The sequence below is a fragment of the Mirounga leonina genome, unplaced genomic scaffold (assembly GCF_011800145.1).
Source record: "Mirounga leonina isolate KUSES-001 unplaced genomic scaffold, KU_Mleo_1.0 Mir_204, whole genome shotgun sequence".
In the NCBI taxonomy this organism is placed as follows: domain Eukaryota; kingdom Metazoa; phylum Chordata; class Mammalia; order Carnivora; family Phocidae; genus Mirounga; species Mirounga leonina.
Window position 1 is genome coordinate 18,460,126 of NW_023270513.1, and position 144,179 is coordinate 18,604,304.

The 144,179-nt window shown below is 35.6% G+C and overlaps 1 protein-coding gene, 1 long non-coding RNA gene and 1 pseudogene across 5 annotated transcripts; all 3 read left to right on the plus strand.

Annotated features, from left to right (window-relative positions):
* The first annotated feature begins 57,491 nt into the window (after positions 1 to 57,491).
* PABPC5 (poly(A) binding protein cytoplasmic 5) lies at positions 57,492 to 68,736 on the plus strand. 4 transcript variants are annotated; one of them, XR_004683458.1, is made up of 2 exons: positions 57,492 to 57,646; positions 68,697 to 68,736. XR_004683458.1 is itself a non-coding variant. In XM_035028833.1 (2 exons), exon 2 carries the CDS (start codon positions 58,329 to 58,331, stop codon positions 59,475 to 59,477), a length of 1,149 nt encoding a protein of 382 aa, XP_034884724.1. In that variant the 5' UTR covers positions 57,518 to 57,657; positions 58,303 to 58,328; the 3' UTR covers positions 59,478 to 62,506. The 4 variants fall into 4 exon arrangements, 3 of the variants coding, with proteins under 3 accessions (XP_034884724.1, XP_034884723.1, XP_034884722.1); XM_035028833.1 differs by lacking the exon at positions 68,697 to 68,736 and adding an exon at positions 58,303 to 62,506 and having other exon boundaries at positions 57,518 to 57,657; XM_035028832.1 differs by lacking the exon at positions 68,697 to 68,736 and adding an exon at positions 58,189 to 62,506 and having other exon boundaries at positions 57,518 to 57,646.
* A 65-nt stretch (positions 68,737 to 68,801) lies between these two features.
* LOC118026084 lies at positions 68,802 to 104,724 on the plus strand. The gene is made up of 4 exons (XR_004683459.1): positions 68,802 to 68,875; positions 72,098 to 72,125; positions 102,899 to 102,978; positions 104,505 to 104,724. It is a non-coding gene; the product is annotated as an uncharacterized LOC118026084 (long non-coding RNA).
* A 3,957-nt stretch (positions 104,725 to 108,681) lies between these two features.
* LOC118026083 lies at positions 108,682 to 109,314 on the plus strand (annotated as a pseudogene).
* The last annotated feature ends 34,865 nt before the right edge of the window (positions 109,315 to 144,179 follow it).

Consider the following 144,179-nt stretch of genomic DNA (forward strand, 5'->3'; position numbering starts at 1 on the left):
TTCTGCTTAAATGAACTGTACATTGATATAAGTAGGCTGTTAAAGTCCCCTACTATTACTGTGCTATTATCAATGAGTTCCTTCATGTGTGTTATTAATTGTATTATATATTTGGGAGCTCCCATGTTGGGGGCATAAATGTTTACAATTGCTAGATGTTCCTGTTGGATAGTCCCCTTTATTATGATATAGTGTCTTTTTTCATCTTTTGCTACAGTTTTTTATTTGAAATCTATTTTTTTCTGATGTATTTCTACTCCAGCTTTCTTTTGATGTCCATTTGCATGATAAATGTTTCTGCATCCCCTCACTTTCAATCTGTCGGTGTCTTTAAGTCTAAAATGAGTCTCTTGTGGGAAGCATAGGGATGGGATTTTTCACCCATTCTTATACCCTATGTCTTTTGATTGGAACATTCAGTCCATTTACATTCAGAGTAATTATTGAGAGATATGTATTCTGTGCCATTGTATTACTTGTTTTGTTGTTCTTTCTGGATGTTTCTCTGTTCCTTCCTAGTCTTTGTCACTTTTGGTCTTCCCTTCCCATTCAAAGAGTCCCCTTTAATATTTCTTACAGGGATGGTTTAGTGGTCATGAATTCCTTCTGGTTTTGTTTGTCTGGGAAACTCTTTTAATCTATTCTGAATGATAGCCTTGCTGGATAGAGTATCCTTTGCTGCATATCTTTCCCATTCAGCACATTGTGTACTTTATGCTTTTGTACTTCTGGCTTGCCAAGTTTGTGTGGAGATATCAGCTGCTAAACTTATGGGCCTTCCCTTGTAAATGAGGGACTTCCTTTGTCTTGCTATTTTTAAGATTTTTTCTTTATCATTATATTTTACAAATTTAGTTACAATATGTCTTGGTGTTGGCCTGCTTTAGTTGATTTTGATGGGAGTTCTCAGTGACTTCTGGATCTGGATATGTGTTTCCTTCCCCAGATTAGAGAAATTTTCAGCTATTATTTCCTGAAATAATTTATCTGCCCCCTTTTCTCTCTTTTCTTCTTCTGGGACTCCTATTATACAAAAGCTATTATGTTTGACAGACTCACTGAGTTCCCCATGTCTACCTTCATACTCCACAGTTGTTCTTTCTCTATTTTGTTCAGTTTCATTATTTTCCATAATTTTATCTTTTATATCATTTATTCTTTCCTCTGATTCTTCCATCCTTGTGGTCATTACATCCAGTTGGTTTCAAGTCTCAGATATTGTCTTTTTTCATTTCTGTTTGATTGTTTTTTAGTTCTTCTATGTCTGTGGTTAAGGGTCTCCCTGATATCTTTCATGCTTTTCTCAAGCCCATTGAGTATCCTTATGACTATTGCTTTAAATTTTGCACCGGGTGTATTACTTATATCTGCTTCAATTAGATATCTGGTTATGACCTTTTCTTGTTCTTTCCTTTTGGGTGAATTCCTCTGTCTTGGCATTTTTTTCTAGGTCTCTTTTCTCTTCTCTGTGTTAGAGAATCCGGTTATATTTCTTGCTTCTGATAGTAATGGCTTTATGAAGAAGAGGCCATATAGTGTCCAAAACCTGGTGCTTCAGGAAGTATGTCTGGTGTGTGCTGCATGCACTCTGCCACTGTGTTTTTGCCTGCTGTATCCCTCAAGTCAGTCATCTGTAGAGGTTCTTGCCTGCAGTGGGCACTGTTTGGACCTTGGCCAGAGTGTGGCATGTTTTAACTAGGTATGCTCTGGTCTGCTTGTTAAATGAGACCTGACCTGATGCTATTTCCAATAGAACTGAAATTTTGCAGAAGTCTATGGTTAGTAGATGTGGTATATGCAGGTGGTTGTGCTAGTCTTCTGGTGAAGAGGCCAGCTGTGCTGGTCCTTAGGCACACTTTCTCAAGAAAAGCAGTACCAGCAGAGTGCAGGAGGCAGGGCTTGGTTTAGGCAGCCAGTGTTGGCACTGTGCTGTTTACTGAAATTAGTTTATGCTGAGGGGTGGGGGAGGGAAATGGCACCAGCCAGCTCCTTTGTCCCAGGAATGGGAGTCATTGTCTGGTGCTCTAAGAGAAACCTCCCAGAAGAATGTATAATTTCCTTAGTCTGTTCTAGGTTATTTATTTATTTATTTATTTATTTATTTATTTATTTATTTATTTATTTATTATTTTTAGTATTCCATGATTCGTTGTTTGCATATAACACCTAGTGCTCCATGCAATACATGTCCTCCTTAATACCCCTCACCAGGCTCACCCATTCCACACCCTCCTACCTTCTAAAACCCTCAGTTTGTTTCCTGGAGTCCATAGTCTCTCATGGTTCATCTCCCCTTCTGATTTCCCCCCCTTCATTTTTTGCTTCCTTCTCCTAATGTCCTTCATGTTATTCCTCATGTTCCACAAATAAGTGAAACCATGTGATAATTGTCTTTCTCTGACTTATCTCACTTAGCATAACCTCCTCTAGTTCCATCCATGTTGATGCAAATGTTGTCTAGGCCTTTTTAGATAGCTGGTTTCACACTGCCTGTCTCCAGGTTGTTTGCCTCCCTGGAGGAGTGTAGTACACTTTGGACTCTATTCTATGACTTTTGAAACTCCAAATTTTAGGGACCTAATGTGGCAGGGATCTGTGTTGGTCTTCTGGGGGAGGGCCTAGCCATGCTGGGACTTACACAGTTTTGACTGAAGGCCATCACACCAGAGCACAGGCGCTTGGGATTTGGAGAAAAGCAGGCTAAACTGCCATGTCCAGGTTAGCTGCCCTCAGCAGGTGTCTCTGCACCTATGCTGGGGAGCAAGGGATTGAAGTGGTTCTTGCTGGCTCTTTTGTCCCCAGCGAGGCAATGCCACCCCTCACAGATGCACTCCAAGAACAGAAAATAGTCTCTCCCCAAGTGTCTCAAATGATCCTCAAATCACACCACCTTCTGCCCCTGGTTACCTGCCATCCTTCTCTTCAGCAGTAGGGCAGTGCCCTCAGAGTTCTATCCCAGCCATGCCAAAGATCTCTAAAACTCCAGTTTTTGAGCCCTGATGATTGCAAAAACTCATGAAAATCAGCCCTCTAATTTTCCCAGCCAATGGCTTTGGGGAAGTATTGTCCTTGTGTGATCCCCGTGCACTCCTCTCTCTCTCACACACCTTTCTCCATGACCAGGGCTCCCTCTCCTTCACAACACTTGAGATATATTTCTCCCCCAAACCATGTCTCAGCAATTCCTACCTTTCTTAATGTGGCTTCTTCTCTCTCTCCATTTGTGCAGTGTGTTCTGTCAGTCCTTAGGTCTATTTCTTGAGTATTCGGAATGATATGATATTTATCTAGCTGTGTTTGAGGAATGAGGCAAGCCTAGGATTCTCATACTATGCCACCATCTTAGCTCCCCACTACAAACACAAGCCCATTGAACTATATCCCAAGAGACCCACACAGTGGCACATTATAATCAAATCATTAAAAACCAAATACACACAGAATCTTGATAGCTGCAATAAAAAGTGACTCATCATGTATAAGGGATTCAAAAATAATAACACAACAGAAGCCTTGCAGACCAGATGGGGTGGGATGATATTTTTGACATGCTGAAAGAAAAACTAAACAAACAAAACCCCTATCAACCAAAAATATATTATCCACCAAAACTATTCTTCAAAAGTGAGAGTGAAATTAGGATATTTCTACACAGAATCTAAGAGAGATCATTAGTACCAAATCTGCCCTACAAGACATGATAAAGGTGTCCTTTAAGTTGAAATAAAATTATGCTAGACAGGAAGACAAAGCCATACAAAAACCTAGGGCTCTCTGGTAAAAACGAATACTTTAAAAAACATAAAAATCAGTATCATTATAACTTTAAATTATAACTCCACTTTTCATTTTCTATATGATTTAAAAGATAAAAGCATAAACACTCAGAATAAATGTATGTTACTAGGTAAACATTTTGTAAAGATACAGTTTGTGGTATAAATAAGAGATATAATTTGGGGTGCAGTTGTTTAAAAGAACACATATTTTATGTGATAGAACTTAATTTGGTATCAATTAAAGATAGGTTTTCATAACATTAGGATTTTATATGTAATTCCTCTGAAAACTGCAAAAACAAATTCCAAAAGAACACACACAAAAGACAACAAGAAGGATATCAAAATATATCAACATAAAAATCAGCTAAACTGAAAGGAAGACAGGAAGAAGAAAAATAAAAGCTATAAGATGTACAAAAAAATAACAAAATGGAATAAATGTTTACCTACCACTAATTATTTTAAATGTGAATGAATCAAACTCTCCAATCAAAATGCATAAACTGAAAGAATAGATTAAAAACAACAACAACAGGGGCACCTGGGTGGCTCAGTCATTAAGCCTCTGCCTTCCACTCAGGTCATGATCCCAGGGTCCTGGGATTGAGCCCTGCATCAGGCTCCCTGCTCCACGGGAACCTGCTTCTCCCTCTCCCACTCCCCCTGCTTGTGTTCCCTCTCTCACTGTGTCTCTCTTTGTCAAATAAATAAAATCTTTAAAAAAATAGAAATAACAACAACAACAATAACAAGATGAAGCACTGGGGTGGCTCAGTCAGTTGGGTGTCTGCCTTCGGCTCAGGTCATGATCCCAGGGTCATGTTGGGCTTCCTACCAAGCAGGAGCCTGCTTCTCCCTCTCCTCCCTGCTCACACTCTCTGTTACTATCTCTGTCTCTCTCTCTCTCTCAAATAAATAAGTAAAATTTTAAAACAAACAAACAAAAAGATCTAACTTTATACTGTCTACAAGAGGCACTTTAGACCTAAGAAGAGATCTCCCTTTATCTATCATCTATCTATCTATCTATCTATCTATCTATCTATCTATCTATCTATCATCTATCTATCTTTTATGAATATTGATACAAAAGTCTTCAATAAAATACCAGCAAACTGAATTCAACAGTATATTAAATGGATTATGCACCATGGCAAAATATAATTATCTTTTGGAATGTAGGAATGGTTGAATATACAAAAATCATTCAATTTAATACACCCCAGTAACAGAATGAAGGGAAAAAATGATCATCTCAATTGACACTGAAAAAAACATTGAGGAAATTCAACACACTTTAATGATAAAAACATCCAACAAAAATAGGAATTGAAGGAAATTACTCCAATATAATAAAGGCTATATTTTTCAGAAACAGATAACTTTATAATGGTGAAAAAATGAAAGCTTTTCCTCTAAGATCAGGAAAAAAACCAGAATGCCCATTCTCACCACTTTGCTCCTGGTGGTTGTACCCTCAGGTGTATCATGTACATTTATTGGCCTCAGGATTCAGACACCAGATAAGTAGTGTAAAATTGAATCCACGTGCTCATTTGGTGTCTTAGACACCACTTTTTAAAATTTAATTTTATTATGTGTGTTAATCACCATACATTACATCATTAGTTTTTGATGTAGTGTTCCATGATTCATTGTTTGTGTATAACAACCAGTGCTCCATTCAATACGTGCCCTCTTTAATACCCATCACCAGGCTAACCCATCCCCCCATCCCCCACCCGTCTAGAATCCTCAGTTTGTTTCTCAGAGCCCATAGTCTCTCATGGTTCGTCTCCCCCTCCAGTTTCCTCCCCTTCATTTTTCCCTTCCCACTATCTTATTTTCTTTCTTTAGCATATAATTTATTATTTGTTTCAGAGGTACAGGTCTGTGCTTCATCAGTCTTACACAATTCACAGCACTCACCATAGCACATACACTCTCCCAGGTCTATCCCCCAACCACCCTATCCCTCCCACACCCCACCACTCCAACAACCCTGTTTGTTTCCCGAGATTAAGAATTCCTCATATCAGTGAGATCATGTGATGCATGTCCTTCTCTGATTGACTTATTTCACTTAGCATGATACCCTCTAGTTCCATCCACGTCATTGCAAATGGCAAGATTTCATTTTTTTGATGGCTGCATAATATTCCATTGTATATATATACCACATCTTCATTATCCATTCATCTGTTGATGGACACGTAGGCTCTTTCCACAGTTTGGCTATTGTGGACATTGCTGCTATAAACATCGAGGTGCATACGCCTCTTTGGATCACTACAATTGTATCTTTGGGGTAAATACTTAATAGTGCATTCAACCATTCTGAGTCTATTTTTGTGTGTGGTGTAAGGAAATGGTCCAGTTTCATTCTTCTGCATGTGGCTGTCCAATTTTCCCAACACCATTTGTTGAAGAGACTGCTTTTTTCCATTGGATATTCTTTCCTGCTTTGTTGAAGATTAGTTGGCCATAGAGTTGAGGGTCCATTTCTGGGCTCTCAATTCTGTTCCATTGATCTACGTGTCTGTATTTGTGCCAGTACCATACTGTTTCGATTATTACAGCTTTGTAATAGAGCTTGAAGTCTGGAATTGTGATGCCACCAGCTTTGGTTTTCTTTTTCAACATTCCTCCGGCTATTCAGGGTCTTTTCTGGTTCCATACAAATTTTAGGATTATTTGTTCCATTTCTTTGAAAAAAGTGGATGGTATATTGATATGGATTGCATTGAATGTGTAGATTGCTCTAGGTAGCATAGATATTTTCACATTTGTTCTTCCAATCCATGAGCATGGGATGTTTTTCCATTTCTTTGTGTCTTCCTCAATTTCTTTCATGAGTATTCTATCATTTATTGAGTACAGATCCTTTGCCTCTTTGGTTAGATTTATTCTTCGGTATTTTATGCTTTTGGGTGCAATTGTAAATGGGATCGACTCCTTAATTTCTCTTTCTTCTGTCTTGTTGTTGGTATATATAAATGCAACTGATTTATGTGCATTGAATTTATATCCTGCCACTTTACTGAATTCCTGTATGAGTCTAGCAGTATTGGGGTGGAGTCTTTCGGGTTTTCCACATAAAGTATCACATCATCTGCAAAGAGAGTTTGAACTCTTCTTTGCTGATTCGGATGCCTTTTATTTCTTTTTGTTGTCTGATTGCTGAGGCTAGGAATTCTAGTACTGTGTTGAACAATATTGGTGATAGTGAACATCCCTGCCATGTTCCTGACATTAGGGGGAAAGCTCTTGGTTTTTCCCCATTGAGGATGATATTCACTGTGGGTTTTTCATAGACGGCTTTTATGATATTGAGATAAGTACCCTCTATCCCTACACTGTAAAGAGTTTTAATCAAGAAAGGATGTTGTACTTTGTCAAATGCTTTTTCTGCATCTATTGAGAGGATCATATGGTTCCTGTTCTTTCTTTTATTAATGTAGTGTATCACATTGATTGATTTGCAGATGTTGAACCAAGCTTGCAGCCCAGGGATAAATCCCACTTGGTCGTGGAGAATGATCCTTTTAATGTACTGCTGAATCCTATTAGCTAGTATTTTAGTGAAAATATTTGCATCCATGTTCATCAGGGATATTGATCTGTAGTTCTCCATTGTAATGGGGTCTTTGTCTGGTTTGGGGATCAAGGTAATGCTGGCCTCATAAAATCAGTTTAGACATTTTCCCTCCATTTCTATTCTTTGAAACAGCTTCAGAAGAATAAGTATTAATTCCTCTTTCAATGTTTGGTAGAACTCCCCTGGGAAGCCATCTGGCCCTGGGCTCTTGTTTTTTGGGAGATTTTTGATTAGTGCTTCAATTTCCTTACTGGTTATGGGTCTGTTCAGGTTTTCTATTTCTTCCTGGTTCAGTTTTGGTAGTTTATAGGTCTCTAGGAATGCATCCTTTTCTTCCAGATTATTTAATTTGCTGGCATAGAGTTGCTCATAATATGTTCTTATAATTGTATTTCATTGGTGTTGGTTGTGATCTCTCCTCTTTCATTCATGATTTCATTTATTTGGGTCATTTCTCTTTTCTTATTGATAAGTCTGGCCAGGGATTATCAATCTTGTTAATTCTTTCAAAGAACCAGCTCCTAGTTTCGTTGATCTGTTCTACTGTTCTTTTGGTTTCTATTTCATTGTTTTCAGCTCTGATCTTTATTATTTCTCTTCTCCTGCTGGGTTTAGGCTTTATTTGCTGTTCTTTCTCCAGCTCCTTTAGGTGTAGGGTTAGGTTGTGTATTTGAGACCTTTCTTGTTTCTTGAGAAAGGCTTGAATTGCTATATACTTTCCTCTTAGGAACACCTTTGCTGCATCCCAAAGATTTTGAACAGGTGTGTTTTCATTTTCATTTGTTTTCATGAATTTTTAAAATTATTCTTTAATTTCCTGGTTGACCTATTCATTCTTCAGTAGGATGCTCTTTAGCCTCCATGTATTTGAGTTCTTTCCGACTTTCCTCTTGTGATTGAGTTCTAGTTTCAAAGCACCGTGGTCCAAAAATATGCAAGGAATGATCCCAATCTTTTGGTACCAGTTGAGACCAGATTTGTGACACAGGATGTGATCTATTCTGGAGAATGTTCCATGGGAACTAGAGAAGAATGTATATTCTGTTGCTTTGGGATGGAATGTTCTGAATATATCTGTGAAGTCCATCTGATTCAGTATGTCCTTTAAAGCCTTTATTTCCCTGTTGATCTTTTGCTTAGATTATCTGTCCATTTCAGTAAGGGAGGTGTTAAAGTTCCTTACTATTATGATATTATTGTGGATGTGTTTCTTTGCTTTTGTTATTAATTGGCAGATATAATTGGCTGCTCCAATATTAGGGGCATAGATATTTAAAATTGTTAGATCTTCTTGTTGGATAGACCCTTTTAAGTATCATGTAGTTTCCTTCCTCATCTCTTATTATAGCCTTTGGTTTAAAATCTACTTTGTCTGATATAAGAATTGCCACCCTAGCTTTCTTTTGATGTCCATTAGCATGGTAAATGGTATTCCATCCCCTCACTTTAAACCTGGAGGTGTTTTTAGGTCTAAAATAAATCTTTTGCAGACAGCATATTGATGGGTCTTGTTTTAGTTTTTGTTTTTTATCCTATCTGACACCCTGTGTCTTTTGATTGGGGCATTTAGCCTATTTACATTCAGGGTAACTGTTGAAAGATATGAATTTAGTGCCATTGTGTTGCCTATAAAGTGACTGTTACTGTATATTGTCTCTGTTCCTTTCTGGTCTATGTTACTTTTAAGCTCTTTCTTTGCTTAGAGGAGCCCTTTCAATATTTCTTCTAGGACTGGTTTGGTGTTTGCAAATTCCTTTAGTTTTTGCTTGTCCTGGATCCTTTTTATCTCTCCTTCTATTTTCAATGACAACCTAGCTGGATATAATATTCTTGGCTGCATATTTTTCTCATTAATGCTCTGAATGTGTAATGCCAGTCCTTTCTTGCCTGCCAGGTGTTTGTGGATAGGTCTGCTGCCAACCTAGTGTTTCTACCATTGTAGGTTACAGACCTCTTTTCCCGAGCTGCTTTCAGGATTTTCTTTTTGCCTCTGAGACCTGTGAGTTTTACTATTAGATGTTAGGGTGTTGACCTATTTTTATTGATTTTGAAGGGGCTTCTCTGTGCCTCCTGGATTTTGATGCCTGTTTCCTTCCCCAAATTAGGGAAGTTTTCTGCTATAATTTGCTCCAATATACCTTCTGCCCCTCTCTCTCTTTCTTCTTCTTCTGGGATCCCAATTATTCTAATGTTGTTTCACTTTATGGTATCACTTATCTTTGAATTCTGCCCTTGTGCTCCAGTAGTTATTTATCTCTCTTTTTCTCAGCTTCTTTATTTCTCATCATTTGGTCTTCTATATCACTAATTCTCTCTTCTGCCTCATTTATCCTAGCAGTTAGAGCCTCCATTTTTTATTGCACCTCATTAATAGCTTTTTTGATTTCAACTTGGTTAGATTTTAGTTCTTTTATTTCTCCAGAAAGGGATTCTCTAGTATCTTTTATGCTTTTTTCAAGCCCAGCTAATATCTTTATAATCGTCATTCTGAACTCTATTTCCAACATCTTACTAATATCTGTATTGATTAGATCCCTGGCAGTCGGTACTACCTTTTGCTCTTTTTTTTTTTTTTTGAGGTTTTTCTCTCTTGTCATTTTGTCCTGAGGAGAATAGATGAAAGAGAGAAGAAAATGCTTAAAAATTGCTAAAAATGTAACAACGACCCCAGAAAAATATACACTTAACAAATCAGAAAAGGCCCACAACTGAGAGGAAAGAAAGAGGAAAAAAAAGACTATGATCGGGCTGGTGAAACTAACAGAACCGCACACTAGATTTTGGGTGTATTTTGATCTGTTAGAAGAAATTGCCTCCCAAAATTTTAAAGAAAGAAAAACTTATATATATACAAAATAAGGGTAAATACGATGGAGGGATGGAATATGACTGTAAAGATGAAAATTTAAAAAGATTTTAAAAAAGGAATAGATAAGATAAGAAGTTGGTTGAAAAAAGAATGAAAAAAAAGAGAGAATGTGATCAGGTGGGAGACTATGACAACGTCATATGCTAGATTTAGGGTATATTTTGGTCTGTTAGAAGAAAAATTTTAAAAGAAAAATATATATACAAAAAATAAGGTTAGATACAATGAAGAGATACAATATGAGTGTAAAAATGAAAAAATTAAAAAAGAGTTTTAAAAAAGGAATTGATAAGATGTTGGTTGAAAAAGGAAAGAAGAAAACTTCAACTAAAAATTAGAAAAAGAAAAAAATAAAATTGAAAAAATTAACTTTGAAAGACTAAAGCATCTTGGGAAAAAAACATGAATTCTATGTGCTGTACTCCCCTAGTGCTGGAATTCTGCCATTCTCATTGATCGGTAAACTTGGTCTTGGCTGGCTTTTCTTGCTAATCTTCTGGGGGAGGGTCCTGGTGCAGTGATTCTCAAACATCTTGCCTGAGGCAGAATTGCCCCACCCTTGCTGGGGGCCTGGCTATGTAATCTGCCTGAGTTTACTCTCAGTAGCTTTTGTTCCCTGAAAGCTTTCCATTCAGCTTTGGAGGATGAGAGTGAAAGTGGCAGCCTCCCAATCTCCACCCCGGAGGAACCAAGAACTTGGGGCCCCACTCCTCAGTGCACCCCCAGAGAAAAGCAATCACTCCTGTCTCCCTTGTCTCCGGCCTCACTCCATGCTCACCCAGCCTGTGACCGAGCATTTCTATCTCTGGCATACGACCCCGTTTGGAGTCTCCAAACCCAGCAGATTCCTGCAGTGTGCTCCCGCGCTGCTCCTCCTGGGGGAGGAAGGGGAGTCTCCCTGGATCTGCCGCTTGTTGGGTCCCTGCTGGAAGAGTAGTGGCCCAACTGTGCCTCGGATCATGGTTTATGGCCACCTGGAGCTGAGAGCCCACTCTTCGGCTCCATCTCTGCAGCCGGCTTCCCCGCTCCAATACCTGGGAGCTCTGCTGCATTCAGGCACCCCCAGTCTTGCTGTGACCCTGAGGGTCCTGAGACCACACTGTCCCAGCGAGGGTTCCACTCCCTGCTTAGCCACTGGAGTGATGTCCCTCAGGGGAGCCAACTTCTAAAAGTTCTGATTTTGTGTTCCAGTGCTCTATCACTTGCCGGTATCTGGCTGATGGAGGATCCCTCCCCCTGCCATCTATCTTCCAAATATCCCCTTGGATTCACTTCTCTGCACATCCTACCTTCCAGAAAGTGGTCGCTTTTCTGTTCAGAGTGTTGCTGCTATTCTTTTCTTCAATCTCATGTTGAGTTCGTAGGTATTCAGAATGGTTTGATACCTATCTAGCTGAATTTCTGGGACCAGATGAAATTTAGGTCTCCTACTCCTCCACCATCTTGCTCCTCCAGTCTAGACACCACTTTTTTATTTAATATTTTTTTCACCTAGAAATTTTAGGTAAAAGAACCAATTCATTATAGCTTCCATGGGTCAGTGGGCAGAACCTGTCAAATTTCCTTCCATTGAAGGGCCAGTCATTCCAAGGTCGCAATTTCATACTATTTTAAATATAATTCTCTGCTTTACCTTGACCCAAGACCAGGTTTTTTCATCTCCATATGTATATTACCTCTCATCATCTAGGTCTTTAACTATTTTCTGTGATGTATCACTAGATCACCAGAGTCAGATAAGCTTGTCAGTCTAGCTTAGAGATTTTTCTGGCACCTCTTCTGATCACCTTTCTTTTGAGTGCAGATATATATTTAAACATTTTGGTCATGTTGAATGTAACATTTATATACATTTTTTTTAAAACATGCATCAATGTCCACATTAGCTCTGTCTACTCTATTTGCTGAAACCAAATATCCAAAATCCTTCCATTTCTCTATAGTATGTTAAAATGGTAGGTCAACTATTCTTCCTCCTTTTTGGTAATACCGCCATGCAGACAATTAAACTGTGTGCTTTGTGATACAGCATAAAGCTTAGAAGACCAGTTCTTTATCTTGGGTTTTAAATTAATTTTGAAAACTTTTGTAGACAGATTCAATATTTTCAACTAAATATAGAAATATATTTGTTTCTAACAAGTTATTGAGATGATGTTAAGGAAGTTGGTTTACCTAAAAGACCAATTATATACACAAGAGTAAAAAAAAAAATATTTGCAAGACTCCATAATAGGACAATATCTATTGTCGATAAATTTTATATAATTTTAGTAATATAAAATATACTTAAGTTATAAATTTATTTTTTTCCATTGAGAAGTGAAGGGATTTATTTTTCCTTTTCCAAGTTTTTATTTAAATTCTAGCTAAATTACAGTGCAATATTAGTTTCAGTTGTAGAATTTAGAGATTCATCACTTAGGTACAACACCCAGTGCTCATCACAAGTATCCTCTTCAATACCCATCACCTGTTTAATTTGTCGCCACCCCCCCCGCCCACCTTGCCTACAGTAACCATCATTTTGTTCTTTATAGTTAAGAGTCTGTTTATTGGTTTCCCTCTCTTTTTTCCCCCTATGTTCATCCGTTTTGTTTTTTAATTCCACATAGTGTTTGATTTCCTCTGACTGACTTTTTTGCAGTGTAATTGCTGGGTCAGAGGGTAGTTCTATTTTTAATTTTTGAGGAACCTCTATAATGTTTTCCAGAGCGGATGCACCAATTTTCATTCCCACCAACAGTGTAAGAAGATTGTCCTTTCTCCACATTCTTGCCAACCCTTGTTATTTCCTGTGTTGCTAATTGTAGCCATTTTGACAGATGTGAGGTGATATCCCATTGTATTTGTATTTCCCTGATTTGTACTTCCCTGTTGATGAGTGATGTTGAGCATCTTTTCATGTGTCTGTTAGACATCTATATGTCTTCCTTGGGGGGGAAAATGTCTACTCTTCTTCCCATTTTAAATGGATTATTTGATTTGGGGGGTTTAGTTTTGTAGGTTCTTTTATATTTTGGATACTAACCCTTTATCAGATATGCCACTTACAAATATGCTCTCCCATTCCATAAGTTGTCTTTTAGTTTTGTTGATTTTTTTTTTCTTCGTTGTGCAGAAGCTTTTTATTTTAATGAAGTCTCAATAGTTTATCTTTGCTTTTGTTTCCCTTGCCCCAGGAGACATATCTAGCAAGAAGATGCTACTGCCAAAGTTAAAGAAACTACTGTTTGTGCTCTCCTTCTAGGATTTTGATGGTTTCTTGTCTCATATTTAGGTCTTTCATCCATTTTGAATTTATTTTTGTGTATAGTTTAAGAAAATAGTCCAGTTTCATTCTTTTGCCTATTGCTGGCCAGTTTTCTGAACACCATTTATTGAAGAGATCCCCCCCCCCCCACCCCAATGGATATTCTTTCCTGCTTTGTTGAAGATTAATTGACCATACAGTTGTGGGTCCATTTCTGGGTTTTCTATTCTGCATCATTGATCTGTGTCTGTTTTTGTGCCAGTACCATACAGTCCTGATGACTACAACTTTATAATACAGCTTAAAGTCTGGAAATGTGTTGCCACCTTTGCTTGTCTTTTTCAAGATTACTTTGACTATTCAGGATCTTTTGTGTTTCCATACAAATTTTGGGATTATTTGTTCTAGTTTCCTGAAAAATACTGTTGGCATTTTGATAGGGATTGCATTAAATGTGTAAATTGCTTTTGATTGCATAAAAATTTTAACAATATTTATTCTTCCAATCTATGATCATAGAATATTCTTCCATTTCTTTCTGTCTTCAATTTCTTTCATGAATGCTTTATAGTTTTCAGGGTACAGATCTTTTACCTCTTTGGTTAGGTGTATTCCAAGGTATCTTATAGTTTTTGGTACAATTGAAAATGGGATTGATACCTTGATTTATCTTCCTGCTGCTTCATTATTGGTGCACAGAGCAGATTTCTGTACATTGATTTTGTTTCTGGTTAATTTACTGAATTCGTGTATCAATTCTAGCATTTTTTTTTTGGTGGGGATTTTTAGATTTTCTATATAGAGTCTCATGTCGTTTGCAAAAGGTGAAAGTTTGACTTCTCCCCTGCCAATTGGAAGCCATTTATTTCTTTTTGTTGTCTGATTGCTGAGTCCAGGACTTCCAGTATTATGTTAAATAACAGTGGTGAGAGTGGACATCCATGTCTTGTTCCTGACCATAGAGGAAAAGCTCTCAATTTTTCCCTGTTAAGGATGATATTTGCTGTGAGGTTTTTGGTATAGGGCCTTTATGATGTTAAGGTGTGTTCCGTGCCCTCTATCCCTACTTTGTTAGGGGGTTTTATTATCAAGAATGGATGCTGTACTTGTCAAATGCTTTTTCTCATCTATTGAGAAGATCATATGGTTCTTGTCCTTTCTTTTATTAAAGTGGTGTATCATGTTGATTGATTTGTGGATGTTGAACCACCATTGCGGCCCAGGAATAAGTTGCACTTGATTGTGTTGGATGATTCTTTTAATGTACTGTTGGAATCAGTTTGCTTGTATTTTTTAAAAGATTTTGTTTGTTTGTTTACTTATTTGTTCATTTGGGAGATAGAGCAAGAGAGAGAGCACAAGCAGGGGGAACGCAGAGGGAGAGGGAGAAACAGCCTCCCCACTGAGCAGGGAGCCCCATGTGTGGCTTGATCCCAAGACCCTGAGATAATGACCCAAGCTGAAGACAGACATTCAACTGAGACACCCAGATGCCCCAAGTTTGCTAGTATTTTGTTGAAATTTTTGCATCCATGTTCATCAAGGATATTGGCCTGTAGTTATTTATTTATTTATTTATTTTAGTGGAGTCTTTGGATTTGGAATCAGGGTAATGTTGACCTCATAGAATGAGTTTGGACATTTTCCTTCCATTTCTTTCTTTCTTTTTTTTTTTTTTGGAATAATTTGAGAAGAATAGGTATTGACTCTTTTTTCAGTGTTTGGTAGAATTCCCCTGGGAAGCCATTTGGCATTGAACTTTTCTTGGTTAGTTGATTTTTGATGACAGAGTCAATGTCTTAGCTGGTTATCAGTTTGTTCAAGTTTTCTATTTCTTCCTGTTTTAGTTTTGGTAGTTTATATGTTTCTAGGAATTTATCCATTTCTTCAAGGTTGTCCCATTTGTCAGAACATGGTTTTTCATAATATTCTCTCTCTCTCTTTTAAAGATTTTATTTGAGAGTGAGACAGAGAGAGTACAAGTGAGGGGAGGGGCAGAAGGTGAGGGAGAAGGACAAGCAGACTTCCCACCAAGCAGGGAGCCCAACAGGGGGCTTGATTCCAGGACCCTGAGATCATGACCTGAGCTGAAGTCAGACAACTAACTAACTGACTGAGCCACCCAGGTGCCCCCATAATATTCTCTTATAGTTGTTTATATTTCTGTTGTGTTGTTTGTTATTTCTCCTCTCATTTGTGATTTCATTTATTTGGGTCCTTTCTCTTTTCTTTTTGATATGTTTGGCTTGGGGCTATCAGTTTGTTAACTCTTCCAAAGAACGAACTCCTGGTTTAATTGATCTGTTCTATTGTGGGTTTTTTTGTTGTTGTTTTCTTTTGTTTTTTTTTTTTTTTTTTTTTGTGTGTGTGTGTGTGTGTGTGTTTGTTGTTGTTGCTTTGCTTTTAGTTTCTCTTTAATTTATTTCTTCTCTAATATTTATTATTTCCTTTCTTCTGCTGTGTTTAGGCTTCATTTTTTGTTCTTCTTCTAGCTCCTTTAAGTGTATGGTTAGCTTGTTTACTTGAGATTTTTATTGTGTCTTGAAGTAGGCCTGTATTGCTATACACTTCCCTCTTATGACTGCTTTTGCTGCATCCCAAAGATTTTGACCATCATGTTTTTGTTTTCATTTTTTCCATGTTTTTTTTTTCTTTGATATCCTACTTGACCCATTCATTCTTTAGTAGGATGTTCTTTAACTTCCATGGATTTGTGGTCTTCCCAAATTTTTCTTGTTATTGACTTGAAGTTTTATAACACTGTAGTCAGAAAAGATGCCTGGGTGGCACAGTTGGTTAAGCATCTGACTCTTGGTTTCAGCTTAGGTCATGATCTCAGGGTTGTGGGAATGAGTCCAATGTCAGGTTCCGTCCTGAGCATAAAGTCTGTTTAAGACTCCCTCTCCCTCTCCTTTTGTCCCTCCCCACCTCCAAAATAATGATAATAATAATAATAATAATAATAATAATAAAAAGATGCATGGTATGATCTCAATCTTTTTGCACTTCTTGAGGTCTGATCTGTGACCTCGTATGTGATCTATTCTGGAGAATGTCCCATGTGCACCTGAAAAGAATGTGTATTTTGCTGCTTTAGTATGAAATATTCTGAATATATCTGTTATTCCATCTGATCCAGTGTGTTATTCAAAGCCATTTTTTCCTTGTTGATTTTCTGCTTAGATGTGCTGTCCATTTTTGCAGGTGGGGTGTTAGAGTTCTCTTGTTTTATTATATTATTAACAATGAGTTCCTTTATGTTAGTAATTAATCACATTATTTTTATATATACAGGTGCTCCCATGTTGGGGGCATATTTACAATTGTTGGATCTTCTTATTGGATAGTCCCCTTTATTATTATATAGTGCCTTTTTTCATCTCTTGTTACAGTCTTTGGTTTATCTAGTTTTTCTGATATAAGTATTGCTACTCTGCCTATTTTGATGTCCATTTGAATGATGGACATCTCTAACCCTCACTTTTAATTCACAGGTGTCTTGAGGTCTAAGATGAGTCTCTTGTAGACAGCATATAGATGTGTCTTTTTTTTTTTAATCCATTCTGATACCCTATATCTTTTTATTTGAGTGTTTAGTTCATTTACATTCAGAGTAATTATTGAATGATAGGAATTTAGTGCCATTTTATTACTTGTTTTGTTGTTTTTTCTGGATGTTTTCTCTGTTCCTTTTTAGTCTTTGTTACTTTTGATCTTTCCTTTCCATTCAGATTCCTCTTTAATATTTCTTGTATGGTTGGTTTCATGGTCACAAACTCCTCTAGGTTTGAGGTGTGTGTGTGTGTGTGTGTGTGTTTTGTCTGAGAAACTCTTTATCTCACCTTCTATTCTCAATGATAGCTTTGATGGATAAAGTGTTCTTCACTCCATATTTTTCCCATTCAATATGTTGACTATATCATGCCACTCCTTTCTGCCTTGGTAGGTTTCTGTGGAGAGATCTGCAGCTAGCCTTATGGGTCTTCCCTTGTTAGTTATGGTCTTCTTTTGTCATGCTGCTATTAGGATTTTTTTTCTTTATCACTCTATTTTGCAAATTTAATTACAATATGTCTTTGTGTTGGCCTGCTCTTGTTGATTTTGGTGGGAGTTTTTTATCCCTTCTATATCTGTATGTCTGTTTCCTTCCCCTTATTAGGGAATTTTTCAGCTATTACTTCCTCAAAAAATGATCTTACCCCTTTGGTCTCTCTACTTCTTCTGTGATTCTTATGATACAAATATTGTTACGTTTGATGGTGTCACTGAGGTCCCTAAGTATATTCTCATGATCCATAATTCTTTCTCTTCTTCAGCTTCATTATTTTCCATTATCTTATCTTCTATATAACTTATTCATTCCTCTGCTTCTTCCATCCTGGTGTTCATAATTCCATTATGTTTTAAATCTCAGTTATTGCATTTTTTTATTCTGATTATTTTTTTAAATTCTTCTATTTCTGCAGTAAGGATTTCCCTGAAATCTTCCATTATTTCCTCAAGCCCAGCAAGTATCCTTATGATTATTGCTTTAAATTTTCAATCAGGCATATTACCTTTATCTGTTTCAATTTGATCTCTGGCTGTGACATTTCCTTATTGTTTCATTTGGGATGAATTCCTCCATCTTGACATTTTATCTAAGTCTATCTTCTCCTGTTTGTATTAGAAAAGTTTGTTATGTCTCCTGTTCCTGAGAATAATGGTTTCATGAAGAAGAGGTCATACAGTTCCCAGGGCCTTGCATTTCAGGAAGTGTCTCTGTTGTGTGCTGCATGCACTCTGCTGCTGTGTTTATTTTTTTAAGATTTTATTTATTTATTCATAAGAGACAGAGACAGGGAGACAGAGAGAGAGACAGAGGGAGAAGCAGGCTCCCCACTGAGCAGGTAGCCCAATGAGGGACTCAATCCCAGGACCCTGGGATCATGACCAGAGCCGAAGGCAGATGCTTAACCATCTGAGCCACCCACGCACCCTGCTGCTGTGTTTTGTTTGCTCTATCCTTCAGGCCAGTCAACTGCAGAGGCTCTCCTTGCTGATGTATGAAGTGTTTGGACCTTGGCCAAAGTGTGACAAGTTTTAACTAGGTGTGCTTTTGCCTGTTAAATAAGACCTGCTGCTATTTCCACTAGAACTGAAGCCTTGCAGAACTCTCTGGTCAGTAGGCATTGTGTGTGTGGTGGTGTCTGCTGGTCTTCTGAAGGGGCCCCACTGTGCTGGACCTGAGGCACAGTTTCTGGAGCAGGCCAATACCTGCACAGTGAAAGGGGGCAGGACTTGGTGTAAGTAAGTTAGGCAGCCTATGTTGACACTATGCTATTTACTGATGCTGGTTTATGCTGAGGATCAGGGGAGGGTAATAGTGCCAGCTAGTTCATTTTTCCAAGATTAATGTCTCCATGCTTGCTGCTTTCAGGGAAGTACTCCCAGAAGAGTGAATAATCTCCCTCCATGCATCTCTAGTGTTTTTCAGATCACAGCTTTCACGCTGTCGCTGGGTTGTTTTCCTGGCAGAAGCAGTGCAGTGCACACTGGGCTCTATTCTAGCCAAGTCTGCTGACTTTTAAAAGTCCAAAATTTCCCAGGGTCCTTGGATGGAGTCCCACATCGGGGTCCTTGCTCAGCAGGGAGCCTGCTTCTCCCTCTGTCTGCAGCTCCCCATGCTTGTGCTCTCTCTCCTTTCTCTCTCTCTCTCTGACAAATAAATTAAATCTTTAAAAAATAAAAATAAAAGTCCAAAATTTAAGTGCTTGCTGTGGCAGGGGCCTGCACTAATCTTCTAGGGGAGGGTCTTGCCATGGAAGGACAGAAGCAGATTTGACTGGGCGAGGCAGTAGCATCAGAGTTCTGGAGCATGGGACTTGGAGCAAGCAGGCTAGGCAGGCAGTGTTGGGGTGAGCTGCCCTCAGCAGGTGGTTCTGAATCTATGCCAAGGGGCAGGGGACAGAAATGGCACCCACTGACTCTTTTGTACCCAGAGAGGCATTTTTGGGAATGCCACCTCTCACATATGCACTCCAAGAAGAGGGAACAGTCTCTCCCCTTTGTGGCTTATGGCATTCCTCAGATCACACTGTCTGCCCCCAGGCTGTTTGCCTGTTTCTCTCCAGGAATAGGGCGGATCCCTCAGGGCTCTATCCCAGCCAAGCCTGCAAACCTTTAAAACTTCAGTCTTTGAGCCCTGCTGGTTGCAAAAATTCATGAAAATCAGCCCCTCTCATTTTCAGTTTATGGCTTTGGTAAAGTGTTCATATGTGTTTCCCTGTATGCTCCTCTCTCTCTCACCTTTCTCTGCTACCAGGGCTCCATCTCCTCAGCAACATCCACAATTGTAATCTGTTTCTCCCCTAAACCACATCTCTGCACTTCCTACCTTCTTCAATGAGGCCTCTTCTCTCTCTAGTTGTGTAATTTTTTCTGTCAGTTCTCAGGTCAATTTCTTGGGTATTTAGAATGATTTGATAGTTAACTATTTGTTTGAGGGACAAGATGAGCCTAGGGTCCTCCTACTACACTGCCATCTTAAGTTATACATTTCTGTATTTAGAATCTCCAGTATACAGTTAAAATGAGAGGACAATTTAACTCCCAAAGCATCTTCATCTCTCCAAAGCAGTTAATGGAATGATTCTGGGCATTTGAAGCCTATGCAAACAATCACGGTGGACTAGTGATGGAGAAATTAGCAATTGGGTTTATAATTTTTGGACTTTCTATACACTTTAGCCATTTTATCTGAATAGATAATTGAGAGTTGATTCTTGTGAGTCTATTTCAGCCACAACTGACATAAATAGATAAGAAATTGTAAACATCACAGTTTAAGATTAATATTATTAGTATTATATATATAAAGTCTCAATTTTAATGGACTTTGTATTGAATAATTTATTAGCAGAATAAAATATAAAACTATTTTTAAATGCAAAATTATGCATTTCATGACCATTTTTATATTCAAAATATTTATATTTTATATAGTATGAACATTTTGGCACTATTTATGGGGAAAGATCTATAATATGTGTTTTCTATCACTTTTTTGGTTTTCTTCAATCCCTTTTCTGATTTTTTGTTCCATTAAGAATTTTCTGCCCACAGGAGGAATGTTTAGGCAGGCAAGTAATAAAAATGTGGGTCCCTATGACTCATTTTCTTAAATCATTTAACTCAATAATATCTCTCAGTTGTGAAAACATAAACTATACTCCCCAAAATGTTGAAACTATATAAAGGTTAATGCATACAAATCAAAGATGCTCTAGATATTAAGATTTCAGAAACTGACATGCCCAGAACTTGTTGGGGAAAATAAGCTCCTTCTTGTGCTGTTATGTTATTACTCTCAAGACATTTTTAGGTATTCTTTCTAGTGTAATGAAATGAGGCTATATTTTTCCAAAGGAAGATACTTTTCCTGAGAGCATGAACAGTTATATGGCTAGGAACTATTTTATTAATTGACCTGGAAATAGTCACTGATGAAGACAAAATGGACAATGAATGTAGTGGATGTAGTTTTGTAGATATCTTTAAATACAATGTCCAAAACTAAATTACCTTTCTTTTCATAGAACCTTTCTTCTCGTATTACCCATCTATATGAAACAATTATCCTTTTTTTAATTTTAAAGGTTTTGTTTATTTATTTATTTATTTATTTATTTATTTATTTATTTGACAGAGAGTGAATGAGAGAGAGAGAGCATGAGTGGGGGGAGGGACAGAGGGAGAAGCAGACTCCCCACTGAGCAGGGAGCCTGATGTGGGGCTCAATCCCAGGACCCCAGGATCATGACGTGAGCCAAAGGCAGATGCTTTAAACCACTGAGCCACCCAGGTGCCCTGAAATGATAATCCTTTTGATAACAAACTATAATATATTTGATTCTTTATTCCTTCCTCTATCCAATGTTTGAGCAAATCTTATTGATTTTATATTTCTGGTTAGTTTTTTACATCAATAGCTTCTTTTTCATCCCTATCACCTTCATCTTTGACCTAATTCAGTTATCCCCTCCCATTTTTTATCAAGACTAGTGCAATTTCCCCTGTTGATTCCCCTATAGATTGTGATTTTTTTTTTTTTTCTTTTGAGATCAGGAACTGTGTTTTGGTTATCTCACATCCCAAATACAATGTCTCACATGTAATAAGCACCCTGCTTTAAATAGCAGCTTTATTGAGATATAATTTACATATCAAAATTCACTTTTTAAAAGTTACACTTCAGTGGTTTTTAATATATTTAAAGATTTGTGCAAGCATCACCTTTATCTAATTCCAGAATATTTTCATCACCCCCCCCCAAAAAAAACACATAACCATTAGCAATCATTCCCCAGCTTCCCCTTATCTCAGTCTTTGTGTAACCAATAATCTGCTTTTGGTCTTTATGGATTAGCCTATTTGGATATTTTATATAAATGGAATCATGTAGTATGTGGGCTTCTGTGACTGGTTTCTTTAAGTTAGGATAATGTTTTCAATTTTTCCCATGTTGTAACATGTATCAGTTCTTTATTCCCTTTTTATGGCTGAATAAATACTATTACATTTTATGGCTAATCCACATTTTGTTTATCCATTCATCCACCGATGGACATTTAGATGGTTATTTCCTTTGGCTATTAAGAATAATAGTGTAAAAATATTTGTGTACCAGTTTTTGTGTGGACATAATGTTTTCTTTTCTCTTGGATATATCTAGGAGTTGATCTGCCAGGTCATATGGTAACTCTATGCTTAAACTTTTGAGGGACTTTCAGAATGTTTTTCAAAGTGGTTATGCAATTTTATATTTTCACCAGGAATGTATGAGGGTTCCAATTTCTCCACATCCTTGGTAACACTTACTATTGTCCATTTTTTTTATTCTAGACATTCTAGAGGGGGTAAAATTGTATCACATTGTATTATATTTGCATGTCCCTAATGGCATAAACATTCCTTAAATGTTTTTTTTTCTTTAAATGTTTGTTGAAAGAATAGGTGAATAAATAAGTAAATTATAGTTTGATAATATTTATACACCACTTCAAATAGGAAAGTCATAACTAATTTTTCATCAACTTATTTTAAAATACCTTTAGATAGAATTAAAATTTCCTTATGGTTAGCATCTATTCTGTATGTGTTCTAATGTCATTTTCTTCTCAATGGAGTTGTGAAAGCTGCTTTAAAAAGCAAACCTGAAAGGAATATCTCTACTATCTACACTTTGGAAACACTATATGCTTATATGGCAATTCTTTATGTTCACATTTTCCCCAGTCTTCATTGACATTAGTTTAGGTTCAAGATGCTATAGGTTAGAGACTGAAAATAAAATAAAGGTGCTAGAATCTGAGCTATTTTCCTTTATGTTTGCTTTCTTTTGGCCTTACTTTACTATATTAAGTTGGTATATTTTTAAACTCATAAAACAAAAATGTCAATTTAGATAGTATAGTTAAATCATTCTCAAACACATTAGAATTTGAAAGACATTTTAAAAATGTAACAAAACCAGTGTGATACCATAAATAATAGTAAAAAAATATCACTGATAATATGTGGGTCATACAATAAGCCTAAAAATCTAGAATTTATTATCTATTCCAATGACTATTTTTAGGGAATAAGACACATTTTTTCATTTAAAATAATCCTGTTCACCTGCCAAATCTTCAGTTAGAAATTGTCATAGGAAACTCTGACAATGATATAAGTAAAAAGTATATAAATTAAAGCTGTAGATAAACTTGTTTTTAAGGAATACCAGAATTGGTTATTTTGCTTCTTCTTTTCCATTCTTAAAGAATGTTTAGCTAAAAGATAAGGAATAATATTAAACAAGACTAGGATTTATGTATCATTAAAAAAAAAACTTTTATTTTAAAAATTGGGATGTTCTTTATTTTTATCTTCTAGAAAAACCACAGCCTAAAGCTAGGCTTTGCTTTGGGTTTAGGTACAATCTTGAATTCATGATGTATTTTATACTACAGGAAAACAATGAGTTAGCTATGAACATTTTTTAAAACTCATCTAACTTCCTTAAACTACTGTAGAGATGAATAAAACTAAGCTTTTATTTTCTAATGAGGTAGAAAATTATTTATTGTCTACTGAGCAACAGTCTCTGAAATTTAAAAACACTGAACATTACTCATTTTTAACTATGCCAATGAGCTTTTTTGTTGTTATGTTAGTCACCATACAGTACATCATTAGTTTTTGATATAGTGTTCCATGATTCAGTGTTTGCATAAAACACCCAGTGCTCATTACAACACATACCCTCCTTAATACCCATCACCGGGTTACCTCGTCCCCCACTCCCTGCCCCTCTGAAACCCCTAGATTCTTTCTCAGAGTTCATAGTCTCTCATGGTTCATCTCCCTGATTTCTCCCCCTTCAGTTTTCCCTTCCTTGCTTAATGTGCTCCATGCTATTCCTTATATTCCACCTATGAGTGAAACCATATGATAATTGACTTTCTCTGCTTGACTTACTTGACTTAGCATAATCCTCTCCAGTTCCAACCATGTTAATGAAAATGGTGGATATTCATCCTTTCTAATGGCTGAGTAAAATTCCATTGTATATATGGACCACATCTTCTTCATCCATTCATCTGTTAAAGGGCATTTCGGTTCTTTCTACAGTTTGGCTATTGTGGACATTGCTGCTATGAACATTGGGGTGCATATGGCCCTTTTTTTCACTACATCTGTATCTTTGGGGTAAATAACCAGTAGTGCAATTGCTGAGTCATATGGTAACTCTATTTTTAAGTTTTTGAGGCACCTCCACACTGTTTTCCAAAGTGGCTGTACCAACTTGCATTCCCACCAACAGTAAAATAGAGTTCCCCTTTCTCCACAACCTCTCCAACATTTGTTGTTTCCTGCCTTGTTAATTTTTGTCATTCTAACTGATGTAAGGTGGTATTTCAATGTGGTTTTGATTTCTATTTCCCTGATGGCTAATGATGTTGAATATTTTTTCATGTGTCTGTTAGCCATTTGTATATCTTCCTTGGAGAAGTGTCTGTTCATGTCTTCTGCCCATTTTTGACTTGATTATTTGTTTTTTGGGTGTGGAGTTTGAGAAGTTCTTTATAGATCTTGGATATCAACACTTTATCTGTAGTGTCATTTGCAAATATCTTCTCCCATTCTGTGGGTTGCCTCTTTGTTTTGTTGACCGTTTCCTCTGCGGTGCAGAAGCTTTTTATCTTGAAGTTCCAAAAGTTCATTTTTGCTTTTGTTTTACTAGCCTTTGGAGACGTGTCTTGAAAGAAGTTGCTGTGGCCGATGTCAAAGAGGTTACTGCCGATGTTCTCCTCTAGGATTTTGATGGATTCCTGTCTCACATTTAGGTCTTTCATCCATTTAGATTTTATCTTTATGGTGTAAGAGGACCATTCTCTTATGTTTTCTCTTGTTTTTGCATCAGGATTATATTGGCCTCATTGATTTAATTAAGATGAATTCCTTCTCTGTTACATTTGGTAGAGTTTGTGAAAAAAAATGATTTTGATTCTTCTTTAAATATGAGAGAGAATTCACCAGTGAAACTATCTGTACTTGGGTTTGGTAGTGGAGATGTTTTTGAGGACTAATTTAATCACTTTATATTTTATAGATGTATTTAGATTTTCTATTTATTCCTGATACACTCCTGGTAGGTTATGTGTTTCTAAGAATGTGTCCATTTTATCTAGATTATCTGATTTTTTGGCATACAGTAATTCATAGTAGTCCCTTATAATTCCTTTTATTGCTATAGGGTCAGTAATAATTCCTTTATTTCATTCTAATTTCGGTAATTTGATCTTCTCTCATGTTCCAAGTTTATGTAAAGATTTGCCAATTTTGTTGATCTTTTTGAAGAACCAATTTTTTTCTCATTTTTTCCTAATTTCTATTTAATTCCCACTCAATCCTTATTATTTCCTTCTGTCTTCTTCCTTTGATTTTAATTTTATTTACTTTCCTTAAGTGTTTTAGGGTAAAAGTTTAGGTTGTTAGCTTGAGATACTTATTATTTTTAATACAGGCATTTATAGTTATAAATTTGCCACTTAACATTGCTTTAACTTCCCCCCATACTTTTTAAAATTATGTCTATTCATTATTAATTGCATTTAATCTCTAGACTAATTTAGGAAGAACTACATTCTTAACAATATTGAATCTTCTCCATGAATATGAACTATCTCTCCACGCATTTAGATGATCTTTAATTTTTTTCATAGAGCTTTATAGTTTCCCCTCATATAGTCTCCTATACATATTTTCTTGGATTTATTCCTAAGTATTTCATTTTTTTGGTGCTAAATAAAGGTTATTGCATTTTCTTTAATTTTCAATTGATGTATAATTGATATATAATATTATATTAGTTTCAGGTGTACAACATAGTGATTCAAAAATTATATGCATTACAAAATGTTCACCACAATAAGTGTAGTTACCATCTGTCACCTTACAAAGTTATTACAATGTTATTGACTATATTCCCTATGCTTTACTTATCATCACCATGATTTATTTATTTTATAACTGGAAGTTTATACCTCTTAATACATTTCACCTATTTCACCTATCACCCCATCCCCTCTCCTTGGCACACCAATGTGTTCTCTGTATTTATGAGTTTTTAAAAAAAATTTTGTCTCTTTGTTTTGTTTTTTAGATTCCACATATAAGGGAAATCATATGGTCTTTGACTTTCTCTGGCTTTTTTTTAAGTTTTTATTTTAACTCCAGTTAGTTAACATACAGTGAGTGTTATATTAGTTTCAGGGGTACAATATAGTAATTCAAAAGTTCCATGCATCACCCGGTGCTCATCACAAGTACAGTCCTTAATCCTCATCACTTATTTTACCCAATCCCACACTCTCCTTCCCTCTGGTAACCATCAGTTTGTTCTCTATAATTAGGATTCTATTTCTTGGTTTGTCTCTCTCACTCTTTTATTTTCCTTTTGCTTGTTTGTCTTATTTCTTAAACTCCACATATGAGTGAAATCATATGGTTTTGTCTTTCTCTGATTGACTTATTTCACTTAGCATTAGGCTTTCTACCTTTACCCATGTCATTGCAAATGGCAAGATTTCATTCTTTTTATGGCTGCATAATATTCCATTATATATAGTGGAATGGATTGGAGATATATATACCTAACATCATACACACATACACACACACACATATATAATCACATCTTCTTTTTATCTTCTTTATCCATTCATCAATTGATGGACACTTGAACAGCTTCCATATTTTGGCTATTGTAAATAATGCTCCTATAAACATCAGGGTGCATGTATCCCTTTTAATTACTGTTGTTGTGTTCTTTGGGTAAATACCCAGTAGTGCAACTGATGGATTGATGGATTGTAGGGTAGTTCTATTTTAAACTTTTTGAGGAAACTACATACTATTTTCCACAGTAGCTGCACCAGCTTGCATTCCCATGGACAGTGCACAAATGTTCATTTTTCTTCACACCCTCAGGAACACCTGCTGTTTCTTGTGTTGTTGTGTTGTTGTTTTAGGTCTTGTGTTGTTGATTTTAGCCATTCTGACAGGTATGAGGTGATATCTCATTGTAGTTTTGATTTGCATTTCCCTGATTGGTAAGTAATGATGAACATCTTTTCATGTATACTTTGGCCACCTGGATATCTTCTTTGGAGAAATCTCTGTTCATGTCTTCTGACCATTTTTTAATTTGATTGTTATTTTTTGAGTATTAAGATTTATAAGTTCTTTATATAATTTGAATATTAACCCTTTATTGGTTAGGTTATTTGCAAATATCTTCTCCCATGACATATATTGCCTTTAGTTTTGTTGATTGTTTCATTTGCTGTGCAGTAGCCTTTATTTTGATGTGGTCCCAATAGCTTATTTTTGCTTTTGTTTCCCTTGCCTCAGGAGACATATCTAGAAAAAAGTTGCTACAGCTAATTTCTAAGATTTTTATGGTTTCAAATCTCTCATTTAGGTCTTTAATCTACTTTGTATTTATGTTTTTATGATGCCTGTCCAATTTTTAAATCAGCATAATACCCTCTAGGTCTGTCTTTGTTGTCACAAATGGCAAGACTTAATTATTTTTTTATGGCTACATTATATATATATGTTATATTATACATTAAATAGGAGATATATATATGTATATATATATCCTGTCATATTATTATATCCTATATGACTACATTATATATAGAGATATAGAGATGTTTAGATATATATTTCACAACTTCTTTATTCACTCACCCATAAATGGACACTTAGGTTGCTTCCATATCTTGGCTATTGTAAATAATGTTGTGATAGACATAGGGATGTATATATCTTTTTGAATTAATGTTTTCATTTTCTTCATGTAAATACCTAGAAGTAGAATTGCTGGATCAAATGGTATTACCATTTTTAATTACTTGAGGAACCCCCATACTGTTTTCAAGAGTGGTTGCACCAATTTACATTCCCACCATCAGTGTCTGAGGGTTTCCTTTTCTCCACATCCTAGCCAACAGCTGTAATTTCTTTGTTTTGGATATTAGTCCTCCTGACACATGTGAGGTGATATCTCATTCTGGTTTTGAATTGCATCTCCCTGATGATTAGTGATGTTGAGTATCTTTTTATGTGTCTGTTGACTGACTGCATGTCTTCTTTGGAAAAATATCTTCATATCCTCTGCCTGTTTTAAAAATCACATTTTTTTAAAAAGCATTGAGTTGTATGAGTTCTTTATATATCTTGGATATTAACTCCTTGCAGGATATATCATTTGTAAATATCTTTTCCCATTAAGTAGACTGTCTTTTCATTTGTTGATGGCTTCATTTGCTGTGTAAATACTTTTAGTTTGATGTAGTCTGTTGTCTTATGTTGTTGTTGCTGCTGCTGTTGTTGTTGTTGTTGTTTTTGTTATCCTTACCTGAAGAGACAGATCCAAAAATAGTATTGTTGACTATTGCTATGTATAGCTAAGAGTTTATTGCCTATGTTTTCTTTTAGGAGTTTAATTATTTTAGGTATTATATTTAGGTCTTTAATCCATTTTGAGTGCATGTTTGTATACGATGAAGAATGTGGTCCAGTTCCATTCTTTTGCATGAAGCTTTCCAATTTCCCCAACACTATTGATTGAAAAGACTCTTTTTTCCCCATTGTATATTGTTGCCTCCTTTGTCATAGATTAATTGATCAGATAAGCCTGGGTTTATGTCTGGGTTCATTATTCTCTTTCATTGATTTATATATCTACTTTTTTGCCAGTAAAATACTATTCTAATTAGCATATCTTTGAAATCCACTTTAAATATAAAGGCCATATAGATTAAAAGTAAAGGGTTAGAGAAAGATATACCATGCTAACACTAACCAAATACAGCCATGGTAGCTATATTAATTTCATACAAATTTGACATCAGAGCAAAAAAAATATCAGGAATAAAAAGAGCCATTACATAATGATAAAACGGTCAATTATTGAAGAATACTTAAGAATTCTTAATGTGTATGTGTATAAGAACTGAGTGTCAAAATATGTGAGAAAAAAACTGATAGAACTTCAAGAGAAATAGACAAATCCATTATTCTGTTTGGAGACATCAATATCCCTCTGTCAGTAATGGACAGACCAGCAGAAAGAACATCAGTACAGACATAGTTGAGCTAAACAGAATGATCAGTCAATTGAATCTAATTAATATTTATAAAATACTTCACCCAGCAAGAGCAAAATGCAAATATTCTTCAAGCTCACATGGAACATTTACCAAAATAGATTACAATTTAGTTCACAAAACACACCTTATCAAACTTAAAAGAGTAGGAATCATACATGTTCATACAACAATGGAATTAAAGTAGAAATCAACAATAGAAAGATAAATAGAAAACCATGAAATGCTGAGAGATTAAACAACACAATAAATAACAAGTTGGCCAAAAAAGGCTCAGGAGAAATTAAACAATATTTGAACTATATTACAATTAAATTATAACTTATCAAAATTTGTGGAAATCAGTGAAAACAATGTGTATAAGGAAATGTATAACATTGAATACATACATGAGAAAATAAGAAAGATATATTATCAATAATCTAACCTTCTGCTATAGGAAACTAAAGAGAGAGAGAGAGAGAAAACTAAATCCAAAGTAAGCAGAAGGAAAAAAATAGAGATTAGTGTAGAAATAAATAAAATTGAAACCAGAAAATCAATAGACAAAATCAATGAAATGAAAATCTGGTTCTTAGAAAGGATCAGTAAAATTCATAAGGCTCTAGCCATGGTAACTAAGAAAATAAAAAAGAGAGAGAAAGAACCAAGTTACTAATATCAGAAATGAAAAAAAAAATCTGTATCTGTATCACTACAGATATCATAGATATTAAAAAGAATAAAAGAATAATATGAACATCACTATGAGTACAAATTTGACAATCTAAATAAAATAAACAATTCTTTGAAAGACACAATTTATTGAAGGTCACACAAGAAAAAATGGGCAATCTGAATAGATCTATATACATTAAAAATATTGAATCAATAATTAATAACCTCCCAAAACAGAAAGCACCAGTCCTAGATGGGTTCACTTGTGAATTCTACCAAACGTTTAAAGAAGAAATTACCTCAATTCTCTGTAATTGCTTTCATAAAATAGAAACAAAGGAAGCATATCCTAACTCATAATATAAGGCCAGCATTATCCTAATACCAAGAACCAGATAAAGACATTGAAACAAAGGAAAACTACAAACCAATATATCTCGTACACATAGAAGAAAATCCTCCACAAAATATTAGCAAATCAAACCCAAGGTTGTATAAAAGGAATTATACAGTTTCAGATATGCAACACTGGTTCAACATTTGAAAATCAATAATGTAATCCACCACATGAACTGAGCAAAGAAGGAAAATTCCATGATCATATCAATAGATACAAAGAATTTGATAAAATACAAAATGCATTTATCATAAAAACTCTCAACAAACTAAGAATAGAGGGGAAATTACTCAACCTAATAAAAAATATCTACAAAAGCCAAGAGCTAACATCATAATTACAAATGAAAAACTTAATGTTTCCTCACTTTTGACAAAAACAAAACAGGAATGTCCAAATACCACCACTCTCACTACTCATTATTGTACTGAAAGTCCTATCTAATGCAATAATATAAGAAAAGGAAATATTGTGTATAAATTGGGGCAGAAGAAATTAAACTACATTCACAGATGACATGTTAAAGTAGAAAATCCTAAAGAATCCATCCCACAAAAATATCCCTCGTGCATCTAATAAGCAATTATAGCATGGTTGTAGGATGCAAGGTTAGGATACAAAAGTCAATTGCTTTTCTATATAAAAGAAATACTTAGAATTCAAGATAAAAAAACACAGTACCATTTACATGATCACCAAACAAATAAAATGGTTAGGTATAAATCTGACAAACTATGTACAAGATATATATGATATGAGGAAATCTACAAAACCTTGATGAAAGTAATTAAAGAACTAAATAAATGAAGAGATATTCCATGTTAATGGATAGGAAGACTCAGTATTTTAAGATGTCAGTTCTTTCCAAATTAACATATAGATTCAATACAATCCAAATAAAAATTCCAGCAAGTTATTTTGTGGGTATCAATAAATTGAAGCTTATATAGAGAGGCAAAAGACACAGTATTGACAGCATAATATTGAAGGAGAAGAACAAAAATCAGAGGACGGACACTACCCCAACTTCAAAACCTACTCTAAAGCTATAGTAATCAAGACAGTGTCATATTGGCAAAAGAAGACAAATTGATCAATGGAAAAGAATAGAGAGCTCAGACATAGATCCACACAGATATGGTCAAATGATCTTTGACAAAATATCACAGATAATTCAATAAAGAAAAGAGTTGGTTTTTTGTGTGGTTTTTTTTTTTCAACAAATGGTACTGGAATAACTGGACATATCCATGCAAAAAATTATAATAAATCTAGACACAGACCTTATATCCTTCACAAAAATAATTCATAATGGGTCATAGACATGAATGTTAAAATGCATCACTGTAAAACTCTTAGAGATGACATAAGATGATATCTCGATAACCTTGGGGTTGGCAATGACAAAGATGTGATTTTGTTAAGAAAAAAAAAAAGATTATGTTGGAATTCTTAAAAAAATAAACCAAAAACTTCTTTTCTCCAAAACACACTGAAAAGAATGAAAAGACAAGCCACAGATTGAAAGAAAATATCTTCAAAAGATTTATATATAAAGGACTATTATCCCAAATACACAAAGAATCCGTAAATCTCATTTTGTTAAAATTAACAACACAGTTAAAAATGGGGAAAAGATTTAAATTATTTTGGGTAAATACCCAGAAGTAGGATTACTGGGTCATATGGTAGCTCTATTTTTATTTTTTTTAAGATTTTATTTATTTGTTAGAGAGACAGAGAGAGAGAGAAAGAGAAAAGGAGAGCACAAGCAGGGCAAGTGGCAGGCAGAGGGAGAAGCAGGCTCCCTGCTGAGCAAGGAGCCCAATGTGGAACTTGATCCCAGGACCCTGGGATCATGACCTGAGCCGAAGGCAGAGGCTTAACCGACTGAGCCACTCAGGTGTCCCTATTTTTTATTTTTTAAGGAACCACTATATTGTACATTTTGCATTCCCACCGACGGTGTGTAAGGGTTCTAATTTCTCCACATTCTTACTAACACTTGTTTTTTGTTCTTTGGATAATAGTCATTCTGACAAGTGTGAAGTGATATCTCTTTATGTTTTTTGGTTTGCCTTTCTCTAATAACTTGTGATGTACATTTTTTCATATACCTGTTGGCCATTTGTATGCCTTCTTTGGAGAAATATCTATTCAAGTCCTTCACAAATATTAAAATCAGGTTATTAGTTTGTTTTGTTTTTACTATTGAGTTGTGGGAGTTCCTTTTTTTGTTTTTGTAATTAGTTCAACTAGCCATCATTAGTCTTTGATGTAGTATTCAATGATTCATCAGGTGCATATAACACCCAGTGGAAGTTTCTTATATATTTTGGAGATTAACCCCTCATCAGAAATATGGTTTGCATACATTTTCTCCCATCTGGAAAAAATATTAGCACTGCCATGTTCATTGCAGTATTATCCATATTAAAAACCTAGTCCATCAACAGATGAGTAGATAAATAAAATATATACATACAATGGAATAATATTCCACCTTTAAAAAAATTGCAATATGTGACAACACAAATGAAACTTGAGGACATTATGCTAAGTGAAATAAGCCTGTTACACAAAGGTAAATAGTGCATGATTCTACTTTTATGAGGTATCTAAAAATAGATTAGAATTAAAGAGAGGAATTAAAGAGAACTAAACACTGTCATAGAATTAAAGAGTGGAATAATGGTTTCTGGGGGCTGGGAGGGTATGAGGAGTTACTTATCAACAGGCATAATGTTTAGTCAAGCAAGATGAATAAGCTCTAGAGATCTGCTGTATAACCTTGTACTTATAGTCAATAATAATATACTGTATACTTAAAAGTTTAAGAGGACAGATCTCATATTTAGTGTACTTTTCATGGTAAAATAAAATTTTTAAAAAGAAAAAAATGGAGAAATTTTCTGAACAGACAACTCACCAAAGATGATGTGCAGATGGGAAATGGAAAGTATTATGCTAAGCAAAATAAATCAGAGAAAGAATAACACCATATCATTTCATTCATATATGGAATTTAAGAAACAAAACAAATGAGCAAAGTGGAAAAAAAAAAAAAAAAAGAGTGAGAGAGGCAAACCAAGAAACAGACTCTTAACTGTAGAGAACAAACTGATGGTTACCAGAGTGGAGGTGGGTGGGGAGATGGGTTAAATAGGTGATGGGGATTAACGAGTGCACTTGTTGTGATGAACACTGGGTGCTGTATGAAAGTGTTGAATCAGTATATTGTGCACCTGAAACTAATATTATACTTTATGTTAACTAACTGGAATTTAAATAAAAACTTAAAAAAGAACTAAAAAATATTTTTTAAAAAGGTGATCACCATGGGACACCTGGGTGGCTCAGTCAGTTAAGCGTCTGCCTTCAGGGCTCAGGTCATTATCCTAGGGTCCTGGGATCTAGTTCTGCATTGCGCTCCTTGCTTAGTGGGGAGCTTTCTTCTCCCTCTGCCCCTTCTCCGCTTGTGCTCTCTCTCTCTCTCTGACAAGTAAATAAAGCCTTTAAAAATAAATTGATTAATTAAATAATACCCACTCTCTCCTCTAAAGACCTGCTTTGTCTACTTTAGAAAAAAAAAAAAGGCCATCACCATAATATGTCATTAGGGAATTGAAAATTAAAATGACAGTGAGGGGCGCCTGGGTGGCTCAGTTGGTTAAGCGACTGCCTTTGGCTCAGGTCATGATCCTGGAGTCCCGGGATCGAGTCCCGCATCGGGCTCCCTGCTCGGCAGGGAGTCTGCTTCTCCCTCTGACCCTCCTCCCTCTCATGCTCTCTCTCTCTATCTCATTCTCTCTGTCAAATAAATAAATAAAATCTTTAAAAATAAATAAATAAATAAATAAAATGACAGTGAGATACCACTATATACCTTTAGAATAGCAAGAACTTAAATCACGGACTATACCAAATGCTGACAAGGATTTGTAGTAATAAGAATTCTCATTCATGGCTCATGGGAATAAAAAATGTTAAAGTCACTTTGGAAAATAGTTTGGCAGTTGTTTACAAACTGGAACATATACTTAATATATAATCCAGCAATTGTGCTCCTTAGCATATATCCAAATGAAGTGAAAATTTATGTCCACACTAAAACCTGCTCACTGATATTTATAGCAGTTTTATTCATAATTGTCAAAACTTGGAACACTCAAGATGTTTTTCAGCAGGTAAGTTGATAAACACACTGGCGCATCTAGACAATGGAATATTATTGTCAAAGCTATAAAAGAATGGAATATTATTGTCAAAGCTATAAAAGAAATGAGCTATCAAAACATGGAAAGACATGGGAGAATCTTAAGTATACATTACTAAGTAAAGGAAGACTATCTGAAAAGGCTACATACTGTATGATTTTGTTTATATTACATTCTAGAAAAGGCAAAAAAAAAGTATGGAAACATTAAAAAGATGAGTAACTGTCAGGGTATAGGGAAAAGGAAGGGATACGTATGCTAATCACAGAGAAGTTTTAGGACAATGAAACTATGTTGTATGATATTGTAATAGTAGATACATAACATTATACATTTGCCAAACCCAGAGAATATACACTACCAAGGGTGAACCCTAATATAAACTATGGACTTTGGTGGATAATGATGTGTCAATAATGGCTCACCAATTTCTACAAATTTACCACACTGGTGCAGGATATTGACAGTGGGAGGCTATTTTGGGGGTGAGCTTGAGTTTATGTGTGAGTGCTGCATTTTCCATTCATTTTTTTTCTGTGAGTCTAAAACTGCTCTAACAACTGTTTATTAATATTATGATAAAATTATGTAAAGGTAACTAGCTGCTATTTTGTGCCATGATAAATTGCCAAAGCAACAAGCAAGTTTCAGTAAATTGGAAAAATTAATGTTTTGGTCAAGACCTTAAGTGTCAGGGGAAAACTGAAGACAAGTCTTCAGAAAGTCCCTGATTTCAGTGTAATAGTGGAATAGTATACAGTTAGCTACTAAAATCAAGTTTCCTTACCTCATAATTTCTTTATTTTTTTATTATTTTTTTAAAAATTGTATTTATTTATTTGACAGAGAGAGACAGTGAGAGAGGGAACAGGGGGAGTGGGAGAGGGAGAAGCAGGTTTCCCGACGAGCAGGGAGCCCAATGCAGGGCTTGGTCCTGGGATCATGACCTGAGCCGAAGGCAGACACTTAACAACTGAGCCACCCAGGCGCCCCCTCATAATTTCTTTAAATACACACAATATTTGTTTGCTAGAAGCCTTCTTTGGAATGCAATTCAATTTTGGAGTTCATTACCTAAGTTGAAAAAATAAAACTAAAATTATTTAATTTATTTTTTTTCATACAAGAGTTTTCATTAATAATTAATTCACCCACAACCTGTCATTACCGAGAGAAATGGGTGTATGTTTTCTTTACAGAAAGAAGTAAGTGTTACCATTTTCTTTGTATTTTCAACCAAAAGAATATATGTCCCTTAGAGTAGGAAAAGACTATGCTGTTGGTTTGTCTTCCTTCCTCTCTCAGTCCTCAAAAATGAACCTTACACCTTTATTAAAATTAGAATTTCAGTTTATTTTGCAAATAATCACCCTTTTCTACCTAATGTCTTCTAGTGTAAATATATAACATGTTAAAAGAAATATATTTAGTACACTGTATATTTTCAAGTTCAGAGTTGTATGCCAATTGCTTCTGGCAATCAAAAGAATGAAGTAAGATACTAAGATAAAAATAATTAGATGAGGTTAAAATACTTAGAGTTGAAAATGTTTCTTCAAGAAAATATATATATTCAGACTTTATAATGATCTTTGTATTATATCAGGCACAAAACTTTCTTTTGGGTCAAAAGAGGATGATTAGACTCTCCAGAACAAAGGAGCTGGCTGACAACATTTCCTTCTGCCACCCCTCAGCATAAACACAGAATCACCAGCAAGAAGCAGCACAGAACCCACACTGTCTGCCTAACTTGTTTACGCAAAGCACCACCACCCTGTGCTCTGGCGGGACTGCCCTTCTCAGTGAAGTTTGCCTTAGTCCCACCATGGAGAGCCCTACACACACTAAACCAGCAAAAAACCCTGCCCATACCGTGTCTCCCAACTAGAGAGTGCTGCAGGTCCTCAGTTCTGGTGGAGTTGGTGTCAGGCCTCATTTCACAAGCAGACCACAGCACACCAAGTTAAAACTCACCACATTCAGACTAGGGACCAAACACTGCCCACAGCAGGCAAGGAGAGCCTTTGCAGACTACTGGCCTGAAGGATAAAGCAGCCAAAAAACACAACAGCAGAGCACATGCATTGTGAATTCAGTGACTCCATCAATCATAGTAACAATGGTATTATAGGAGTCCCAGAAAAAGAGAGAAAAAGGGACAGAAAATTTGTTTCAAGAAATAATAGCAGAAAACTTCCCTAATCTGGGGAAGGAAACAGACATCAAGACCCAGAAGGCACAGAGAATTCCCATCAACATCAAAAGAGCAGGCCAACAGCAAGATATATTGTAAATATTTTTGCAAAATATAGCAATAAAGAAAAAAATCTTGAAAGCAGCAAGATAAAAGTAGTCCTCAAATTACACAGAAAACCCCATAAGGCTAGTTGCATATTTCTCTACAGAAACTTGTCAAGCCAGAAGGGAGTGGCATCATATATTCAAAGGGCTGAATGGAAAAAAATCTGTAGCCAAGAATACTCTATCCAGCAAGACTATCATTGAGAATGGCAGGAGACAAAGAGTTTCCCAGACATACAATACTTAAGGAATTTGTGACCACTAATCCAGCCTGCAAGAAATATCAAGGGGGACTGTTGGAGTGCAAAGGAGAGACCAAAAGTGAAAAAGACAAGAAAGGATCAGAGAAAATCTCCAAAAACAAAGATAAGACATGAAATAAAATGGCAATAAATATGTATCTATCAATAACTCCTTTGACTAAATGGACTAAAAGGTCCAATCAAAAGACACAGGGTGGCAGAATGGATTAAAAAACAAAACAAAACAAAACAAAACAAAAACAAGAGCCATCTATATGCTGCTTATAAGAGACTCACTTTAAACCTAAAGACACCTGGAGTTTAAAAATGAGGGGATAGAGAATCATCATGTAAATGGATGGCAAAAGGAAGCTGGAGTAGCAATGTTTATATTGCACTAACTAGACATTAAAGCATGTAACAAAAGACAAAGAAGGGCACTGCATAATCATAAAGGAGAAAATAAAACAAGAATAATAATTGTAAATATTTATACAATCAACATGGGGGAACCCAAATATATTTAAAAAATAATAACAAACATAATGGAACAAATTGATAAAAATACAATATTGTAGGGGGCTTTAACACCTCACTTATATCAGTGGACAGATCATCTAAACAGAAAACATGGAAACAATGGCTTTGAATGACACATTGGACCAGATGGACTTAAAAGATATATTGAGAACATTCCATCCTAAAACAGGAGAATACACATTCTTTTCATGTGCACATGGGACAATCTCCAGAATAGATCACATATTAGGTCACAAATCAGCTTTCAACGAATACAAAAAGACTGAAGTCATACCACATATCATTTCCAACCACAATGCTATGAAACTGGGAGCCAACTACAAGAAAAATTTGGAAGGCCACAAATACATGGAGATTAAACAACATGCTATTAAATAATGAAAGGCTCAACCAAGAAATCAAATAAGAAATTTAAAAAATACATGGAAACAAATGAAAATGAAAAAACAATGTCTAAAACTTTGGGATGTGGCAAAAGCGGTCCTGAGAAGGAAGTATATAGCAATGAAAGAAGCAAGAAAAACCTTAAATATACAACCTATCATTACATTTAAGGTAACTAGAAAAAAAAAAAAGAAGAAGAAGAAGACTAAAGCCAGCAGAATGAAAGGAAATAATAAAGATTAGAGCAGAAATAAATGATATAGAAATGAAAAAACAAAAACAAAAACAGTAGAACAGATCAATGAGATCAGGAGCTGCTTCTTTGAAAAAAATTAACAAAACTGATAAACCACTAACCAGACCTATCAAAAAGAAAAGAGAAAGAACCCAAATAAATAAAATTATGAATGAAAGATGAGAGATCACAACCAACACCACAGCAATACAAACAATTGTAAGAGAATATTATGAGCAATTGTAGGCCAACAAACTAGGTAATCTGGAAGAAATGAATAAATTCCTACAAACATATAACCTACCAAAACTGAAACAGGAAGAAATACAAAATCTGAACAGACCCATAACCAATAAGGAAACTTAATCTGTAATCAAAAATCTCCAAAAACACGAGTCCAGGGCCAGATGGCTTCCCAGGGGAATTCTACCAAACATTTAAAGAATTAATACCTATTCTTCTGAAACTATTCCAAAAAATAGAAATGGAAGGAAAACTTCCAAACTCATTCTATGAAGCCAGCATTACCTTGATTCCCAAACCAGACAAAGACCCTACTAAAAAGGAGAATTATAGACAAATATCCCTGATGAACATGGATGCAAAAATTCTCAACAAGATACTAGATAATTGAATCCAACAGTGCATTAAAAGGATTATTCACCACTACCAAGTGGGTTTTATTCCTGGGCTGCAGGGGTGGTTCAACATCCACATGATTTGATGATTGATTGATTATCAATGTGATATACCACATTAATAAAAGAAAAGATAAGAAACATATGATCCTCTCAATAGATGCAGAAAGAGCATTTGACAAATACAACATCCTTTCTTGATAAAAGCCCTCCATAACGTAGGGATAGAGGGAACATACCTCAACACCATAAAGGTCATATATGAAAGCCCCACAACTAATACCATCCTCAAAGGGGAAAAGGGATAGTTTTTCACCTTAAGTTAGGAACACGACAGAGATGTCCACTCTCATCACTGTTGTTCAACATAGTACTGGAAGTCCTAGCCTCAGCAGTCAGACAACAATAAGAAATAAATGTATCCAAATCGCCAAAGAAGAAGTCAAATTTTCACTCTTCATGGAGAATATGATACTCTATGTAGAAAACCTGAAAGATGCCACCAAAAAATTGCTAGAACTGATACAGGAATTCAAAGTCACAGGGTATGCAATCAATGCACAGAAGTCTGTTGCATTTCTATATACTAACGATGAAGCAGCAGAAAGAAAAATCAAGGGATCAATTCCATTTACAATTACACCAAAAACCATAAGATACCTAGGAATAAATCTAACCAAAAATAAGAGATCTGTACTCTGAGAAGTATAGAACATTTACGAAAGAAATTGTAGACAACACAAAGAAATGGAGACACTCTATGCTCATAGATTAGAAGAACAAATATTGTTAAAATGTCTATACTACCCAAAGCAATCTACACATTTAATGAAATCCCTATCAAAATACCACCAGAATTTTTCACAGAGCTATAACAAAGAATCCTGAAATTTATATGGAACCATAATAGATCCTGAATACCCAAATCAATCCTGAAAAAGAAAATCAAAGCTGGAAGCATCACAATTCCAGACTTCAAGTTATATTACAATGCTCTAGTCATCAAGACAGTATGGTACTGGCACAAAAACAGACACATAGATCAATGAAGCAGAATAGAAAACCGAGATATAAACCCACAACTATACAGTCAACTAATCTTTGACAAAACAGGAAAGAAACTATCCAATGGAAAAATGAGTCTCTTCAACAAATGGCATTGGGAAACTGGATAGAAATATGTAGAGGAATGAAACCAGACCACTTTCTTACACCTTACACAAAAATAAATTCAAAATAGGTGACAGACCTAAATATGAGACAGGAAACCATAAAAATCCTAGAAGAAAGAATAGGCGGTATCTTCTTGGCCATTGGCCACAGCAACTTGTTAGTAGATATGTCTCCTGACCAAGGTAAACAAAAGCAAAAATAAACTATTGGAACTTCATCAAAATATAAAGCTTCTGTACAGCGAAGGTAACAATCAACAAAACTAAAAAGCAACCTATGGAATGGGAGAAGATATTTACTAATGACATATCTGATAAAGGTTTAGTATCCAAAATCTATAAAGAACTTAATCAAGCTCAACACCCAAAAAACAAATAATCCAGTTAAGAAATGGGCAGAAGATATGAATAGACATTTTTCCAAAGAAAACATCCAGATGGCTAACAGACACATGAAAAGATGCTCAACATCACTGATCATCAGCGAAATACAAATCAAATATATCTTGAGATATCATCTCACCCCTGTCAGAGAGGCTAAATTTAACAACAAAGGAAACAACAGATATCAGTGAGGGTGCAGAGAAAGGGGAAGTCTGCTACACCATTGGTGGGAATGCAAATTGGTATAGACTCTCAAAAAGAGGTTCCTCAAAAAGTTAAAAATAAAACTACCCTATGACCCAGCAATTGCACTACTAGGCATTTACCCAAAAGATACAAAAATACTGATTCAATGGAACACATGCACCCTGACGTTATAGCAGCGTTATGAACCATAGCTAAATTATGGAAAGAGCCCAATGGTCCATCAACTGATGAATGGATAAAGAAGCGGTGGTATAAATATACAATGGAATATTAGCCATAAAAAAAACGAAATCTTGCCATTTGCAATGACGTGAATGGAGTTAGAATGTATTATCATTCTCTGACTGTCTTATTTTGCTTAGCATAAATACAATATGATTTCACTCATATGTGGAATTTAAGAAACAAACAGATGAACATAGGAGAAGGGGGAAAAGGAGAGGGAGTCAAACCATAAGAGATTCTTAACTATAGAGAACAAACTCTGAGTGCTGATGGAGGGTTGGTGGGCAGGGGATAGTCTAAATGTGTGATGGTTATTAAGGAGGACACTTGTGATGAGCACCGGGTCTTATATGTAAGTGATTGATCACTAAATTTTACTCATGAAACCAATATTGTAGTATATGTTAACCAACTAGAATTTAAATAAAAATTTGGAAAAGAAAAAAAAAACTAAAAATAAAAATAAATAAAAATAAAAGGAGGAACATCCTCCCCCAAAAATCAACACTCTAATATGACCAACAAAGTGACATAGAAGGAAAGGAGGAGAGAAAGGAGAAAGGGAGTAGGGAGGACAGGGAGAGCAACAAGGGTCATATACAAAATATATATTTTTTTTTTCAAAAAGAGCATCTACGAATATAATAAGTAGACATGGTAAAGTTACTTTAAGCATTTTTATTCATATTTCCTGTTGGCAGTAATCCACAATACTTTCTCTACAACCTTTTGAAGAACTTGGTTTGTGGAGAAGCCCTATTTTTAGGGCTTGACTTATATTTCCCCAGGGTAGTAAACTATACTAACATAAGAAATTCTGAACATAAGAAATTCTGAACATACTTTCAATATGACCATATCCTTTGTCATGCAGCTGCTATTCTGGGACATGGAAATGACTTCTTTTCTGGGACCTATAGATCCCAGTGTAATATTTTTGTATTACATCAATCAACATAAATTTCATTTAAATATTTTATAAGTTTGTAAAATATATACCATTTGAAAATGTTTATTAAGGTCCATATATCTTAAGATAGGCCATTCTATCTCCACTATTAACTGTTATTACATCACCTAGTTTGTTTCCTATATGGATCTTGTCAAATAGAATTAAGTTTTTTTCTTTATTTTTTGTCTATAAATATGCCCCCTCTTAGAATGTGAGAACTATTATGTATAGCAGGAACCAATAATTTCTTGTTCAAAATTCTATCCCCCAGTGCCCTTACTTATATAAGTAAATGGATGAACCACAGATAGACCTTAAAATGTATCTTCATACCATCGTATATCAAATGTCAAAAAATTTAATAACTGCATAGAGGACCCCTTTCAATATTTCTTGTAGGGCTGGTTTCGTGTTTGCAAATTCCTTTAGTTTTTGTTTGTCCTGCAAGCTTTTTCTCTCTCCTTCTATTTTCAATGACAGCCTAGCTGGATATAGTATTCTTGGCTGCATATCTTTCTCATTTAGTGCTCTGAATCACAGACCTGTACCTCTGAAACAAATAATATATTATATGTTAAAAAAAAAAAAAAAGAAGATAGCAGGAAGGGAAAAATGAAGGGGGGGAAATCGGAGGGGGAGAAAAACCATGAGAGACTATGGACTCTGAGAAACAAACTGAGAGTTCTAGAGGGGAGGAGGGTGGGGGGATGGGTTAGCCTGGTGATGGGTATTAAAGAGGGCATGTACTGAATGGAGCACTGGGTGTTATACGCAAACAATGAATCATGGAACACTACATCAAAAACTAATGATGTGGGTGCCTGGGTGGCTCAGACGGTTAAGCGTCTGCCTTCAGCTCAGGTCATGATCTCAGGGTCCTGGGATCGAGTCCCACATCGGGCTCCCTGCTCCTTGGGAGCCTGCTTCTCCCTCTGCCTTTCTCTCTCACTCTGTCTCTCATGAATAAAAAAAAAAATCTTTAAAAAATTTAATTAAAAAAAAACTAATGATGTAATGTATGGTGATTAACATAACATAATAAAATAAAAAAATTAATGACTTCTTAAAACAGCTTTGTGAAGAAAAATTAATGTCATGCTGGGGAAAGAGGAGAGTTGAAGCAAACACAAAATGTCTAGCACTCAAATTGAAACAAAGAGATCACTTAACTTGATGAATAATGTATCTAAACATTCTAAGGGTCATTTCAATATTATTGAAGCCACAATAGATAATAATTAACCAAACGAATGTCCCCTCATTATTAATTATTGTTTTTCAGTTTTAGTAGTAAATCAGTTTCAAGAATGTTTCAGCAATACAAATATAAGTAGTAGATTAATCACTTATAAAACCAACACAGAGGTCAAAGCACAAATGCAGTAAAATCAATTATATCTATAAAAACCAGTCAAGGGAGTCACAAAATAAAAGAATGTAAAATATGACATCATATACATAAATAAATACATAAATATGGTGGGGTAGTAAAAACTACTGCTTTTAGAATATGTTCAAACTTAAGTGACCATAAACTCAATATAGACTGCTATATGCATAAGATGTTATATGTGAACCTAATGGTAACCACAAGTCAAAAACCTGTAATAGATACACAAAAAATATGGAGAAAGGAATCCACACATATCACTAAAGAAAGCCATCAAACTACAAGGGAAGAGAGCAAGAGAAGAAAGGAACAGAGAAGGACTAAAGAAACAACCATAAAGTAGGTAACAAAATGGCAATTAAGCACATGCCTATCAACAATTACTTCAAATGAAAATAATCTAAGTGATCCAATCAAAATACATAGGGTGACTGAATGGATAAAAAAAATGTAAGACCCATCTATATACTGCCTACAAGAGACTCACTTCAGACCTAATGATACATGCAGATTGAAAGTGAAGAGATGGAAAAATATTTACCATGCAAATGGAAGCAAAAAGAAAGCTGGAGTAGCAATACTTAGATAAAATGGCCTTTAAATAAAGACTGTAGTAAGAGACAAAAAAACACTGCATAATGATAAAGGGAAAAATCCAACAAGAGGACATAACAATTTTAAGTATTAATGCACCAAACATGGGAGCACCTAAATACATAAAGCACCTATTAACAGACATAAGGGAAAAAGAAAATGACAGTGATACAACAATAGTAGGGAACTTTTAACACCCCACTTACATTAATCGATAGATCATCCAGAGAGAAATTAACAAGGAAACAGTGCCTTTGAATGATACATTGGACCAGTTAGACCTAACAGATATATTAATATATATAAGATATATTAAGAATGTTTCATCCAAAATAAATATAATACACAATTTCAAGTACATATGGAACATTCTCCAAAATAGATCATGTGTTAGCTCACAAAAGAAGTCTCAATAAATTTAAAAAAGACTAAAGTCATATCATGCATCTTTTCCCAACCACAAAAGTATGAAACTAGAAATCAATCACCATAAAAGATCTGGAAAGGACACAAATACACAGAGGCTAAATAACATGCTACTAAACAATTTGGTGAACCAAGAAATCAAAAAGTAAATTAAAAAATACATGGAGACAAATGAAAGTGAAACACAATGGTTCAAAATCTTTGAGATACAGCAAATGCTGTTTTAAGAGGGAAGATTATGGCAATATAGACCTACCTCAAAAAACAAGAAAAATTTCAAACAGCCTAACCTTACACCTAAAGAAGTTAGAAAGAAAAAAAACAAATGTCATTGAACAGTACATCAAAAACTAATGATGTACTATATGTTGGCTAATTGAATTTAAAATTTAAAAAAAAAGAGCAAAGCCTAAATCCAGTAGAAGGAAGAAAATAATAAAGATTAGAGCAGAAATAAATAAAATAGAGACTAAAAAACCAGAACAGATCAATGAAACCAGAAGCTGGTTCTTTGAAAAGATCAACAAAATTTATCAAACATTAGCCAGACTCATGAAAAAGAGAGTGGGGTGGGGGGGGGAGGTGGGTAACTCAAATAAATGAAATCAGAAATTAAGGAGGAGAGAAAAACAACCAACACCACAGAAATACAAAGGATTATAAAAGAATATTATGAAAAATTGTATGACAACAAATTAGACAATCTAGAAGAAATGGATAAATTTCTAGAAACATAATCTTCAAAAATTGAATCAGGAAGAAATAGAAAATTTGAAAAGACCAATTATTAGGAATGAAACTGAATCAGTAATAAAAAAAAACTCCCAACAAATCAAACTGCAGCACCACATGTCTTCACAGGTGAATTATACCAAACATTTAAAGAAGAGTTAATAACTGTTCTTCTTAAACTGTTCCAAAAAAGTAAATAAATAAATAAAAGAGGAAGATAAGCTTCCAAATTTATTCTACCAGAAGGGTATTACCTTTATACCAAAACCAGATAAGGACACAACAACAATAACAACAGGGGAAAAAAAAAAAAAAAAAACACAGGCCAATATCACTGATGAGCATACATTCAAAAATCTTCAAAAATTTTTAAAAAACCAAGTCAACAATACATACAAAAAAAAAATCATTCACCACCATCAAGTGAGATTTATTCCAGGGATGAAAATATTTGCAAATCAATAAACATGATAAATCATATAAACTAGAGAAAGGATACAAAACATATGATCATCTCAATAGATGCAGAAAAAAACATTAGACAAAGTGCAAATTCCATTCATTATAAATACTCTAAACAAAGTAAATTTAGGGAAATTTACCTTAACAAAATAAAGGCCTTATATGAAAAATTCACAACAAACATACTCAATGGTGAAAAATTGAGAGTTCTTCCTCTAAGATCAGGAACAAGACAGGTATGTCCACTCTCAGCACTTTTATTAAACATAGTACTGAAGTCCTAGCAGCAGCAATCAGACAAGGAAAAAAAAGAAATGAAAGATATACAAATTGGTAAAAAAAGAAAAAAAAAGAAGTCAAACTGTCACTATTTGCAGATGACGTGACACTTATATAGAAAACCCTAAAGAATCCACAAAAAACTACTAGAAATGATAAATGAATTTGGGAAAGTTGGAGGATACAAAATTAATATATAGAAATCAGTTCCATTTCTATGCACTAATAATGAAGTAGCAGAAAGAGAAGTTAAGAAAGCAATCTCATTTAGAATTTCCCACAAATAATAAGATACCTGAGAATAAACTTAAGCAAGTAGGTAAAAGACCTGTACTTTAAAAACTATAAAATACTGATGAAAGAAATTGAAGATGACACAAACAAATGGAAAGATACTCCATGCTCATGGATTTGAAGAACCAATATTGTTAAAATGCCCATACTACCCAAAGTGCTCTACACATTTAATGCAATCCCTATCAAAATACCAATTACATGTTTTAAAGAATTAGAATAATACTAAAATTTGTATGGAACCAAAAAAGACCCTGAATACCCAAGGCAATCTTGAAAAAGAAGAGCAAAGCTGGAGGTATCACAATCCCAGATTTCAAGATAAATTACAAATTCGTAGTAATCCAAACAGTATGGTACTGGCACAAAAATAAACATAGATCAATGGAACAGAGTGGAGAAGAGAGAAATAAACCCATGGCTTTATGGGCAATTAATCTATAACAAAGGAGGCAAGAATATACAATGGGGAAAAGACATTCTCTTCAACAGTGTTCAGAAAAGTGGGCAACGACATGCAAAAGAATGAAAATGGACCACCTTGTTATACCATATACAAAAATAAATCTAAAATGGATTAAATACCTAAGTATGAGACATGAAACCGTAAAACTCATAGAAGAAAACATAGGCAATGATTTCTGTGACATCAAATGTAGAAACATTTTTCTAGATATGTTTTTTTTCTGGTAAGGGAAACAAATGCAAAAATAAACTATTGGGACTACACCAAAATCAAAAGCTTTTGCACAGCAAATGAAACCATCATAAAAAAATGCAACTTATGGAATGGGGGAAGATACTGGGAAATTATATATCTGATAAGGGGTTTAGCATCTGAAACATTTAAAGAACTTATACAACTCAACAGGAAAAAAAAAATCCAAATAAAAATGAACAAAGGACCCGAATAGACATTTTTCCAAAGAAGACATACAGATGGCCAATAGACACATGAAAAGACACTCAACATCACTAATCATAAGGAAAATGTAAATTAAAACTACAATGAGATATCATTTTACACCTGTCAGAATGGTTAAAATAAAAAAACACAAAAAGTAACAAGTGTGGTAAGGATGTGGAGATAAAGGAACTCTCATGCACTGTTGGTGGGAATGCAAATTGATGTATCCACTGTGGAAAATAGTGGGAGGTTCCTTAAACAATTAAAAACAAAAGTATCACAGGATCCATCCATTCCACTACTGGGTATTTACCAAAAGAAAAGAAAAACACTAATTCTGAAATATATATGCACCCTATTTTTACTGCAGCATTATTTATAATAGCCAAATATGGAAGTAACCCAAGTGTCCTTTGATAGATGAATGGATAAAGAAAGATAAATAATATCTTTTTCTGGAATATCACTCAGTTATAAAAAGAATGGAGTCTTGCCATTTGCAACAATATGAATGGACCTAGAGGATATAATGCTAAGTGAAATAAGTTGGTCAGAGAAAGAAAAATACCATATAATTTCACTCATATGTGGAATTTATGAAGCAAATGAACAAAGAAAAAAGAGATACAAACAAGAAAACAGGCTCTTTAAATACAGTGAACAAAATGTTGGTTACCAGAGGAGAATTTGTTGGAGCAACGGGTAAAATAGAGGGGATTCAGAGTACACTTATCTTGATGTCTTGATGAGCACTGAGATGTGTAAAATTGCTAACTCATTACATTGTATACCTGACACTAATATATTACTGTTAATTATACTTGAACTAAACAAACAAAAAGAATGTTTCAGCAGTCAAATTTTAGTAGTAAATCTTAAATATGTTATGAAGAAAATAAGAGGAAATAACTAGCCACAAGCTAACTATTTTAGTTAATAGTAACAATCTCAGTACTCCTTATATCTTTTGAAATTTTGTGGTAGATTTATCCCCCAATCTGTATTTATTTAAATATCTATAAGAGGAGTGCATTTCTACTGGAAATGTGCTAGAGCTTAGGTATTGTTCCAAGTCAATAAATAATTATTTTTATTATACTATAAATCAAAAAGTAAGCATTGCTGATGACTCTTTATTGAAGAATATCTAAGTAATTAGAATTTGTATCTCCTTTCCAGATCAGATGAATTAGTTTACTTTAAACTTTGAAGTTTCTGCAAGGTTTTACGTTGTCAAAATCTAGCTTGCCATTTAGGCTCTCTGATATTGCACAGGAACTATTTTTTTAAGTAAGGAATTAAATAATAATTTTAATAAAATAATTGTAGAAATCATCATAACTTTTTATAAAGATTAATATTTCTCTTGTGCCAACCCACCCCCAAAAAATATTCTATGGAAAATATATATATAATGCAAGACTTTTATTTTTAAGAGTGTATTTAGAAACATGGCAAAGAGGAGTGTCTGGGTGGCTCAGCCGGTTAAGTGTCTGCCTTCAGCTCAGGTTATGATCCCAGGGTCCTGGGATTGAGCCCCACGTTGGGCTTCCTGCTCAGTGGGGAGCTTGCTGCTCCCTCTCCCCTCTGCTGCTCCCTCTCCCCCATGCTTGAGCTCTCTCTCAATCTCTCTTGCTCTCTCTCTCAAATAAACAAATAAAATCTTTAAAAAAACAAAGAAATAGTTAGAAACATGGCAAAGGAAAAGTACTAAGGAATTCATTCAAAGACCAAATTGAAAATGTAGGATTTTCACTTGTGAATCTAATGGCCACTTAACATAACTACCGCTATATGTATGAAAGCATGGAGATAATTATTATTATAATATTATCTCAGAACAAAATGGGCATACAATTCCTGTCACCTGCTGTGAGGATTAATATGGATGACCAAGAAATATACAAGAGGAATCCCAACAGCTTTCTCAGGAATTTTCTGAGTACTTAGTGTGCCGATAGACACAGGACAGGGATTTGGGAATGTGGGATGTCTTAAGAGAAAGAAACTATGATCCTCCCTTTGATAAAAATTAAACAATAATGTATTATGTTACACCTGAACTTCTATGTCAGAAAAGACAAGCAGAGAATTTTCTTCAATCCTCTATTTATTTAAATGTTCAATGTTCCTTATCTGTGGAGAACTGTTTCCCATGCTTTACACTTCTGAACAGATAGTCCAGAAGGAAGGAAAAAAGTATAAGATATGATGGTCAATATGTGGAATGTTTTATTTTGTTTTGCCATTCTAAACCAGAAGTCTTTAATTATCTTCCCATCACATATCCCCTTCTAAATCCTTATTATGTAAAACTTAACCCTGCTCCAGCAATCTGCCTACTGCCACACTCACACATAACACACAACTAAGTCAATAGTTATCCAAGTTCCATCAGTAAATGGGCCGACCATCAGTCTATAACTTTATTCTGGTTTGAAAAGAGAAGCTGGGTTTATGAGAATTCTCTCTTAATTTTATAAAAGTGACCTACTATTTAGTTGGAAATAGTTTGAATAGCACTGACCCTACTTGCATTTTCTTAAAGACTATAGAATAGTACTCAATTATAAAATCACCTGTGCCTGATTTTTTAATAGCATATGTAAAATAATTCTCTAATATGGACATTAGCAATTGTTCTTCTATTTTTCCTTTGAATCAAATTTGGTAATTCTTTTTTTTTAAAGATTTTATTTATTTATTTGACAGAGAGAGAGAGAGAGCGAGAGAGGGATCACAAGCAGGGGGAGCGGGAGCAGGAGAAGCAGGCTTCCCAGGACCCTGGGATCATGACCCGAGCGGAAGGCAGAAGCTTAACGACTGAGCCACCCAGGTGCCCCAAAATTTGGTAATTCTTATTTTGCTAGGAATTGGCCATTTCATCCAAATTTTCATGTTGTTGGTAAAATAAGTAAATTACTATAGCATGTTTGAAAGAAATCTGACTAGTATATATAACCAAATAATAATACATATACCATTTAATTGTGTAATCCCCACTTCTGAAAATCTAGCTAATAGAAATAGGAGCAATAATATATTGCAATGTGAATATATTGTATGTGAGTAAGGATGTTTATTAAAGCATTGTGTATCATGATAATAAAATAATTTAAAGCCTTAATGCCCTATAAAGAAATGGCTTAACATATGTTAAGTGTCATTTAAAGCATAGATTAATGGGTAGAGAATTTCAGTTAAGCAAGATGAAAAGAGTTCTGGAGATAGTGGTGTTGGTTGCACAACAATGTGAGTATAGTTAATGTCACTGAATTGTACACTTAAAATCATTAAGATGGTAAACTTTGTGTGTTTTAACCATAATTTAAAAAACAAGAATATAGCACAAAGCTTACATTTAAAAATGACTATAACTCAATGTTTTAATCAGAGTATGTGGTGTGTGTGTGTGTGTATGTGTGTGTATTTTCCTGTATGAGACATCTGTTCAGTAAACAGACCCTAGTGAGGAGAAAGAAATTTGAGACTATCCGCCAAGTGGGTGATACTCCTATCCTATTTTAGTGCATCATAACAGAAAATACTTTGATTCAACATCATATATGCTATATAAACTTTTAGATAGGCTAGATTGTGACTACATATCAATTGCATAAATTCACAAGTAGTATTCTTTACATTTATTTTAAACTTAGAGGATCTAATTAAGAGAGCACCCTAAGGGGGCACCTGGGTGGCTCAGTCATTAAGCGTCTGCCTTCAGCTCGTGTGGTGATTCCAGGATCCTGGGACTAAGCCCCTCATCAGACTCCCTGCTCCACGAGAAGCCTGCTTCTCCCTCTCCCACTCCCCCTGCTTGTGTTCCCTCTCTCGCTGTGTCTCTCTCTGTCAAATAAATAAATAAAATCTTAAAAAAAAGCACCCTAAAGAGACACTTAATAAAACCTAAATATATATAAAGTTGTTACATAATACTGTATTATGTTTATTAATACTCAGATTTCTTCACAGTAGAATCCATGATATTTTTGCAACAGTTTTTTATCTTTTAAATTTAATTTTTATTATTTTTATTGAAGTATAGTTAACATATAATGTCATATTAGTTTCAAGTGTATAACATATTGATTCAGCAATTCTATATATTACTTAGTGCTCACCACAATAACTGTAGCACCATCTGTCACCAAACAGCATTATAAAAATATTGACTCTATTCCTTATGGTATGCTTTTCACCTACATGACTTATTTATTTTATAACTGGAAGTTTGTACTTCTTAATCTCCCTTATCTATTTCACCCATACATCCACTCACCTCCCTTTTGGCAACTTTCAGTTTGTTCTCTGTATTGTAAAGTGTTTGTTCGCTTGTTTTGTTTTGTTTTACAGATTGCACATATAGGTGAAATCATATGGTATTTGTCTCTCTCTGCCTGATTTATTTCACTTATCAATATATCCTCTAAGTCTATTCATATTATTGCAAACGGCAAGATCTCACTCATTTTTATGACTAAGAAATACTCCTTGTGTATACATACCACAACTTCTTTATTCATTCATCTATTGATAGACATGGGGGTTCCTTCCATATCTTGGCTATTGTAAATAATGCTACAAAAAACATAAGGTGCATATATCTTTTGGAATTAGTGTTTTTCTTTTCTTTGGGTAAATACCCAGGAGTGGAATTACTGGATCATATGCTATTTCCATTTTTAATTTTTTGAGGAACCCCCGTACTGTTTTCACATGGGCAGCATCAATTTACATTCCCATCAACAGTGCACAAGGGTTCCTTTTCCTCCATATTTTTGTCAACACTTGTTATTTCAATCCCATATTTCCAGATATAATACAGAGCTATGATAATCTAAACAGTATGGTACTGGTACAAAAATGGACACATAGATCAATAGAACAGAATAGAAGGCTCATAAATAAATCCATACTTATATGGTCAAATCATCTTTGACAGAGGCAATAATATACAATGGGGAAAACATAGTCTCTTTAATAAATGTTTTTGGTGAAACTGGATAGCTATATGCAAAAGAATGAAACTGGACCTCTTTCTTACACCAAACACAAAAATAAACTCAAAATGGGTTAAAGACCTAAATGTGACATATAAACCATAAAACTCCTTGAAGAAAACATAAGCCATAATTTATTTGACATTGTCCTTAGCAATATTTTTCTATGTATGTCTCCTCAGGCAATGGAAACAAAAGCAAAAATAAACTAATGGGACTACACCAAAACAAAAAGTGTTTGTACTGCAAAGGAAACCATTAACAAAATAAAGGGGTAACCTACTGAATAGAAGAAGATATTTGAAAATGATATCTGCTAAGGGGTTAATATCCAAAATATACAAAAAACACAACTCAACACCAATATATATATAATACCATTAAAAATGGGCAGAAGTCCTGAATAGAGATTTTTTTTTTTTTTTTGCAAAGAAGACATACACATGGCCAACAGGCACATGAAAAGATGTTCAACTTCACTAACCATTAGGAAAATGCAAATCAAAACCACAATGAGATATTACCTTACACGTTTCAAAATGGCTAGAATCAAAAGGATATGACTTTTTATTCAACAGAGATTTAGTTCATGTTACAAATGAAAAAAAGAAAATATATTAAACTAATACATTTGTCTTAATTTTCCACAAATCTCCTAGGGTTATAAATGTATGAATTATAGTTACTGCCTTGAATATCTAAAATAGTTCTATAATTTAAAAATACTGAAATTTTGGTTAAATATTGAAGAATAAGACATTCTGAATTATTAACAATTTAGCATTAATTCTTTTTTCAGTACTTTGCATTTTTCATTAAATAAAATATTCTCAAAAACTTTCTATTCAGCACATACAAATACGCCTCATTCTTTTTTTTTCAAATTTTTATTTAAATTCTAGTTAGTTAACATGCAGTGCAATACTAGTTTCAGGAGTAGAATTCAGTGATTCATCACTTAAATACAACACCCAGTGCTCATCATAACAAGTGCCCTCAATGCCCATCATCCATTTAGCCCATTCCCCCACCTACTTCCCTTCATCAACCCTGAATTTGTTCTCTAAGAGTTTTTTACGGTTTGTTAAACTCTGTCTTTCCTCCCCTCCCATATGTTCATCTGCTTTGTTTCTTAAGTTCCACATATGAGTGAAATCACATGGTATTTGTCTTTATCTGACTTATTTTGCTTAGCATAATACATTCTAGCTCCATCCACATCATTGTAAATGGCAAAATTTCATTATTTTTGATGGCTGAGTAATTAAGTCTGTTCCATTGTAAACTCTTTTGAAACTTTTCTAGTTTTGGCCACTTTCTCACTTTAGTAAGTATATTCTAATAAACACAAATTAATAATTCTTTGATAATCTTATCAATGTCCTTCATGATTATCAGGATAAAATTTTTGGAAATAGAAAAGAAGAATCACTACTGGCTCCAAAACCTACTATAAAAATGCCTGTTTGTATCACATTCTCAACGTCAAATTGTTTTCTTGAAATTTTCCTGTATCTAAAAAAATATTAGTCAAATACTAGGTAATGAAGTTTTAACTTTATAATATTTTTTTCAGTCATCCCAGATTTCACTCAAGAAAGCAGCAAATTTAGTTTCATCGTGAAGTCTCAGCAATATGTACTGCTGATACTTTTAACTGGAAACACAGAATCAAGTGCCTGTTAAGACAAAGCTGAAAAATAAATTCCCAACTTTCCTTTTCTTCCACGCATGCTGACACTTTGCTATTAACTGTAAATAACAACATGTGATGAGATACACTTAGAATGCCAGTTGTTCAGGATTCTTTTCTCATGCAAAACATTTCTCAAATTTGTAAAGACTCAGATGTGCTTCAACCGATTGCCTTAGGAATCTGGATGGGGATTTTTAATGGATTTCATATATGAATCATATTTATAATAGGCTATAAACTTCCCTTTAATATATAATAATAATGACAGAGAAATGTTCTATATCTAATTTTCATTTTATAGATTCTTCTCAATTTAAATTTTAAAAGGATTAAACAAATTACAGGTAAAAACTTTTTTTTTCCCCCATAAACTTCCACTTAGCAGAGGGAACACTACTAAAATTCACTCATTTCAAAGCAGTTCTAGATTTCTGATTTTTGACCCAATAAAAAGTTCACTATAGTTTAGAATGTCTATACTTTAATGACCCCAAAATAGGAAATAAGTGTAGAAAGGAGTTTATCTTGAAAATAATTATTTTTAACAACCCAAACATATCTATAATCTTAGAGAAAATATGCACAAATGAATTGGAATATGGAAAACATGTAGACGATTACATAAAAATAAAATATTGATTTGACTCAGCGATAATATTGTGGGAATTCGCTTGGATTTGTGTTATTTTAATATAATATTTGCAGTAAAATAATATTTTTAAATAAGAAAAATAAAAACAGTCCAAAATTGTAGCCCATTGTTAACTAAAGTCACGAGGAAAGGTGTTTATTTTATTTTTTTTTTTCAAAATACAATAAGCTAAGCAGGTGTTCACAAGTGTTTCTACATGTTGGTCACTGTGGTTATACTGTAATACTAGTTTTTATTAGTCTATCTCTATTATATTTTTTGTTTGTATTTGCCTTTTCTCACATGGTCTCCATGTCCTACCTAAGCAAGAATCCTATAAAGCAAGCAAAAGAGCTCAATAAAGAAAATTACTAAATATTTGAGTAAATAATGAGGGTAAATTATTATCTTTAGTCAGCTACACAGTCTAATAGAAAATGTAAGATGTAAAAAATGAAGCACCACATGAATTTAGCCTGTTATTATAATAATTTCTTCTTAAAACAACATCCTTTGGGGTGATGTCCTTCACTTGCATTCTTTGTTATTGTCAGGATCTTTTCCAGCATAATAGTATTGATATAAGTTTTGTTTGGATTTTCTTTTAGAAGGGAGGGGTTGTGGAAGGGACTAGATGAGGAGCTGTGTGTTATAGACATTGATGATTTTCCAAAGAGAGGGAAACACTCCTTTCCAAAACAATTTCTCACAAACTTTAAGGAGAGAGATATAGTGGGAAACCTGAGTTGAGTCTAAGCTTATAACATTGTTTCTTGCCATGGTTTAAAGTTGAAAACTCATGTTGAAATTCATAATTAAAGACATTCCATGCTCATGGATTGGAAGAACAAATATTGTTAAAATGTCTATACTATCCAAAGCAATGTTCACATTTAATGAAATCCCTATCAAATATCAGCATTTTTCATAGTGCTAGTATAAGCAATCCCCAAATTTGTATGGAACCACAAAAGACCCCAAATAGCCAAAGCAATCTTGAAAAAGAAAAGCAAGTCTGGAGACATCACAATTCTGGACTTCAAGTTACATTACAAAGCTATAGTGATCAAAACAATATGGTATTGGCACAAAAAATAGACACACAGATCAATAAAACATAATAGAAAACCCAGAAATGAACCCACAACTATATGGTCAATTAATCTTCAGCAAAGCAGGAAAGAATATCCAATAGAAAAAAGACAGTCTCTTCAACAAATAACAGCGGGAAAACTGGACAGCAACGAGCAAAAAATGAAATTGGACCATTTTCTTACACCATACACAAAAATAAATTCAAAATGGATCAAAGACCTAAATGTGAAACCTGAAATCATAAAAATCCTAAAGGAGAACACAGGCAGTAACCTCTTTGACATAGGCCATAGCAAATTCATTTTAGATATGTCTCCTGAGACAAAGGAAATAAAGCAAAAATAAGCAATTGGGACTTCATCAAGATAAAAAGATTCTGTACAGTGAAGGAAACAATCAACAAAACTAAAAGGCAACCTTTGGAATGTGAGAAGATATTTGCAAATGACATATCTGATAAAGGGTTAGTATCTAAAATATATAAAGAACTTGTACAAATCAACACCCCAAAAATGAATAATCAAATTTAAAAATGGGCAGAAACATGAATAGAAACTTTTCCAAAGATGACATACAGATGGCCAACAGACACATGAGAAAATGCTCACATCCTTGATCATCAGGGAAATACAAGTCAAAACTACATTGCGATATGAACTCACATTTGTCAGAATGGCTAAAAGCAACAATACAGGAAACAACAGGTGTTGGTGAAAATGTGCAGAAAGAGGAACCCTCTTGCATTGTTGGTGGAAATGCACACTGGTGCAGAAACTCTGGAAAACAGTATGAAGGATCCTCAGAAAGTTAAATATAGAACTACCCTATGATTCAGCAATTGTACTACTAGGTATCTACCCAAAGAATACAAAAATAGTGATTCAAATGGATACATGCACCTCGAAGTTTATAGCAGCATTATCTACAATAGCCAAATTATGGAAATAACCCAAGTGTCCATCAACTGATGAATGGATAAAGAAGAGGTGGTATATATATATATGAATATTATATATATTGTATACAAGATTGTATATATACAATGGACTATAACTCCACCATAAGAAAGAATGAAATCTCGCTATTTGCAAAGACATGGATTGTGCTAGAGAATATTATGCTAAGGGAAATAAGTCAGTCAGAAAAAGACAAATACCATATGATTTCACTCATATGTGGAATTTAAGAAACAAAACAAATGAGCAAAGGGGAAAAGGAAAAGAATGGGAGGCAAACCAAGAAACAGATTCTTAACCATAGAGAACAAACTGATGATTACCAGAGGGGAGGTGAGTGGGGGATGGGTTAAATTGGTGATGGGGATTAAAGAGTGCACTTGTGATGAGCACCAGGTGCTGTATGGAAGTGTTGAATCACTCACTATATTGTACACCTGAACCTAATATTACACTGTGTTAACCAACTGGAATTTAAATAAAAACTTAAAAAATAATCAGTAATTAATGCATAAAGTGACTATATTTTTACATATTTATTTCATCTGTGAACATTAATCATACATTTTGTATTGATTCTGCAGCTTTTATCTCTTTCAGTAAGATTTTGTAATATGTGATTATGGAGACAGCACATTTTCAACGTTTTGTGACACAAGGTATCATAAAAAGCCATTTTATGGTTCTCCAGTCATTAAAATCTTAGTATTACTGGAGCAGTGAAAAGAATTCTGCCTACTACCTGGGGATAATGTGATCATTATGCTGGAATTTAATGGAGTAAGGATAAAGGCCAAACACAACATGGCCCTGTGTTTTATTTGACCCTGTGACCATGTAGCACTGTAATGGGAATCCAGTATAGCTGTCAATTCTGACTTTCCAATTAACTCAGGAAAGTATGCAACCCTTTATCTTATTTCCTAAGCAGAAATAGTATTGGGAATTATTTTTTTATTAAAAAAAGTATGAGAGTTCCTTCTGCCTAGGTGATCACCTCCTGCTTTGATTTTGGGATCAGCAGCCTAAAATTAATATTTTAAGATAATAAATAAAAACATAAAATCTTAAAATAAAGAAAAATACTGAAAAAGCTTTTTTTTTTTTTTTTTTTTTTTTTTTAAATCTTGGCACAGAGGAAGCGGGAAGTTACTTAGCAGGGTTCCGGGTTTCCTCACGCCCCGCCCGCCCTACCACAGCTAAATGGTTTTCGTCCTTGGGTCGGTCTGTCCTGCGGAGAGCAATCCACGTCCATGGTCCCTGCTCTGCCCGCCCGCTGCGCATCTGCCCTTCTCCTCTGACTCCGCCCCGCATCTGTCCGGAACCGCCTCCCGCCTGAGCTGACCCAGTGCGTGTCTGCCAGTCAGTCCCTCCGGACCTGCCGCGAGTCTCAGACTGCTGAAATTACCGCGCGTCACTCGGTCCGTACCCGGTGGGCATCTGGGGTATCTGGGCGGTCTCCCGTCTCCAGCGCGTGTGTCTGTCTGTCTGTCTTTCTGTGAGATCTAATCCGCCGTCTGCAGCCTGCCTTCCGGCCCCAGCGCACCAAGTGTTTAGTCTGCCCTTTTGCTGACGCTGAGTGTGTTTAGCGGCCTTAGTTAGCTGAGAGCCCGCCTGAGACCGGCCAGGCAGCCGGCGGAGGAATACACGTTTCGCCCCTGCCCATGTTAATAGAATTTTAAGCCAACAGGAGCTCTAGGCCTATGTTTATGCAGAAAACAGGTCTCGAGGCCTCTGTCTGCAATGCTGGATGTGGGGTGACAGCCAGCTGCCTGATGATTTCTTACAATTAAATGGGGAACAGGAAATTTCTTTCTTCTACTGGCTTTTGAAACAGATTTTAAATCTTAATGGGTGGAAATTATAAGTCCCCTTAGAACAGATTCGTTATTGGGATGCATTTTTGTCTGATGTGTTTGTTCTGAACCTGCTGACCAGCTGTTTCTGAACTTCATTTTCTCAGCCTCAACAGTGATTCTGAGTCTGCTTTTAGCTTCCTTCTCCTTGGCTTTCTTCTGTTTGTGAACAGCTGCTTGGCCCATAGCTTAGAGAAATCAGCCTTCTTTTCTCTCCCAAGAGAGCCACCTCCCTGTACTCAGAAAGATGGGGAGTGGAGAGCCTAATCCTGCTGGCAAGAAAAAGAAGTACCTAAAGGCTGCCCTGTACGTGGGTGACTTGGACCCAGATGTCACGGAGGACATGCTTTATAAAAAGTTCAGGCCTGCTGGCCCTCTGCGCTTCACCCGAATCTGCCGTGACCCTGTCACCCGCAGCCCCCTGGGCTATGGCTATGTTAACTTCCGCTTTCCTGCAGATGCTGAGTGGGCCCTGAATACCATGAATTTTGATTTGATTAATGGCAAACCTTTCCGCCTCATGTGGTCTCAGCCAGATGATCGCTTAAGAAAGTCTGGAGTTGGAAATATATTCATCAAAAACCTGGATAAATCTATAGACAATAGGGCCCTTTTTTATTTATTTTCTGCTTTTGGGAACATTCTCTCATGCAAAGTCGTATGTGATGACAATGGCTCTAAGGGTTATGCCTATGTGCACTTTGACAGCCTGGCTGCTGCCAACAGAGCCATCTGGCACATGAATGGAGTGCGGCTTAATAACCGCCAGGTGTATGTTGGCAGATTCAAATTCCCAGAAGAGCGGGCAGCTGAAGTCAGAACCAGGGATAGAGCAACTTTCACCAATGTTTTTGTTAAAAACTTTGGAGATGACATGGATGACGAAAAACTGAAGGAAATCTTTAGTGGATATGGGCCAACTGAGAGTGTTAAGGTAATAAGAGATGCCAGTGGGAAATCTAAGGGCTTTGGATTTGTGAGGTATGAGACACACGAGGCTGCCCAAAAAGCTGTATTAGACCTACATGGAAAATCCATCAATGGGAAAGTTCTATATGTAGGGCGAGCACAGAAGAAAATTGAACGATTGGCTGAGTTAAGACGAAGATTTGAACGGCTGAGATTAAAAGAAAAAAGTCGGCCTCCGGGGGTGCCTATCTATATTAAGAACCTGGATGAGACCATCGATGATGAAAAACTGAAGGAGGAATTTTCTTCCTTTGGATCAATTAGCCGGGCCAAAGTGATGGTGGAAGTAGGGCAAGGCAAAGGGTTTGGTGTTGTCTGCTTCTCCTCTTTTGAAGATGCTACCAAAGCAGTGGATGAGATGAATGGTCGCACAGTGGGCTCCAAGCCCCTGCATGTTACCCTGGGCCAGGCCAGGCGCAGGTGGTGAGAATAAGAATGCTCAATTTGTTTCAGCCTTAAGCTGGTGCCTACTTAGTTTGGGCTACTTTGTGATAAGAGGTTATTTTATTCCAGGTTATTTTTTTTTAAGTGAATATTTTCTTTTGGAAAAAAAAAAAAGTAAAACTAGAAAACCTTGTTCATTTTAGTGAAGAACGTAATTTCTAATTGTAAAACTGTCATTTTGTACTATTTTTTGATAAAATATCCTTAGAAATATGTAGAATAAAATTCATCCCTCCACATACTGTTTTTTTTCCTAAACCAGTCCAGGTAAGGTAATTGGTTGAACATAGGTTCCTTCCTTATTCCAGTTATAATACTAATGTAATTGCTTCTGTGAAAATATTCTCAAGATGGACATTATTTCTGAATCTATCACACATAAAACTTCTGACTTTCTTTTTGAGAAATCAGTAGAGCAGGCGAAAATGTATGTGATCCACTTAACATTTGTGCATAATTTTACCTTATTATTTAAAGTGAATGTTATTTTAAAGAGATGTGAGTTTCTTTATTTATACTTTTTTTTCCCCTTTTCTAATATATTGTGGGCATACCACAGAGTTGGCAGTGACTTTGACTAAGTGTCGGGAGTTTTCTTTAACTTCATGCCCAGAGAAATAAACATATTGGTGTTTTCTCAATCAGTACCTTAGGAAACTAACACTTAAAGCATTATTAAAATGAGTTTCACCTTAAAAATCTGAGAGATTTAATATATGAGGACGTCTAAGGAGCATTCTTGCCACTCATTTTTTTAAATTCTTTAGTAGTATAGATGGGTCATGTTAAAATAATGAAAAAGATGAATAAGTGCACTGAATTGCCTTTACCTATAGATAATTTTAAAATTTTACCTCCGCCTCTATAAAGTGTCAATATAAGGGTAAATAATCCATATAGTGATGTTGAAAAACTACATTGAAGAATATCTTCAATATTAAACTTGTCATTATCTCTTGTAAATTTTTTAATACATCCCTGTGATAATATTCACATATGTATCAAAAGTAAGGAAAACCTTGCCTCTCTTGATTAAATCATATGCCTCCGTCTATTATATGAGAGCTATTAATCCAGTATGGTTCTCTTTATGTCTGGCTGCTTGGAAGTTGTGACAAAATGTTCTGTTCTATATTGCAGTTACATTATTTAGCCTGTAATTTCTTGATTATGGATTTTCCATATTTTGCTTGTAGTCCCCTCTTTTCCCCACCCATCTACCTTCCATCCATATTATACTTACTTTTATGTTTTCTTTAGATTGCCTTTCATTTAATATGTGGGTGTTCAAATCCATTTTGGAAGTAGAGAAATTATTACTTAATTTGTGTAAAACTTAAATAATTACTTTTTAAAAATAGGATTCACTCATATCACAGATCCAACCGTAAGAAAATGTTTTGTCTCTATTCTTAATTGGCTTTTATTATGTTATATAGAAATCTTAGGTTACATACATAATGCAATATAAATATATAATTTTATTAACACTTTTGTTAGCTATGTGCCCATAAAATAATGGGAAAAATCTGTTTCTGTGTAACTGTTTATCCAGAAATTACATTTATATTCATTATCAAGTATTTTCAAATGGAAATCACTGTTTTTGTTGATCATATACATAATACATGCTCATTTAAAAAATGTACACAATGCAGACATTTATAGAGAAGTAAAATTTCCACAGGACAGAGATAACCACTATTAGTGTTTTCAATGCATACATATACTTCCATGCCCTTTCTCCTATGTATACACACAATATTTTACAAACAAACAGAAAACATACTATAGGTACTGTGTTTTGTTAAATTGTAAACTAAAACATAATCTTTTTATGTCAATAAATATCGATCTGTATCATCATTTTAGTGACTGCACAGTATTCCATTATATGGATGTACTATAGATTAAGTAGCACATTATTGAATAAGATTTATGTTTTTCAATGTTTTCTACATCTATAAACAATGTTGTGATTAACTTCCTTGCTTAAAACAGTATGAGTTATATGAGCTTGAGAAAAAATATCTATAGCATATAAAAGCTTAAGTCTGCTAGAAAAATTAAAATGCACATTATATTGATATATGTATCAAAATTCTGAAAAAAACATTCAAGATATATTCTTTACTTAAATTGACAAAAGTAAAACTAAAAACTAATGGGATATAATTTTTCATATTTTCTGAGCCCACTTGCTTTATACCCTTGTGATCATTAAAATATATGAAAACAATGCAAACAAATAAATTTAAAATAGTTACTTTGGTAATTATTTACCATACGTACTCTCTACTCCTTTTTACCCATTACCAGTTTTTATTTAAATTTATAATCTTGAAGTGTTAGTGTTAACTTAAAACCTTGACGAATGCTTTGATTCAGTATAAATCACGAAAGATTTCTAGTAGGTAAAAATCTTCAAGTATAAGTATTTAATACAATTTGGGAAATTATTCAAGTATTTTAATAATAGTAAATAATAGTAAATAATTACTATTTTCAAGAAGTCAGACAGTATAAATAAAGGACTAATTAAAATATGTCCAAGGACAGTTAAAACATACGTTAGGACACTGCAAAATAGTCAAAAACTCTAAATTTAGTTGGTAAAAAGGGGGAAAAGATAAAGGAAAGGTAATCTCTATTTGAACACAAACACCTCGGTAGTTTTCCAATCCTGTGCTTTTCATTTTTAACTACATTTAATAGACTAATAATTAAGGCTTCGAAGGGGGAGCAAAACAACTGAACAGCTTAAATTGGTGAAAAGGCATTAAAAACATTTCCTAGCACAAGATAATTAGTAAAAATTAGTAAAACAATACCATCAATTTTCATGGTAAACTTAAGAATGGACTGTTCAACACAAGTTTTTTGTTTTGTTTTGTTTTTTGTTTTTTTAGCTTTTAAAAAAAGTCACTGTACAAACTTCAAATGTACCCAGGGAGAAGAAAATTAAGAACATTGCTTTGTGGGGTGCCTGAGTGGCGCAGTAGGTTGAGTGTCTGACTCTTGGTTTCAGCTCAGGTCCTGATCTCAGGATCCTGGGATAGAGCCCTGCCTTGGGCTCTGTGCTCAGTGCTTAAGTTTCTCTCTCCCTCTCCTTCTGCCCATCCCCCCCACTCTCTTTCTCTCTCTCTAAAATAAATAAATCTTAAAAAAAAAAAAAAGAATGTTGCTTTGTGATTGTAAACCATCATATTAAAGGTTATTTTGGTGAGACTTTTCTGTACAGAAAATGTCATACATACTGGTGCCTTTCTGGTTGTATCTATGGTTAAGGGGAAAAAATAAAATGTTACATGTGTAAGATATTTTCAGCACAGGGGAAAAATAACTAAGAATACTGTGTCTTTAAGGGAATATTTAGGAATGGTGTGAATACCATCTTACCTATAAATGGCCTAATTTAAGGGACTAGTCAGAAAGTATCAATAAATGACTGAATATAGATGATACATGTGTTCCCAGCACCTACAGTAATACCCAGAGTTTAGTTAGCATTCCATGATTAGTTGTTGAATTATCCCTCCATTTGTTTGCTTTTCAATTCTCTTCTCAGAATTTCACAAGAGAAATGAATTACAGAATAAGCCATTTTTATTAAATTTCATCCCATGAAGAAATAATTGAGAACTGATTAGTTACATAGATTGCTGCTTCTAACATAGTGTTACTGGTGACATAGACTAGTGCTTATACCATTAAGGTGTTATCAATACTTTATACTTCTCATGCTTTCCTTTTCATTATTGTTCAAGAATTGATTGATGAGTTTATCTTAGACAAAGCTTCTAAGAATTGGCAAACTCAAATGAAAGTCTATTTGTATAGAAACATTTTTTAAATAAATTAATGGGATGTTGCTTCAAGACCAAGACTATTCCACAAGGTCCTGCTCCTACATTAAATCAAATGATTGCAATAACCCCTGAAAGACTAATACTAATGCATGTGAAATTAATTGTTTCTTACATGTTTTAGGGCATTACTTCCCATAAGTATGACCTAGCAAATGGTTTCTTGGAGCCTCAAGAAAGTTAATGTATCTCACTTGGCTCCAAAGGATCATGGTAAGTAGTTAGATAATCTAGCTACCACTGGAAATCTGAGAAAGACCTAAATCAATGTACAAATACTGAGGATATAATTACTATGAAACTTAAAAAAAAAAAAAAAAAAAAAAAAAACTCCAAGTACTTTCACCCTCAAAAGTCAAAGTCAATTTTAAAAGATTTCCCGTTTGGCAACCAAAAATGATTAATGTTTGCATTAAATTTCTCAACAAAAGTTTGGAGCCTTTGTATTTTATTTAATTAAGAAAATATTAAGTTCTTTAAAAAGACATGCAAGAGAAGAGATGAATGAGGATATATGTCATGACTGTCTCAGTTATCAGAGTAAATTAGTTTCTTTGTTTTAGAACTAGTAAGGGAAATACCAGATGTTGGCATCTTTTGCATAAACAGTAAGCCTTCTGTAATGTAGAATAAATAATTTTACAAGTTTGGAGATTGGTTTAAAACTTCCAAAAGGGTAAATTGTACTTTTGGGAAATCAATGACTTTTTAAATCAATATTTAGGAACATTTAAAAAGTAATTTTAAGCAAATTTACACAGGATGGCAAACAACTCCTTTTTTTAAGCAAATTGACATACTAATTATATTAGTTTCAGGTGCACAACATATTGACTCAACAATTCTACACATTACTCAGTGCTCACCATGGTAAGTGTAGTTACCATCTGTCACTGAACAATGTTATTACAAAATTATTGACTACATTCCCTATGCTGTACACTTCATCTCCAGGACTTACTTTATAACTGGAAGTTTGTACCTTTTAATCCCCTTCATCTATTTTATCCATCTCCCCTCTGGCAACCACCCATTTGTTCTCTGTATTTAACAATCTATTTGTTTATTTGTTTATTCATTTGTTTTATAGATTCCACATATAAGTGAAATCATATGGTATTTGTCTTTGATTTAATTAGTATAATACTCTGTAGGTCCATTCACGTTGTTGCAGATGGCAAGGTCTCATTCTTTTTACAGCTGAGTAATATTCCATTGTGTATATATACCACATCTTCTTTATCCATTCATCTATGGATGGACACTTGGGTTGCTTCCATATCTTGGCCATTGTAAATAATGCTGCAATAAACGTAGGGTGCATTTATCTTTTGGAATTAGCATTTTCACTTTCTTTGGGTGTAAACAACTATTTTTTTGTTGTTTCAAGGGTTTTTTTTTTTAATTAATTAATTTATTTATTTATTTATGAGGGGCTGTGAGAATGAGAGAGAGAGCATGAGCAGGGTGAAGGGCAGAGGGAGAAGTAGACTCCCCGCTGAGTGGGGAGCCTGATATGGGGCTCAGTCCCGGGATTCCAGGATTGTGACCTGAGCAGAAGGCAGATGCTTAACTGACTGAGCCACCCAGGTATCCCTGTTTCAAGTTTTTATTTGAATTCCAGTTAGTTAACAAATAGTGCAATATTAGTTTCCAGGGGAATTTAGTGATTCATCACTTACATATAACACCCAGTGCTCATCACAACAAGCGCCTTCCTTAATACTCAACACCCATTTAACCCATCCGCCTGCTCACCTCCCCTCCAACAACCCTCAGTTTTTTCTCTATATTTAAAAGTCTGTTGTATGGTTTGCTTCTTTTTTTTTTCCCCTCTTATGTTCATCTGTTTTGTTTCTTAAATCCCACATATTAGTGAAATCATATGGTTGTCTTTCTCTGACTGACTTATTTCACTTAGCATAATACTCCTTCCACGTCATTGCAAATGGCAAGATTTTATTCTTTTTTATGGCTGAGTAATATTCCATTGTACATATATAACACGTCTTTATCCATTCATCACCTGATGGACATTTGGGCTCTTTCCATAATTTGGCTATTGTTGATATTGCTGCTATAAACAGTAGGTGCATGTGTTCTTTTGAATCAGTATTTTTGTATCCCTGGGTAAATACCTAGTAGTGCAATTGCTGGATCATAGGGTAGTTCTATTTTTAACTTTCTGAAGAAACTTCATACTGTTTTCTGGTGTGCCTGCACCAGTTTGAATTCCCACCAACAGTGTAAGAGGGTTCCCCTTTCTCCACATTCTTGCCAACATCTATTGTTTCCTGTGTTTTAAATCACCTTTCTGAGGATTTTGGACAGACTACATACCTGAGTAAAACATAGAGAAGAATTTGCAAGCTTTTCTTTTCCAGTGCTTTAGGAAACACAAAATATATGTCTAATTTATTTTATGGCAGAGAAACTTATTATATATTAATTTCCTTAAATAAAGGAGTAAATATCATACTTTTTGTGATGAAGGGAAGATTTTTTACAATATGGTAGGAATGGTGACAAAGTTATGAAAGTCAAGAGGAAGAATATGTTTTTCTCTATTCATTAAAGAATTTTTTTAAATATATGGGGTTTATGAATTAAACAAAGGATAATTTAAAAAGGGACATGGATACACCATACAAAGTTACTGCAATGTTACTGACTGTATTTTCTATGCTGTACTTTTTATCTCCAGGACTTACTTATTTTATAACTGAAAGTTTGGATCTCTTAATCTCCTTCACCTATTTCACCCATCCCCTAATCCCCTCCCTTCTGGCAACCACCAGTTTGTTCTCTATATTTAAGAGTTTGTTTTGTTTTTTTGTTTTGTTTTGTTTTGTTTTTTAAAGATTTTTTATTTATTTGACAGAGAGAGACATAGCGAGAGAGGGAACACAAGCAGGGGGAGGGGGAGAGGGAGAAGCAGGCTTCCCCGCGGTGCAGGGAGCCCCATGCGGGGCTCTATCCCAGGAGCCTGGGATCACGACCTGAGCCGAAGGCAGACGCTTAACGACTGAGCCACCCAGGCACCCCGAGTTTGTTTTGTTTCGTAGAATACACATACAAATGTAATCAGATGGAAAAAAAAAATAAAAAGGGACATGGGTAAATAAAAAGTAATTAGAATGTTACAAACATTTAAGAGTAAAGGCAGTAAATGTCTGCCTGACTTGATATTTACTTTAAGATGAAGTATCATGAATAGTTTTCATTTAGTTTGTATGGTTCTTCTTTTTTATTGAAGATTCATTAATTTATTTTAGAGAGAGAGAGACAGAGCACAAGTGAGAGAGGCAGAGGGAGAGGGAGAAAATCTCAAGCAGACTCTGAATTGAGCATGGACCCCCACGTGGGGCTCTATTTCATGACCCTGAGATCATGAGTCAGATGCTTAACCAACTGTGCCACCCAAGGCGCCCCTGTATGATTATGCTTAACATTGATTTGACTACTACAGTAATAGTAACCCTCAGGAACTTTTCATTTATAAGTGAATTTCTTTAAAAAAATCATCAGTGCTAATCTTCTTCTCTCTACTCTCTTATCTTCATCACCTTATCTCAACTCCATCCTTTGCTGAACACAGACGTTTTAATAAGGCATTTTTAGTTTACATAGTTTGTCTAAACATTACCTCAAACATTTCTAGTAGATGTGTGTGTATGCAATTTTGTGCCAATTTGTTGAAATAAAATTTCAGGACTTGCATGTTAAGCCACAGTAGATGGCAGAACATGTACTGTTTATATATGGATGAGTGTATCTAGCTGAAGATATTCTTCTTAAATGTAAATATCAAAATGATGCCAATTAAGCCAACAACAAAACTATGGGCTCTGTTTGGGATTGTGTTTTCATAATGTATACATGCTCCAGAGCATCTGAGTACCAAAGAGGTAATACAACTAGAACTATATATTGCTAATGTGGTAAAAATTTTGAGATGTGAAAGCAACATCCCAAGCATAACAAGAAATGATCTAAGAGACACTAACCAACTTTTCTCAAGTGGCATCTTAGGCAATTAAAATGAACTATATGTAGCCCTTAGTTGTTTTTTGGGGATATACCACAATAATGTAAGCCCTCTCAGTCAAAGAGTAAAAATACATAGGAAGATACAGTTTTCTGAAACTTCTATTATATTTTGATATACATGAAAAAAACTGTGATGATTGAAAAGCATGGATGAACTAAGTATGTCTCCCACTTTAGTCTCCAAAAGAAAAATAGTTTTACTTCAGACAGAATGATTTTCTTAGACCACTGGGTCATTTGCACTTTTTAAAATTTTTTTTAGGTTGTGAGAGATGCATATATATATTCTATTTTAATGCTCAAAGATAAATATGTCTCCTCAAATATTCTATTTATAAGATGAAATATAAACTGAAAAACAGTGTCACAACTTTTCCTCAACAACAAGTTTCATCTATAGAAATCATTTAAGCTGAGTTTCTCATATAAGTAATTGAATGTTTGAAATTGTATCTCTAATCTGGGGCCAAGGATTTAGGGCTATAAGAATTGTGTTTTAATTCACTGGGATCATACATTTTTATTTTTATTTTTTCAGATTTCTTTTTTCCCAATGTAGGGCTTGAACTCACAGTCCTGAGATCAAGAGTTGCACGCTCTACCAAATGAGCCAGCCAGGCACCCCATGGGATCATATATTTTTAGAATATTGTCTGGTAGAACTGTTTATCTTGCTTAATGTGCAAAGGCAATCTATCAGGTTTCTGAGTGAACTTGAAAATGTAATTAACTACTTGAAACAATATGGAATTTGTCCCTAAAAAACAAAATCAAAGCTCATTGAATAACTAAGAACACTATATTAAATAATTTTAGTCAGTATTAGAAATTGAATTAAAATAGAATAATTTCAGATGGATTGGAGATACATGTTTTGAAACACAAGAAACACAAGAAATAAATTAATACTAATTAATACATTGTCTCCAGAAAGAGAACTTGCACAAAAAATATGTAGAAGTGAGTATTGGACACAGAAGGGCAAAAAAGCCATGGAAATCCTTCACATCTACTCAGGGAACCCATATTTCTCCGATGCACCATTAGTATAAACAAAAAAGGCAATGAAAATGTCAAGAAAGTAGAGAAAAGAGGAAAGGTTTGGTCTTAGAAATATGAACTAGGGGCAACCTGTATAAATTTCATTAAGAAGAGTTCATAATTAATGCTTAAAGTTGTCTCTGAAGATAAATTATTTCTTCCTTTCTTATTTTCACATGTACTACCTAAAACTTTCAGGACTTCTCAGAATTATTTTTTTAAGATTTTATTTATTTATTCATCAGAGAGAGAGAGAGCACAAGCAGGGGGAGCAGCAGGCCAAGAGAAGCAGGCTCCCCGCTGAGCAAGGAGCCCAGTGCAGGCTTCCATCCCAGGACCCCAGGATTATGACCTGAGCTGAAGGAAGAAACTTATCTGACTGAGCCACCCAGGCATCCCAGGACTTCTCAGAATTCTTATTAAGGTATTTCAGCAATAAATTCTAACAACAATGACTCTGGAATGTACTGTAATGTTTTGATTTTTTAAAGCTCCTTATGTTTTGTTGTTTGTACTCAAATGTCACAACATTTTGTCTTTCCCAGGTGCATTGGTAGATTTCTAAATTGACTATGACATAAATAGTATATCATTTCTATCAAAAATTCAAGGTTTGCATGGTAATTGGGGTGGGAGGTGGTACTAATTCTAGCAAAATTAAAATCCTGTGGTTTTTTTTTTTATTTTTTTAATCTTTTAAAGGGAGATTGGATGGATGGATGGATGGATATGTGCATGCATACATATATACATAAAATAATAAAGAGGGAATAAAAAAGGAGATAAGAACTGATGTATGGAACCCAAGAATAATGATGCATCTATCTATCCCTATCATAGAGGTTCAAATTAAGAGTTACAGACCTCCTAGACCAAAAACAATGTTTTGGTTCCCCAACAGTGCTGTGTTCCAATGGATGATGACTGCACAAATGGTGACAGGTGGAAAGAATCATAGACAAGTGTGGTCTCTGTGGCAATTCATTCCAATGAGATCTTTACAATGAACTGGTATTTACCAGCATGCCAGTGGTGAAGTACAGGCCCAAATGTAGCTCAAAGGCAGTACTAAAATTTGCACAGTGCAAGTTGGCATTCTGTTTTTTTGTTTGTTTGTTTGTTTGTTTTTTATTTAGTTCAGAGTGTATCAGAATTACCTAGGGTGTCTGTTAAAATTGAGATTCCTAATACTCATCCTTGGCTTACTGAATCAAAATTGACGTAGGAGTGGTGAAGGTAGGGTGAACAACAAAAATCTACATTTTTCTTATAGCCTCTGAGTAATTTTTATGCACTTAGGAAGATCTAGAACAGGAGTCAGCAAACATTTTTTCTGTTAAGGCCAGATAGTAATTATTTTAGCCTTTGGGAGAACAAAAAGAAGTAACATCAAAGATATTATGCGGATACTTACATATAAAAAAAAATCCCATACATTTTAAAATTGGCACAATTCAAAATATAATGATGACAATGATAAAAGAGTATTCTTTGGTAATAAAATTCTAATGAAAATAATTTGAGAGATTACATTTAGCTTAATTAAGGTTCAAAGTTGTTTTTTCCAATCATCAAATCAATTGTAAATGTCTTCATCTATCAAAAGCCTTTTTTAGCTTGCAGGCTATATGAAAAAAAGTGGCTGTCCAGATTTGGCCTGCAAGTTATAGTTTTTCAACCCCTGATTTAGAATCACTGGCATAGATACATTGGCCTATAAAGTATTTCCCAAGGTTAGCTACTTAGAATAAGTAATAATTATAATATAAAAAACTTATTAACTGATATAATTCAGTAAAATAAGTTACAAATTAAGTCAAGTAAAACAGTAATGATAATAGTCAAACCATATATGTGCTAGAACATAGTACAAGTGGCTCATTAGGAAAAAAAAATCTAAACCAATGCTAGATGTTGAGTATCTGAAATGATCAGCTCATGAAAAGCATCTCAATTTAGTAAGAAAAATGTTATATACATAACATGTTTATATTTGTGTGTGTGTGTAAAGACTATAGTTACATCGAGACATTGAGTAATTTTCTTTGGTTATAAAATTATAGGTGATTTTTGTGGTTTTATTCTTTCTCCTTATTTATATTTTCTAAATAGTTAAAACTAAAATGTAGAATGTCTTTAATAAAGAAAACTATTTAAAATATTATTACAAAGATTTTATAATAACTAAACTCTTAATGTCCTTACCCTCTAAGTCTACTCTTCCTGTATCTTCTTCATCTCAGTAAATGGCAGCTCCTTTCTTGGTGTTGGGGGCCAAATACCTTGGAGTAATTATTAACTCTTTTCTTTTTCTCACATCCCATATCCAGTCTGTCAGGAAATTATAATGTCTAAGTCTTGAAAGTATACTCAAAATCTTATGACTTATTATCCCTTTTTATTGCCAATAGCTTAGTCTGAACCACCATCATCCCTTACCTAGATTATTTCATCAGTCTCCTAACAGATCTTCCTGCTCTCACTCTTTTCTTACTATACTCCATTCACAAAACTGATTGAGTGATTCCTTATAAATATAAGTTGGATTAGGTAACTTCCCTGCTTTCAATGTCCATTGGTGGTCCTGCTCACACTGTGAAGTTCAAACTCCTTACCAAGACCTTACCTTGCTGATTAAATATCTTACTCTTCTTCCCCTCACTCACATCACTACCACCACGTTGTTGCTTCAGTATTCTCAGATAGCAAGCTCATTCCTATGTCAGTTCTTTTGTTCCTGCTGTGTCCCTTCACCTGGAGCTCTCTGTATCCAGATATTTGCATGGCTCATTCTATCAATTTACTTGGTCTCAACTAATATAATACCAAATAAGAAAGGCTTTTTCTGGGGTGCCTGGGTGGCTCAGTCGTTAAGCGTCTGCCTTCGGCTCAGGTCATGATCCCAGGGTCCTGGGATTGAGCCCTGCATTGGGCTCCCTGCTCTGCAGGAAGCCTGCTTCTCCCTCCCCCACTCCCCCTGCTTGTGTTCCCTCTCAGGCTGTGTCTCTCTGTGTCAAATAAATAAATAAAATATTTTTTAAAAAAAGAAAGGCTTTTTCTCACACCTTTGTATATAATTGCAAATCCTGCTCCCTTCCTGAACTCTTTATTCCTCTGACTTAACCTACTTGATTTTTCTTCACAGCATGTAAAAACGTGATATATTTTATGTTTATTTCCATTGTCGTTCCTTACCCCACTACCACTAAACTGTATTCCAGTGCCTAAAAGAGTGACTGATATGTAATGATAGTAAATAAAATCTGTTTAACAAATGAACTGCATGACTTAATAGAATGTAACATGAAAGAGTGATGATTATATCATAGAATATGGCAGAATGAATTTTGCTAATAATCAAGCAACAGCAACATGAAAACCTTTCCACAGAGAACAAAAAAGCAATGAAAAGAAATTCAACAAAATATTTATAGTGCATATGAGGCTGTCTGAAATTAGAAACAATATGTATTTTTCTTACTTTTATATTTTTTGGATATTACAAATTTTATTTAATTAATAGATATGGTTTTATAATGGATAAAATTGATAAACTTTAAAAGTTCTTAAAATGGAATAAATAAAAAATTAAAGCTCAATAAGTTTGTCTAGATTAATATTTTATTCTTATATTTCTCTTAACCAGATGAAAATTGAAAGGCAACTAGAAACAGGTAAATATTCATACCAATTATGCCAGATCAATGGTTACAATTTTTAATTTTGTATAAAGAAATTGCACAAATCAATATAAGAGCACATGGGCAATAGTTTGTGGGGGAAATATACAGACAACTTGAAAGAAAAAGAGGCAAATAATAATTGTAGAGCAAACATGTGACAATAGCCAAGGTAACTATTAAGAAATGCAAATTTACTGAGATACCATTTTCACTTCTCAAATTAGTAATACTGAAAAAATAAGTCACTGTTGGTGAGACTGTAGTTAAAACAAGCACTCTCAACTATTGCTAATCAAGGTTTAACTTTCTAAAGCTTTTTAAAAACTATTTTGGCAATTTGCTTATGTATCCTTAAAGTCGTTCATAGCTTTTGAACAAGTGATTACCATCCTAAAACCTGCATATGTACAGTTCTCCATTATGCTGTAAATTTCATTTTCAAACCCTCATTAAAGATCTCTGGAGTAATTTCCATGCCTCATCACTCTCCTAGGGCCATGAGAACACCCCACTCTGTGCTTTATGTCGGCAAGTTTAACTATTTCACGCTAGAAAAACTCACTTTCTTCAAATATGGCCTTCTCTTACCTATCTGCTTTTCTCAAGGAGCTACCTCTACCACAGAGCAGAGATCATAGAAGGCGTGCAGTACCTATTTGTTAATTGAGTAATTGAAAACACACATCCTGTTTCTCTTCTGATTGTTGGTTTTCTATTGTTAGAAATGGAGGATAATATTCAGAAAGAAGGGAGAGACTCAAATGAAATTATCATCTGCCAACCCAGAATTCATAGCTTTACCTTGATTTTAAACTTTCTTCTATGTTGGCTTCCAAATTACACCAAATATTTATTGGATCATTTAGGCCAAATAAGCTTGTTTGTACACACATGCATGTGGGTGTGTGTATGCGTGTGTGGGTGTGTTTGATTATATGTGTTTGTGTGTTTGGGGAAAGGGAGGATTTTCGCAGTTGTCTGGTCAAAGTAATTACAGTACTTGAACCAGTTATAGGAGTAGAGATAATCGCCAATATGACTTCAACATTTACAACAACTCAGAACTGCAAGGGAAAAGAAATGAAAATTTAAAGGTTTTACCAAATGAAATATATTTTGAACAGAATAAAAGTGTTAAGGAAAAACCATTATTGAAAGAAATAATTTGTGTTTTCACCCAATATGGAAGGAAACATAGTATTTTATATAATCTGTCCAAAAAAAAAAAAAAAAACACAAATAGCATAAAGATACTTGAGAATGAAGTTAATGTAGATGTTATCCTCAATAGGTATCTGTAGTCATTTGTAAAATGAATTATTTTAACCAACAGAGCAACTTTTTTTTTTTTTAAGTTTGTATTTATTTATTTGACAGAGAGAGACACAGCGAGAGAGGGAACACAAGCAAGGGGAGTGGGAGAGGGAGAAGCAGGTTTCCCGCAGACCAGGGAGCCCGATGTGGGGCTCGATCCCAGGACCCTGGGATCATGACCTGAGCCGAAGGCAGACGCTTAATGACTGAGCCACCCGGGGGGCCTCCAGAGCAACTATGGATAAACAAATCAAGCATGTCATGAATCTATTTATAGGAATGACAAGAACTGAGACAAATGGTTATATTTGCTGCAAAGTAAGCAGAATACTTTGGTACTTATTTTTATCTATCTAAAGAAAGTTTAGTAGTTAATTAAAATGACACCTCATGTATCTTTTTCTTCACCTGTATCTATTTCTAAACTATATTCTATTTACAAATTTCTATTAGTGATAGGGAAAATCACTTCAGTAAATATAAACTATTGGCAATCTTTTTTTCCTTTTAATTTTGAAAATCACCTAAGTTTCTCTTTATATTAAAAAAAAAGTTTTAAATAGAATGGATTTTTTTTTTTTTTTTTACCACTAACCATGATAGCATATGTAGTCTTGCCCAATCGGTCATTAATTCTCTCTTATTTGATAGTGTGTTTGACAACAAACACAGTGTATAATTAAATTCAGATTTTTTGTTAAGTTGTAGCCTAGGGTAAATCAGTCACAGTGCTTTTAACTCCTTGTACCATTTAAAGCTATGATATAGTTTATCTTATCTATGAGTAAAAGGTTTGGGTCCTTTAGAGGATGGAGGGATAATTATCCTTTAGTAATTGAGGAACGGTATTCACAAAAATGTTAGAATGACCAATAATGCATGTATATTTTTTTCCTAAAATTAGGCCTACACCAATAAACATGAGTCTATAGATCTTTGTCTTTGATACATCAAATAATCTTCACTTTCCCAATTTAAGTATGGGATAGAAAGCTCCACTATAAAATTACTCTGATAGGGAGATGAGCAACTATCTAAGTAATTCGCATATGTGCTCAAATCAATTTTTTAAAATCTATATGCCCTTCTCAAATTTGTGTTATACTTCCAGAAATTAAATCTTTGTACAGTAAGGTTTTATTTTCCTGCCCCTATCTTACAGTATTAGTATTGGATTGATGATCAGACCAGAAAAGCATCTGTGACTACCATTATATCCTGAAGGGATTTCCAAGCCCTGTTCTTCTTAATATCTATATATGCCTAGCTTCGTCCATAATATTAAATCATTCTTTATGGCTAAGGAAGCCTAGGGTAACCTGTTGTTACTATGTGGCTATATACCTGTGTACATCCAAGAATATCTACATAGACCACATTCGTGTATTCTATGAAAATGCACCAATATAAAGAAGTCCAGTTCTTTTTGAAAAGGTTCAGTGCTACATAAAATTAAGCAAATTTAGCATACACAAGTATAACTAAGAAAAGGCTAATTCAAAACAGTAAAAATAAAGTTAGTAGTAAAAACACTTCAGGGTTAGTAAAGAGTCCATCAATAATGAAATAAGTGATAGACTTGATGATTTCACACATAGACTGTTTCCATAACATTTTGGAATTCACTGCATTCCCATTTAACATTAACACTATCTTTAAAGATGTCTCCATTTTTTTTTTTAATTCTAAGTCAACCTTCTCAGAAGAAGAAGTCAAGAATTATGCTATAACCATTTCTATCTGACAGTGTACCATTTGTTTTAGGTAGTTCAGTAAAACATAAATAAATACATAAATGATTGTATATATGTATGTGTATATAAAGGGAAAATGACTAGAAATAAATAAAACTATTATGTACAGAAGATATAATTTTGCAGATTAGAAATACAAATAAATCTGCAAATAAACTATTAGGATAAGAGTGCCTGGGTGGCTCAGTTGGTTAAGCACAGGACTCTTGATTTTGACTCAGGTCATGATCTCAGGGTCTGAGACTGAGCCCCACATCTGGCTCAAACTCAACAGGGAGACTCTTTGAGATTCTCTCTCTCCCTCTCCCTCTGCCCCTCACCCCCACTCATGCTCTCTGTATCTCTCTCAAATAAATAAAATCTTTAAAAAATACTATTAGGGGGTGCTTGGTTGGTTCAGTTGGTTGGGCATCTGCCTTCCACTTGTGTCATGATCTCAGGGTCCTGGGATGAATCCCACTTCAGGGTCCCTGCTCAGTGGGGGAGTCTGCTTCTCCCTCTCCCTCTGCCCCTCCCCCTGATCATTCTTTCTCTCTCTGTCAAATAAATAAAAAAAATCTTTAAAAAAAACTATTAGGATAGAAACTAGATTTCTTTCTTTCTTTCTTTCTTTCTTTCTTTCTTTCTTTCTTTCTTTCTTTCTTTCTTTCTTTCTCTGTTTCTTTCTTTCTTTCTTTCTTTCTTTCTTTCTTTTTTTTATTCTTATGTTAATCCCCATACATTACATCATTAGTTTTAGATGAAGTGTTCCATGATTCATTGTTTGTGCATAACACCCAGTGCTCCATGCAGAATGTGCCCTCCTCAATACCCACTACCAGGCTAACCCATCCTCCCACCCCCCTCCCCTCTAGAACCCTGTTTGTTTTTCAGAGTCCATCGTCTCTCATGGTTCATCTAGATTTCTGATATGTACTGAATATAAGTTTATTTTATTTTTTTATTATGTTGTTAGCCACTGTATAGTACATCATTAGTTTTTGATTTAGTTTTGATCAATGATTCATTAGTTGCGTATAACACCCAGTGCTCATCCCTAGTACCCATCACCCCATTACCCTATCCCCCCAACCCCCTCCCCTCTGAAACCCTCAGTTTGTTTCCCAAGGTCCATAGTTTCTCATGGTTCATCTCCCTCTTTGATTTCTCCCCCTTCAGATTTCTCTCCCTTCCCCTATGGTCCTCCATGCTATTGCTTATGTTCCACATATGAGTGAAACCATATGATAATTGTCTTTCTCTGCTTGACTTACTTCACTTAGCATCTCCTGCAGTTCCATCCATATGGATGCAAATGGTAAGTATTCATCCTTTCTGATGGCTGAGTAATATTTCATTGTATATATAAACCACATCTTTATCCATTCATCTGTTGAAGGACATCTCAGCTCCTTCCACAGTTTGGCTATTGTGGACATTGCTCCTATGAATATTGGGGTGCATGTTCCCCTTCTTTTCACTACATCTGTATCTTTGAGGTAAATGCCCAGGAGTGCAATTGCTGGGTCATAGGGTAGTTTTGTTTTTAACTTCTTGAGAAACCTCCATACTGTTTTCCAGAGTGACTGTACCAGCTTACTTTTCCACCAACAGTGTAAGAGGGTTCCCCTTTCTCCACAACCTCTCCAACATTTGTTGTTTCCTGTTTTGTTAATTTTGGCCATTCTAACTGGTATAAGGTGGTATCTCATTGTGGTTTTGATTTGTATTTCCCTGATGGCTAGTGATGTTGAGCATTTTTTCATGTATCTGTTAGCCATTTGTATGTCTTCTTTGGAGAAGTGTCTGTTCATGTCTTCTGCCCATTTTTTTTGACTGGGTTATTTGTTTTTTGAGTGTTGAGTTTGAGAAGTTTTTTATAGGTCCTGGATATCAGCCCTTTATCTGTAGTGTCAGTTGGCAAATATCTTCTCACATTCTGTGGGTTGACTTTTAGTTTTGTTGACTGTTCCCTTTGCTGTGCAGAAAGTTTTTATCTTGATGAGGTCCCAAAAGTTCATTTTCGTTTTTGTTTCCCTTGCCTTTGGAGACATGTCTTGAAAGAAGTTGCTGTGGCCGATGGTAAAGAGGTTATTGCCTATGTTCTCTTCTAGGATTTTGATGGATTCCTGTCTCACATTTATGTCTTTCATCTATTTTGAGTTTATCTTGTGTATGGTGTAAAAGAATGGTCCAGTTTCATTCTTCTGAATGTGGCTGTCCAATTTTCCCCACATCATTTATCGAAGAGACTTTTTTCCATTGGATATTTTTTTTGCTGATTTGTCAAAGATTAGTTGACCATAGAGTTGAGGGTCCATTTCTGGAGTCTCTTATCTGTTCCATTGGTCTATGTGTCTATTTTTGTGCCAATACCATGCTGTCTTGGTGATCACAGCTTTGTAATATAGCTTGAAGTCAGGCATTGTGATGCCCCCAGCTTTGTTTTTCTTTTTCAACATCCCCTTGGCAATTCAGTGTGTTTTCTGGTTCCCTACAAATTTTAGGATTGTTTGTTCCAGCTCCTTAAAAAATGATTATGGTATTTGAATAAGGATGGCATTGAAGGTGTAGATTGCTCTAGGCAGGATAGACATTTTCACAATGTTTATTGGAAGAATAAATAAAATAAATAAATAAATAAATAATTAATAATAAATAAATAAAATAAAATAAATTCCATCTTTTAGTGCCTTCCTCAATTTCTTTCATAAGTGTTCTGTAATTTCTAGAGTATAGATCATGTATCTCTTTGGTTAGCTTTATTCCTAGATATCTTATGGTTTTTGGTGCTATTGTAAATGGAATTGATTCCTTAATTTCTCTTTCTACAGTTACATTGTTAGTGTATAGAAAAGCAACTGATTTCTGTGCACTGATATTTTATCCTGCCACATTGCCAAATTGCTGTATGAGTTCTAGTAATTTGGAGGGGGAGTCTTTTGGGTTTTCCACATAAAGTATCATGTCATCTGTGAAGAGAGTTTGGCTTCTTTGCCAATTTGGATGCCTTTTATTTATTTTTGTTGTCTGACTGCTGAGGCCAGGACTTCTAGCACTATCTTGAACAATAGTGGTGAGAGTGGACATCCCTGTCGTGTTCCTGACCTTAAGGGAAAAGCTCTCAGCTTTAATATAAAATTATTGTCTTTCTATATGCAAACAAAAAATATAAATTTAAAAGTATACCATTTTGGAATAGCATGGAGGACATTAGGAGAAGGAAGGGAAAAATGAAGGGTGGGGACTCGGAGGGGGAGATGAACCATGAGAGACTATGGACTCTGAGAAACAAACTGAGGGGGCGCCTGGGTGGCTCAGATGGTTAAGCGTCTGCCTTCGGCTCAGGTCATGATCCCAGGGTCCTGGGATCGAGTCCCGCATCGGGCTCTCTGCTCCTTGGGAGCCTGCTTCTCCCTCTGCCTCTCTCTCTCTGTCTCTCATGAATAAATAAATAAAATCTTAAAAAAAAAAGAAAAGAAAAGAAACAAACTGAGGGTTTTAGAGGGGAGGGGGTGGAGGGATGGGTTAGCCCAGTGATGGGTATTAAGGAGGGCACATACTGCATGGAGCACTGGGTGTTATGCACAAACAATGAATCATGGAACACTACATCTAAAACTAATGATGTAATGTATGGGGATTAACATAACAATAAAAATTAAAAAAAAAAAAAACAAAACTAATGATGTTTGTATGGTGACTAACATAACATAATAAAATTTTTTTAAAAGTATACTATTTTATATAGTCCAAAAATATCTAAGTAGAAAACAACCAACAGAAAATTAGAAAAATTAAAACACTTCATTGTGCATTATTAAAACATAAATAGATGAGATATGTACAATGTTCACAAATTAGAAGGCCTAATATTCAAAGAAATTATACAAAATTGATTTCTAGGTTAAATGCAATCACAAATTCCCAACAATTTTTTCTTATGTGGAACTGGATGAGCTGATTTTAAAATTTGTATGGGAGAAGTGGTTGTGCAAGAGCTGCTGCACACCTAGCAGAGCCTTTGTCCAGACAGCAGCATGAGATGCCCTGAGCTCTCTGCCTCCCCGATCAAGTTTTTTAATGAATTGGTTTACACTTGGAGGCCAGAAGTGTTCTGTTATCTGGGACTCACTGCTATAGGACGTGGTATTTACAATGGATCTTCATACCAAGAATACTGGTGGAACTCCCACGTTCAATGTCACTGTCACTGTGACTGCCAAGATGCTAGTCCTGCTGTTGGGCAAAGAAGGTGTCCACGGTGGTATGATCAACAAGAAATGTTATGAAATGTCCTCCCACCTACAGCATTCCCAGTACTGACCTCGCCTCATCCTTTCCCCCACCACTCCCCACTGCTTTTGCACCCCTTTCCTTCACACACACACATTTTTTTAATTTTTTGTGGCCTGCATCATTACCCCACGCCCCTTATAGGTGCCAAAACCACATGGACTAGGGGCTTGGGGCTGGATGTATGGACACCTGCCCTAACCATGCCCTCCTGTGTGTGGTTGGAAAACTTTTTTGTGTTGGGGGTTCTTTCTCAGAATAAAAAAAAACTTTATTTTTTTATTTTTTTTATTTTTTTGGGGGGGGTTCCGCATTTTTTATTTTTTTATTTTTTTATTCTTATGTTAATCCCCATACATTACATCATTAGTTTTAGATGAAGTGTTCCATGATTCATTGTTTGTGCATAACACCCAGTGCTCCATGCAGAATGTGCCCTCCTCAATACCCACCACCAGGCTAACCCATCCTCCCACCCCCCTCCCCTCTAGAACCCTCAGTTTGTTTTTCAGAGTCCATCGTCTCTCATGGTTCGTCTACCCCTCTGATTTCCCCCACTTCATTCTTCCCCTCCCGCTACCTTCTTCTTCTTCTCCTTTTTTTTTTTTCTTAACATATATTGCATTATTTGTTTCAGAGGTACAGATCTGAGATTCAACAGTCTTGCACAATTCACAGTGCTTACCAGAGCACATACCCTCCCCAGTGTCTATCACCCAGTCACCCCATCCCTCCCACCCCACCCCCCACTCTAGCAACCCTCAGTTTGTTTCCTGCAATTAAGAATTCCTCATATCAGTGAGATCATATGATACATGTCTTTCTCTGTTTGACTTATTTCACTCAACATAATACCCTCCAGTTCCATCCACATCATTGCAAATGGCAAGATCTCATTCCTTTTGATGGCTGCATAATATTCCATTGTATATATATACCACATCTTCTTTATCGATTCAACAACAACCACAAAAATTTGTATGGAACTTCAAAGGGTCAGGAATAGTCATGATAAATTTGAAAACAAAGTATGGTGGGAGAAATAGTTTTGTCAGATATCAAAACTACATAAACTTGTAATCAAGGCTATAATAAAGTTGTAAAAATTAAAATGGTGAGTTAAGTATTGAGCCTAATAGATTAATAGAACAGAAAGTCCAGACTGTTACTTTCACACACTTATGGAATGAAATTTGATTTATGAAGAGAAGTTACACTGATAAAAATATATAAGACATCTTGTCCTATTTATTTATCATATATGTTTATTACACAAGTGGTGCTGGAAAAATATACATGTGGAAAAATAATTAGGCACCATATACCATACCCAAACATCAATTCCAGGTAAGTAAAATACCTACATTTATAAGGCAAGACAACAAAGCCTTTTATTTATTTATTTATTTATTTGTTTGTTTATTTATTTATTTATTTTTATTATGTTGTTAATCACCATACATTACATCATTAGTTTTTGATGTAGTGTTCCATGATTCATTGTTTGCATATAACACCCAGTGCCCCCTTCAGTACGTGCCCTCTTTAATACCCACACCAGGCTAACCCATCCCCCCAAACCCCTCCCCTGTAGAATGCTCAGTTTGTTTCTCAGAGTCCATAGTCTCTCACGGTTCATCCCCCCCTCCAATTTCCCCACCTTCATTTTTCCCTTCCTACTATCTTCTTTTTTTTAACACATAATGTATTATTTGTTTCGGAGATACAGGTCTGTGATTCAACAGTCTTACATAATTCACAGTGCTCACCATAGCACAACAAAGCCTTTTAAAAGAAAATGTTATTGGCTCCTGTGTGGTTCCATGGATTGAATGTCCTACTCTTGGTTTCCACTCAGGTCATGATCTCAGGGTCATGATCTTAGGGTCATGAGATTGAGCCCCATGTTGGGCTCTGTGCTGGGCATGGAGCCTGCTTAAAATTCTCTCTCTCCTCCTTCCTCTCCCCTCCCCATCCTGCTTGTGCTCTCTCTCTCACTCTCTCTCCCTCAAAACAAAACAAACAAACAAAGACAGGGGTGCCTGGGTAGCTCAGTTGTTAAGTGTCTGCCTTTGGCTCAGGTCATGATCCCAGGGTCTTGGGATCGAGCCCTGCATTGGGCTCCCTGCTCAGCAGGAAGTCTGCTTCTCCCTCTCCCACTCTCCCTTCTTGTGTTCCCTCTCTTGCTGTGTCTCTCTCTGTCAAATAAATAAATAAATAAAATATTTAAATAAAAAGAAGACAATGTTAGAGAATATTTTTGTAATAATACCTTTATAAAATTTACATGGCAGAATTCATGATATCTGAAGCACCACAGAGAATTTCAATCCCCACTAATGTCAACTGAGTGCCTAATTCACTTAAAAAATAGATAAAATAATTGGATCTAGAATCCTTCAAATTACACTGTACTGTCAAAGAGACTGAGAATTTAGCTGTAATTTCTTATGTTCATGAAAGTAATCTTAATGTTACTATCAGTTTAGATTTCTCCTCTATTGGGCCTGAGTAAAATAAAATTAAGACAGAATATGTTTCTAATGTCATTTTTAACTCTAAATCTACCAAAAATATACAGTGAGTATTGCTGGTAATATGATAAAATGGAGCCAATATTTGCCAAGTCAGGACAGTCTAATCTGATTATCTGATTACACAAGAATGGAATAAAGCTGTTTTTTGTTTGTTTGTTTGTTTTTGTTTTTTTACTTTTCCCTAGGTATATAGCTGCCATCTTCTCTTTCACAAAGGAATCAGCAGATAAGTTTATTGAGCTTGGAGGAAATATAGTACTATTTAAAAGATTCCATAACATTCAATTTCATAAATGACCTTTGATGTATGTGTTACACCCTCTCAGTAGTTTTCTGAGTTAATTAACAATAAAAACAAATAATAACTACATTTATGTAATATCTATTATGTGACAGATTATCTTACAGTTTTTTACATAAAATAGTAAAAATTGTAGCCCTATCCCATATTCACTCTATTCATCACTAACCTTACTGGCAACAGTGGTGGTAATTTTTTTCCTCAAATGCAAGATGCCATCTGCTTCTCTGTCTGAGAGCTTTCTCCTATAAGTCATGAGTTTGCGCAGCAAGAAGGCAGGGCAAAACCAAGGGCAGGAGATTTAATTCTCACAAAATAATCTTCAACAATGACGGATGGGAATAGGTAAATAAATGCCTCAGTGTTTCTGTCCCTCGGTGGGATATTTCAGAAGCATATTCTTCACAATGTCTCAGAGAATTACCAACAGGACTGAGCATCAGTTGCCTACATTAGCAACCTTTACATCAACACACCATTAATTGACTTTTCTTTCTTCCGTCTCTCACCTTCTCCACTCTCTTTTGTGCTTCCTGAATCATCTTCTAAATGAATACCTATACCTCAGACTTCATATTTCTATATATGTGCCTATTTGGACATACAAAATCCAGAGTAGAATAGAAAGTACATGTATAGTGTGTTAGAAAACAATTTCATTGCCATTTTAGTGCAGGATTTGTATACTATTATAAAAGCACAGTCTAAAAATATTTATTTCAGATTATTCTGTATCTTTATATTTTTGTTACTAATAAGTCTATATCTTATTACTATAATGGTAAAATAAATGAAAGATATTAACAAAAAAGTCCTGTTTAATTACTTCAGTATGTAATGCTAAGCATAGAGCATCAATCATAGAAAATAGAAAAAAAAATAATTTGAAGAAGTAATATTCAATTCTTCATTTGTGTTCCTCCAATTTCTTAAATATCATACTTGAGGATTACTTTGAGAATACTAGTAGTACTACTATCAACTAAAGATAGCATTTAAAGAAAGTAAAAATTCTGGTTTCCAGTTTTTTTTTTATGTAAGGATCTTAAAACTATTCACTCTGTCCTTAAAAGTATTCACTCAGTAAAAATTAAACAAACTGAAAAATCGACGCCTCTTCTTCTGTCGGTCAGAAAAGTGAAGTTACACTGTGGAAAGAGCCAAGATGTCCATCAACAGATGAATGGATAAAGAAGATGTGGTATATATATACGATGGAATATTATGCAGCCATCAAAAGGAATGGGGTCTTGCCATTTGCAAAGACATGGGTGGAACTGGAGGGTGTTATGCTGAGTGAAATAAGTCAATCAGAGAAAGACATGTATCATATGACCTCACTGATATGAGGAATTCTTAATCTCAGGAAACAAACTGAGGTTTGCTGGAGTGGTGGGGGGTGGGAGGGATGGGGTGGCTGGGTGATAGACATTGGAGAGGGTATGTGCTATGGTGAGTGTTGTGAAGTGTGCAAGACTGTTGAATCACAGATCTGTACCTCTGAAGCAAATAATACATTATATGTTAAAAAAAAAAGAAGAAGAAGATAGCAGGAGGGAAAGAATGAAGGGGGGGAACTAGAGGAGGGGATGAACCATGAGAGACTATGGACTCTGAAAAACAAACTGAGGGTTCTAGAGGGGAGGGGGGTGGGAGGATGGGTTAGCCTGGTGGTGGGTATTGAGGAGGGCACATTCTGCATGGAGCACTGGGTGTTATGCACAAACAATGAATCATGGAACACTTCATCTAAAACTAATGATGTAATGTATGGGGATTAACATAAGAATAAAAAAAAAGAAAGAGATAGATGGGAATACTCTTAATCTAATAAAGTACAACTAAAAACACACACACACACAAAAACACATATAAGTCTGTTGCATTTCTATATAATGAAGCAATACAAAGAGAAATCAAGGAATCAATCCCATTTACAATCGCACCAAAACTCATAAGATACCTAGGAATAAGACTAACCAACAAGCAAAAAGATCTGTACTCTGAAAACTAGAACACTTAATGAAAGACATTGAAGAACACACAAAGGAATGGAAAAACATTCCATGCTCATGGATTGGAAGAACAAATGTTGTTAAAATGCGTTTGCTACCCAAAGCAATCTACACATTCAGTGCAATCCCTATCAAAATAACACCAGCATTTTTCACAGAGCTGGAACAAATAATTCTAAAATTTATATGGAACCAGAAAAGACCTGGATAGCCAAAGGAATGTTGAAAAAGAAAATCAAAGCTGGAGACATCACAATTCTGGACTTTAGGCTGTATTACAAAGCTGTAATATCAAGACAGTATGGTACTGGCACAAAAACAGACGCATTGACCAATGGAACAGAATAGAGACTCCAGAAATGGACCCTCAACTCTATGGTCAACTAATCTTTGACAAATCAGGAAAAAATATCCAATGGAAAAATGAAAATCTCTTTCACAAATAGTGTTGGGAAAATTGGATAGCCACATGCAGAAGAATGAAACTGGCCCATTTTCTTACACCATACACAAAAATAAACTCAAAATGGATGAAAGACCAAAATGAGATAGGAATCCATCAAAATCCTAGAGGAGTATACAGGCAGCAACCACTTTGACCTCAGCCACAGCAACTTCTTGCTAGACACATCTCCAAAGGCAAGAGAAACAATTAGCAATAATTGCGCCTCGGATAAACCTCATTGGTTATGATACTGCCACTGTGCAAAGCTAAAGGCAAGAGAAACAAAAGGCAAAATGAACTATTGTAACTTCATCAAGATAAAAAGCTTCTGCACAGCAAAGGGAACAGTCAACAAAACTGAAAGGCAACTTATGGAATGGAAGAAGATATTTGCAAATGACATATCAGATAAAAGGCTAGTATCCAAAATCTCTAAATAGAGTTTATCAAACTCAACACCCAAAAAATAAATGATCCAGTCAAGCAATGGGCAGAAGACATGAACAGACATTTCTCCAAAGAAGACATACAAATGGCCAACAGACACTTGAAAAAATGCTCCACATCACTTGGCATCAGGAAAATACAAATCAAAACCACAATGAAATACCACCTCACACCAGTCAGAATGGCTAAAAATTAACCATTCAGGAAACAACAGATGTTGGCAAGGATGCAGAGAAAGTGGAATGCTCTTACACTGTTGGTGGGAATGCAAACTGGTGCAGCCACTCTGGAAAGCAGTATGGAGGTTCTTCAAAAATTTAAAAATAGAGCTACCCTATGGCCCAGCAATTGCACTACTTGGTATTTATCCAAAGGATACAAACAGTGATTCGAAGGGGCACATGCACCCCAATATTTATAGCAGCAGTGTCCACAATAGCCAAAATATGCAAAGAGCCCAGATGTCCATCAAGAGGTGAATGGATAAAGAAGTTGTGGTATATATATATATATATATATATATATATATATATATATATATTTATTTATTTATATAATGGAATATTATTCAACCATCAAAACAAATGAAATATTCCCATTTGCAATGATATGGATGGAACTAGAGTGCATTATGTTAAGTGCAGTGAGTCAGTCACAGAAATCAAATACCATATTATTTCATTCATATGTGGAATTTAAGAAACAAAACAGATGAACATAGGGGAATGGAAGGAAAAATAAAATAAGAAGAAAATTGAGAGGGAGACAAACCATAAGAGGTGCTGAACTCTAGGAAACAAACTGAGGGTTGCTGGAGGGGAGGTGGGTGGGTGGAAAGGATAATTGGGTGATGGGCATTAAGGAAGACACTTGATATAATGGGCACTGGGTATTATATGCAAGTGATGAATCACTGAATTCTACCTCTGAAACTAAAAAACAAACAAACAAAAAACAAATGTGGAGGTATTACAATGTCAGATTTCAAGATACACTTCAAAGCTGTAGAAATCAAAACAGTATTATATTGGCACAAAAATAGACCAAAGGAACACACTAAAAAGCCCAGAAATAAACCCATGCTTATATGGTTAATTAATCTATAACAAAGCAGGCAAGGATATACAATGGGGGAAAGAGAGTCTTTTCAGTAAATGGTTCTGGGAAAACTAGACAGCTGTATGCAAATAAATGAAACTGGACCACATTCTTACACCATACCCCAAAACAGACCAAAAATAGGATAAAGACCTAAATGTGAGACCTGAAACCATAAATATTCTAGAAGAAAACATAGACAGTACTTCATTTGACATCAGCCTTAGGAACATTTTTCTGGTTATGTCTCCTTAATCCAGTGAAACAAAAGCAGACATAAATTATTCCACAAAAAAGGACACCATCAACAAAACAAAAAGGCAATCTACTGAATTGGAGAAGATATTCACGAATGATATATTTGATAATTGGTTAATATTCAAAGTAGATAAAAACTTATATAACTCAACACCAAAATAATAGTAATTATTATTATGATTTAAAAATGGGCAGAAGACCTGAATAGACTTTTTTTTCCTAAAAGAGATAAAGAGGTGATTAACAGGCACATAGGATGATCAACATCACTAATCATCAGGGAAATGTAAATCAAAACCACAATAATATATCACTTTACAGTTGTCAGAATGGCTAGAATCAAAAAGACAAGAAATAGTAAGTGTCAGAGAGGATGTGGATAAAAGGGAGCCCTCATGCACTGTTGGTAGAAATGTATATCAGTAAAGTCACTGTTCAAGACAGTATGGAGGTTCTCTCTCTCTCTCTCTCTCTCTCTCTCTCTCTCTATATATATATATATATATATATATATATATATATCATATGATCGAGTTTATATAGGGCTGTGTATTTACCTAAAGAAAATAAGAACACTAATTCAAAAAGGTATATGCACCCCTATGTTTGCAGCTTTATTTACAATAGCCAAGATATGGAAGCAACCCATGTCTTCATCAATAGATGAATGGATAAAGAAGACATGGTATATATACAGTGGAACCTTACTTAGCCATAAAAATGAGATTTTGCCATTTGCAACAACATGGATCAACCTAGAGTGCATTATACTAATAAGGCAGACAATGAATGACAAATACCATATGATTTCACTTATATGTGGAATGTAAAAAAAAAAAAAAAAAAAAAAAAAAAAAAAAAAAAAGAATAAATGAACAAACAACCAAAAAGCAGAAACAAGCCCATCCATAAATACAGAAAACAAACTGTTGGTTCCCAAAGGGAAGAGAGTGGGAGGATGGGCAAAATGAGTGGAGGAGAATGAGAGATACAGGCTTCCAGTTATGGAATTAATAAGTCATGGGAATAAAAGGTACAGTACAGGGAATATAGTCAATGTTATTGTAATAGCATTGTATGGTGGCAGAGGGTAGTATATTTGTGGTGAGCATTGCATAACATATAGACTTGTCAAATAACTATGTTGTGCATTTGAAATAATGTAACTTTACAACTTTTAAAACTTTACAATATTTTAAAAAGAAAAAATAGAGTAAAGGAATGGAGAGAGATAATTCATGCTAACACTAATTAAAAGAAAGCAGGAGTAACTGTATTACTATTACACAAAGTAGACGTCAGAGGAAGGAAAGCTATCAGGAATAAAGAGGGGCAATACATAATGATAAAGGAGTCAATATTCCAAAATTACGTGACAATACTTAATATGTATGTGCTTAACAAAACAGCATCAAAATATGTAAGACAAAAACTGATAGAACTGCAAGGAAAAATTGATATATTCACTGATGTAGGTAAAGACTTGATCTCCCTTCTATCATAAATGTATATATCAAACAGGAAGAACTTCAGTAAGGACATAGTTGAACTCAATAGCACCATCAACCATATGATATAGTTGACAACTATTGACTACTTAATTCAAGAAAAGCAGAATACACATTATTCTCCAGCTCACATGAACCATTCACCAAGATAGAAAACATTTGAGCCATAAAACAAACTTTAACAAATTTTAAAGAATAGAATACATGCAATGTCTGCACTCAGACTATGATGAGATTGAACTAGAAATCAACAGAAAGACAGCTGGAAAACCACAAAATAATTGGAGATTAAACAATGAATTTATAAATAACAGGATTAAAGAAGTCTCAAGAGAAATTAAAACAAATATTTTGAACTAAATTAAAATGAAAAGACAACTTATCAAGATGTGTAAAGAAGTAAGGCTTAGAGTGTATTTTATAACATTGAATGCATATTTAGAAAAGAAGAAATAACTGAAATTAATAACCTAAGCTTTAACCTTAGAAAACCAGTAACAGAAGAGCAAATTAAATCCAAAGTAGATTTTGGAAAAGACGGTGGAGGAGTAGGGGACCCTATTCCAACTGGTCCCTGGAATTGAGCTGGATATCTACCAGACCACTCTGAGGACCCACGAAATCAGCCTGAGATGTAAGAAGATAGATCTGGATCTCTACAAACAGAATATCGCAGGCAGTTGGTTTCGAGGTAGGAAGCCAGGAGCCGTGATTCCGTGGGCAGATATTGGAGGATAAACGGCAGTAGGAGGGAGCCTGGCCATGGGGATCCTACACTGCCAGTGCGTGATAGCCTCCCACGCTGGGGATGGGGCACAGACTCACAGACTGGTAGGTATTGGCACTTTAGACGGAAACCAGAGCAGCGGGGTCACGCATGTGAACTGGGAGCAGCCAGCAGTTTTAGAAGCACAAAGGGCAGAGATGTGCCCTGACCTGGAGGCAAGACTCGGAGTGCTGTGGAGGGGCTCACACTCCAGGACGCTGCAGTTTATAGCAGCACAGACAGAAATGGAGAGGCTGTGGCCTGGAGAGCTCACTGAAAAACAGACTGTGATCTCTCTGCTCTGAGGCAGAGGGTTGGAAACGGTTTCTTCTACTCTGACTCGTGGAAGAGATACGGAAAGCCGCCAGGGAAAGCCACCAGAGAACAAAAGCCCCCAAAAAACTGGGTCCACTGAGCCCATTACCTGCCACAAGGGGGCAGGGAAATTCTGCCCAAACAGGGTTGCCTGAGTAAGAGCACAGCAGGCCCTCCCCCAGAAGACAGGCTGGGACAAAAAGAGGCCAGCAACCCTAAGGTCCCTAGAAAACAGGTGTATCTTGCTTGGGTTCTGGTCAATAATTTGGACTCTATACATTCCCTCAAACACCCATCAACAGAATGACTAGGAGGAGGAGCCCCCAAAATAGAAAAGACTCAGAGATTATGACTTATGCCACAGATTTACAAATGGATGCAGATATAACCAAGATGTTGGAGATGGAATTCAGGCTAGCAATTGTAAAGACAATAGCTAGAATGGAGAAATCAATTAATGACAACATAGAGTCTCTAAGGGCAGAAATGAAAGCTGAATTGGCAGAACTTAAAAATGCTATCAATGAGATCCAATCTAATCTAGATAATCTAACAGCTGGGGTAAATGAGGCAGAAGAACGAATTAGTGACCTGGAAGAAAATTTAATAGATAAAAAGGAAAAAGAGGAAGCCAGGGAAAAACAACTCAGAATACATTAAAATAGAATCAGAGAAGTAAGTGACACCATGAAACGTTCCAATGTCAGAATTATTGGAATCCCGGAGGGGGTGGAGATAGAGAGAGGACTAGAAGATATATTTGAGCAAATTGTAGCTGAGAACATCCTTTATCTGGGGAATGAAACAAACATTCGTATGCTAGAGGCAGAGAGTACCCCTCTCAAGATCAAGGAAAACAGGCAAACACCCCAGCACGTGATAGTAAAACTTGCAAATCTCAGAACCAAGGAAACCATCTTAAGGGCAGTTAGGGGGAAGAAATTCCTTACGCACAGAGAGAGGAACATCAGAATAATGTCAGACCTATCCACAGAGACCTGGCAAGCCAGAAAGGCCTGGCAAGACATATTCAGGGTACTAAACGAGAAGAACATGCAGCCAAGAATACTTTATCTGGCAAGGCTGTCATTTAGAATGGATGGAGAGATGCAGAGCTTCCAAGACCAGCAGAAACTGAAAGAATATGTGAACACTAAGCTGGCCGTGGAAGAAATATTGGGGGGTTCTATAAAAGGAAAAAGACCCCAAGAGTGATATACAGCAGAAATTTACAGGGACAATCTATAAAAACAAGGTCTTCACAGGCAACATGATGACAATTAATTCATATCTTTCAATAATCACTCTCAACGTGAATGGCCTAAATGCTCCCATAAAACGGCACAGGGTTGCAGATTGGATAAAAAGACAGGACCCATCCATATGCTGTCTACAAGAGACTCATTTGGAACCTAAAGATACATCCAGATTGAAAGTGAAGGGATGGAGATCCATCTTCCATGCCGGCGGGCCTCAAAAGAAAGCTGGGGTAGCAATTCTTATATCAGACAAATTAGATTTTAAGCTAAAGACTGTAGTTAGAGACACAGAAGGACATGATATCATTCTTAAAGGGTCTATCCAACAGTATCTAACAATTGTAAATCTCTACGCCCCCAACATGGGAGCAGCCATCTATGTAAGCCAACTGTTAACCAAAATAAAGAGTCATATTGATGACAATATGTTAATTGTAGGAGACCTCACTACTCCACTCTCAGCAATAGACACATCATCTAAGCAGAAAATCAACAAGGAAACAAGAGCTTTGAATGACACACTGGACCAGATCAACCTCATAGATACATACAGAACATTCCACCCTAAACCAACAGAATACTCATTCTTCTCGAGCGCACATGGAACTTTCTCCAGAATGGACCACATACTGGGTCACAAATCAGGTCTCCACCAATACCAAAAGATTGAGATTATTCCCTGCATATTCTCAGACCATAATCCTTTAAAACTGGAACTCAATGACAAGAAAAATTTGGCAGAAATTCAAACACTTGGAAGCTAAAGACCACTCTGCTCAAGAATGTTTGGGTCAAACAAGAAATCAAAGAAGAACTTAAGCAACTCATGGAAACCAATGAGAACAAAAACACATCAGTCCAAAACCTATGGATACTGAAAAGGCAGTCCTAAGGGGGAAATTCATAGCCATCCAAGCCTCACTCAAAAACTAGAAAAATCCTGAATCCACAACTAACTCTACTCCTTAAAGAACTAGAGAAAAAGTAACAAACAATGCCTAAGCCATGCATTAGAAGAGAAATAATTAAGATTAGAGCAGAGATCAATGAATTAGAAACCAGAAACACAGTAGATCAGATCAACGAAACTAGAAGCTGGTTCTTTGAAAGAATTAATAAGATCGTTAAACCACTGCTCAGACTTATCCAAAAGAAAAGAGAAAGGACCAAATAGTTAAAATTATGAATGAAAAGGGAGAGATCATGATTAACACCTAGGAAATAGAAACAATTATTAGAAATTATTATCAATAAAAATATGCCAATAAACTGAGCAACCTGGATGAAATGGAGGCCTTCCTGGAAACCTATAATCTGCCAAGACTGAAACAGGAAGAAATTGAGAACCTGAATAGGCCAATAACCAGTAACCAGATTGAAGCAATGATCAAAAACCTCCCGAAAACCAAGAAATAATAACTATTCTACCGAAGCTGTTTCAAAAAATAAAAACAGAAGGAAACCTTCCAGACTCATTCTATGAAGCCAGCATTACCTTAATCCCCAAACCAGGCAAAGACCCCATCAAAAAGGAGAATTTCAGACTGATAGCCCTGATGAATACGGATTCCAAAATCGCAACAAAATCCTAGCTAAAGGATCCAACAACACATTAAAAGGATCATCCACCACGACCAAGTGGGATTTATCCCCAGGATGCAAGGGTGGTTCAACATTGGCCAACCAATCAATGTGATAAAACACACTAATAAGAGGAGAGGAAAGAACCATATGGTCCTCTCAATTGATGCAGAAAAAGCATTTGACAAAATACAGCATCCTTTCCTATTTAAAACTCTTCAGAGTATAAAGATAGAGGGAACACTCCTCAAGTTCATAAAAACCATCTATGAAAAACCCACAGCGAATATCATCCTCAATGGGGAAAAGCTAAGAGTCTTTCCCTTAAGATGAGGAAAACGTCCGGGATGCCCACTCTCACCACTATTGTTCAACATAGAACTAGAAGTCCTAGCAACAGCAATCAGACAACAAAAAGAAATAAAAGGTATTCAAATTGGCAAAGAAGTCAAACTCCCTCTTTTCACAGATGACATGATACTTTATGTGGAAAACCCAAAAGACTCCACCCCAAATTATTAGAACTCAGACAGCAATTCAGTAATGTGGCAGGAGACAAAATCAATGCACAGAAATCAGTTGCTTTCTTATACACTAACAATGCCACTGTAGAAAGAGAAATTAGAGAAACGATTCCATTTACAATAGCACCAAAAACCATAAGATACCTTGGAATAATCTATACTACCCAGAGCAATCTATACCTTCAATGTCATCCCAATCAAAATTCCAGTGACATTTTTCAAAGTGCTGGAACTAACAATTCTAAAATTTGTATGGTATCAGAAAAGACAGCGAATTGCCAAAGTGTTGAAAAAGAAAAACAAAGCTGAGGGCATCACGTTGCCCAATTTCAAGCTATATTACAAAGCTGTGATCACCAAGACAGCATGGTACTGGCACAAAAACAGACATATAGACCAATGGAACAGAATAGAGAGCCCAGATATGGACCCTCAACTCTATGGTCAAATAATCTTCGACAAAGCAGGAAAAATATGTGATGGAAAAAAGACAGTCTCTCCAATAAATGGTGCTGGGAAAATTGGACAGCCACACGCCGAAGAATGAAACTCAACCATTCTCTAACACCATACACAAAGATAAACTCAAAATGGATGAAAGACCTCAATGGGAGACAGGAATCCATCAAAATCCTAGAGGAGAACATAAGCAGTAACCTCTTTGACATCGCCCACAGCAACTTCTTTCAAGATACATCTCCAAAAGCTAGTGAAACAAAATCAAAAATGAATTTTGGGACTTCATCAAGATAAAAAGCTTCTGCACAGCAAATGAAATAGTCAACAAACCAAGAGGCAACCCACAGAATGGGAGAAGATATTTGCAAATGACACTACAGAGAAAGGGCTGGTATCCAAGATCTATAAAGAACTTCTCAAACTCAACACCCAAAAAACAAATAATCAAGTCAAAAAGTGGGTAGAAGATATGAAAAGACACTTCTCTGAAGAAGACATACAAATGGCTAACAGACACATTAAAAAATGTTCATCATTAGCCATCAGGGAAATCCAAATCAAAACCACATTGAGATACCACCTTACACCAGTTAGAATGGCAAAAATGGACAGGGAAAGAAACAACAAATGTTGGAGAGGTTGTGGACAAAGGGGACCCCTCTTACACTGTTGGTTGGAATGCAAGTTTGTATAGCCACTTTGGAAAACAGTGTGAAAGTGCCTCAAAAAATTAAAAATAGAGCTACCGTATGACCCAGCAATTGCACTCCTTGGTATTTACCCCAAAGACACAGATGTAGTGAAAAGACGGGCCATATGCACCCCAATGTTCATAGCAGCAATGTCTGCCATAGCCAAACTGTGGAAAAAGCCAAGATGCCCTTCAACAGATGAATGGATAAAGAAGATGTGGTCCATATATACAATGGAATATTACTCAGCCATCAGAAAAGATGAATACCCAACTTTTACATCAACATGGATGGCACTGGAGGAGATTATGCTAAGTGAAATAAGTTAAGCAGAGAAAATCAATTATCATATGGTTTCACTTATTTGTGGAACATAAGGAATAGCATGGAGGACATTAGGAGAAGGAAGGGAAAAATGAACAGCATGAAATGGGAGGGAGAAATGAACCATGAGAGACTATGGACTCTGAGAAACAAACAGGGTTTTAGAGGAGAGGGGTGTGGGGAGATAGGTTAGCCTGGTGATAGGTATTAAGGAGGGCACGTACTTCATGGAGCACCGGGTGTTATATGAAAACAATGGATCATTGATCACCACATGAAAAACAAATGATGTATTGTATGGTGACTAACATAACATAATAAAATAACTAACTAACTAACTAACTAACTAACTAACTAACTAACTAACTAACTAACTAAATAATAAATCCAAAGTAAACAGTATAAAACAAATTTTAAAAATTAGAGCAGAAATAAATGAAATTTAAAACCAAAAATCAATAGAGAAAATCAACAAACCCAAAAGCCGGTTCTTCAAAATATCAACAAATGTAAAATTGTTAGATGTAAATCTAAGAAAATATATATCAGATCTATATGGAGAAAACTACAAAACTCTGATAAAATAAATCCAAAACTAAGCAAATGGTGAAACATTTCATGTTCATGTATAGGAACACTCAATATTATCAAGATGTCAGTTCTTCAGAATTTGACTTACAGATTAAGTACAATCCCAAACAAAATCTCAGCAAGTTATTTTGTAGTATTGACAAACTAATTCTAAAATTTATAAGTGAAAAACCCAAAATAGCCAAATAAATACTGAAGGATAAGAACAAAGTTTGAGGACTGACACTACATGACTTCAAGACTTACTATAAAGCTATAGTAATCAAGACTGTGTGATACTGGAAAGCATAGACAAATAGATCAATAGAACAGAATAGACAGCCCATAAATAGAGCCACATAAATACAGTCAACTGACCTTGGACAAAGGAGCAAAGGCAATACAAAGGATCACAGTTAGTCTTTTCAACAAATGGTGCTGAAACAACTGGATTTTCTGAAGAAAAAAGAAAAATAAATCTAGACACAAATTTTACACACTTCACAAAAATTAAAGTGGATCATAGACCTAAATGTAAAACATGAAATTGTAAAACTCCTAGAACATAAGAGAAAATCTAGATGACCTTGGATATGATGATGATGTTTTGGACAAAATACCAAAAACTCTATCTATGAAAGAAACATTTGATAAGCTGGTCTTCACTAAAATTAAAAATTTCTACTCTGCAAAATAAATGCCAAGAGAATGAGAAGAAAAGTCACAGACCAGAATCAAATATTTGCAAAGGACTTATCTGATAGAGGACTTGTATCCAAAATATACAAAGAAATCTTAAAACTTAATAATAAGAAAATAAACATGATTAAAAAGTGGGCAAAAGACTGAACAGTCACCTCACCAAAGAAGATATTCAGGTGGCAAGTGAGCATATGAAAAGATGTCCAACATCATACATCAATACGTCAATTAAAATGACAATGAGATGCCACTACATACTTATTATAATTGCAAAAATCCAAAACACTAACAACACCGTTACTGGCCACAGAAGAACCGGGCCTCTCATCCATTCCTGGTAGGAATGAAGAGCAGTTAAGCCACTTTGGAAAACATTTTGGCAGTTCCTTACAAAATTAAGCACATTTTTACCAAATGATCCAGCAATTGCACTCTTTGACATTTATTCAAATGAAGTGAAAACAATGTCCACACAAAAGCCTTGGATGTTTATAACAGTTTTATTCATAAGTGCCAAAACATGGAAGCAACCAACAAGTCCTTCAGTAGATGAGTAGACAAATAAAATAAATTGTGGTATATTCAGATGATGGGATATTATTCAATGCTACAAAGAAATTAGCTTTCAAGGTATGCAAAGCCAAGTAGGAAACTTAAATACATATTAGTAAATGAAATAAATAAGTGAAATTAGTAAATAAAAAAGCTATATTTTGTATGATTCCAACTGTATGACATTCTAGAAAAGGCAAAAGTATAGAGACAGCAAAAAGATCAGTAAAGTAGAGACAGGGATGAATAGGCAAAACAGAATTTTTAGGGCAGTAAAATTATTCTGTATGATGCTCTTATAGTGGATAGCTGTCATTATACATTTGTCAGAATCCATAGCCTGTACAATGCCAAGAGTGAACCCAGATGTACACTTTGGACTGCTGCTGATGTGTCAATGTAGTCTCATCAATTTAAACAAATGTACTACTCTTGTGTGGGATGTTGACAGTGGGAAGGTTTTTCGGGGGGAGAGAGTATAAGGATACACTATACATTCTGCTCAGTTTTGCTGTGAACCTATAACTACTCTAAAAACAAAGTTTATTAATTAAAACATTACATATTTTAAAAGTATTTATAACAAATACTTTAAAAGTGCTTTGTTATTCTGAAAGAATTTTATGTAGCTATAAGAAATGCTTTAGGATTATGGGAGATGATTAAACAAAGTGGTTAAGAACACAGATTCTGAAGCCAGATTCCCTGGCATAAATCCCAGTTCTATTACTTACTAGCTACACAGCTTTGAACAAATTATTTATTCCTTTTATGTCACAGGTTTTTCATATATAAGATGAGAAAATAGCATCTTACTTCATAGATTTGTTGGAAGTATTGGGTTAATATATTTAAAGTTTTAAAAATAGAACTCTGTACACAGTGTAAGCATTCTAATATATATTACCTATTATTTTACTTACATATTCAAACACTTTATTGGAGTTGTATAAAATAATGTTAGCAAAATAAGAAAATTCTTACAAAAATTGTTGGAAGTCTTTCTAAAAATATGTCTGTTTGCATAACAATCTTTAAGAACTGGATATAAATTCAAAATAAACCTCTTAACTCACCTTTTACCATACATCAATTTCACACATTCTCACATGTTACACTCTGCTATATCAAAATTCCTTGCATATAAGAAATCTAAATTGTATTCTGTTATTTAGATATGATATAATGTATATCTTTTCCCATTATGTATTATAGCTCCTAATTTTCGTAAGTATAGTTCTATACTAAATAAAGTAAGTTCATCTATTAAATATGATTTGGAGAAGTTGGAGAACACAGTATGCATGCAAGTTCACAAAGACTGCAGTTTTTTTAAGTCAGGACTTGGAAATTTCAATTAACCTTGTATTTTTATTTTTGTGTGTTTCAAGTTATTATTTAAATTCCAGTTAGTTAACGTATCATGTAATATTAGTTTCGGAAGTAGAATTTAGTGGTTCATCACTTACCTATAACACCCGGTGCTCCTCACATCAAGTGCCCTCATTAATACCCATCACCCATTTAGCCCATCAAAGCATCCACCTCCCCACAGAAATCCTCAGTCTGTTCTCTATACTTAAGAGTCTCCTTTATGGTGTGCCACCCTCTCTTCTTTCCCCTATGTTCATCTGTTTTATTTCTTAAATTCCACATACAGGAGAAATCATATGGTATTTGTCTTCTTCTGACTGACTTGTTTTGCTTAATATAATATGCTCTATCTCCATCCACATCATTGCAAATGGCAAGATTTCATTCTTTTTTATGGCTGAGTAATATTCCATTATATATATATATATATATATATACACACACACATGGTAATATTCCATTACACAAACACACACACACTCCACTTCTTCTTTATTCATTCATCAGCTGATGAACATTTGGGCTCTTTCCATAATTTGGCTATTGTTGATAATGCTGGTATAAACATTGGGGTACATGTGTCTCCTTTGAATCAGTATTTTTTAACCCTTTGGGTAAATAACTAGTAGTGAAATTGCTGGATCATAAGGCACTTCTATTTTCAACTTTTTGAGGAAACTCCATACTGTTCTCCAGAGGGTTTGCACCAGTTTGCATTCCCACCAACAGTGTAGGAGGGTCCCTTTTTCTCCACATCCTCGCCAACATCTGTTGCTTCCTGTGCTGTTAATTTTAGCCATTCTGACCAGTGTGAGGTGATATCTCATCCTTGTTTTGATTTGTATTTCCTTGATGAATCATGTTGAGCATAATTTCCTGAGTCTGTAAGCCATCTGCATGTCTTTGGAAACATGTCTATTCATGTCTTCTGCCCATTTCTTAACTGGATTATTTCTTTTTCGCGTTTTGAGTCATATAAATTCCTTACATATTTTGAATACTAACTTTTTATCAGATGTCATTTGTAAATATCTTCTCCCATTCCATAGGCTGCCTTTTAGTTTTGTTGATTGTTTCCTTCACTATGCAGAAGTTTTTATCATGATGAAGTCCAAATTGTTTATTTTTGCTTTTGTTTCCCTTGCTTCAGCTAATGTCAAAGTGGTTACAGCCTGTGTTCCCTTCTAGGATTTTGATGGTTTCCTGTCTCACATTTAGGTCTTTCAACCATTTTGAATTTATTTTTGTGTATGGTGTAAGAAAGTCATCCACTTTCATTCTTCCACATGTTGCTGTCCAGGTTTCCCAAAACCATTTGTTGAAGGGACTGTCTTTTTCTATTGGATATTCTTTCCTGCTTTGTTGAAGATTAATTGACCATAGAGTTGTGTGTCCATTTCTGGGATTTCCATTCTGTTCCAGTGATCTATGTGTCTGTTTTTGTGCCAGTAGAGCTAATTTAGCGGTCATTAATTCCTTTAACTTTTGTTTCTCTGGGAAACTCTTTATCTCTCCTTCCATTCTGAATTATAGCTTTGTTAGATAGAGCAGATTTATTTTCTCTTTCAGGGCTTTGAATATAGTATGCCACTACCTTCTGGCCTGCAAAATTCTGCTAAAAAAAAGTCAGCTGATGTCTTTATGGGGTTTCCCTTTATTTTTTATGGGGTTTCCTTCGTATGTAACTGCTTTCTTTTCTCTTGTTGCTTTTAAAATTCTCTCTTTGTCACTACTTTTTGCCATCTTAATTACTAGGTGTCTTGGGGTGGACCTCCTTGTGTTGACTTTTTTGTGGGGCTTTCTGGGACTTCTGGATCTGGGCTTCTGTTTCCTTCCTTACATTCAGGAAATTTTCATTTATTATTTCTTTCAATAAATTTTCTGTCCCCTTTTCCCCTTCTTCTTTTAAGATCCCTATAATGTAAATGTTATTATGCTTGATGGAGTCACTGCATTCCTTAAATCTATTCTCATTTTGCGTATTTTTTTTCCTCTCATTTGCTAAGCTTGATTACTTTCCATTACTCTGTCCTCCAGGTCCCTGATTCATTCTTCTTGTTCTTTTAGTCTACTATTTATTCCATCTTTTGTAATTTTAATTTCATTGATGGTGTTTTTCATCTCTGATTCATTCTTTTTTATCTCATTGTTAAAGGTCTCACTAATGACCTCCACTCTTTTCTCATGCCCAGTGAGTATCTTTATGATCATTTCTTTGAATACTCTATCAAGCATATTACTTATCTCCATTCACTTAAGTCTCTTGGTATTATTTTCTCCTGTTATTTCATTTGGGACATATTCTTCTATCTCTTCATTTTGTCTAACTCTCTGTGTCTGTTTATGTGCATTAGGAAAGACAGCTATGTCTCCTGAACTTGAAAGTAATGGCTTTTTGAAGAAGAGGTACTATACTTCTAGTACCTTGCCATGCAGTGTCCCCTGTTCACCAGAACCTGGCACTTCATGAGTTTCTCCTATGTGCGATGTTTGTGCCCTGTTACTGTGGCTCAGCCACTCTTTCCTTCAGTTAGTTAAGTCATCTGCAATGGCTTTTTTTTTTTTTTTTTTTGGCCTGTTGTGAGCAGTGTTTGGTCCCCGTAGTGTTAGTGAGTCAGTCTGGGGATGACTTGGGCTTGAATTGAGTCAGACCAGGAGTTTGCCAGAGACACTGCAGCACCAAACTACAAGATGTGGTCCCTGTGTTGTCCCCTGAGAAGCTTTAATTGGTGGACAGAGCCTTCAGTCAGGCCACTTGTCTGCCTCCAGCCCACTGCTGTGGCCTCTGACAGGTGTGTGTGGTTATCTTTCCCCCTCTATATGGCAGCAGTCACTTTGGAGTGGTGCTGACCACTGTAGGGGCTGCTTGCATATTGCCCAGCCTGCAGTAATGCCCTATATGGGCTCTGGACAAGAGTGTACTGGAAAGGGCAGATCAAAGAAAGCACAGTATGGGGTGTGGTGAGCAGTGTTGAAGTGGTGCTAGCAAGTTTTTCATGGCTCTGGTCCTCTGTGGGAGGGGCTCTGCAGTGCCAGGACTGAAGTGGCTCATCCAACTCTGTGGAAGCACAGCACCAGGGGGCAGGGCAGGGCAGTGGGGTAGCAGTGCTAACAAGCTTTGCATGCCCCCAGTCCTCTGTAGGAGGGGCCCAGCAGCACCCAGACTAAGGCAGGCTGTCTGCTGTGGTGGATTGGCAGAAGCACTGAGTTGGGGGGGGGAGGAAGGGCAGCAGCGCTAACAAGTTAGGTAGCGAGTCCCACAGGTGGTCCTGTGTTTATACTGGGGGCAGTGGAATAAAATGCTGCCTGCTAGTTCCTCTGATTCTGGAGGAGTTCCCCAGTGATTTCTGTCCCTCCAGGACATGCTCTGAGACTAGTACAAAATCTCCCTCCTATATGCCCCAGGCACCTTTTAAACTACTGCTTCTATGCTGTACCTCCAAGGCTGTTTGTTGTGCTGTCTCTTTAAGTGCAAGGACTCAGTTTCCTCTCACCCTCCTAACTCTTCTAGAGCTAAGCCTGAGGATCTTTTTTTTTTTTTTTAATCCCAGGTTTTAAGTCATGCTGGTTGTAAGAACTCAATGAATTTGGCCCCTCTGATTTTTAAAGCCAAATGTTATGGGAATTTTTCTGTCCCATGTGGGGTCCCTGGTGTGATAGTCTGTTTCTCTCCCACCTTTGTGCCCACAGCATCCCTCCTTCCTATGGAAAGCCCCACTAGTCCATTTAGTTCCTGACCACATCTCTGTCCTTCTTACCCTTTTCAATGTGGCCTCTTCTCTACATTTAATTGTGCAATCTTCAGGTCGTTTTCTGGCTTATTTACATGGCTGTATTATCTAGTTGTATCAGTGGGATAAGGTGAGCCTAGAGTCCTCATACTCTGCCATCTTCCCCCAGGGCTAGCTCTAGTATAGCTTGTATTTTCCACTAAAGACTCTTGTTCACCCTTTTCACTAGACTATCTTGTTCAACTCTTTATCTCTATGTAAACTATATAGCATATGTATGCTATATAATCATTTTCTTCTTATCTTTATTTACTTATCATGACTTAATCAGTTGGCCTTGACAAAATCTCATATGCATACTCTTGTCATTCACTATCTGATTCACAGAGAATCAGATTGTCTCTGAGGTCACTAGTTTTTATTGTTCTAAAGTAGTTCATGAATTGTGCCTATTTATTGGACACAATGTTGTAGAGTACACAAAGGGGATTCTCTACAATTTATCCAAAATAAATAATATGACCTCTACATTATCTAAATATTTTTAAAATTTTTAACAAATATAATCCAGAAATATCTGTGTCATCTTTGTGTTAACCTCCCAAGGGACTAATAACAGAAACTTTAATAGTCTACTGTTTTTCTTTGAATAATAGAATGGGTTTCTAAGGTTTTACAGATTATTATAGATAGTTCTGTTCAACAGTCAAATTAAGGCAAAATTTTGGTTAAGTATTATAGTAAATGATAGTGATTCGGAGAAACTCAATTGCTTTTTTTTTTTTTTTTTTTTTTTACTGGCAGTCATAGTAGTGCCTAGGGCAAAGTTATGAAAGTCTCCCTACCATTACTGGCTATAATAACCCAGCATTTCCATCTTATTAATTGTGAACATTTTCTCCCAACAAGTAAAATATTTTGAGACAGAACTGGTGTATTATGTAGATTCTTTACGATTCATGACCTGATATATAGATTAAGCAGCAAATTAGTATTTGCCTTTGGAAAGTATGGATATTGCTTAAGGTGCTATAGGTTTCTCTTTACTTTCTTCAGCCTCACTCTTTCTTGACTTTTAGTAGTCCTGTATGCATCACTGTCACATTGATATTAGTGTTGCTACCATGAGCATTTATGCTAATTTAGTTTATATGATAGAGTTATTACTGTTAGCTTCCGAATTGAGAATTAAACCTCATAAAGTCAGCTGTGTAGACTATTTCAGTGCATCACCCTCAATGAGTCATAAAGTGTATAGATCCCTTAATGCATTGATTAACTCAAAAATATATATTTTTTATTTATATAATAGATGAACATGTGCCCTTACAACACTTATGAGTGCTTCAGTTGAAATGTACAATACTTTTTGTAGGCAGTTGTTACCATGTCCTCTAGTTGTTAATATCTAACAAAATCTAAAATATATGTGACATAGAGATATGTGTTGATAGCTGTAAACCTTGGAGATATCAAATGGTATTTCTTTGAAAATCAGGGATGATAAAAGATTTGGAATATGACAGATACATATGTGTAGCAGGTATTTTTTGCTGCATTTTTCATTTCTTCCATGTGTGTTATATGACTTTTGTAAGGGGTTACACATGTGTAATAAAAGAATTAGCTCCCTTATTCCTAAAACAAAAATTAATATTAAATTTGATATTATATGTTGATAATATATTTGCTGATATATTGGTATTCTTTCTACTTAAGCTATTTAATATACATTTTAAACATCTACCTGTATCTTATTTGTACATATAACAAACAAACACGCTCCTAACTAATGTAAACTTAACTTGTTTGGGCATTAAAAAAATGACTGAGAAATAATTATATACACTGTGGATGATTTGTTTTTACTGGTGGAAAAAAACTGCATTGGACCTTTAACTTTGATGTGTATTGTTTTTCTTTAACGTTTGACAATAGTAATAATTTTGTGCCATTTTTTCAGTTGTACAACTTCAACTTTTAATACAATTCAAACAAAAATAAAGTAAATGAAGAAGGAAAATCTACAGAACTCCTCATCAAGTAAGATGGGCAATTTTTTAGACATATCAATATACCTTAGTAAACAGTATTTTATATAAGTTAAAATTCTGAGTTTAGTGATATATATATATATATATATATATCTTTAAAACATCAAATATTCCTTTATATTCCTGTCTAAATGTCCTCAACTGATAGTTTTTTGATAAACACCATTAGATTTCAAGATAGAAGAGTTTCCTCTGGCAATATTCTGATACCATATTCCAAAACTTTATTCACTAAACTGGTTTTTAAAAGAGCAAAAGGTTCTAATAAAAACTGGACCCCTTCTTCCTTCCCAGTGAATAAATTTTATAATGCCTTTCATAATTTGCTTAAAGATTTAAATATGCCAGCTACATCCCTTAGGATATTATTCCCTATTTTTAATCTTTAGTTTAACTGCACCAAATTATTATTTGAGGAAAACTGGGAAAGCAATCCTTTTTCCTGTGCAGGAAGACCTGAGGTTCATTATATACATGCTATTATCTTGAATTACACTGGATCCTAAACTGGGGTTTACAAAAAGAATGAGAAAATTTAAAGTAAGCTAATGACAACTGTTGACAATGTTTTTAGAAATGTTGTATGTTTTAGAATCATAATAATCTGTAGACCACAACTCTATCTGTAGAGATTTCCATCAGGATGGTTGGAATGTGGTTGTTATCATCACATGGAAAGGTGAACAGTCATTGAAATTTATAAGAATGAAGCTCTGTGGCTGTGTAGGTTGATTGCCCATCTCCTGCATGCCATAACTATAACTTGTTTCACCACAGCTAGGCCAGCCAAACACCCCACCCCCATGTGCCATGGCTGAGGACTTCCCCACCTCAGTCAGGATAACTAAGCACCTCATCCTTACACAACATAACCAGGTTACTGAATACCCTACCCCCCACACTGCTTCAGCCAGATTGGCTGAGTGCCCAGGCCCTGCATAATGCAGATGCATGTCCTGCCCCAGCCTATGGGTTTGCAAAGCCCACACAGGGGATGCCTTTTTAGGTCCTGACTAGTGACCAGAGGAGAATGTATTTCTGTGTTCTATGGGTCTGAATCAATTGAAGAAACAGTCTTTGGCAGGCTACCACCCCCCACGGCACCGTACAGACAGTAGATTGAAACACACCCTTAGTCTTTCTATGAAAAAGGCCTATTTTCTTGTCCTGGAGCTTAGTCCTGAAGGACAAGTTTCAGATTTGTAACATACTCAGAGGATACAGAGGCACACCCAGTGAACATGACATGGTCCGGGAGACACCACATTAGAGCCTTCCCTTGGCCTCATCACAAGTCACTGAAAAGAGTTTATATACACATCTAAAGCCACAATTTTTGCAACTGTCACTTAGAGACACCTTCAAATCCCCTGGTAGAGAAGTCAGTAGGGTTTATGATTGCAGACCCCCTGGAATGCATACATTTACATATCTTAAAAGCTGCTGCTTAAAAAATCTGTCTTACAATTAGCCTGAAACTAGGCACTGATATCTCTCCCTTTGAAATGCTGGCAGGTTTTGGCACACCCTCAACAACTGGGACCTATCAAAAACAAATCAGGCTACTAGACAATCACAAAGGTCTGGGAAACAACCATAAGCTAGAGCAAGTTTCACCTCCTATACAAGGCCATTCATTCAAGACTGGGAGAGGTAACTGTTTTGCCTAATACACAGGAACACAGATAGTCAAGCAAAATGAGGAGACAGAGGGATATATTTCAAATAAAAGAACAAGATGAAACTTCAGAAAAATACCTTAATAAAATAGGTAAGTAATCTACCTAATAAAGAGTTCAAAGTTGTGGTAATTAACAATGCTCACCAAACTCAGGAAAAAAAAAAATGGATGAACTCAGTGAGAACTTTAAAAAAGAGAAAGAAAATATAAGAAAGCATCAACCAAAAATTATAGAGCTGAAGAATACAATAACAACTGAAAAATACACCAGAGGGGTTCAACAGCAGACTAGACAAAGTAAAATAATGGATCAGTGACCTGGAAGACAGGGCAGTAGAAAGCAATCAGAGCAGCAAAATGAAAAGGAGAATGAAAAAAAGTGAAGATATCTTAAGGGACCTATGAGACCTCATCAAGTGAGATAACATCCACATTATAGGGGTCACAGAAGAATAAAGGGGTAGAAAACTTAAAGAAATAATGAATAGAAACTTCCCTAACCTGGGAAATGAAACAGATATGTAGCCCCCAGAAGCAAAGAGAATTCCAAATAAGATGAACCCAAAAAGATCCACACCAAAAAAAAAAAAAAAAAAAAAAAACACACCAAGACACATTATAATTAAAATGTTAAAAGTTAAAGAGAGAATCTTAACAGCAACAAAAGAAAGATGGCTATTTACATACAAGAGAACCCCCAAAAAACAAACAGCAGATTTTCAGTATAAACTTTGCAAACCAGAAGTGACTGGCATGATATATTAAACTTGCTGAAAGGAAAAAAAAAAAAGAAAAAAAACTTCCAACCACCTGGCAAGGTTACAATCAAAATTGAAGAAGAGATAGAGTTTTCCAGACAAGAAAAACTAAAGGAGTTTATCACAACTAAACCAACCTTACCAAAGATGTTAAAAGGACTTCTTTAAGCTTAAAAGAAAGGCGGTAACTAGTGACTAGAAAACATATGAAAGTAAAAATCTCATTGATAAATGAAAATATACAGGAAAGGTACTGGATTGACTACTTGTAAAGTTAATATGAAGGTTAAAAGACAAAAATGGTAAAATTAACCAAAACTGTCATAATTAGTTAAGGGATAAATGAAATAAAAAGATGTAAAATATAACATCAAAAAAAGAACATGGGGGGGCAGTAAAATGTAGTGTTTAGAATGCATTCAAGCTTAAGATGTTATCAACTTAAAGTAGACTATTATATATACTATGATGTATGTGAACATCATAGTAACCACAGAGCAAAGCTTTGCACAAATTACAATGAGAAAAGAATCTAAACATAACACTAAAGAAAATCACCGAACCATAAGGGAAGGGAACAAGAGAAGAAGACAGTAATAGAGAGGAACTACAAAAACAGCCAGAAAACAGTAAGTACAGTGCAATAAGTACATACCTATAAATAATCAATTTAAATGCAAGTGAACTAAATTCTCTACTTAAAACACATAGAGTGGCTGAATTAAAAAAAAAAAAAAAAGACCCATCTTTATGTTGTCAACAAGAAGTTCATTTTAGATGTAAGGACACACAGTCTGAAAATGAAAGGATGGAAAAACATACTCCACGCAAATGGAAATGAGAAGAAAGCTGGTGTAGCCATACTTATATCAGATAAAATACACTTTAAAACAATGACTATGGGGTGCTTGGGTGGCTCAGTTGGTTAAGCATCTTATCCTTGATTTGGCTCAGGTCATGATCTTAAGGTTGTGAGCCTGAAACCCACGAGACTCTGTGCTGGGCATGTAGCCTGCTTAAGATTCTCTCTCTGCCTCCTCCCCCTCTCTGTCTCCCTCTCTAAAAAAATGACTATAATGAAAGACAAAGAAGGGAATTATGTAATGATAAAGGGGTCAATCCAATAAGAAGATATACATATGTAAATATTGCTGCACCCATAATAGGATCACTAAAATATGTATAGCAAATATTAACAGAATTAAAGGGAGAAAATTGACAGCAATAAAATAATAGTAGGTAACTATATAGTACCCCACTTACATCAATGGATAGACCATCCAGACAGAAAATCAATAAGCATCTGCCTCAAATGATACAGTAGACCAGATGGACTTAAGAGATATAAACAGAATATTCCATCCAAAACAGCAAAATACATATTCTTCTATAGTGCATATGGAATATTCTCCAGGATAGACCATTATCATGATAATTAAAAAATTAAAAGATTAAAAAATTTAATTTAAATTTAATTTAATTAAAAAATTAAAAAATTAAAAGACCATCATTGATAATTAAAAAATTATCAATAAATTTAATAAGATTGAAATCACATCAAGCAAGTTTTCTGACCAAAATGGTATGAAATTAGAAATCAATTTCAAGAAGAAAACTGGGGGAAAAAAAAAGAAGAAAACTGGAAAAATCACAAATATGAGGAGACTAAACAACATACTACTGAACAACCAATGAGACAATAAAAAATTAAAAAAAAAGTCAAAACATATCTGGAGACAAATGAAAATAAAAACACAAGAGTCCAAAATCTACGGGATGCATCAAAAAACAGTTTTAAGAGAGAAGTTTCAGGGCACCTGGGTGGCTCAGTTGGTTAAGGGTCTGCCTTCTGCTCAGGTCATGATCCTGGTCCTGGGATCCAGCCCTGCATTGGGCTCCCTGCTCAGCAGGGAGTCTGCTTGTCCCTCTCCCTCTGCCCCTCCCTCCTTGCTTGTGCTGTCTCTCTGTCTCTCTCTCTCAAATAAATAAATAAAATCCTTAAAAAAAGAGAAGTTTCTAGTGATACAAATCTACCTCAAGAAACAAGAAAAATCTTAAATAGTCTAACTGTACACCTAAAGGAAATAGAAAAAGAAGAACAAATGAAGGCCCAAGTTAATTAAAGGAAGGAAATAATAAGGATCAGAGTGAAAATAAAGATAGAGACTACAAAGACAATAGAAAGGATCAATGAAACTAAGAGCTGGTTCTTCAAAAAGATAAAACTCACAAACCTTTAGCTAGACTCACCAAAAACAAAAAACAAAAAACCACAATAGTGAGATCTCAGATAAATAAAATCAGAAAAGAGAAGCTACAACTGATACCACAGAAATACAAATAAAGAGTATACTACAATTATATGCCTACAAATTGAACAACCTAGAAGAAATGGATAAATTTGTAGAAACATACAATAAGATTGAATCATGAAGAAACAAATTATTAATACAACAACTAGGAGAGGAGGCTGGTTTGTGGGTCTCATGAAAGGTGGTTGGTCTAAGGATCCGGGGAGGAGAGTAGCTAGTTTGGGATCTCTGGGAGAAGTGGCTGGTTTAGGAGTTCCAGTGCTGCTAGGAAGTGGCTAATTATGACCCTCCCTTCTCCTTCAGTGGAAGTGACTAAATATCTCAAGGAACTGGCAATCTCCTAGATTCCCACTCATTTTCAGTGGCTCAGAAGAGGTACCTCAAATGGAGATTTCTGGGGTGGTGGCTGAGCAACCCCTGGCTAGCAGTTGTGACCCTAGTCCCAGATAATTTGGGGTTCCAAGGAATGGAAAAACCAAATCACATTTGGATTGGGAGAGAAGTATGCAGGCTTCGTGCAGCCATTGGAGTTTGTTTGAGGATCCACCTCAGCAACTGTGCACATGGAGTCTCAGGAAGTAGAATCCAAGGAGCCCCCAACATCCACAGACACTGTATGTTACCCCTGCCCTTCACTCCACACCTTAAAGGGCTCAAAAGCCAGAAGTGAATGACAGTGTCTACAGTCATGACTTCAAAGACAAGGGAAGCAAAATAAATAAATAAATAAGTAAATAAACAAACAAGTGGAACTATATCTAACTAAAATATTTCTGCACAGTGAAGGAAACCATCAACAGAATGAAAAGGAAACTTACTTAATGGGACAAGATATTTGCAAATCATATATCTGATATGTATCCAAAATATATAAAAAATCATACAACTCAAAAACAGAAAAAAACAGGAGGGCTGTGCGGCCCCATCCTGTTGGCACCGTCATGGCAGGTTTGCTGAAGAAGACCACCGGCCTTGTAGGATTGGCTGTATGTGAGAGTCCATATAAAAGTCTAAGAATATTACACACAAAGATTCTTGATGTTCTTGAGCAAATTCCTAAAAACGCAGCATATAGAAAGTATACAGAACAGATTACAGATGAGAAGCTGGTTGTATGGTTAAAGCAGAACCAGATGTTAAGAAATTAGAAGACCAACTTCAGGGTGGCCAACTAGAAGAGGTGATTCTTCAGGCTGAAAATGAACTAAGTCTGGCCAGAAAAATGTTACAGTGGAAACCATGGGAGCCTTTAGTGGAAGAGCCTCCTGCCAACCAATGGAAGTGGCCAATATAATCATCATTGAATGACTAGCGTGTTCATGGGAAACGGATGTAATTAAATGTTCTGTTATATTAAAAATGTTTCTATATTATTGGTATAATCAAGAAAACTAATACAGAGCATATTTAGGACACTTCTTAAAATTGATGACTATGGTAATAGGGACTTGTGAATCCATTTTTGATATGCAAAGCATTTATTTAAGCTATCTTAAAGATTTTGTTGTTGTTGGGTTTTTTGTTTGTTTGTTTGTTTGTTTAGTTTTGTTTTGTTTACAGAGAGGTTGTGGAAAGATTTGAAAGTTAATTGGAAAAATTCCTATGGATTTTCAATGTAGAAACCATAACCCAAATGTGAAGTATTTATAGTGGTATCTTCAACACATCATTTAATGATTTCTATCCTGAAAAAAAAAACAGGAAAGATACTTAATTATTATTGTTTAGACAAATTTATAGGTCACTAAAGTGAAGTAGTAAGAGTAAAAACCATCAAGTTATAGTTGTACAGTTGAGGAAATTGATTTGGTATTTGAAAGAAAAATTTCTTTCTTGAAAGAAAAAATTTCTCATAGTGGTAGTTGGAAAACTTTTCCATTTGTCTCATTTAAAGAAGTTAACTTTCTGTTCTTAGCCTTTAGTTTTCTTGATCACCCAAAATATATCAGGATAGAGATAGAATTTATGTAAAAGGAAAGACATCAAGAGTTCCTAAGTTTTTCATAGGCTTATATTCAGAACATCTTACTCATACATGGGTTGTAACTTCAAAGTGGAATCACTAGGTAGTTTTCACTAAGTTTCCAATATGAGTGCAGTTGGGTATCAAACCCAAGATAAGTACTAATTCAAGGAAAGAAGCAGTTGGCATAAATTACTTTTCACGTGTCCTCACCCTTTCACCCTAGACCCTATCATTTCTAAATACTTAAATTTAGTATTTTTTAACTTCAAAGATAGTACTTTTGTGTGTGTTTGTACACATATGTTTTTGTGTCTTTTGCTATCCTTTGTGGCAAAGTAGAATCATTCAGAATTTTCAGAAAGAGAAAATTATATTTTTTTCTGATATATTTCTCCCCTTACAGAGCTGTAAATTGAATGGTAAATAAATATTAAATGAAAAAAAAAAAAAAAAAAAAACAACCAAATTTTAAAAATGGGCAAAAGATCTAGATATGTTTTGTTTTGTTTTTAAAGCAGACATACAGATGACCAACAGTCATACAAAACCATGCTCAATATCACTAGTTACCAGAGAAATGCAAATCAAAACCACAAAGAGTTATCACATCACACCTATTAGAAGGGTTACTATCAAAAAGACAAAAAATAGGAAGTGTTGGAAAAGATGTGAAGAAAAGGAAATCCTCAGACATTGTTGGTGGGAATGTAAAGTGGTGCAGCCACTATAGAAAATGGTATGTAGATACATCTAAAAATTAAAAATAGAATTACCATATGAGCAAGCTCTTCCATTACTATTTATCCAAAAAACTTATATAAAAATACTAATTCAAAAAGATATATACATTCCTATGTTCATTGCGGCATTGTTTACAATAACCAAGATATAGAAACAACCTAAGTGTCTCTCAATGGATGAATGGATAAAGATATGATACACAAGACACACACATACACACACATGCACACACACACAATGGAATACTACTCAGCCATAAAAATAGAAGGAAATTGGGGTGCCTGGGTGGCACAGTTGGTTAAGTGTTGGACCCTGGGTTTTGGCTCAGATCATGATCTTATGGTCCTCAGATGGAGCCCTGCATCAGGCTCTGTGTTCAGCATGGAATCTGCTTGAGATTCTCTCTCCCTATCCCTCCGCCCCTCCTGCTCATGATCTCTCTCAAATCAATCAATAAATCAATCATTAAAAAAAGAAAGAAATCTTGCTATTTGCAAAAACATGAATTAACCTTGAGTGTATTAAGCTTGGTGAAGTAATTCAAACAAGAAAAACAAATATAGTATGATTTCACTTATATGTGGAATCTAAAAAAACAAAACAAATGAACAAAACAAAATAAAAACAAGTTCAAAGATATAGAGAGCAGATTGGTGGTTACAGAAGGGAAGGGGGTTGGGGAGTCAGCAAAATGGGTGAATAAGTTCAACTGCTTGATGAGGGATGGTAACTAGACTTATGGTGGTGATCACTTTGCAATGTATGCAAATATTAAATTATAATGTTGTACACCTGAAACTTATGTAATGTTATATACAAATTTATGTCAATAAAAAGAATAATGAAGTTCTGTGCACTGTTTCCACAAGATCTTTGTCATCTAAATTGATTTCTACAACAGGGAATAGTGGAAATATCGAAGTATATCACAACTCTCCCAAATTTAAATGGCCCTGACAGTTATATCATATTAAAAAAATCCAATATAAAATAAATTGACCTTCAGATTATTTTTAAGTAGTAAACTGAAAAATTTTCTTTCTTTTTTAGGGTTGTGATTCAAGTGAATGTATTTTATTTTTAAATTCAAGGATAATTAACATACTGAATATATATTTTTAAATATAATTTATAAATATAATTATGTATATATAAATATAAAATGAATATATATATCACAACTTTGTACATTCATCTGTTGATAAACACTTAGGTTTTTCTATGTTTTGGCTATAGTAAATAATGCTGCTATAAACATGCAGATGCAGATATCTCTTCAGTGATATCTATAGACAGTGGCTATAACTATTTACAATCCTAGCAGTAGTGCCAAGGGTTTCCTTTTCTCCACATCCTTGCCAGCATTTGTTATCTCTTGTCTTTGGATGAAAGCCATTCTGATAGGTGTGAGGTTTTAGCTCATTGCAGTTTTGATTGGCATTTCCTTAGTGATTAGTGAGTGACCTTGAGCATTTTTTCAAGCACCTGTTGGCAATGAGTACATCTTCATTGTTAAAATGTCTATTCAGGGTCTTTCCCATTTTCAATTGGATTATTTATTTATTCTGCTTTTGGGTTGTATGAGTTCTTTATATATTTTGGATATTAACCCATTGTCAGATATATGGTTTGCAATTTCTTTTCCCATTCCATAGGTTTTCTTTTCATTTTGTTGATTATTTCTTTTGTGCTATTATGTTATTTTATTTCTTTTTTATCATTTTGTTTTATTTTATTATATTTCATCATGATGAGTGTACTCTTTAATCCCCATCATGTATTCTGTGCATTCCCCCCACCCACACTCCTCTGGTAACCATCAGTTTGTTCTCCATACTTAAGAGTCTGTTTCTTGCTTTCTCCCTCTTTTTCTTTTTCCTTTGCTTGTTTGTTTTGTTTAAATTCCACATATGAGTGAGATCATATGATATTTGTCTTACCTGACTGACATATTTATCTTAGCATTATACACTTTAGGTTCACACATGCTGTTGCAAATGTCATTCTATTTTATGCCTGAATAATATTCCATTGTATACATATACCACATCTTCTTTATCCATTCATCTTTAGATGAAGAGATCATGTAATGACCTGCAGTGCAGTGTCCCCTGTTTACCAGAACCTGGCACTTTACGGGTGTCACTTATGTGTGTTGCATTCGCTCTGCTCTTGCAGCTGAGGTGATTTTTCCTTAAGTCTTATCATCTGCAGTGGATCTCTTCACCTGCTGTAGGCAGTTTTTAGTCCCTCTAGTGTTAATGACCAGTCTGGGGCAACCTTGGGCTTGAACTGAGTCATACCAGGTATTTGCCAGAGATAGAGTAGCATCAAACTGCAAGACACTTTCCCTGTGTTGTCCCCTCTGAAGCTTTTTATTTTTTTGGTAGGTGGGGCCTGCAATCAGACCAGCTGTCTACCAGCAGCCCACTGCTGGGGTCACAGTCCAACTAGTACATATAGTTATCTTTCCCTCTCCTCAGGGCGGGAATCCCAGTCTAAGAGAATTCCCCTTTCTCCGCACTCTCGCCAATATCTGTTGTTTCTTGAGTTGTTAATTTTAGCCATTCTGACTGGTTTGAGGTGGTATCTCATTGTGGTGTTGATTTGTATTTCCCTGATGATGAGTGATGTGGGGTATTTTTTTCATGTGTCTGTTGGCCACTTGTATGTCTTCTCAGAGAAATGTCTGTTCATGTCTTCTGCCCATTTCTTGACTGGATTTTTTTTTGTTTTTTTTGGGGGGGGGTGTTGAGTTTGATAAGTTTTTAGAGATTTAGGATACTATCCCTTTATTTGATAAGACATGGAGTCTTGTTTGTTGGGAGACTTTTGATTACTGATTCAATTTCTTTCCTGATTATAGGTCTGTTCAGGTTTTCTATTTCTTCCTGTTTCGAGTTCGATAGTTTATATGTTTCTAAGAATGCATCCATTTCTTCCAGATTGTCTAATTCATTGGCATATACTTGCTCATAATATTCTCTAGTAATTGTATTTCTTTTGTGTTGGTCATGACCTTTCATGATTTTATTTATTTGGTCATTTCTCTTTTCTTTTTGATAAGTCTGGCTAGGGGTTTATCAATCTTATTAATTCTTTAAAGAACCAGCTCCTAGTTTCATTGACCTGTTCTGTGTTTTTTTTTTTTATTTCTATATCATTGATTTCTGCTCTAATCTTTATTATTTCTCTTCTCCTGCTGAATATAGTCTTTATTTGCTGTTTTTTTTTTTCCAGCTCCTTTTGGTGAAAGGTTATACCATGCATATTTTCATACCACAATGCTTTAATACTTGAAGTTAACTACAAGAAAAAATTTGGAAGGACCACAAATACATGGATGTTAAAGACATCCTACTAAAGAATGAATAGGTCAACCAGGAAATTAAGAAGAATTAAAAATATACATGGAAGCAAATGAAAATGAAAATAGGACAGTTCAGAACTTTTGGGATGCAGTAAAGGTGGTCCTAAGAAGTAAATACATTGCAATACAGGCCTTTCTCAAGAAACAAGAAAAGTTTGAAATATACATGGTTTATTTTCAGTGACTTAAACATACAGCTGTGTCCATTTGCTTCTACCACTACATTTACAAAATCTTATCTTATAATGAAAGAATTTAGTACTTGAAAGACGTTTTATACACAGTGTAAGTTCAAAGAGTTAAGCACAGGGCTATATAGATATGCTTCCATGCATTCCTTACAAACACTTCTCAATTTTTCCCAAGTTTTTGTTTAAATTCCAGTTAGTTAACATAAAGTGTAATATTAGTTTCAGGTGTAGAATTTAGTCATTCATCACTTACATACAACAAGTGCTCATCACAAGTGCTCTCCTTAATACCCATCAACTATTTAACAGATCCCCCAGCCCATCTCCCCTCCAGTTTGTTCTCTATTTAAGAGTGTGTTTACTGGTTTACCTCTCCTTTTTCTTTTCCCTTATGTTCATCTGCTTTGTTTATTTAAATTCCATATATGAGTGAAATCATATGGTATTTGTCTTTCTCTAACTAAATTATTTCATTTAGCATAATGTTCTCTAGCTCCAACTAAGTCCTTGTAAATGGTAAGTTTTCATTCCTTTTATGGCTGAGTAACATTCCATTGTATATATATCACTTCTTTATCCATTCAACAGTTGAATGACACTAGGCTCTTTCCATAATTTGACTATTGTTGATAATGGTGCTATAAACTTTGGGGTGCATGTATCCCTTCAAATCACTATTTTTGTATCCTTTGGTAAAAATCTAGTAGTGTATGGCTGGATTACACAGCAGTTCTATTTTTAACTTTTTGAAGAACCTCCATACTGTTTTCCAGAGTGGTTGCAACAGTTTGCATTCCCACCAACAATGTAAAATGCTTCCCCTGTCTCCGCATCCTTGCTAATACCTGTTATTTCTTGTGTTGTTCATTTTAGCCATTCTGACTGGTAGGAAGTGCTATGTCATTGTAGTTTTGAATTGTATTTCCTTGATGAAGTGTCATGTTGAACATCCTGTCATGTGTCTGTTAGCCATCTGTATTTCTTCTTTGGAAAAATGTCTATTCATGTCTTCTGCCCACATTTTATCTGGATTATTTATTTTGGGGGGTGTTAATTTTTATAAGTTCTTTATATATTTTTGATACTACTCTTTATCATATATGTCATTTACAAATATCTTTTCCCATTCCAAAGATTGCCTTTTAGTTTTGTTGATTGTTTCCTTTGCTATGCCGAAGCTTTTTATTCTGATCAAGTTCCAATATTTTATTTTTGTTTTAGTTTCCCTTACCTCCAGAGACATATCTAGTAAGATATTGCTACAGTTGATGTCAAAGAGGTTATTGCTTATATTTTCCTTTAGGATTTTGATGGTTCCCTGTCTCACATTTAGGTCTTTTATACATTTTGAATTTATTTTTTGTATGGAGTAAGAAAGTGGTCCAGTTTCATTCTTTTGCATGTTGCTGTCCAGGGTTCCCAACACCATTTGTTGACAGACTTTTTTCTATTGCATATTCTTTCTTGCTTTGTCAAAGAGTAGTTAACCATACAGTTGTGTGTCCATTTCTGGGTTTTCTATTCTGTTCCATTGTTCTGTGTGTCTGTTTTTCTGCCAGTACCATAACCCATACTGTCTTGATCACTACAACTTTTTTTTAAGATTTTATTTATTTATTTGAGAGAGAGAGAGTGAGAGAGATTGAGGTGGGAGGAGAGGTGGAGGAAGAAGTAGACTTCCCACTGAGCAGGGAGCCTGATGTGGGACACCAGCCCAGGACCCTGGGATCATGACCTGAGCTGAAGGCAGACACTTAGCCAACTGAGCCACCCAGGTGCCCAAACACTACGGCTTTGTAATATAACTTGAAGTCCAGAATTGTGATGCCTCCAGCTTTGCTTTTCCTTTTCAAGATTGATTTGTCTATTTGGGGTCTTTTGTGCTTTCATATAATTTTGGGGATTGTTTGTTTTAACTCTGTGAAAACTGTTGTGGCATTTTGCATTGTGGTCTAAAAATATGCCTGGTATGATCTAAATCTCTTTATACTTCTTAAGACTTGATTTGTGACCTAGTATGTGATCTATTTTGGAGAATGTCCCACGTGCACTTGAGAAGAATGTGTATTCTGTTGCTTTAGGATGAAATGTTCTGAACATATCTGTTAAGTCCACTTGGTATATTGTCTCATTCAAAGCTATTGTTTCCTTGTTGATTTTCTGCTTAGATGATCTGTCCATTGATATAAGTGGGGTGTTAAAGTCCTCTGTTACTATTGTATTATTATAAATGAATTCTTTTATGTTTGTTATTAATTGTTTTATATATTTGTCTGTTCCCTTGTTGGGAGCATACATATTTACAATTGTTAGATCTTCTTGTTCTATAGTCCTCTTTATTATGATATAGTGTCCTTCTTCATCGCTTGTTACAATCTTTGACTTAAGATCTAGTTTGTCTGATATAATTATGGCTACTCTGGCTTTCTTTTGATGTCCATTAGCATGATGGATGGTTTTTCATCCCTTCACTTTCAATTTGGAGGTGTCTTCAGCTCTAAAATGATTTTTTGTAGGTAGCATATAGATGGGTCTTGTCTTTTATCCATTCTGACACCCTATATCTTTTGATTGGAGCCTTTAGTCCATTTATATTCATAGTAATTGATAGATATGTAGTTAGTGCCATTTTATTATTTGTTTTGTCATTGTTTTTGGAGGCTTTCTGTTCCTTTCTAGTCTTTGTAGCTTTTGGTCACTCCTTCCCACTCAAAAGGTCCCCTTTAATATTTCTTGCAGGGCTGGTTTAGTGGTCATGAACTGCTTTAGTTTTTGTTTGTCTGGGAAACTCTATCTCTCTTTCTGTTCTGAATAATAGTCTTGATGGTTACAGTAATCTTGCTGCAGATTTTTCCCATGTTGCACATTGAATATATCATGCCACTCTCTTCTGGGCTGCCCACTTTATGTGGAGAGATCTGCTGTTAAATTTATGGGTCTTCCCTTGTAAGTTAGGGACTTCTTTTGTCTTACTGTAGTTAGGATTTTTTTCTTTATCACTATATTTTCCAAATTTAACTACAGTATGTCTTTATATTGGCCTGATTTTGATGGGACTACTCTGTGCCTCCTAGAGGATGTCTGTTTCCTTCCCCAGATTAGGGAAGTTTTCAACTATTATTTCCTCATTTGAACCTTCTGCACCCTTTTCTCTTTCTCTTATTCTGGGACTCCTGTGATACAAATGTTATTATGTCTGATGGAATCACTGATTTCCCTAAGTCTACTCTCAAGATCCATCATTTTTTCTTTCTCTCTTTTGTGACTTTATCTCCTTCTTTTGTGGGGGGGGAGGGATTCCTCTCTCTTGGCATTTGTCTACATCTTTGCCTCCTTCTCTGTGTTAGAAAAGCCAAAGCTCCTGAGAGTAATGGCTTTATGAAGAAGAAGTCGTAGAGTGTCCAGAGACTGGGGCTTCAGGGAGTGTTTCTGGTGTGTGCTGTGTGCACTCTGCTGCTGTGTTTTAGCTGCTCTATCCCTCAGGTCAGTTGTCTGCAGAGGCTTTCCTTGCCTGTAGTGGGCAGTGTTGGGACCTTGGCCAAAGTGTGGTGAATTTTAACTAAGTGTGCTCTTTTTCTGCTTTTTAAATGAGACCTGATGCTACTGCCACTAGAATTGATGCCTTGCTGAACTCTGGTCGGTGGTTGTGGTGCATGTGGACCTTTCTGCTGGTCTTTTGGGGAAGGGGTCTGCTATGCTTGTCCTTAGGCACACTTATCCAAGTAAAGTAGTAATAGCAGAGCACAGGGGGGTGGGAACTGATGTAAGCAGATTAAGCAGCCGGCAATGTTGCTGTGCTGTTTACTGAAGTTGGATTTTGCTGAGTGGTTGGGGAGGGAAATGGTGCCAGCCAACTCCTTTGTCCCAGGAGAAGGTTCTTCATTCTTGCTCTCAGGGAAGCACTCCCAGAAGAATAAATAATTTCCTCTTTTGTGTCCCAGGAAGTTTTCAGATCACTGTTTTCACGCTGTCTGTCTCTGGGTTACTTGCCTGCCTGGAGCAGCACAGTGCATTTTGTGCCTTATCCCAGCCAAGCCTACTGACTTTTAAAACTCCAAACTTTAAGATTGTACTGTGGCTGTGGTCTGTGCTTTTCCGGGGTGGGGGGGGGGGGTTGCTGTGCTGGGACAAACGCATGTTTGACCAGGAAGGGCAGTTTTGTCAGAGCACAGAGGCATGGGATTCAGAGCAAAGCAGACTAGGCAGCCAGTGTCCTGGTTAGCCTCCCTTAGCAAGGTTCTCAGTGCCTATGCTTAAGGGCAGGGAAGGGAAATGGTGTCCACTGGTTATTTTGTCCCCTGAGAGGTGTCTCTGCAAATGCCACTTTTCACAGATGTACTCCAAGAAGAGCAGTCTCTTCCCATGTGCCTTAGGCAATCCTCAGATCATGGTGTCTGTCCTGGGGTTGCTTGCTTGTTTTCTTTCTAGGAGTAGAGCAGCACCCTCAGGGCTCTATCCCAGCCAAGCCTGCTAATCTCTAAAACTCCATGCTTTGAGCCCCCACTGGTTGCAAAAACTCAGGAATTTCAGCCCTTCTCATTTTCTTAACCAGTGGTTTTGGGGAAGTGTTCCCCTTGTTCACTTCACTATCTTTTGTCTTTCTCTGCAACCAGGGTTCCCTCTAAAGCATGTCTCTGCACTTCTTACCTTCCTTGATGTGGCCTCTTCTCTCCTTCTAGTTGTGCTGTTTGTTCTGTCAGTACTCAGGTTGATTTCCTGGATATTCAGAATGATTTAATGGTTATCTCACTGTATTCAAAGGACAAGACAAGCCTAGGGGCCTCCTACTACACGGCCATCTTAGGTCCTCCCAAATTTGATATTTTTAAGTCATAAAAAAGCAGTTCTCCCAATGTAACAGATTCTAATATATGCTGACCAAACTCATTACCTTTTTCTTTCACACATCTCAACTAAACTTCTCAGCCTTCCTGGCTTTGCTAAATGTTATCTTATGTCTGATTTCTATGTAATAGTTCGGGGGTAGAGGTGTTGGGCACTAATTCCAAAGCTATCATACAAAAACCTTCCACTGTGACCACCCATGCTGTTTTCTGCAGTGACTTCAGATGTTGTGTGTTGAAGGTAGAGAAGCCACAAGATGGTAGGAGCCCGTATTCCTGAATCAGCACTTGGATGAAAGCTGTCAGCTCATCTAAAACCTCTGTTTTTCACTTTATGTAGCTCTTAAGCCACATATAGTTGAGGATTTATCTGTTACCATAGCTATTTTAACCTTATATAACAAAACTTAGTTATTTGAAGTTGGGAGCTGCCACAACAAAATCCTAAAATACATTAGTTTAAGTGTCAGACAGTGAGCAGTAATGTAACTGATTTGAAGACTGAAGAGATGAAGAATCCTGTTATTCAGTGGGAAAACACTTGCTAAATCTGTTGCCAGCTATAACTTGGAAAGCAAACCATATGCCACTGAGCCTCTTGTTCTAAAGAGTTTGAATCAGAGTTATAGTATGTCTTTTTAAAATTTTCTTCTTTAAGGAAGTATTAAAAGAGATAAGCTGAGTAAAGAATTGTCCAGTTTGCAAGCAAAAAGTAACCATGTACTTCAAGTCTCCATAAAGCCGAAGTCTGGGAGTTCTTTCCATACTATGAAGGTGTACAAACAAGACATTGCCTCTTCATCAATCCAAGGAAGTCAAAAATAAATTAATCTTAAACTCTATTTTTTAATCAAAATAAGTAATTAAAATTTAGAACTATGTATGATAACCAGTAGTAGATTCCAAAGAAACAGATGACTTAGTCTTTAAACTTAGGAAAGTTAAAATCCGGTTGAATAGGAAAAAAAAAAAAATGAGAGTAATTACGAATAAGTCTAGCTTAGTCTAGAAAATTATACATTTCATTATGTGGGGATCTCCTAAATGATGGTTAGTGCTGAGTAAATTATTAGATTCTGTGGTCTTAAGGGTAGTAAGAAAAAAAAAAAGGAACAAATCGATAACCACAAAATTAGTATAACTTTGATACTACAATACTGAGAAATGCAAGGTAAAAGGCATTCATAAGAAGAGATAAATTTATTACAGAAGTGGATCTTAAGCCAAGTGTTTAAGAAGGTGATGTGCATGAATTGCTAGAAAAGAAAGGTATCAGAGGAATATTTCATGTTTATAGTTGTAAACAAGTTTAAAATATTTAACATCTTAATGGAGTCAAATAGGGACATGCAAACTCATTTGCCTAATATTAGTGCATTGTCCTAGTGACAGTAATGGAAAAAATAGTTAATATTTGCAACCATACTGATATACTGGCATTGGTTAGCAGTAAGAGAGAACTGTGAAATGGGAATGTAGCCTCTATAATTCCCATTCAAGCACTTGGGTGGCTCAGTTGGTTAAGGGTCTGCCTTCAGCTCAGGTCATGAGCCCAGGGTCCAGGGATGGATCCCCGCGTTGGGCTCCCTGCTCAGCAGGGAGTCTGCTTCTCCCTCTCCCTCTGCCCCTGCTCCTGTTCTCTCTCTCTAATAAATAAATAAAATCTTAAAAACATCAAAGATAATTTTAAATCACCATAGGCCAGACCCTATCCTGCAAATAAACAAAAAATGGGTTAATTATAAAAAAATAACTTTCAGTGTTGTCTTCTTTTTCATCCCTCTGCCTATGCATTGATATATATCTACTGAACAATGTCAACAGCCTCCTAAACCAGTTTTACTGCCTTCTCACACAACCCTCCAACCCTTACCTCCCCCATACATCTACCATGCTCATTGCTAACAAAAGCCTTTTTTTTTTTAAATTAAGAAGCCTACGTCAGTTCTCTGTTAAAATTATTCAAATTATTGCCTATAAGATAAATTATAAAGTACTTAGAGTGGTATACAAAGTCATTTAGAGAGACAGACAAGACCCTGACTAATTTTTTAGTATCCTTTTACACCACTTTTCTCATGAATCTTGTACTGAACTATTAACTGTTGCCTAACACCATAATCTTTTTTATATCTCTGCCCTCTTGTACACTATTCTCCTTAACAAGAATGATTTTCCTTTTATTCTCATGACTACTCATTCTCCTTTTTTTCAGGGCTTAAGCATTTCCTTTTATATAGAGGTTACTCAGGTACTGCTTTCACTCAAGCATATATACAAATATTATCTTTTGTGCTCTCTAAGCCTTTTGCATATCAGTTTTATCACACTGTATTTCAATTTCCTATGTGTTTTTCCCCTATTAGACTTTGAGAGTTTTGAAAGAAATGATGATACCTGATTCATCTTGAGAACTTCAAATCATAGAAGAGTGACCAAAGGAGAGTAGGTGCACACTAAGTTATTGTAAAATAAAATTCTGATTATTAATATGATACAAGTAAGCAGGAAACAACAAAAATGAACATGAGCTCAAGGCAGAGTACTACTTTCATACTACTTATTTAGGAAAGGAGTAAGATTCAGATCTTGGGAACATGGTTATGATTAGCTAACAAAAGGATGCAGGGAACATTGTAGCCTATTATAATACATAAATGATACAGTTAAGCCATCCAAAAGCATATTTCATTCCATTAAATAATTTATTATTTTGTAGTTTGACCTTTAGTGTCTTTAAAATGTAAACCACTGGTGACTTTATCAAAAACTTAAAGGTGAAGAAAAAATAATTTGTAAAATGAATGAGTTAATTTAAACCAGGAATGACTGTTTCCTCCACTCTTTAAAAACATTCCATGCTCCTGGGTTAGAAGAATAAACATTGTTAAAATATCTATTCTACCAAGAACAATCACCACATTCAATGCAATCCTTATTAAAATACAATCAACATTTTTCACAGAGCTGGAACAAATAATCCTAAAATTTGTATGGAACCAGAAAAGACCCCAAATAGTCAGAGGAATGTTGAAAAAGAAAACAAAAGCTGGTGGCATCAAAATTCCAGACTTCAAGCTATATTACAAAGCTGTCATCATCAAGACAGTATGGTACTGGGTCGCCTGGGTGGCTCAGTTGGTTAAGCAACTGCCTTCGGCTCGGGTCATGATCCTGGAGTCCCGGGATTGAGTCCCACGTCGGGCTCCCTGCTGGGCGGGGAGTCTGCTTCTCCCTCTGACCCTCCTCCCTCTCATGCTCTCTGTCTCTCATTCTCTCTCTCGCAAATAAATAAAATCTTAAAAAAAAAAAAAAAGACAGTATGGTACTGGCATAGAAACAGAAACATTGGATCAATGGAACAGAATAGAGAACCCATAAATGGACTCTCAATTCTATGGTCAACTAATCTTGGACAAAGCAGGAAAGAATACTCCATAGAAAAAGGACAGTCTTTTCAAAAAATGGTGCTGGGAAAATTGGACAGACACATGCAGAAGAATGAAAGCAGACCACTTTCTTACACCATACACAAGATGAACTCAAAATGGATGAAAAACCTAAATGTGAGACAGGAATCCATCAAACTCATGGAGGAGAACATAGGCAGGAACCTCTTCAACATCAGCCACAGCAACTTCTTCCTAGACACATCTCCAAAGGCATGGGAAACAAAAGCAAAAATGAACTATTGGGACTTCATCAAGACAAAAACTTTCTGCACAGCAAAGGAAACAGTCAACAAAACTAAAAGGCACCCTACTGAATGGGAGGAGATATTTGCAAATGACATATCAGGTAAAGGGTTAGTATTCAAGATCTATAAAGAACTTATCAAACTCAACACCCATAAAACAAAGAATCCAGTCAAGAATTGTGCAGAAGACATGAACAGACATTTCTCCCAAGAAGACATAGAAATGCTCCACGTCACTTGTCATCAGGGAAGTGCAAATCAAAACCACAATGAGATACCACCTCACACCAGTTCAGAATGGCTAAAATTACAAGACACAAAACAGATTTTGGAGAGGATGTGGAGAAAGGGGAAGCTTTTGACACAGTTGGTGGGATTGCAAGCTGGTACAGCCACTCAGGAAAATGGTATGGAGATTCCTCAAGAAGTTAATAATAGAGCTATCCTATGAGCCAGCAATTACACTACTAGGTATTTACCCCAAAGATACAAACATAATGATAGGAAGGGGCACCTGCACCCCAATGTTCATAGCAGTAATGTCCACAATAGCCAAACTGTGGTAAGAACCGAGATGTCCATCGACAAATGAATGGATAAAGAAAATGTGGTATACACACAAAATGGAGTATTACTCAGCCATCAGAAAGGATGAATATTTATCATTTACATTGATGTATATGAAACTGAATGGTATTATTCTCAGCAAAATAAGTCAATTAGAGAAAGACTATTTTCATATGGTTTCACTCATATGTGGAACATAAGAAACAGGGCAGAGGACCATAGGGGAAGGGAGGAAAAACAGAATGGGAATTCATCACAGAGGGAGATAAAAACATGAGAAACTCTTAGATATAGGAAACAAACTGAGGGCTGCTGGAGAGGAGGTGTGTGGGGGGATGGGGTAATTGGGTGATGGGCATTAAGGAGAGCACGTGATATGATGAGCACTGGGTGTTATACACAACTGATAAATTATTGAGCACTGCATCTGAAACTAATGATGTAATATATGTTGGCTAATTGAATTTAAATAAAAAAAAATATTCACTGTTGGTGAATAAGCTTTTTTATGGTCATTCCCCATATTAATCAAATACTAAGATATAGGAGATTTCAAGGGAACAGAATGCCTAAGCACTAAATGCCATTCACATGCTACTCACCTTTTGATTCCAGAGAATGAAAGTTGCCTTTTTGAGCAGTCTTGTGTGAATAAGAATAAGGTCTTGAATAAATTGCTTAGAAAATCCACACTCAACTATTCCTCCAGTGGCTCCCAGTGGTCACATATGTCTTTTACACAAATTTCTGCAATGCTTTACCAACATCATGGGCCTCCCACACCTCAGTTAATGGGTCAATGTGGGCATTTGCCTGTTTTTTTAAGAAAAAAAAAAAAAACTTTCTGAATTTAGGCTAACTGTCATATAATTTCAGTCATGCACATGAATGTAATAATTATTGTAGCTGGGCTTATGAGCCACTTCCTGGAAAAAGATTATTCACTTATAAGATTTCTAAAAACCCAAGGATTTTAGATTGTTCATGCTGCCACATTCCTATTATCAATCCACTATTAAACCTGCCAAAAAAGAAACACATTCAATTATATAAAATAATGATAATATCTGTACATTTTAAGATATTAAGATTCAACAATCTTATACATTCTAAGCTTTTTACAGCACATCTCATAAGTACAAATGAGAATCACATGTATTGGTAATTAGGACAAGAGTTGTTAATTATATATTAATCATCTTACTACTTTTTTATTTAAAATAATATTTATATACTGAAATCAGAACAAACTATTTCAGAAAATAAGAAGGAATAGACAATAGTTCTTCAAATGCTATTAAAACTTTATCATTAAGGTTTTTCTCAATTTAATGTTTTAAATTCCCATGCATTTATGCACTTTATTATTTATTTGCTTTGTATGTTTTTGCCCCATTAAATACCTGAGTCAGAAATGACATTCAGTATTATCTTTATTGTACTTAGTCCTTTTATTATCATTTATCCTGATCTCTATTCAAGAAAATAAAAAAAAAAGTTGGAGGTTTAAATGACAAAATAAATATTCTAAAGTTTGAGTCATACTTCCTGATATTAAATAAAATTAGGAGATAACATCAAAGAATGGGATAGAAGTTGAGAGATTAAGTTTTTGTTTTTGCTTTGCCATTAGCAGTTCTGTGACTACAGGCATATAGTCAAATCTTTTTCTTTCAGTAGTCTCATCAGTAAAAATGGCACTAGTAGCTTCTCCTTTCCTTGGGTTCCCAACAGTTTAAAGTGTTGATGGCTAGTCTGTGGGGTTAATAATTTGTACTAGGCAAAGGAAAAGAACCAATGGCTGTACAGATAAGGTAAGAATGTTTGCCTTATTATTTGAAAAAATATATTATTTATTATTATTATTTACTTATTTTAAATCAAAATACATATTAAATGATCAGAGTAAATAACAAGAACAGGAGATAAATGAGCAGAAGGTATTAATAAATTAACCATCTAATTCTATATGGGAGTCAATGCTATTATTTTAATGTTTACTTATTTAGGAAGCTTTTCTCCATGGTCTTTAATGTTGCCTCAGGATATTACGAGACAATTGAGAATGTTTGTAAAGATGTAGTTGATATTATAAGATAAGACTGTGATGGCTTACTACATAATCAGGGAAGGAGTCTATAAGAATATAAAGACTTGCACTGATCTTAAACATCTTGAAAATATTCTTATGTTTTTCCAGTAACTACAAGGAATTAATTACCCACAGAAAGGACTCTTGACAGCAACACAAATGTGATAAAAGATAAAATATTTTGGGGAAAAAAAACACCAACACATATGTAAAAGGATATGCAGTCTTTCTTCCTTTGTTGTCTTTAAAAGAAATTATATTCTGAGGTAATAAAAAAATCCTACTTTCTAGAAACAAAGATAAATTTCAGTTCTAAGATTCTATATAATTATTTTAGAATTAAACAGTGTCTTTCCACAAAAAGATTCAAGTTATTTGTCTCTACTTTTCTAAAAGTCTCGAGGAAATATTTTTAGAAAGACCATCACAAAATTTAACACCCACAGAAAGAAAAAGATACACATATATGGGATCCTTCTCTATTCCTTGTTTTTTGCAAGTATGCACTGTAGCTGAGCAAGAAATCCTATTACACCTGAGTCAGTTAACAGTCATAAAACTATATGACCAATTATTTTTTGGGGGGAAAAGACAGTGGAGGAGTAGGGGACCCTATTCCAACCAGTCCCTGGAATTGAGCAGGATATCTGCCAGACCACTCTGAACACCCATGAAATCAGCCTGAAATATAAGAAGATAGATCTGGATTTCTACAAACAGTATATCACAGGTAGTTGGTTTCAAGGTACGAAGCAGGGAGCCATGATTCTGCAGGCAGATATCAGGATAAATGGAAGGGGTAGGGAGCCCAGTCATTGGGATCCTACACCGCCAGTGAGCAATAGCCTCCCGCAATGGGGACTGGGCACAGACTCGCAGACTGGTAGTGGCGGGGAATGTACTTTAGGGCAGCACCCCTGACTGGAACCTGGAGTGGCAGGGCAACCCATGTGAACTGGGGTGGTTGGCGGTTTTAGAGGCACAAAGGGCAGAGACATTCCTGGTCTGGAGGTGAGGACTGGTAGCACTGCTGAGGGGTGCAAAACCCAGGACGTTGCATGTTATAGCAGAACAGACAGAAATGGAGATAGTATGGCCTGGAGAGCTCACTGAAGAAAAGACTGAGTTCTCTCTGCTCTGAGGCGGAGGGTTGGAAATGATCCCTTCTGCTTTGACACTCGGAAGAGATGCGGAAAACCTCCAGGGAAAGCCACCAGAGAACAAAAGCCCCCAAAAACTGTTTTTTACTTGAGCCCATCCCCCAACACAGGGGCAGGGTAACTCTGTCCAAACAGGGTTGCCTGAGTAACAGAGCGGCTGGCCCCTCCCCAGAAGACAGGCTGGGAAAACAAGAGGCGAGCAACCATAAGGTCCCTAGAAAACAAGTGCATCTTTCTTGGGTTGGGGTCAATAATTTGGACTCTATACATTCCCTCAATCACCCATCAACAGAATGACTAGGAGGAGGAACCCCCAAAAGAGGAAAGACTCAGAGATTATGATTTATGCCACAGATTTACAAATGGATACAGATATAACCAAGATGTCGGAAATGGAATTCAGGGTAGCAATTGTGAAGACAATAGCTAGAATGGAGAAATCGATTAATGGCAACATACAGTCTCTAAGAGCAGAAATGAAAGCTGAACTGGCAAAACTTAAAAATGCTCTCAATGAGATCCACTCTAATCTAGATAATATAACAGCTAGGGTGAGGCATAAAAACGAGTTAGTGATTTAGAAGACCCATTGATAGAAAAGAAGGAAAAAGAGGAGACCAGGGAAAAAAACTGAAAATCCATGAAAATAGAATAAGAGAAATAAGTGACACCATGAAACGTTCCAATCTCAGAATTACTGGGATCGCTGAGGGGGTAGAGAGAGAGAGAGAGGACTAGAAGATATATTTGAGCAAATCGTAGCTGAGAACTTCCCTAATCTGGGGAATGAAACAAACATTCGTGTCCTACAGGCAGAGAGGATCCCTCCCAAGATCAAGGAAAACACCAACACCCTGGCGTGTAATAGTAAAACTCGCAAATCTTAGAACCAAGGAAACCATCTTGAGGGCAGTTAGTGGGAAGAAACTCCTCATGTACAGAGGGAGGAACATCAGAATAATGACAGACCTATCCACAGAGACCTGGCAAGCCAGAAAGGCCTGGCAAGACATATTCAGGGAACTAAATGAGAAAACATGCAGTCAAGAATACTTTATCCGGCAAGGCTGTCATTTAGAATGGATGGAGAGATGCAGAGCTTCCAAGACCAGCAGAAACTGAAAGAATATGTGAACACTAAGCTGGCCCTGCAAGAAATATTTAGGGGGATTCTATAAAAGAAGAAAGACCCCAAGACTGATATAGAAAAAAAATTTACAGGGACAATCTATAACAACAATGTCTTCACAGGCAACATGATGACAATAAATTCATATCTTTCAATAATCACTCTAAACGTGAATGACCTAAATGCTGCCATAAAATGGCACAAGGCTGTAGATTGGATAAAAAGATAGGAAGCATCTATATGATTTCTACAAGAGACTCATTTTGAACCTAAAGATACATTCAGACAGAAAGGGAAGGGATGGAGATCCATCTTCCATGCCAACGGACCTCAAAACAAAGCTGGGGTAGCAATTCTTATATCAGACAAGTTAGATTTTAAACTAAAGTCTGTAGTTAGAGACACAGAAGGACACTATATCATTCTTAAAGGGTCTATCCAACAAGATCTAACAATTGTAAATCTCTACGCCCCCAACATGGGAGCAGCCAATTACATAAGCCAACTGTTAACCAAAATAAAGAGTCATATTGATAACAATACATTAATTGTAGGAAACCTCACTACTCCACTCTCAGCAATAGACAGATCATCTAAAATCAACAAAGAAACAAGAGCTTTGAATGATACACTGGACCAGATGGACCTCATAGATATATACAGAACATTCCACTGTAAAACAACAGAATACTCTTTCTTCTCGAGCACACATGGAACTTTCTCCAGAATAGACCACATACTGGGTCACAAATCAGGTCTCCACCAATACCAAAAGACTGAGATTATTCCTTCCATATTCTCAGACCATAATGCTTTAAAACTGGAACTCAATGACAAGAAAAAATTTGGAAGAAATTCAAACACTTGGAAGCTAAAGACCACTCTCCTCAAGAATGTTTGGGTCAACCAGGAAATCAAAGAAGAACTTAAACAATTCATGGAAAACAATGAGAATGAAAACACATCAGTCCAAAACTTACGGGATACTGCAAAGGTGGTCCTAAGGGGGAAATACATAGCCATCCAAGCCTCACTCCAAAAATAGAAAAATCCTGAATTCACAACTAACTCTACACCTTAAAGAACTAGAGAAAAAGCAACAAACAATGCCTAAGCCACGCATTAGAAGAGAAATAATTAAGATTAGAGCAGAGATCAATGAATTAGAAACCAGAAGCACAGTAGATCAGATCAATGAACCTAGAAGTTGGTTCTTTGAAAGAATTAATAAGATTGATAAACCACTGGCCATACTTATCCAAAAGAAAAGAGAAGGGACCCAAATTAATAAAATTATGAATGAAAGGGGAGAGATCACGACTAACACCAAGGAAATAGAAACAATTATTAGAAATTATTATCAACAACTACATGCCAATTAACTGAGCAACCTGGATGAAATGGAGGCCTTCCTGGAAACCTATAGAGTACCAAGACTGAAAAAGGAAGAAATTGACAACCTGAATAGGCCAATAACCAGTAACGACATTGAAGCCATGATCACCCCCCCCCAAAAAAAAAAACAAGAGTCCAGGGCTTGATGGATTCCTTGGGGAATTCTACCAAACATTCAAAGAAGAAATAATACCTATTCTCCTGAAGCTGTTTCAAAAAATAGAAACAGAAGGAAACCTTCCAGACTCATTCTATGAGGCCAACATTACCTTAACCCCTAAACCAGGCAAAGACCCCATCAAAAAGGGAATTTCAGACTGATATCACTGATGAATATGGATTCCAAAATCCTTAATAAAATCCTAGCTAATAAGATCTAACAATACATTAAAAGGATCATCCACCAGGACCAAGTGGGATTTATCCCCGGGACGCAAGGTGGTTCAACATTTGCAAATCAATCAATGTGAGAGAACACATTAATAAGAGGAGAGGGAAGAACCATATGGTCCTCTCAATTGATGCAGAAGCAAACAGTTGACAAAATACAGCATCCTTTTCTGATTAAAACTCTTCAGAGTATAGGGATAGAGGGAACACTCCTCAAGTTCATAAAAACCATCTATGAAAAACCCATAGCAAATATCATCCTCAATGGGGAAAAGCTGAGAGCCTTTCCCTTAAGATCAGGAACACGTCCAGGATGCCCACTCTCGCCACTATTGTTCAACATAGAACTAGAAGTCCTAGCAACAGCAATCAGACAACAAAAAGAAATAAAAGGTATTCAAATTGGCAAAGAAGAAGTCCAACTCTCTCTTTTCACAGATGACATGATACTTTATGTGAAAAACCCAAAAGACTCCCCCCCCACAAATTACTAGAAGTCATATAGCAATTCAGTAATGTGGCAGGATACAAAATCAATGCACAGAAATTAGTTGCTTTCTTATACACTAACAATGCAACTGGAGAAAGAGAAATTATAGAAATGATTCCATTTACAATAGCACTAATATTAGAGAGTGTGTGCTTCCTCCCTTAGCTGTACTTAAGATACCTTGGAATAAACCTAACCAATCAGGTAAAGGATCTATACTCTAGGAACTACAGAACACTCATGAAAGAAATTGAAGAAGACACAAAAAGCATGGAAAACCATTCCATGCTCACGGATTGGAAGAATAAACATTGTTAAAATGTCTATGTTACCCAGAGCAATCTATACCATCAATGCCATCCTGATCAAAATTCCAATGACAACTTTTAAATTGCTGTAACAAACAATCCTAAATTTGTATGGAATCAGAAAAGACTCCAAATCGCCAAGGAAATGTTGAAAAAGGAAAACAAAGCTGGCAGCATTACTTTGCCCGATTTCAAGCTATATTACAAAGCAGTGATCACCAAGACAGCATGGTACTGGCACAAAAACAGACATATAGACCAATGGAACAGAATAGAGAACCCAGATATGGATGCTCAACTCTTCCATCAAATAATCTTCAACAAAGCAGGAAAAAAATATGCAATGGAGAGAAAACAGTCTCTTTAATTAATGGTGCTTGGAAAATTGGACAGCCACATGCAGGAGAATGAAACTCAACCATTATCTAACACCATACACAAAGATAAACTCAAAGTGGATAAAGACCTCAATGAGAGACAGGAATCCATCAAAATCCTAGGGGAGAACATAAGCAGTAACCTCTTTGACATTGGGCACAGCAACTTCTTTCAAGATACATCTCCAAAGGCTAGTGAAACAAAAGCAAAAATGAACTTTTGGGACTTCATCAAGATAAAAAGCTTCTGCACAGCAAAGGAAACAGTCAACCAAGCAAAGAGGCAACCCACAGAATGGGAGAAGATATTTTAAAATGACACTACAGATAAAGGGCTGGTATCCAAGATCTACAAAGAACTCAAACTCAACACACAAAAACAAATAATCAAGTCAAAAAATGGGCAGAAGACATGAACAGACACATCTCCAAAGAAGACATACAAATGGCTAACAGACACATTAAAAAATGTTCATCATCATTAGCCATCAGGGAAATCCAAATCAAAACCACATTGAGATACCACCTTACACCAGTTAGAATGGCAAAAATTGACAAGGCAAGAAACAACAAATGTTGGAGAGGTTGTGGAGAAACGGGAACCCTTTTACACTGTTGGTGGGAATGCAAGTTGGTACAGCCACTTTGGAAAATAGTGTGGAGGTGCCCCAAAAATTTAAAAATAGAGCTACCGTATGACCCAGCAATTGCACTACTGGGTATTTACCCCAAAGACAGAGATGTAGTGAAAAGAAGGGCCATATGCATCCCAATGTTCATAGCAGCAATGTCCACAATAGCCAAACTGTGGAAAGAGCCGAGATGCCCTTCAACAGATGAATGGATAAAGATGTGGTCCATATATACAATGGAATATTACTCAGCCACCAGAAAGGATGAATACCCAACTTTTACATCAACATGGATGGAACTGAAGGAGATTATGCTAAGTGAAATAAGTCAAGCAGAGAAAGTCAATTATCATATGGTTTCACTTATTTGTGGAACATAAGGAATAGCATGGAGGACATTAGGAGAAGGAAGGGAAAAATGAAGGGGGGGATATCAGAGGGGGAGATGAACCATGAGAGACTATGGACTCTGAGAAACAAACAGGGTTTTAGAGGTGAGGGGTTTGGGGGGATGGGTTAGCTCAGTGATGGGTATTAAGGAGGGCACGTACTGCATGGATTACTGGTTGTTATGTGCAAACAATGAATCATGGAACACTACATCAAAAACTAATGGTGTAATGTATGATGATTAACATAATAAAGAAAGTGGGGCGCCTGGGTGGCTCAGTTGGTTAAGCGACTGCCTTCGGCTCAGGTCATGATCCTGGAGTCCCAGGATCGAGTCCCGCATCGGGCTCCCTGCTCTGCAGGGAGTCTGCTCCTCCCTCTGACCCTCTCCCCTCTCATGTGCTCTCTGTCTCTCAATCTCTCTGTCTCAAATAAAAAATAAAAATAAAAATAAAAAAAAACATAATAAAGAAAGTAAGGAATTAAAAAAAAAAACTAACAAACAAAATCCCCCCACAAAATTACAACAGGAATGATAAAGAAGCTTGTAAAAACTACTGGCAGCATGCCTGGGGGAAATATTAAGAAACTAAGGAGCATGCCAGTAGTTTTTACATCATGACACATAGGTAGCCATTCACTCATAAGAATGGGCCACATGGTTTAAATCAAGAGATAATAAAATGGGCTTTTTGTTCCTGGTGGGATGAGGTAGACTGATGCTAGAAGCATGCAAAATGTGTCAAAAGTACAGCTAAGGGAGGAAGCACACACTCTCTACTAAGTATATACCACCTTCCAAATGTTAATTTTGAAAAATGCCACTAGTGACTGAAAATTGTTTTGAAAAGGTTGATGGAACTAGAAATTTAGTTAAGATGAGGACAGTTAGCATTGACTCTCTCGGAGCAACATTATTATAAAAATTCTCAAAACATACATGAGGGATTTAGTATCAAGAATTGACATTTTCTCTGAAATATTAGAAGTTATGTTAATTATGCTTCAGTGTTTCCCACTCACAATTCTAAAAGTGTTTTTACTTATTTCTATATGCAATCAACATTACATCTATTTGCATCTATCAGTCTTGTCTCACTATAGAGTTCTAGCTCTATAACTGAACACCATTTCTTAAAATATCCCCTAAATGGAAAAGTGCTCTATTTATTTTATTTCTAATAAAGTATAGCACATAAAAAATGAAATAAAATCTCATAGGATTGATTGTTCTATGAACAAAACAGTAGTGGGCAGATAGCAACAAAGTAATACATATTTGTCACTCAAAATGATATTAACCCACAAAAACACTTCTGTTCTTCTGAAAAATTGCTAAGAAAGAAAGAGGGAGAGAGAGAGAGAGAGAAAGAAATAGAAAAGTAACATTCCATCAAAATCCCCACTATGGGTGGATAAGCAGAAAAACATGAAGCAGAAAAACATTCATCTAAGAGCAGTACTATGACTATTTTAATTTTGTTTATGTAGCATTTACACTCATTTTTTTTACTATTTCATATTATACTTTATGAAAAATTTAAAAATAACTTGTCAAAGAAATGGATATTTACAAATCAGAATATTGCAACTTTAAATTTTGTCACTTTTTTTTTCTTAATATGTTTGTTAGTTTGTTTCTATACTTTCCCCAGATAAATAGTAATTTCTAGTTTCCATTGGATTCTCTACAAAGTAGGTAAATTTGCTACATAAAGACAAGAGTATGAAAAGAAAGTGTTGGAAGAGAATGAAAGAAGATCGGAAGATATTGTGTAATGGAGAAAAGGACATGGTTAGGTATACAGAGGTTTGGTTTAGTCCAGGCAGGCTATAAGTAAAACTAAGAATTATCTACCTGTCCTTTCTCCACTTCTCTCCAACAGGAAACTCCCCTCTCACTTGGATGAGAAACATATTTCCATTTCCTTCATTCCTTACAACCTTCCATTCTTAACAAACCAACACACACACACAGATCTTATTAAATATTCCTGCTGAGATATTCTAGGCTTAAGATAAAATCTTTCCTCTAATTATTTGGCTCATTCATTTAAAAAAATTGTTCACACATATATATTGAACATTTCTCTTCTAGGCACTGTGCTAACTATCCTGAAGATAAGCCCATTAATCTGATGCTACAATTAAAGTGTGGGCAAGGAGTGGAGGGACAATGAGGTGATGTTTAATCACCTGGAGGAATCAAGAAGGCATTCTTAGAGAAAATGGAACGTAAGCTGGGTCTTCCATGATTATTAAAGTGCTCGTGAATCCAGGAAAGCCATTAGGACCTAAGGCATTCTAAAATTTGCTTAGCACAGGGGCGCCTGGGTGGCTCAGTCTTTAAGCGTCTGCCTTCGGCTCAGGTCATGATCTCAGGGTCCTGGGATTGAGACCCACATCGGGCTCTCTGCTCCATGGGAAGCCTGCTTCTCCCTCTCCCACTCCCCCGCTTGTGTTCCCTCTCTCACTGTGGGTCTCTCTCTGTCAAATAAATAAAATCTTTAAAAAATAAATAAATAAATAAATAAAATTTGCTTAGCACATTCACCATACAGAAAGTTGATGATGAAGCCATTTTTTTTAAGTGTGACAGAGAGTGGGTGAAGACAGGGAGGAGTTCTAGAACTCCTCAAATGATAGCACAGTGTGGTCTTACATTCTGCCTGCTCGAATATATTCCTTCCCTTAGTTATTTTAGGACACATCTTCAGGAAGCCTGTGTAAAGAATGCATTGCTGTTTGGCTTTGTTCTTTACTCCTCACATTATTTAAAGGGCAAAGAGTCAAGTGGAACAAGAAAAAAAAGCCAATTTGTATGGGTATTTTAAATCATGAGAAGCTATGACTATTTGAGTTGACAAAAAAGCATCATATAGGCTTCAGGAAAAATTTAAAAATAAGTATATGTGAGGCAAGTCACTGGAAAAAAATAACCTAAACTATTTTATCTATGCTGTCACTTTAAGGCCTAGCAATAGGACTTAGGTCATTGTTGATTGTGAATTACTCCAGAAAATAAAACAAAGAACGTTACTCACCCAGTATCCCTAGATTGAGGTTTAGCTGCATTTAAACTACCCTAAATTTGTCAGCTTCTATTGGAGAAATAGAAACAGAGAAGGAAAAGGTTAAAGGAAGGATATGTCAAGAAGGAATTCAGAGGATACTTGGGGATATGTATATATTTATAAATGTTTATAAACATAGATAACATTTATATATAAACATTTATATAACATATATAAATACATATATTTATAGACATATATAACATTTATATAGCATATATAAATATATATATATTTATAAACATTATATATTTATAAAATATATATTTATAAAAATTATATATTTATATATATATTCTGACTTAAAAAAAGACCAGGAATAAAATAGAATGAAAGCATATTCTTTGACCTCTGAAAGAGATGATGATAAAATGATGATCCCCATGATGGCAGCTACAATTTAGTGAACACCAAGCACTTTATTTATACTATCTGACCTCAATTTTACCACATGAAGAAGGTATTTTAAGATCTAATTTACATATGAGAAAAATAGAAATACATTGTGTAATCAGAGACAGCTACATAAATATGAACCTCCTCTATTGTTATGGTCAATACAAAATATATTAAAAGATATGATCTGGGGCACCTGGGTGGTTCAGTAGATTAAGCGTCTGACTCTTGGTTTCAGCTCAGGTCATGATCTTAGGGCCATGAGATTGAGCCGTGCACTGAGCTCCACTGTCAGCTAAGAGTCTGCTTGAGATTCTCTTTCTCCCTCCTCCTCCCCGTTTCCCCCCACTTGCGTGCACTCTCTCTTTCTCTAAAATAAATAAACAAAATCTTAAAAAAAAGATATCATGACCTTAACTGAATCATTTATTTGGAAAGCCTGTATAAGATCTGATTTCAGTCACTGTATATAAACTTATTATTTGTATTTTATTTTTTTAAAATATTGTATTTATTTATTTATTTGAGAGACAGAGAGAGAAGCAGAGCATGAGCAAGGGAGAGGGACAGAGGCAGAGGGATGAGCAGACTCCCTGCTGAGCAGGGACCCTGACATGGGACTCGATCCCAGGACCCTGGGATCATGACCTGAGCCAAAGGCAGATGTTTAACCAACTGAGCCACCCAGGCACCCCTATTATTTGCATTTTAAATTAAAAATAAACTCATGGGCAAGGGTTAGTGAGACAATGGTAATGATATCAAATTGTTTTAAATGTCTTAGATAAAATATATATTTAATTTTTATTTCAGTGTAGCTAAAAAATCCAGACATGATTATTTGCAGTAGGTTTTTTTTCCTATTTGATTCTCCTGCTCTTCCACTTCCTGCACGGCTTTTGCGTGGCTCCCACAGCAGTGCACTTCACACTGATATGAAGTGCTGAAATTATCTCTTCTTTTTACAGTACTCAAACGTATCATTCATTCAACTACACAACATACCACAGACCCATCATTCCCTAAAAGTCTATATTTATGGTTGTCTACTACTGCTTTGAAGTCACATAATACAGGTAAAGATATTTTTGTATTTATACATCTGTATTTTATATAGATATTTTAACATGAATATCAATTAAACAGATAGGTCTAAATCATAGTTGGTTAAGACAATATTATATCCTTGAAAGATACAGTAATTAATTAATTTATTTATTTTACTTTGTGGCTTTTTTTTATGTTCAGTTAGCTGGCATACAGCACATCATTAGTTCTTGATGTAGTGTTCAATGATTCATTAGTTATGTATAACACCCAGTGCACATCACAACACGTGCCCTCCTTAATACCCATTACCCAGCTAACCCATCCCCCCCACTCCCCTCCCCTCTAAAACCCTCAGTGTGTTCCCTGGGGTCCATAGTCTCTCATGGTTCATCCCCCTCTCTGATTTCTCCCCCTTCAGATTTCCCTTCCTTCCCCTATGGTCCTCCATGCTATTGCTTATGTTCCACATATGAGTGAAACCATATGATAATTGTCTTTCTCTGCTTGACTTACTTCACTTAGCATAATCCCCTCCAGTACCATCCATGTAAATGCAAATAGTGGGTATTCATCCTTACTGATGGCTGAATAATATTCCATTGTATATATGTACTACATCTTCTTTATCCATTCATCTGTTGAAGGGCATCTCAGCTCCTTTCACAGTTTAGATATTGCAGACATTGCTGCTATGAACATTGGGGTGCATGTGCCCCTTCTTTTCACTATATTTGTGAAAGATACATTAAATTGAAAATTGTCCAGTGCTATTTTTCTTGTTCATACCTTAAGATTCTTGCACATTACCCCAAAAGATGAATATGACCACAGCGATTACATATTTCTTTGAAATTTTCCTTAGGGAAGAATGATCCAGAAAGCCAAATAGGAGGACTAAAGTAAGAGAACAAAATTTTTGTTCTGATCCTTTATATTTGTTTAAAAATGCATAACAGGGCACCTGGGTGGCTCAGTTGGTTAAGCGACTGCCTTCGGCTCAGGTCATGATCCTGGAGTCCCTGGATCGAGTCCCGCATCGGGCTCCCTGCTCGACAGGGAGCCTGCTTCACCCTCTGACCCTCCCCCCTCTCATGTGCTCTCTCTGTCTCAAATAAATAAATAAAATCTTTAAAAAAAAATAAAATAAAATAAAAATAAAAAAAATAAAAATGCATAACAACATAAATAGAGTTCTAGTTATAAGTAAAAATGGAGCTATCTCTTGAAAAATGCCTGAGATGGCTGAGACTAAGTCCAATTTTATTCCCTTTCCTCTTCACAAAATAGATATTCTACTAGAGATAGAAAATATTGTTTTTCTCTATCAGTGATCAAATGGCATAGATACAAACCTAATTTCACCAGAAAATCCAGGCAATTGGTGGAAAAGAAAAGTTATTATTTTCCCTCCCTGTAACAAAGAACACTTACTAGAATTAGAATGAATAATAGGGATGCCTGGGTGACTCAGTCGGTTAAGCAGCTGCCTGAGGCTCAGGTTATGAACCTGGGGTCTTGGGATCGAGTCCCACATTGTGTTCCCAGCTCAGTGGGGATTCTGCTTCTCCCTCTGCCTCTCTTCTCCTCTCATGCTCTCTCTCTGGCTCTTCCTCTCTCTCTCAAATAAATAAATAAAATCTTTAAAAATAATAATAATCCTTAATTTATGTGGCATCAAAATTAGGATTAAAATCTGCAGAGACTTTTACAATTCACAAAGCATGTTCATATATATTATCCCAGCAAAACTGGGAGGAAATAAGTATTATTTTCATTTAACAAGTCTCAGAAGTCCTGCCTTCTATGCCTGAACTTTTTTTTTTCCTGCAGCAATTTGATTTACTATATGATGGGTACCGAAACACTTGCAATGTTGTATATTAGATATTATTATTTAATTATGTTATTAACAATTTTATTAGTTTATTCATATTTAATTATTAATATTAGTATATTAAATGTATATTGCACAGAATCTACTAAATATTCAAATATTGTTATTTCCAATACTATTTTCCATTTAAAACACTAATTTGTAAATTCTAATAGGAACTAAATTACCCTGTAAGGCAAGAACTACAAATAAACAGCTCCTCATATACACTATTTGCTCAAATGTTTCTTTGAAATTGAAGTGTCCTGCAAAGAATTTTCCAGTGAGGATCTAATATTTTAACAATAAAATGTCTTTTATTAGTCACATAGGAAAATATTGAGTACACTGCTTTGGAGGAATAAGAGCTCCTTTCTCCAGGATAAAGGTGGTAACTGATGAAGGAATCTTTGAGAATGCCAAAGCTCTTTCACCTCTTATTTTACATTCATTTTATAAAATTGTGGCAGCTTTCCTAGAGCTACTATCTAGTTTAGTAGTCAAGGATTATGTTTGACAATAAATCATTTTCAATTCCCTTTTTTTTTTAAAGATTTTTTTTTTAATTTATTATTTGACAGAGAGAGACATAGTGAGAGAGGGAACACAAGCAGGAGGAGTAGGAGAGGGAGAAGCAGGCTTCCCTGTGGTGCAGGGAGCCTGATGTGGGGCTCGATCCCAGGATCCTGGGATCACGACCTGAGCCAAAGGCAGACGCTTAATGACTGAGCCACCCAAGCGCCCCTTCAATTCCCTTTTGATATCCCTCCCTTTGCCTCAGCAACAGAATCCTGAAAGAACAAAATAGAATAAATCTCTCTGAGATGGTTTTGCATAGTACAGCTGCAGTATATCCGACATACAGAATGCAGGTTACAAGAATTCTTCTCAGTGTAACAATTCTAAGTGTACCCTACTTTAGTGCACTTCTCTCCTTCAACAAAAAGCATTTAGAGAGAGAGTTGAAATAGGATATTTAAGCATATATCACGCTTTTAATTTCAAGCCTTTGTACACAATCAAAAGCAATTTTAAATGAGAAAATACATCCTATTTCAGCATCCTCTAATTTCGCTACCAGAAAATAAGCATGCCATAACTACAGATAACATGATCCTAAATTGATGTGATGGGGTTTGCAAAAGCTTCATTATAAACAATAACAACCCTCACAGAATATCCAGTGATTGTACAAATGTATTCACACACTTTTACTAACGGGAGAGAGAATAAAGGTGACTGTTCACCAAAAACCATAAGATACCTAGGAATACACCTAACCAAAGAGGTAAAGAATCTGTACTCTCTATTTGTAAACTATAGGACATTTATGAAATAAATTGAGGAAGACACAAAGAAATGTGAACTATTCAAATACTCACGGATTGGAAAAAAAAATATTGTTAAAAGGTCTATGCTACCCAAAGCAATCTACACATTCAATGCAATCCCTTTCAAAATACCATCAACATTTTTCATAGAGCTGGAACAAATAATCCTAAAATTTGTATGGAGCCAAAAAGGAAAAAAAAAAAATCCTAAATAGCCAAAGGAATGTTGATAAAGAAAACCAAAGCTGATGGCATCACAATTCCAGAATTCAAGCTGTATTACAAAGCTGTCATCAAGACAGTATGGTGCTGGCACAAAAACAAAAACATAGATCAATGGAACAGAATAGAGAACCCATAAATGGACTCTCCATTCTATGGTCAACTAATCTTCAACAAATCATGAAAGAATATCCAATGGAAAAAAGAGTCTCTTCAAAAAATGGTGCTGGGAATTTGGACAGCCACATGCAGAAGAATGAAACTGGACTGTTTTCTTACACCATTCACAAAGATAAACTCAAAATGGATAAAAGACCTAAATGTGAGAAAGGAATTCATCAAAACCCTAGAGGAGAACACAGGCAGCAACCTCTTTAACCTTGGTCACAGGAACTTCTTGCTAAACACGTCTTCAAAGGAAAGGGAAACAAAAACAAAAATGAACTATTGGGACTTCATCAAGATAACAAGTTTTTGCACAACAAAGGAAACAGTCAACAAAACTAAAGGACAACCTACAAAATGGGAGAAGATGTTTGCAAATGTCTTATCAGATAAAGGGCTAGTATCCAAAATCTATAAAGAATTTATCAAACTCAACACCCAGAAACCAAATAATCCAGTCAAGAAATGGGCAGAAGACACGAATAGACATTTCTCCAAAGGAGAAATACAAATGGTAACAGACACATGATAAAATGCTCCACATCACTTGGCATCAGGGAAATACAAATGAAAACCACAATGAGATACCACCACACACCAGTCAGAATGGCTAAAATTAACAAGTCAGGAAACAACAGATGTTGGAGAGGATGTGGAGAAAGGGGAACCCTCTTACACTGTTGGTGGGAATGCAAATTGGTGCAGCCACTCTGGAAAATGAAATGGAGGTTCCTCAAAGAGTTAAAAATAGAGCTACCCTATAACCCAGCAATTGCACTAATCAGTTTTTATCCAAAGGATACAAACATAGTGATTCGAAGGGGCACTTGCACCCCAGTGTTTATAGCAGCAATGTCCACAATAGCCAAGATATGGAAAGGGACCAGATGTCCATCAACAGATGAAGGGATAAAGAGGTTGTGGTACACACACACACACACACACACACACACACACACACACACAGTGGAATACTACTCAGCCATCAAAAATGAAATCTTACCATTTGCAAAAATGTAGCTGAAACTTGAGGGTATTATGCTAAGTGAAATGAGTCAGTCAGAGAAAGACAAATATCATATGATTTTACTCATATGTGGAATGTAAGAAACAAAACAGATGAACATAGGGAAAGGGAGGGAAAAAGAAAATAAGATGAAATAAGAGAGGGAAACAAACCATAAGAGACTCTGAACTATAGGAAAAAAACAGGGCTGCTGGAGGGGAGATGGGTGGGGGGATGGGGTAACTGGATGATGGGAATTAAGGAGGGCATGTGATGTAATGAGCACTGGGTGTTATATGCAACTGATGAATCAATAAACTCCAACATTGAAACTAATAATAGAGTATAAGTTAATTAAATGATTTTAAATAAAAATGACAAATAATTTTAATAATTTTAAAAAAGGTGACTCATTTCCTATGAAGGTTACAAATAATCACTTATTCTCAATCACTTATTCTCATTTTGTTATGGTCAAGTTAATTTTCTTTCATTTAAGGGAGGAATCAATATAGTAAAGAAATCTGTGAGCTGATATGAAAGCTACTGGAATTTAACTATTATATTATTATAATCTGATTGGTATAATATTCTCACACTTAAATTCTATTTATTTATTTATTTATTTTACTGAGGGGTAGCTTCTCTAACCAGAGGGGTTATATGTATAATGCCTGGATCAGAGACATAGATGTCACAAAGAGTTTATATAATTTTAAGTTGTCATCTCTCATTGGAGAATTCCACCATGCAATAAGGGTGGGACCTCTCTACTGGAAAGCCTAATAAAAGGTGCAAAATTTTCAGTTTATAAGCACTTCTGTCTTAATGTGACAAAAGGATATTTTATTAAAATGAAAGTAATATTTCCCCAGTGCTTTGCAGCAGGCCGATCATTGCCATATAGAGTAACAGAGTGAAACAGTGAAATATGTGTCAAAAGATTTTGACAATTTGAATACTTTTATTTCTTTTTGCTGTCTGATTGCTGTTGTTAGGACTTCTAGTACTATGTTGAACAATAGTGGCAAGAGTGGGCATCCTTGTCGTGTTCCTGATCTTAAGGGAAAGGCTCTCAGCTTTTCCCCATTGAAGATGATATTCGCTGTGGGTTTTCATAGATGGATTTTATGACCTTGAGGAATGTTCCCTCTATCCTTATACTCTGAAGAGTTTTATCAGGAAAGGATGCTGTATTTTGTCAAATGCTTTTTCTGCATCAATTGAGAGGAACATATGGTTCTTTCCTCTCCTCTTATTACTGTGTTCTATCACATTGATTGATTTGTGAATGTTGAACTACCCTTGCATCCTGGAGATAACTCCCACTTGGTCATGGTGGATGATCCTTTTAATGTATTGTTGGATCCTATTAGCTAGGATTTTGCTGAGGATTTTGGAATCCATACTCATCAGGGACATCGGTCTGAAATTCTCCTTTTGATGGGGTCTTTGCCTGGTTTGGGGGTTAAAGTAATGCTGGCCTCATAGAATGAGTCTGGAAGGTTTCCTTCTGTTTCTATTTTCTGAAACAGCTTCAGGAGAATAGGTATTATTTCTTCTTTGAATGTTTGGTAGAATTCCCTAGGGAATCCATCAGGACCTGGACTCTTGTTTTTTGGGGGGTTTTTGATCACTGCTTCAATCTCCTTACTGGTTATTGACCTATTCAGGTTGTCAATTTCTTCCTGTTTGAGTCTTGGTACTCTATAGGTTTCCAGGAAGGTATCCATTTCATCCAGGTTGCTCAGCTTATTGGCATAAGGTTGTTGATAATAATTTCTAATAATTGTTTCTATTTCCTTGGTGTTAGTCGTGATCTCTCCCCTTTCATTCATAATTTTATTAATTTGGTCCTTTCTCTTTTCTGTTGGATAAGTCTGGCCAGTGGTTTATTGATCTTATTAATTCTTTCAAAGAACCAGCTTCTAGTTTTGTTGATCTGATCTACTGTGTTTCTGGTTTCCAATTCATTGATCTCTGCTCTAATCTTAATTATTTCTCTTCTAATGCATGGCTTAGGCATCATTTGTTGCTTTTTCTCTAGTTATTTAAGGTGTAGAGTTAGTTGCTGAATTCGGGATTTTTCTATTTTTTAGAGTGAGGCTTGGATGGCTATGTATTTCCCCCTTAGGACCGCCTTTGCAGTATCCCATAGGTTTTGGACTGATGTGTTTTCATTCTCATTGGTTTCCATGAATTATTTAAGTTCTTTGATTTCCTGGTTGACCCAAATATTCTTGAGTAGAGTGGTTTTTAGCTTCCATGTTGGAATTTCTTCCAAATTTTTTCTTGTGATTGAGCTCCGATTTTATTTTATTTTATTTTTTTAAGATTTTATTTATTTATTTGACAGAGAGAGACACAGCGAGAGAGGGAACACAAGCAGGGGGAGTGGGAGAGGGAGAAGCAGGCTCCCCGCAGAGCAGGGAGCCCAATGCGGGACTCGATCCTAGGACCCTGGGATCATGACCTGAGCCAAAGGCAGTTGCTTAACCGACTGAGCCACCCAGGTGCCCGAGCTCCAATTTTAAAGCATTATGGTCTGAGTATATGCAGGGAATAATCTCAGTCTTTTGGTATTGGTTGAGACCTGATTTGTGCATTCGAGAAGAATGAGTATTCTGCTGTTTTAGGGTGGAATGTTCTGTATATATCTATGAGGTCCATCTAGTCCAGTGTGTCATTCAAAGCTCTCATTTCTTTGTTGATTTTCTGCTTAGATGATCTGTCTATTGCTGAGAGTGAAGTATTGAGGTCTCCTACAGTTAACATATTATTATCATTATGACTCTTTATTTTGGTTAACAGTTGGCTTATGTAGATGGCTGCTCCCATGTTGGGGGCATAGATATTTACAATTGCTGGAGAGACCCTTTAAGAATGATATAGTGTCCTTCTGTGTCTAACTACAGGCTTTAGTTTAAAATCTAATTTGTCTGATATAAGAATTGCTACCCCAGCTTTCTTTAGAGGTCCCTTGGCATGGAAGATGGATCTCCATCCCTTCACTTTCAGGTCTGGATGTATCTTTAGGTTCCAAATGAGTCTCTTGTAGACAGCATATGGATGCTTCCTGTCTTTTTATCCAATCTGCAACCCTATGCTGTTTTATGGGAGCATTTAGGCCATTCACGTTGAGAGTGATTATTGAAAGATATGAATTTATTGTCATCATGTTGCCCGTGGAGACCTTGTTTCTATAGATTGTAAATTTCTGTTGTATATCACTCTTGGGGTCTTTCTCCTTTTATAGAACCCCCTTTAATATTTCTTGCAGAGCCGGCTTAGTGGTCATATATTCTTTCAGTTTCTGCCAGTCTTGGAAGTTCTGCATCTCTCCATCCATTCTAAATGACAGCCTTGCCAGATAAAGTATTCTTGGCTGCATGTTCTTCTCGTTTAGTACCCTGAATATGTCTTGCCAGCCCTTTCTGGCTTGCCAGGTCTCTGTGGATAAGTCTGATGTTATTCTGATGTTCCTCCCTCTGTATATAAGGAGTCTCTTCCCCCTAACCACCCTTAAGATGTTTCCTTGGTTCTAAGACTTGCAAGTTTTACTATTACATGCCAGGCATTGGTC

Excerpts from the sequence above, each read along its gene's own strand:
- PABPC5 (XM_035028833.1), top strand. The coding sequence starts at position 58,329 with ATGGGGAGTGGAGAGCCTAATCCTGCTGGCAAGAAAAAGAAGTACCTA.